A 144,179-nucleotide genomic window follows, 5' to 3' on the forward strand; every position below is an offset into this window, starting at 1 on the left:
TCTAGAAGCCGGAAACCCAGGGGACCAGTTGTGTCAGCTCCAGTGGGAGGGCTGGAGGAGACCCGTGTCTGAGCTCCTCATTCAGGGGCAGGGGAGAAGGAACAAGAAAGAGAGAGAGAGAGAGAGAGAGAGAGAGAGATTAAGGATTCTCGCATCCCCCACCTTTCTGTTGTGGCCACGCCTTCAACTGATTAGACGAGGCCCACCAGAGAGAAGGGTCTCCTTTGTTCAGACGCTAACCTCTTCTGGAAGCACCCTCAGAGGCACACCCAGAAATAATGTGGAGCCAGGTATCTGGGTACCCCCCCGCCCAGTGACCTTGACACACACACACACACACTCATACACAGACACAATTGAAATCTAAACCTTCATGGTGAGTGATGTCGCTTGGAACCCAGCAGGGCAAGTTTCTGTGCGAGCACCTGTCATTCACGCTCTCGGGTACACACATGGGAGCAGACGTGCTGGGCCCTATGGCAGGTCTGTGTTTCACTTTCTGGGGGAGCCCTCGTGCCGAATCTCACCACAGCCTCCACGATCCACATGATTCTGTACCGGGCTGACGCTTGGACCGTGGTGTCTGGCTGCGGGTTGGAATCGCTAAACTTTTCTCTATCGCCCTGGCTTCTGAGATGCTCTCAAAACCCAGAGTTCTGCTGTGTTCTTTCTGGTGAGCTCCTGGGCGTAGCCTTGCCGGATCAATGGGCACATCCATTTGCACAGCTCTTGCTATATCTTGAAATGAGGACATTTTGAAATCAGGGTGAACTAGTAGAGAAGTGAATCCTTAAAAAACAAACCCAGGACAACACAGTAGGTCCTACAAAGCATTTCTATAATGGCTCACACCACGTCTGACTGCAGGCATGAGGGTTTTCTACACCAAGCACTATTTCGTTTCTTAGTAGACATTGAGCAGGTGTCCCACACATTCGCTCAGTTGGGGTGGTAACTGCCCCACGTTAGCATAGACCCCACAGACAGAGGGCTCCATAGTGAGAGATGGCCCCGCACCCCAAGGTCAGCTGCCAGTCGAGAGCCCCAGACTGGCTGCAAACGGGGGCTTCCGAACACGACCCACTCCTCAGGCTCCATCATTTGCCGGAATGATGCACAGAACTCAGGACCACACTTTAGAGACGTCCACCTGCTTGTTATAAAGGTTATAACTCAGAAAGGGCCACATGGAAGCGATGCACGCCGGGGGCACGTGGAGCTTCTGTATCCTCTGTGGGCACGCCATCCCTCTGGCACCTCCTTGACTTCACCAGCCTGGGAGCTCTCCTCCGAACCCTTGCTTCAAGTTCTTATGGAGACCTCGCTGCATAGCATGATTGATTAAATCAGTGGCCATTGGGGATCATTGATCCATGCTGTCCTCCCCACTCCCGGTGAGTCAGGGTGGGGTTGAAAATTTCAAGTCTGTAAACACCTGTTGGCTCCTCAAGTAGCCAGCCGCCATCCCCCAGGTGTGACCTCATTAGCATCAACTCAGGTGTCGTTGAAAGCACTATGTTAAGAACAACCCCAGATGCTCTTCCGAGCCCCGTGTTTGAAGACATCCCAAGAGGACTTCTGGAACCAAAAAGGAGTTCAGGAACCAAAAAGGAACCCGAGATGCCTATTTCCTGTTTCATTACAACATCACCCGAGCAATGAAAGTTTTGGGGAAAGCAGAAGGAAGAGAGGGGGGTGCTGCGTGATCCTTTAATGCAAGAAGACAATCGACAACGTGCAAGGATAGACACAGGAATCCTGGTTACCGTCTGCACTGACGGAGTAGGAACCACAAAGAACCATAAACATGGAGGAGCGCTAAGGTTGGTCAGAGAAATATGGGGGAGCTTCTCATCACACGCCTGTCTGTGTGTGTGTGTTTTAAAGCTTTGATTTATTTCAGAAAGAGAGCATGAAACAGGGGGAGCAGCAGAGGGATAGGGAGACGCAGGCTCCCCGACATGGGGCTCGATACCAGGACCCCGGGATCAGGAGCTGAGCCGAAGGCAGACGCTCAACTGACGGAACCACCCGGGCACCCCCTCATCTGTGTGTTTTAAAGCATTTCCATCTGCACCTGTAAAAAGTCTTCAGATTAAAACGAGTAAGGGAAACACTCAGCATGCCATTCCCAAGTTCAGCACCACCGCCCTCCCGTACCCGTGCGTTTGCCTGTCCCCAGGACCCCGGTGTCCCCACAGGGGTGGGCTCGCTCCCATCACCCGGGTGCCCTGGGAGTCCCGGTCAAATGGAGAATGGTGGCAAGTCACCGTGCCCGCGGCTGCCTCCTAAAGCGCCTCGGTTCCGATCCGTTAATATTCAACAGTGAAAGGGGACGTCGCCTACAGATTTCTATTATCATGAAAAAGCAGCTCTGCGTGTCGGTAAATATAATAGGTGTCACGGTAAATGCCTGTCAGGGTGAGAGTGAGCTCCGGCGCACTCCGGCATCTGCATACTTATGCCGGCCTCTCTGAAGGGTGTTAATCGCCAGGATGAGACAGACGCTCGGTCAAACGCCGCCACGGAAAAGGGCCTTATTTATTCAGCACTTGAGCGGTCCACGGGGAGAAGTGCCCATGGCAAGTCAGGTCTCGGAAACTACCCGTGCATCTTAAAATGCCTGCATCCACTTAGCGACTGCAAGTGCTCCCAACGGTATGATTTAGTACAAATAGTGTTTCCATATATTAACCGGTGCTGCACGCCGCACTGGCTTTTCCATCACGCGTGAGGACAGGCACTTAGCATACGAGAGGCTCAGATGAGACCCCGGCCACGGGCATAATGGCCGACACGGATGCACTTAGTGCCCGGAAAGACGGAGAGCGGTCGGCTGGGATTAATGGCGGCACGGGGAATGGCTTCGAATCCAGGCAAGGTGGGGTTGCGGCGCGGGCGTTCTGTTGCTCAGAAACCAAGGCGCCGTCATCATGAGCTCGGCCACAGGGCCCTCCATAGGATATGATGCGGTTACACCCGTTCCTGTCATGGACGTAGGGGCTGCACCCTCAAACGTCCACCCTGACGTCACCCAGCGGGAGAAAGCTCCCGTGTGGAATCCACAGTCCACGGCAATGGGTGGACGTTGGTGATGCATGTGCACTATACCCTGGGCACATAGCTGGGCGTGCAGTATCTTCCAGGGAGGGGACACACATCCTCTACACCATGACAGGGGGCTTTAAGCCAGCTTGCTACCTTTCGACTGGATGCAACGTTTCCTTGTCTCCCACACTCTGCACAACCCAGGGCACCCGACCACCACCATAAACGGGACCTCACGGCAGCCCTGCACGGGGAGCCTTCATGCCCTGCTGTGGCCACCTGTCCATGCATAGATGGTGAGAACCCCAGACACGACCGCGTTGTTGGGTTGGCCGGATCTCAGGCTCTCCTGGAACCCGAGGGAGAACAGCCGTGAAAGGTGGACACCGGGGCAGCTCCTGGAGGAATACCGACACGTCCCTTCCTTTCTCTCCTCGGGGACACATGGCCATGTTGTTGGGACCTCCAATGTCATCACCCAATACATTGAACTATTTAATGCAAATTACTCCATCACTGGGGTAAGGCACTAGCTGATTTTGAAAGGGATTTGAAAGGAGCCTTGGGGCAAAAGCAAAGGTCAGCAAACCACACACCTGGCGAAGGGTGAAGTCAGACCCCTCCCCGCTCCCGCATCCCAGGGCCCTGCGGCCTGTGAGGTGGGGGCTGCAGGTGGGTCTGCAAACCATGTCCCCCAGGACGCAGATGGGAGTCAGCTCTCCGAGAGAGATGCTTGCCTTAGCATAAGTCCATCCCCAAGATCACATGGCATAGACTCATACCCAGAAGGACTTCCCTACTCTTGTCTGACTTCCAGAGCACCCAGCTCTAGTTCACCTGATAGATTTGCTTCATGCGTGTGTGTGAGTTTCCTCCCCTCCCTGTGTCTCCTACGGGTTTGCTTCATTTCACATCCTGAGCAGGCATCTGCTTATTCTGTCTTGTGCTCATGGCTCGGAACCGTGGGGCGGATGGCGGGCACAGGCATGAGGGTCAAGGGCGGGGGTATGGGGAGGAAACATGGCACACCAGGGCAGATGGCATGGGCCAGGTGCACAGGGGTGAACGGGTCCTGGGATGTTCTAGAAAGCAGCTAGGCACAGCAAGCGTGGGAAGGAGGCAGGACGCAGTGGGGCAGTCAGGAGGAACACAGACGTCTGGAAAGGACATGGCCAAATGCCTCCCCATCTTTGAGGGCCATGCACTGGCTGGCGGATTCCACCTGCAGGCACCGGCTTCCCCTTTCCAGAAGGATCCACGGGTCTTCATTTCCCAGCCCCACAGCAGGGGGCACAGACCAGCCCCCAGGCAGGGGTGCGCTTGGCCTGGGGCTGCAGAGAAGCCTGATGCAAATAGCAGCTTGCAAGGCCGGCTGCCTGGGCTCCATTCCTGTGTCCCTGGGCAAGCCCCTCGAATCTCAAATCCCACGTGGGGGCCACAGGGGAAGAGGTGCCTGACACCTGACCGGGCACACTTATGTGTTTGATCAAAGTGGCCACAGACGCCATCCTCCATGGAAACCAGCGCATCCAATACACCAGGGCTGGTTCCCAGGATGGATCCGTGCGCCCGGGCAGAAATTAGCTGAGCCCCTCGCCCCGGGAGGTGGTGGTTCCAACCATGTGTCCGCACACCTGCCGTGAGGAGCCCCCGGGAACATGCCTGCAAACACGTATTTTCCTCGTCTCCCCGCCCGTTCTCCCCACACTGTCCCCACCGTCAGGCGCCACTCCCGAAATCAGACAAACCTCTGGGCCTGCAGACCCTCATCTCCGACCTTCCTCAGGGATGGGCAGGCCCGGGCTCTGAGGGTCCCCCCCGCCAAACCCCTCTCCCTTCTCCACCCTATGGTGTGCCCAACGGTCAGATTCTCAGGTTCTCCGATGGAGAAACAGTATCTGCGACTCTGTGGCCATTCACATGGCTTTTTAGGGAACTTTGCAATGATGTGAGATCTGCTGTTCTGTTTCCGACGGGGGTCTCCAGCGTTCGGGGGAAGCCCGTCCCCCGTGACCAAACGGAACCCCAGCCCATGCAGCCGTGCCAGACGGATGCAATTTCAGGCTCAAAGCTTCATGCTCCCTCTCAGGCCACCGGACGAAGCAAGAAGGCTTCCTCACACCAGCTTACAGCTGAACCCCTGGGTCCACATTTTGCTCATCGGTAAAAATGCAAAGACAGTGGACGATGGTGCCATGGCCATGTCCCATGTGCCATCTTCATATCTGCCCTTGCATTTTAGGATTCCAAAAAATAAAGAATTGTATATACGGTGCTGCGGGGGGCATTGTGCGTGCACGCAAAATGAGGGCCAGCGTTTGGGCTGCTGGTGCCTTCTACCCACACGTGTCTTCTCTCCCGACAGCCCTCTGGCTTTGGGGACCCCTTCCCTAACGCTCATGGGCACATACTTGGTACCAGTCAGCTCCTTGCCAGTGGTCCGTTGCACCTGCCAGGGTCAGCGTTTAAATACGGCCTCAGCCCTCCACCCCGTCCCACAGCAAGAGCGACCGTGCCGACACGAACACGGTCTTCTAGGACGCGAATCTGGAAGGTCCAGGGCTCTGGTCTCCTCTTAAAGGTTACTTGCAGGCGGAGTTCTACATTTGGCTTGAACATTTAAAAGAAAAAAATATAGCCCCAGTAGAGCAGGCGTTTAATGAAAACAGAACCCCGAGCTTGGAGAGGCAGCCCCGCGCAGGCAACGTGCTAATCAGCAGCAGATGGCCCAACACGACCCAAACCCCTTTCCTTATTATTGAAAACCGGGACCCACAAAGGCAGTCTGCAAGTTGGTTCATAAGGACTTAATTTTGCTCGGCAATAACAGGGCCATTAAATCTGCTTAGAGCAGGGATTACAAGAAAACAGGAATAGCGGATTCCCTGCTCCCCCTGCCTCGCAGCACCCACCCCTGCCGCCCTGCCTCCACCCGCAGCGCGCCTTGCAGGGACGGAGAAAGAGAGGAGGGAAGGAAACCCGTCACCCCCTTGCTCTCTGGCAACACAGCTCACACTGCAAACCGAAAACCCTTATTCTCAGCAGGACGCAGAGACTTGCACGTGCCCATACGGGGGCCACCGGGGGCTTGCTTAGCGTGCCATGGGGACAGCGCCAGGTTGCAGGACGCGCAGCCAAACCCCATCCCAAGGCCTCCACACCAAGGGGCCCTCCTGCCTCCTCTCCTGTCTCTGCCCCCATCCCTTTCCTGGAGGACAGCTCTGGGACATGATGAGGAAATCCAGAGGTTGTGCCATTCTTCTCTTGTTAAACAAACAAACAAACAAACACTTGAGGTTAAGTTTATATAACATAAAATGAGGCATTTTAAAGTACAGCTCTGGGGGCATTTAGTGCATCCACAATATTGTGCAAACACCAACGCTACCGTGAGGCTTAACTCTTCAGATTCCTTCCCCCGAGAGCTCCTCTCTCTGAAGGGGTTTTTGGTTGGCCGTCCCAGAAAGGTTATATGCAGAGTGACCCTAGAACCCAGCATTTCCATGCCCGGGTCTGCACGCAGAAGAATCAAAAGCCGGGTGTTCAAACACACACTTGGACACACATGCTTACAATGATGGAAAGAACCCAAACGTCCACCGACGGACAATGGGGTCCATGCACGGATGGGATAGGGCTCAGCTGTGAACAGGAACGGAGCTCGTGCAGGGACCTTGAGGACACAAGCAGATGCACCAGGACAAATACTGTGATTCCATTCATGGGAAATGTACAGAACGGGCAAAGCCATCATAACGGAGAGCAGATTAGTGGGCGCCATCCATGGGCGGAGTGATGGGTGATGGGGATGGGGTTAGCCTTGTGGATGCATGGAAATGTTCTGGAATCAGAGAGAGATGGTGGGCGCTCCAGACACCCGAAAGATGCCAAAGGCCCCCGAGCACTGCACTTTAAAAAAAGTTAAAACGCTGAATTTTACGTTTTGTGGGTTTTACCTGCATTGGCTGAGGACTTGGACAGGAGCGAGGGATGCGGGCTTGGGCTGTGACCGTGGCCGACACCCACAGAGCGTTGAATTCCATGTTGCTTAAGAACCACAGAAACACACTGTCAAAAATAAACACCGGAGAGCATAAAGAGAGGTGGGTCACGTGTTGGAGAAAATATCGGGAACCCATTCTGCACAATTGGAGTGAATTTCTGAACACGCTTGTAAAACGAGGCATTCCTGGCCAGGCTCAGTGGACATCGGTTTAACCAGTGCCCAAGAGCTCCCTTTTCTCTGCATCCTCGCCAGCACCTGTGGTTTCTTGTCTTTTTGATTTGAGCCGTTCCGACAGGTGCGGGGAGATATCCTACTGTGGCTCTGACTCGCGATTTCCCTGATGACGCGTGATGATGAACATCTTGTCATGTGTCTGTTGGCCATCTCTCTGTCTTCTTTGGAGAAATGTCTATTCATGTCTTCTGCTCATTTTTTAACTAGATTATTATTATTATTTGCAATTCATTTTGTAAGAGTTCCTTATATGGTCCACATATTCATCCTTCACCAAAAAAAGAAAAGTATGTGACGTGACAAAGTGTGAACTCACCTATGGTGGTCATCCCTTTACAGTATACGTGTATGACATCACCACGTGCTATAGCTTAAAAGTATAAAGTGTTATTTGTCAATTATATCTCAATAAGACTGAGGATGGGGTGGGGGGAGGTCAATGAGCTTAAAAAAAGAGGAACATGCGGTTAAGAGAACAAAGAATGTGGGATACAGCATCATCGGATGGAGCATTCCCTGCAGACGCTGCCGCACACCCCCAAGGTCACCAAGAGTGTGCACTGGAAGAGAAAACGTCCCCCTTGACACACAAGTCTCCCCCCTAGCAACCAAGCCTCCTCTGGGAATCCCACCTTGGACGACTTGACCCCTCTGTGGGAAGGGGCTGGACCCCATAAACCCTCCAGGCGGCCCCAGAACCCTACGATGCCCTCACATCCCTCCTAGTTCACATTTATGGTATTCTCCTAGTTTAGGGCAATTAAATAAAACATTTACAAGCCCTCCATAAAGAATTTAAAACTCTTGGGGGGAAGCCCAAGAGTTGAAGCCATACTCCAGTTGGCAGGAAGGGCACGGAGTGCAGGAAATGACTTAATGCCGTCCCTGAAACCACCTAGTGAGCCGGCCAGAGAGGGCTAGGTTGACTTACCGGTGAGGCCGGGGCTCTCCCGGGGGCGCACCTAGACCACAATCGCCGGCCTGGGAAGGATGCTGTCTCGCTCTCTCCACCCGCACCCCAACAGGAGACCAGGTGGTTTCCCAAAATGGCGGCCCCCACACAGGCTCCTCCCCTTAATGTGCCAGAGGAGCCCCTTTGCACCACTTCCTCCAACATTCGCGAGTGCCAGAATTCTTTCTGGCTTCCTTTTCTTTCCTCCCCCCACTATTTTCGAATCAGAGCACTCGGAAGAGAGCACCTCATTGCGGTCTGCATGAGCCCGCCAGGAGCCACGCACAAAAGTGTGCACGGCCGCCGTGTTCCAAAAGAGTAACCCTCTGAAAATACGTTGATACAACGAAATATCAGAAAAGCAACATAGCGAAGAGAGACAGAGGGAAGGAAGGAGAGCAGAATGGACCGTAGGGGTCCCTTTGGTGGGTGGGGGAATGCGCTGGGCTGGAGGTGGGGGACAGCAGGGTTATCTTATCATCCATGTGTCCTGTTTTCCACATCTGCACTGGGTTCGCAGGTGGTAGTAGACAATGAAGAGTCACCTCGAGCCAACCAAAATATCTAACTGCATGATTGTATTCAACTACTTAAAACAAAAACACCTAAAATTTACACAGAACCTGATGGACGTGAATGCAAAAAGCAAAGCTCGTGAGCCAACTGTCCTGATTTCCATTTCCAAGCCCCCAAGGACTAAGGAAGACAGCGACAACCCTAAGAAAGTGTGCCCTGGCTCGTGGGGCACCTGGTTGTTTAGGAGAAATGGATCATGGATCACTACATCAAAAACTAATGATGTATTGTGTGGTGACTAACATAACATAATAAAATTAAATTAAATTAAGAAAAAGGAGAAATGGAAACGTGTCCTTTTCATTCTGTCACCAAATCTCTTGCGTTTTGCCCAATATCCTCTCTCTCGCCGGTACCGTCAGCATCTGTGCCCTTAACATCCCCTGTGCTATTCCCATTAAAGGTCCCCACACCCATCCTCTTAGGGCACTTGCAAGTGCCGCCCCCTCAGTGTGAACTCTCCTTCCCAAGGCTGCCTGGGAAACTCCTATTCACCCTGCAAGACCCCACTCACCCAACCCCTCCTGACTCACGTTGATCATCGCACAGAAACCAGGCTGAGCGCACTCCCCCTGCATTTTGCCGTTGCCCCTGGTCCTGAGCTCCGTCCCCGGGGGCACAGCGTGCTTTAGGTCCCTTTCTCCCCCTGAACCAAAGTCCCAGATTGGGGGATAGGGAGCTTCCGCACACAGGTGGTGCATGATTTTTGCACGCTTCCCTTTTCTGCAGGTTGAGGAAGCGACACCAGAGCCAGTGAGTGCCTGTGATAAGCAGATAGTACTTTAAAAAGGAAAATAATGGAGTCCTTTAAAGTAGGAACTCACTCTTACTAGAGACATACTGATTGCCTAGCATGTGTTGGCCAATGTTTCAGGCTGGGGCTGGAATCCCACGCAGGATATGACGAATTTCCATCGTACATGGATAACAATCGCTCTGGAGCCTGAAGAAGGACCCTCTCAGACCCAGACAGAAAGACGGATTTTATGGGTCGATGCTCAACGTTCCACGCACGGCCAGGAGCCCGCCAAGCCTTACTCAGCATAAATACTTAAACACAGCAGTGTTTTTGGATAAAATGCTACGGAGGAAGTGCTAGATCCCAGATTGGTGTCTTTCTGGCGATGGGACAGGACGACAGCTTAAATCCGCTCAATGCCATTTTGCGCGACCAGCGCCAAGGAAAACACCGAGCAGGAGAAGCAACGTGTTGGCCGAGCGTTGTGCAAAACTCTGGGGCAAGACTGCGCAATTTGCAAAATGCCTGGTAAGTCTGCAGTCATCCAGGCCAGACACGCTCGATGTCAATTAGTTGCTCGTTTCTACCTTTAGTGAACTTGGATTTCTTGAGGAGCCATCCAACGGCACAGCAATGAATATGCCGGGCCACCACCCCCACCCCCCACTCCCGCAAGAACTTCTCAGACTCCTAATTGGGCAGAAATAAAAATCAGCATTCCAGCCTGTGATTACAGACCTGCACTTCATTTCATCTCGTTATTACGTGGCCAGCGCGTCCTTACAGGAAACCACAGACCTGACACGTTAAACGTGAGTATAAATAAAATGTGTTTCAGGTTAGAGGGTCTACGGAGTCCGCTGACCCCCCTCTGCGATCACTTGCCCAAAATCATAACAAAACTTGAGCACAAAGGACGCCAACGCCGGCATCCTTTTGAAACTTTCCCCGCGCAGCCACATAAATCGTTCTGGGGCATGAAAATAAGTAAATAAAAATTGAAGTCCAAACGTATTAAATCGACCACACTTTCTAAGAGGCAATTGTGGCCGGGTTTGGGCTTGTATTCTGGGTTGCGTAGGGAGGAGGGAAAGCCGGAATTCCAGGTCGGCTACCAAGAAGGGCAGGGTGTGCTTCGAACATCAGAAAATTCTGTCACCCGGAAGCAGACCCACAGAACACACAGCGGATTTGGTCAGCTTTTCTTAAACTGTCATTGCTTCCTGTCTTCTTCTGTGAGGCTAAAATGGACGGGACCTGAAATTCAACATTTTAAGCATTTTAAAGTGATCAAGTCACTGGCACTGAGCACGTTTTCACCCTTTTGTGCCACGCCCACCACCTCTATCTCGTTCCAGAACATTCCTAGGATCCCAAGGAAGCCCCCACCCACATTGGGAGGCGCTCATGTTCTCCCTCTGCGCTCACTCCCGGGGGGAGGTCCCCATCTCCGCGCGGCCCCTCGGCGCTGGCCCTCTCTCTGCTTCTTCCCAGACACACACAGTAGTCGTCTGTTAATGAGGGAGGTGCCCCCTCTGTTTTGCCTGTTCCTGGTGAAGAGCACACTCTGGAGCCTCGTATTTTCACAATTAGGATGTGGGGTGGATGTGTCACCCCAACGGGGACCCTTTCGAGGGATGGCCGAATGGCACAGAGGGAGAACCAGCTTGGGTGAGTGTCCTGGGGCCACGGTAACAAATGACCACAGACTGGGGGTGGGGATAGAACAAGAGGGATTCATCCCCTCCCAGCTCTGGAGACCAGACGTCTGAGATCCAGGCGGGGCAGGACCACTGAGATCCAGGCGGGGCAGGACCACTGAGATCCAGGTGGGGCAGGACCACTGAGATCCAGGCGGGGCAGGGCTGCTGAGATCCCGGCAGGGCAGGGTCATGCTCCCTCCTGAAGCTCTTGGGGAGGGTCCTTCCTCCTCTTCCAGCTTCTGGGGCTCATGTGTCCCCGGGCTGGTGGCCACGTCCCTCCCATCTCTGCCTCCGTCCTCACATGGCTTCTCCTCTGTGTCCGTGTCTCCTCTTCTGTCTCTTACAAGGAGACCTGCCCTTGGATTTAGGGCCACCCTGGTCCAGGATGAGCTCATCTCAGATCCTTCACTTCATCACATTTGCAAAGACCCTACTTCCAAATAAGGCCCCACTTACAGGTTTGAGAGGGACATGAATTTTGGGTGGATACCATTCACCCAAGAACACAACACAACCCAGCCCAGAGGGTGACCGGCGGGTAAGGGTCTTTCCAACTCCCTGCTACCATCTTCCCAAAGCACCAACGCCCTTGCCTTGGACACACCTGCTTTCCTTGTGTTTGTCACGTTTCCTCCCGTTTAACTGACAATAGTTACGTCCTTGAAATCTCCTCCTCCCTGGCAGACGTTTTCGGATAAGCACATGATCGGGTTTTTCTGACGTCTCGAGAAAGAGGGTGTATGTCTGAAGGTACATTGGACTGCGTGTTCTGTGCGGGTCTGTGGGCGATACAAGTCTGAATGAGATCATTTCACGGTGTAGCCTAGGAAAACAGAATCTGCACAGAACAGCGAAAAATGACCTTGAAATCTGGCGTTTTGATTCGATGCAAGGAGTTCACTGGAAGGAAACAATTCTGGGTAAACAGGGATATAACACCCTGAGAACGAACTGCACCGAGTGACAGAGCAGTTGATATTTGATGGTGATTGACCCCACATTCATTAATTACAGATTCCCAAAGGTCAGAGTGAAGTGAATACATGAGATGGGGCGGGGGAAAAAAAAAGAACAACAACAACAAAATCACCCCAGGGAACAGCAAAGTAGTCTGAAAGGTTCAAAATGCAAATTTATTAAATATTTAAATGCACTCATGAGAACAGCACGGTTTTAAACAGACCCATATAAAAGAGCTGCGTTTTTAAACTGAGTAACGACATGTCTCAATCTTTGAAAACCCTTCTGGACTTTTTTTCCTTTTTTCCCCCGTTCAGAAAGCAACCATCATCTTTTATTATTTCTGTCTGTGTCTTTGTAAAATGGAATTCTTGCGAACAGGTCTGAGTCTCCAACACGCATCAGACAAAGGGCATAATGTACAAGGAGGGGAAAAAAGAGAGAGAGAGAGAGAGAGATTGAGAGACAGAGGGATCATAAAGCGGCCAAGAATTCTCGAGGAGAAAAAAAATGCAATTGAAAATCCGGCGTCGATGACATGACAGAGCATTTAGAACAAGAGCTCAGGTTGGAGAGATGGTGGGGCCACTGGTACAGAGCGTGAGCTCTAAGTGATTATAAACACATGTTCTGGGAGCAGGAGGAAGTCGGCGGCATGGGGGGAAATGGCTACAATCGAAAGGATCGCCGGAGACGCAGCCCCCTTGGAGCACTCGATGAGCAGATGCTTCAGAACTTGAAAGGGTTTGCAAGGCGCTGCTTAAGTGGGTTAGGGGTCGATGAATGGTTGCAAGGAGGATCCACGCTGCAGAAATTGGGAAGACGAGAGGCGCTGGCCCCGGAAAGAATGCACGTACGCTTTCGGCGCTGGCAGCCCCGTATGAAAAGGTAATTTGTGGGCCACAAAATAGAAGACCCACATCTCTTCTTCTGGCCTGAGAGAAAAATCACTTGGGATTTTCGCACCATCTCACCGCGGCGCCTTGCATGGGAAGAAATGAATGCAGGAGGCATGCTTTCTTTCCTGGGAGGTTTTGGGTTGGAGTCTTCGGAGTGGTTCCAAGTGTGCGTGGACCTCACCCCTATCTGGGTGCACAAAGCGTAGCATGGTTACCACAGCGGGCAATGGTCACGCTGGCGTAGCCCAGAGCCCAGCCTCGCGCACTGAGTCAGACCCCCTTCCCAAACGTCTGCTGGACTTCTCCAGCGACCATGGATGTATTATTGTCACGTCAGGATGCGTGGTCAGGAGGAATCAGGGACACCTGAGACTCATGCATCCTCGTCCTGCCAAACCTCAGGAGGTGCTCATGCAGTGACACAGGCATGGGAAGTTCACGCAGTCCGTCCACGTAAAGAACCGAAGTCACACGGGGAATGCCATCCTGTGGCCTCACAGTCACAAAGTGGCTGCTGAAGCTCCACACATCACACCCTCCAGATATAATTCCTAACAGAAAGGAAGGGCATGAACACAAAAGCGTGTCTTCTCCAGGGATGGAGCTGACCCCCTAAACCGAATCAGCTTCATATATAAGGAAAGAGAAAGGGAATGCCTTGTAGACACCTGCATCGCCATCTTGAGTGTGTACTCGGCACTGTGAAACATTCTTCTGCTCTTACTACTTGATTCCGGAGAGAAGCGGCAATTCCTTGATTGTTGTTTCCAATTTTACTCTGCTTCCCAGCTAAGCTTTGGGAGTCATCCCGCTGCTTCCCTGGTAGGACATTCTGGTGGGCCACACGAATTCCCATGCATGCCTGGTCTTGATTGTGGAATGATTTTCTGTGTGCGGGGCTCTGGATGCCCTGTTGTGTCCTCTCTGCCAAAGTTAATCTAGGCAACAAGAACTCACGGGGACCTGCCGCTGTTCCACATGGACACCGTTTGTCCGTGACTCAGACCTCCCTTGCCGAAAGGGACGTCCCACCAGGAGGCATCCCAAGCTCACACACACCTTGCTTGGAAGGTCCCAGATTCCAGCCCCAAACCATGTTCTCCGATGCTGCACAGCTCTGCACAAATCACCTCCCCTCTCTGAGCCTTGGGCTCACTTTGCAAAATGTTAGTAACTTTCTTGCCCTTTTGTGTGAGCCTCAAAAGAAAAAGTAACATATGGGATTGGGACTTGTCACAAAGAAGAAACACCCATGTGCAACTTGTTAATACTATAACTTTTGAGTGTGCAGGTGCACCTTACCCATTGTAGCAGGTGGCGGTTTATATTAAATTACAAATGAATCACCATGAAATGACCTTAAAAATTCAGCTGCACATGGTCAGAGGTCACATTTCAAATACTGGAGAGCTACTCCTGTTGGCTGGCGGCCACCATATTGGGTGGTGCAGATTTAATACATTCCCGATTTATTGGCAGAAAAAAAATTTAAAAAAGAAAACACTCCCATTATTGCAGAAAGTTCTGTGTAGTCGTGACCCAGTTCATCCCAGTAAGGTCTGAACTGAACAACAGGGGTCGGTGAGAAAGATATCTTTCAGAGGACTCTGTGTTTCCTCGAGGCAACATCACTGGGGCTTCGTTCCTGAAAATGTCCATGTAGACTCCCTTATAAGGAAAAATTATTCTGCATGGGACTCTCAAATAAGGGATGTGGAGATTTGCTGAAGGGTGCTAACTGATATTAAGCAATTCTAAATTATATACTCTTTTACTGAATATCGTGTATATGAGTAACAGATACCAATTACGTAAAATACACAAATATATGTCAGTGTATCAGGGAACACATATCAATGTATGAGTGTATAGTATATTGTGCATCAAGTTATATAATCATATATCACGTATCATGTCTGTCAAACACACAAAGACAAACCTATGTATACATACATACACATGTATAGTTTATTTCGGTATGTATAGTATATATGCACATATGTGTAGGTATAGTTTATATGTATGCGTAGTTTATATGTACATACACGCATGTATAGCTTATATGTACGTATAATTTATCGGTACATGTATGTAGATCTAGTTTATATGCATGTATAGTTTATATGCACATATATGTGGGTCTAGTTTATATGCATGTGTAGTTTAAATGTACACAGATGTTGGTCTAGTTAATATGTATGTATAGTTTCTATGTACATATATGTAGGTCTAGTTTATATTCATGTACGATTTCTATGTATATGTATGTAGGTCTAGTTTATATGCATGTATAGTTTCTATGTACATATGTTGGTCTAGTTAATATGTATGTACAGTTTCTATACGCATATGAAGTTTCTGTGTACATGTATGTATGTCTAGCTTTATGCATGTGCAGTTTCTATGTATATATATATGTAGGTCTAGTCAATATGCATGTATAGTTTCTATGTACATATATGTAGGTCTAGTGTATATGCATGTATAGTTTCTATGTATATATATATATATAGGTGTAGTTAATATGCATGTACAGTTTCTATGTACACATATGTAGGTCTAGTTTATATGCATATACAGTTTCTATGTACACGTATGTAGGTCTAGTTAATATGCCTGTATAGTTTCTATGTACACATATGTAGGTCTAGTTTATATGCATATAAAGTTTCTATGTACACGTATGTATGTCTAGTTTTATGCATGTATAGTTTCTATGTATATATATGTAGGTCTAGTTAATATGCATGTGTAGTTTCTATGTACATATATGTTGGTCTAGTTTATATGCATGTACAGTTTCTATGTACACGTATGTAGGTCTAGCTTTATGCAGGTACAGTTTCTATGTACACGTATATAGGTCTAGTTAATATGCATGTACAGCTTCTATGTACACGTATGTAGGTCTAGTTAATATGCATGTAGTTTCTACATACACATATGTATGTCTAGCTTTGTGCATGTACCGTTTCTATGTACATATATGTAGGTCTAGTTAATATGCATATATGGTTTCTATGTACACATATGTAGGTCTAGTTTATATGCATGTACAGTTTCTACGTACATATATGTTGGTCTAGTCAATATGCATGTATAGTTTCTATGCACGCATATGTAGATCTATTTCTCTATGATATTATGTATGTACATATATGTATGTACAGTTTATTTCTATATGTATGTATATTATATATGTACTTATATAAGTATATTAAGTATGCAGACTTAAATGTACATATAAGTAGGTATAGTTTATTTGTATATATTGTGTATATATGTATATGTATATATAATTCATTTCTGTGTGTATAGTATATATACATGTATGTATGGTTTATTTTTAAAGAACATAGCCATTTGGCTAACAAAATTACTAAAAGCATTTACGCATGGTTTCAAAAAAGGTAAAGTAATAAAATTAGCAAATTAAAACCAAAGTTTGAGTGGCTTGGAAAATCGTGTACATGGATCATTTTTTAAAATTCAGACTTTACGTTTTAGAGCGGTGTCAGGTTCATGGACAAGTGGAGAGTGAGGTAGAGAGATTTCCTGTGCACCCCTCCCTGTCCCCATGCGTGCACAGCCTCCCCGTTATCAGCATCCCCACCAGACGGTGCATTGTTTGTAACTGACCAACCTACACGGGACACACCGTTATTCACTAAAGCCCTTGGTTTTCATTGGGGTCACTCTGGGTGTTGTGTGTGCTACAGGTTTGGACAAATGTACAGTGTCTTGGATCCACCATCATATAGCCTCACACTGAGTATTTCCATCGTCCTAAACGCCCCCTGTGCTGCACCTCCTCATCCCTCCCTCACCCCCAGCAACCACTGATCTTTCCACTGCCTCCGTAATTTCCCCTTTCTCCAGACTGTCCAAAGTTGGCTTCAAACTGGCTTCTCTCATTTCTCAATATGCATTCAATCTTCCCCCACGTCTTTCTGTGGTTTGGTAGCCCGCTGCTTTTCACAGCTTATTCATACATCCACCTGCTGAAGGACAGCTCGGTGGCTCACAGGCTTCGACAATTGCGCATAAAGCTGCTATACACATCCGAGTGCAGGTTTTTGTGTGGACCTGAGTTTTCTCCTCATTTCAGTAAATACCGAGCAGTGCACTTGCTACATTATTAACTTTTTTTAGCCTACAGCGGAAACTACACTTCACTGGAGAGATTTAAATTACTGCATCTTGCAGCGCCCAGGGACCAGGTCAGGTGACCTCTTGAGGTACGTGAGTGTTAAAAACTCATCTTCTGTGGACACCCCATGAGGCTCTTACCTCCCACCTGATATCCTACCGAACATCAGCAGGGGCGTAGAAATTAGGACGGAGCAGGTCAGCGTTCTAGAGGCTGAGGATGAAAACACGAACTGTATTAGTTGTCACATTAAGTACAAATGTGACGGTTCTTCGAGGAGCCACTAAAAGTGGAGAGAGAAAGATGGAATGAACTCCCAAACTCTTAAAGGGGGTTTGAATCCATTAAACCAAAACATGCTAAGAAATGAGAAAAAAAAATAGAAAAACTTTAGAGGAAAAAAATAGAAAAACATCACGCTAAGAAATGAGAAAAAAGCAGAAACGTTAGAGCACTGAAAAAAAAAAAGCGAATTCCAACTGAACACAGACTTTTTTTTTTAAATTACTGGACTCATCAGCTTTATTAAAACCATTATACTTTTCACCCTGACACACACTGTCGTGTCTGTTTTTTTTTTTAATTTAAATTCAATTAGGCAACGTATAATACATCATTCGTCTCAGATGTCGCGTTCAACAATTTATCAGTTGTGTTTAACACCCAGTGCTCAACGCAAAACAGATTTAAAAAAAAAAACAAAAACGGAAAGATGGATGCGAAGACAAACAGGAACTCGAAATGGAATGATAAACATTTGAATTCGGGGCAGACGAAATAACAGCACACCGATGCGCTACGTGGACCCATAAACCTCATACACATAAAGCAGGAAGCTATGCAAAACCAAGGGAAAAAAACATTCACAAGTCTGCCATCCTGCACGCTCTGTAATTAATAGTTGAAGCGGATTTAGAAAAATCAGAAAGACACAGAAGATATGAACAACGGGATTAAAAATCCCAGATGGGGTACCTGGGTGACGGGCATGAAGGAGGGCACGTGATGCAATGACCACTGGGTGTTGTAGGCAACTGATGAATCACTAAACTCTGCCCACGAAACTAATAATACATTATATGTTAACTAAGTTGAATTTAAATAAAAAAATTTTTTTTAAATCCTCAATTATCAGACACATGCCAAGCAAGTGCGCCCAGCAAGTTCAGACTGCGCTTTTCCCAAACACATCAGGAACTTAACTGCACTGATAAAGAGCCTTTTTTCCCACATGAGGTCCCATTCACAGCTTCCAGAGCATCTGAATTTGGGGCGAGGGTGGGAATGATTAAACTCATGACAGAGGCTGATTTCACATCAAACGGTGCTTCTGGAGATAAGTCGGTAATACATGCGTGCGTTTGCAACCGATTTATGACCCTCAAGAATGCACTGTGATCGTTTTGCTACAGTTTATTCTTAAACAGCCCTGTTTCCTGAAACATGTTTCAGGATCCGTCCAGAGCAGGTAGATGTTGCGGGGAAATTACCAAAATAAAACCCACACCCACACCCACCCACACACACACACACACACACAGCTGTTTGAGCAAACGGTTTGGGAAAGGCTTGGATGTCACAGCAGGGACAAGGGATGCGGATCTCAGCAGAGCTGGGTGTTTATAGGGTTCCTTCCTCGACCGGTGGAATGGTCCCACACGCATTTCCCAGAAGGCATTTTGGGAACCAGCATGGTCCACAGCATGGTTCTCGCCAGCCACAGGGCTCTCTGTAACAAGGATGGATTACTGATTCCACCACGCCTAAATTTGGAGGACGTTGTGCACCTTTCGGGACTCCGAGGGACAGTGGGATAAAGGACCCTTTGACAAAACCTTTTGCGCAAGATTCTGTCTCCCCATGTTGTTGCAGACAACTGTTCTCACGGTCTCCCAATTTGCAGCGAAAATCTTCTGAAAAGCTTCTGGGTTCCTCGGACGTGCCCCGGGAGGGAGCACGGGGCTCACCTCCTCCAGCACGTGTTGGGGGGCGGGGGACAGAGACCCCTGGGGCTGCAGGGTCCTGCCCACCTGACTCCAGACAGTGACCCAGGAATTACAGGAATTTTTCCAACACGCACTCCAACCTGGGTGAACCCTGAGGATTGCATGCTGAGTGACATAAGCCAGACACAGAGGCCATATCCGGTATAAATTCCACTCACCCGAGGTCCCTACAGGAGTCAGATTCACAGGGGCAGATTTTAAATAATGCTTAGGGAAGCCATAAATGGAATAGAGAGCTAAGGCCAGCAGATAGGTAGAACTTACATACGTATACTCATAAAAAAAAAAAATCTCTAGTGATGAATTTTGAGCCCTGAGCTCCCAACCAGCCAAAGAGAAAGAGGAAATAAGATGAGCTACAAAATGCACATTGTGCAAGAGAAGATAAATTCACTTTAAGAGAAACAAACAAAGGAAAATCTGTGGGGACAGAAACTGCACGGTGGGTGCCAGGGGCTGGGGTTGTGGTGTTTCCTGGGGACAGAGTTTGAGTTCGGAAAGATGGAAAGTTATGGAGATGGATGGTGGGGATCGATGCACAACAGTGTGAATGGGCTCGATGCCACCGAGCTGTGCATTAAAAATCATTAAGGTGGTAAAGTTTATGTTGTGTGTATTTTTACCACATTAAAAAAATCCTGAAAAAAAAGTAGTATGCCATACCTTAAAGGAAAATTAACGAATTGAAAGAAGAATACATGTCAATTTTGAAGATAGGGCTGCAATTCAGTAATTAACTTTATGGGGAAACCAAAATCCTCATGGACCCAACAAAAACATGAAACCTTGCACTTTGTATTCTGTTTTGCAAGCTTATTTGAAACACACAGGAAAATGCCAAGTGGCCCCATGGAAGGACATAAAAGAAACGGATCGGGATGGACCAGTTTTCACAATCAGGACCTGGTTTTGCTGATTTCGAATCTACTGTGGAAATGCGGGAACACGGGGACCCAAGGGCTTGATACAAGCTGTTCAGAAGAGAGAACATCTACCTCTCCCCTCTGCCTCGGGGGGGCCCCCCATGCACCCCCACATCCCAGCTTGGAGAGCATCTGATTCTGCCAGGGGTCCCCCATGTAATGCCTCAAACCAGCCTGGAGGGGTCTGACTCTGTCTTGGGATCCCCCATGTACCTCCAGCCCAGCCTGGGGGGTCTGACTCTGCCTGGGGTCCCCCATGCACCCCACATCCTAGCCTGGAGGGGTCTGACTCTGCCTGGGGTCCTCTATGCACCCCCACATCCTAGCCTGTGGGGGTCTGACTCTGTCTTGGGATCCCCCATGCACCCCACATCCTAGCCTGGAGGGGTCTGACTCTGCCTGGGGTCCCCCATGCACCCCACATCCCAGCCTGGAGGGATCTGACTCTGTCTTGGGATCCCCCATGCACCCTAAAGCCTAGCCTGGAGGGGTCTGACTCTGTCTGGGGGCCCCCATGCACCCCCACATCCCAGCCGGCAGGGGTCTGACTCTGCCTGGGGTCCCCCATTGTGCCCACAGCCCAGCCTAGAGGGGCCTGACTGTGCCTGGGGTGTCCCATGTCACCCCCAGCCTGGAGGGGTCTGACTCTACCCTGGATCCCACTGGGTAGATGGGGAGCAAGGAAGCAGATGTGGGGACACAGCTCATTTCCTGTTTTCTGGCCTGAGGCCCCTGCAGGGGAGCAAGGAGAGGAGGGACAGTCAAGGTCACAGAAGTATGGGGTTCTACCTTAGACCATAGGCCAGAGGAGACGTTAACACATCCATGGGGTCCCTTTGCTGTTCCTGAGCCATGAAGACAGACAAGCGCCTGCCCCCAGCAGCTGTCAGGAAGATCCCGGGGGTGGCGGGGGTTGGGGGGGCAAGCCCAGCAATGAACACACCAGATGCCCCCACAGGAACGCCCCAAGAACCCAGACTGACTACTTGTCAAGCTGTTTGTTTCCTCCATTTTCCAAATTTCCTCCTAGGGAACCTGCCTTCCCTGGCGTTCGTCCCACAGCCTCCGAAGCCTGTGGGGCCTACGGCGCAGCTTGAGATGAGACAGAACGTTTGCCTCTTCACTTTCTCTGTTTCGGGAAGCTTGTGATGGAGGTGCTGATGTTTGCGGGACCCCATCAACTGTAGGATCGTGCTTTCTGGCTTTTATTTCATGCTCTCCCCCTTCTCTCCTGATAGACACAAAGAAGTGTCTGCTATTTCCACCCGAACTGCGTTGCATATGGTGGATTGTATGCTAATTAAGGGTTAATTTGTTAATATGCATTAGCAGTCAACCAACAAATTATTGACATTGATTTATTATGTAATATCACCTAACAATCAATCAACAAATTATGGATATCAATTTAACAATGGTTATCAACTAGCAACCCATCAATAAATTATTGATATTAATCAAGTAGTTCATATTAATTAGTGATTGATCAATGAATCATTAATATCAATTCTTAACGTTAGTACAACAAACTCATATTAGTACACCGAACCTGAACTACAATGTACATTAGTATCTTCTATATTAATCAATATTAATTGTTTGTTTATTAATAGCAATTAAACATTAATCTATTATGTACATTAATCTGTTAGTTAATATCAATAAAACTAATCAATATTAGTGTCTTAGTATGCTGAACCCCAGCTGCATTGTACATGACTGTACTATATATTAGTCAATGTTAACTGTTAATGTGTTAATTAACATTAATTAATAGATATTCTTCCCTCGGAAAATTAACTTATTAATATTAATAAACCCAGTGAGCCTTAGTATCGTAATAAACTGGACCCCAACTGCACTGTGTATCAGTTACAATCTCCTTACATGAGGCTCTGCATCTAGGGGTACGGACTGAGCTTCCGTGGTTTCCAATCCCGTTAATTTAATTCCCTGACTAATCAAAGGTACAGTTCTCTTTAACTACGTGCAGAACGATTCTGATTGCCCGTCCCCGGCGCAGGGGACATCGGTGACGAGACTCCGGCACCTGCTCCAACCCGGCACCTGCATCCCAGCTTCCCAAAGCCTCCCCTTCCCTCGGCCCGGCCGGCCCCTTCTGGGAGCTGGATCTGCGGCGGTCCTCAGGGCCAAGCGTCTCTGGGAGTCCTTTTCCCCTAACTTGCAAGCGCTGACTCAGCGGGGTCCCTGCACAGGTCCCGCGATGCCCGCGGACAAGTTGCACCTATGCGTGGTCTGTTGCCCTGAGCCTGTATCCTCAGCGTCGCGTGGCAGACGTCCCCCCCTGCAGCAGGTGGGCTGCGTCCTATAATCCCACAGGGTCAGCCCCTTGTGCCCCCGGCAGGCCAGGCACTGGCCAGACCAAGCTACGTGGAGATGGGGTCTGAAGGGCAGGGGGGAGAGGGGGCCGGCAACCCTGAGGGTGGGGGGGCGAGATCATCATGCACGTCTACGCATCACGTCACAGAGACCCAGCCTTTCAGGGGAGCTGGTGCAGGGGCATCCGGGGGAGTCAAGGCTCTCTAGGGCACAGACCAGGGGACCCCATCCCAAGTCCCGGGGGGTCTTGCTGCCTCCGCGTGAGGCCCTGACCTCGCTTATCTTGTGGCCGTGAATGTTCAACAGCGTGCACCCCTGCACCCTGAGGGTCATTTCCTGCCACCCCGCCGTCTCTGTTCCCGCTCTAGGACATCGAGACGGGCTGTGCCAGACCAGAGGTTAGCGCCCGGCGGCCTCTGGTGTGCCTGCTGTGGCCAGTACTGACTTGCCCAAGTGCCCGTGAGGCGTGATTTCAAGGTGGCAGGAGACCTCCCACGCACAGCCACGCATGAACCCGGTGGCTGGATTTCATCCTGTTCTCACGAGCCGTTCCTCACTTGCCGATCCTCCAGGACAGAACCGCCTCCCGAGGTGCCCACGCCAGGGCTGTCCCTGCAAGCGTGCCACTGTGCTTTCACGGTTTCATCCTCCTTTGAAACACTGCACGCCTGGCTTCACGGCACCCACGTCCACGCTGCTCTCGCTCACGTGCTGCCCCATCTCCAGCTCTGCATCTTGAGAGACCCATTGACCCATCCTCAGCCGACCTCTCCCCAACCCCCTCCAAAACAAGGACACGGAGCAAAGACACCCCGTCTTCCAGTTACACACATTTTCGGGGGTAGGGTGGGGGTGGCGGGGCTGCATCCGCAGAAGGACGGCTGAGGTTGGGTTCCAGGGAGGGTGTGAAATCTTCTTGGAGAGCCAAGTGGCCATGGGCTTGGCGGCTCCAGGAGGCAAAGTGGAACTTGAGCTTGGATTGTTCCCTCTCCAGACCTCCCAGGTCCGGCCTTGGGAAGCCTCCCAGGACAGCCCAAGGGGCCTGGCCGGCTTGGCTCAGATGCCCGAACCCCTCTGTCACTTGGCCCCCACAGTAGATCTCACACCTTGCGGAGAAGGAGCCCACTCTCCTGCCTCCCTGCCCGGGTCTGCTCCTGAGCCTGTTCTGCCCTCACATTCTTGCTTTCTGCTTCTTTCGTGGGATGAGCATCAGGCGCTGGTGGACACCACTGCAGTCAAGGGCCCGAGGTGTGAGCAATGTCTCCCGCGGGGGCAAAGAGGAGTCTGGAGATTGGGGGACGGCGTTGGGGGTGGATGGGGTGGCATGCACACAGTCTCCCAGGGTGCACAGAACGAGGGGGTCGGAAGGACCCCATCCATGGTGTGAAAGCAGCTACTGATGGAGACCATCTGTGCAAAGGATGGAAGACAAGGCCGGCTAGGAGCAGACGACCCCACCAGCCAGATCCGAAATCCCGGGAGAGGAAAGCCTCATGCATCACGAGACACACACGGACTGGGACCCCAGAATTGCTCAAAGGAGCAAGCTCATCCCTCGTAGTGGAAGCAGTGACCTCCAGCCTCAGCACAGTGCTGAGCCGGATACCAAGCACCTGGGGCCTCCCAACGATTCAATAAAGCCACCAGGGACGATATATTCATGGGACCCTGGAGGCTCCGAGGAAAGGGTGCCAACGTGCTCACATGGGACACCATCATGTTGGTCCTCCTCATCCAGAACGGATGCCTGCACTCGGTGGCCTGGAAGAGCTCAGCGTGCAGACAGCCAAGAAGACCACGCATGCAGACACCCTTCTTGCTCCTCATATGCAACCCAGAGCTACTTGCAGGCCTCCTGGAGTTCTGGGGGCCGATCTGTGACATTTTGATCTGATGCCAGAATGGATCTGTAACATTTTTATGCATGCACACTATGCTCCGGGATGCAGTTTTTACAACACAGAGAATGTAATTCTCTGGCCGAGCCAGAGAATCCGACGTGGGAGAGGTGTCAACCTCAATGGGAGCCCCGTCCACCTCAATGGGGGCCCCATCCTCAGGTCCAGCTGCCGAGGTTGAGAGGCGGAGGGCGGCTCATCTCAGGAGAGCCTGCTCTTGGCCCTTTGCTCCCTGTGGACAATGTCCCTCGTCTGTTTGTGGAGAAGGAAGCCCAGGGGACGTGGATGGTCCCGCGCATCGTCCATCACTCATACCCCAGTGGCTGCCACCCCAGTTTCTTAACTGGTGTCCCATGTTGATGCATGCGTCATTCTCCAAACCACATTCAGACCAACCCCACATGTAATTCTGGCCGTGTTGGCCCGCTGCTTAGACCACACAGTGGCCCCCCGAGGGCCGAAGCCAAATAAGGCCGTCAAGGGCAACGGTAGGTGTGTCTTTGCTGGGCTGGGGTTTGGGCCCGCCAACAATGTCATTGCTGGTGGGGTCAATGGGCCATGTTGGATCCCCTTGACCTGTGCAGGGGCTGGAGGCTGAGGTCAGCAACATGGGTGGTCAGCCATGCCTATGTGATTGGCCCCCAACCAAAACCCTGCTCACCAAGCCCAGGTGAACTCCCCTGTTGGCTGTTGCCACACATCATTTCCGGGACAGTTGAGTGCTCCATTGGGAGAGGACACCTGGAAGCTCACACCTGGCATCTCCTGGACCTCACCTATGCTCATTTTTCCTCTGCTGGTTTTAATGTGTATACTTTCACTGCGATAAACCACAACTCCAGGTATAACAGCATGTCTGAGTTCTGAGTCCTCCTAGTAAATTTTGAAAACTCAGGGTCATCTTTGGGACCCCTGATCTGCAGAAACATGGCTAATATTACAAGGGAGATGAATTTTGTTTGTCCCAGAGACATGGACATCTAAGGAATCTGGAAAAGCTAAGGTTGTCCTCCCGTGGGTCAGAAGAGTCTGTGGTTCCACCACTGCTGGCCAGACCAGACCAATGTTCTCCAAGACCCGGCCTCCTGCTCTGACACCCATGGGGCCAGGGGAACCAGAGGGGTGAGTGGGGTCAGGGGGAGACAGGAACTCAGTGGGAAGACCACAGAACATCATCTTGCACGATCCTTTGACAACCTGGTGTGGAAGTGACTCAGACCGATCTTTCTGGTGGCCACCCCCGTCTGCCCCTTCTGCATACCTTGGGCTCCAGAGGCCAGTCACATCCATGTTCGTGTGGTTACCTGTGGAGTGTCTGACACCTACCACAGACTGTAAGATCCACCAGGACAAGAAAAGTATCTCTCTGTCTTACTCAATATAGCAGGCTACGGAACGTTGGAACATTTTGTGAATACGCGCATTCATATGTTTCCAAATCATCAAACTTACCAACAATTTTCAAATTTTTTTTGACCGACTGCAGTGCAAAAGGATGAGCAAAATACTTTAAGAAACACGCAGAAGTAGAAGACATGATCTCGGCCTCTAAAGAACTTACACACTAGCTGCAGAATTAAGGCTGGCGGATCCCATCAACAACAGAATACGTAGACAGCTAAGGGGGGAAAAACGTGCAGGATAGAAAACAGGAGATGTAATGATCCAAAGGGATGGCACGTAAATGGTGCCAGAGCATTTTGGCACAAGCGTCTAGAAAATGGAACACTGCCTGGCATGCACGCAAAGAAAAGGTATTTTGTCAATGCCGTGAATTCTGGTCTAACTTCAGAAGGAAAACGAGAGATGTGAAAGGAGAGACCATCTATTTTGTGAGTGAGGGGCAGAGCCTGTCCAGCGTCTGCAAACATGGATGGGAAAAGCATACAGCTCTTTAGTCCTCAATTTCTCCAGATTCTTCCAAACCTCAAATTGCAATTGGACAGTGATGCTGTGAACCAGTGAACACAGGCCATCTGTCATGTACATCAAAGTCGACTTTGGATTTTAAGGGAAGATGGTTGTGTTTTTGTTGTAGGGTTGCCTCTGTTGACCCTCAGGAGCCCACCGAGGATCTGAGGGTGGTGAGGACCAGGGGAGGAAGCAGACCAGAAGGAACTCATCATGTCTTGGGTCGCTCACAATTTGTTCCCTGTGGCCCTCCAACGGCCCCTCCCTGCTGACATGTCTCCATCACTTCTCCAAGGACAAGGTATTCAATGAGGTGACACATGTCTATACACTGTTAGCTGTATTTATGACATTCTGTTCCCCACTTTTCTCCTCCCCCCGTAACAGAGACCCACGAATCTAGGGCTCTACTACACCGGCCCTTCCCGCTCCTGTTTATGGGTCATCCCATGGATACTGAGAGGATTCTTCTATGGAGATTTTATTTCACAATTAGTTTCCCCGCACTGAACCTCTTGTAAAATATTTTGCAGCTCCCAAGGCAGGACAGAGAGCGTCCTAGTGCTTTGTCAGTGGGGAAATGCCTCTCTTGTGTGGTTGCAAGTTACTCAAGGTCATGCCGCCATGAGCACAGCTCTTGTGGCCCACAAGAAAGAAAGTGGGCTCCTCCCTGGACTCTGGTGGCGTTTCTTTAATGAAGACATGGCTCCTCAAGTGGTCTCAGACAGGTTCTGGGCAACAGGGCAGAGAACACAGGAAACCACAGGACTTTGTTCTCTCGGGTAATTTGAGGTGCTGTGGACACAGGCTTATGTCCATCCACATAGGCAAAAACTCTTTTGATTCCTCTTCAAGGAGTGTGTGCCAAGCTTGCTTCCTGCCCAAACCCTGGGTGATGGGTTTTCTTTGACGAAGACAACCCTTATTTTGGTGCCTGTAAGAATTCCCTCTTTTGCCAGGGCCTGTGACTCACCAGGTCACAGATCCACATGCAGCGGGAGGCAAGGTGTTGCAAGCCTGGTGAAGAGTCACCAGAAGGACTCCCGGTCCCCTGGCCACCATCGTTCTGTTGCAGACAAGAACCTCTCCATCCTGATGACATCACATGCCAGGGCCTGGGAGCCTGCATCAACTGACTCTGCGGGGTGAATGGGGTGGGGGGGTGCAGTGATGCTGGCCTGCTTCCAGTTCTGGAGACCAGAAGTCAGATCCACACGGGGCATGACCACTGAGATCCAGGTGGGGCAGAACCCCCGAGATCCAGGCGGGGCAGGGCCGCCGAGATCCAGGCGGGGCAGAACCCCTGAGATCCAGGCGGGGCAGGGCCATGCTCCCTCCCAAGGCTCCAGAGGAGGGTCTTACCTGTCTCTTCCAGCTCGTGGGGCTCCAGGCATCCCTGAGCCTGTGGCCGTGTCCCTCCCGTCTCTGCCTCTGTCCTCACGTGGCTTCTCCTCTGTGTCTGTGTTTCTCCCCTTGTGTCTCTTACAAGGATGCTTGTCATTGGATTTAGGGCCACCCTGATCCAGGATGAGCTCATCTCAGATTATTCACTTACTCACACCTGCAAATAGCTTATTTCCAAATAAGTGTCCATTCACAGGTACTGGTGGTGAGGATGTGGATGTATCCTTTGGGGCCACGACAGAACCCTCTATACTCTTCTTGCAGCTATAAGGGGGATCCTGCTCTGTCTTTCAAGTTCTCAAGGTGACTGTCCTCGGCTGTGGACCAGGTCAGTGGATCCGTGCTGCACCCCAGGACAGCACCAGGAAGCTGCTGCTGGGGACCATCCAGTGATGGCCTCCTTCTGGGGCCATTCCTCCTGAGGACACCAGGAATGCCTCATACCTCACTCAACGTTCACCCGAGTGCCCAGCACAGAGACTGGGCACCCGCAGGCTGACAGTTTAGGTTGCTAGTGTGTTTAAATGTGTAGCCAGCCAGAGTGCTGCACACATGTGCACAACCAACTCTGGGCCCCAAAGGAGATCCGTAGCAGATACTGATTGATTTAGGATCTGGTGATAAATCAGGGGCGACCTCTGATATCATAGGCAGAACCCTGGTAGCCAGGGAAATGTTTCGAAGGATGATGTGGCCCTTCACAAACAAGCTTGTCCTACAGGTCTGGCAGCCAAATGTCTCATGATTGGTGTGCCTACTCAGGGGGTCACGGCAACCAAGGAGGAGGGAAGGGGTGTGGGGACGTCGGAGTCTCTCCATCCTGCCCTTCTTCTTATTGCTCAGGGTTTCTTGTGTCTGTACCCAGGGCTCCCACTGCTCTGAAAACAGAAGACCCCACGGTATCCATGGCAGTCTGTGTTTTTATGACCTCGGAGCTGTTTCTCTGCATGCCACCTCCTCACCCACCAAAATGTCTCAGGCACAAAAGCCTGATGGTCAACATTGCCTTTAAAGAAAAAAACCCCAAAAGGCACTGTTCACACTCCCTCTCTGACAACGCTTTTCTGTAGCAACAAGGTGTCTCTTGTCCATTGGAAGAGAACGAGATTATTGGCTGTGGACCTCACAGACGGGCCATCCTTGCACATTCTGGTGGTGTTCATTTAGGTCACTGTGATGTTTGAATACACCGAGACTGTCACGGGGCAAATCGCCACAGATTTAAGGAGAGTAAATTACCGCTCACCATTGTTTCTCTTCACTGAGTCGTTCACTGGAGATGCTGAGGTCAGATGGGCTTATCTGCAGGATATGGAGAGGGTGGCTGATGAAGGTGTGGGGCCCCAGGGGCCCCGAGTCCTAAAGATGAGCTAAAACAAGGAACAAAACTTCTCGCTCGGCTCCCTGCCCCTGGACAGGGGCCAGAGTTCTCTATACCACTGTGCAGGTGGGGTAGGCAAGATGTTTTCGGATGCATTAGAACCCATTCCGTTGTGTTATTTCAAATATGTTCCATTCACACATAGTCTCAAGAACACATTTCAAAATGCACGGTGCGATCTTTGGTCAAAATATAGATTAAAAGCTTTCGAGAAGCATTCTGTGCTTCTGACATAATGACCTGGACTCTCTACGGTTCTCGAGACGGAGGCTAATTATTTAGTCAATGTGGATGTACCATAAATGCATGCCCTTTTAGGGAAGTGCTAGCTAGGCTTTGCTCAGATGTCTGTGAGGATTTCTTTATTCCAACCACATCATGACTTCTAACCATTGCTGTTGGAAAGATAAGTCAGGGTTTTAATGGATGGCCACGTTTTTCGTTTTGTTTTTACTTAAAGAACAATTGCCATGCCGTCTAGACTTTTTTCTCACTTTATAACCAGATGTACAGTCAAGGGAAAGGGATGCAGAGCACTTGGGAAACTTGCCCCGATCCTGTGCTCCTGAGCCAAGGTCTGAATACTGGGGGTCCTGGACTCAGCGCACACGTTTGCTCCCAAGAGCTGTGTCTGTGGGTTTATCACTGAGTGGGTGTCCTACAGTAAATGGCCACCACCTTGGTGGCTTCTGATGGCACAAAAGCATCCTGTCACCGTTCTGGAGGGCAAAAGTCCAAAATGGGTCTCATGGGGCTAAAAGCAAGGTGTTGGCTAGGCTGGCTCTTCCTGGAGGCTCTGGGGGAGAATCTGTCCCTTCCCCTTTTCCAGCTTCTGGAAGCCGCCTGAGTTCCTGGGCTCTTGGTTGCTCCTGCCATTGGGAAGAGAGCGTCTTCCAACCTCTGGGCATGACTTCACTTCTAGCTGCTCACCTCCTCCTCAAACTCTGACCCCCTTGGACTCGGTCTTAGAAGGACAGTTATGGTGACATTTAGGACACACCCAGATAACCAGGATGATCTCCCATCTCAAAAATCATTGACTCAGTTACATCTGCAAAGTCCCTCTTGCCATGTGTCTTAGTCTGTAGGGGCTGCTGTAACACAACACGGCAGACGGAGGGGCTTATAAACAACGATGAGAACTAAATGTTTCATGGTTCTGGAGGCTGGAAGTCTGAGACCGATGTGCCGGCACATTTGGTGTCAGGTGAGGCCCTGCCTCCTGGTCCCTAGATGTGCATCTTGCCACTCTATCCTCTTATGGAGGAAGGGGAAGGGGGCTCCTTGGGGTCTCTTTTATAGGAACATTTACCCCATTAATGAGGGCTTCACCCCCATGATGTAATCACCTCCCAAAACCCCACATCCTAATTCCACTGCATCGAGGTTAGGGGTTCAGCCTATTTGGGGGGACATAGATATTCAGACCATAATGTCGTAAAAGGTAACATTCTCAGGTTTCAGGGATCAGGACATGGATGTCTTCAGGGACACAATTCTGTCCACCACCCGAAGATTCGGATACGGGTGTCTTTGGGGCCTGCACTTCTAACCACGAGGCAACACTACTTCTCTGGAAGTATCCTCCATCTGTAATGTCACTGAGGGCTGGCCCCAGACACCCTAATAATATAGCTCCATGCCCATCGCAGCCCTGCACCCTCTCACCCTCACCTGGCTGCATATTCCTCTGGGGCATTTATCACTGCCAACCTGTGTTCTGTATTTATGTCTATGCAGTTATACTATCACCTCCATGGGGACTGGGCTTGTCAGTGCTGCAGAGCCTGGCACATAGTAGGTGCTCAATAAATGCTTTCTCCTTGACCAAAGGAAGGATTGCCATCAGTTTCATCTCTGGTACCCACATCACTTGGAAACTCCCCATAATGACTCTATCCAATATGGCAGCCAATGAGAACATGTGGCTGTTTAAATGTAAATTATTACAGTTAATTAAGCATTCAGTTAGTCGGCTAGCTCACATATCCAGTGCCCAGTAGCCATATGTGGTGTTTTAAATGTAAATTAATTACAATTAATTAAAGTAAATGCTCAATTCCTCAGTTGCTCTAGTCACACATGGCTGGCAGCTGCCATATTGGACAGTGCAGAATTTCCATCCTCAGAGAGACTTCTGGGTTGTATTGTGTCCCCCAAAGAAGATATGCGGAAGTCCTGGTTCCCAGTACTCTGGAATAGGACCTTGTTTGGAAATAGGGTCTTTGCAGATGTAATCAGGCTACAACGGATCGTAAACCAATATACGTAGCGTCCTCACAAGGAGAAATTCCGACACAGACACACACGAAGGGACAATGATGTGAAGAGTCCCAGTGATGATAATCATGTGAAGATGGGGGCAGAGACCGGAGTGATGGGGGAGTGAGTAAGCCAAAGGACACGTCTCACAGGATCAGGCTGGGTGGGGCCGACCCGGGAGGACAGGGTGCACGAAATTCTGCAGCCACCCTCTTCTCGGGGAGACAGCTGAAACCAGGGACGCTGGGAGTTCAGCACACGCATTCCTCTTTGAAAGTTGATTTCCTGAGACAGTCCTAAAATATCTGCTTTTGAACCACGTGGGTCAGCATGGAGTCCACCTCTCTTGTAACCCCTCGGTTGTACCATTAATACCCATCAGGAAAGCTCGCCGATGAACTGCTCCAAGTTCTGGGTCTGACCTGACTGCAAACTGCGCTCACCCCTGAGAATAAGAACTTTCACTTAAATGGGTTGCAAAGGACTGACTCTGCAGACTTGTCTTAGATTTGAAGTCATCTTACAAGCATCCTGGACGTGGTCACCATGTCCTAGCTTGGAGTCAGAAGAAAGGGACTCTGATGATGGGTTGAGATTCAGTCAGGCACATGCTGTCCCTGTGAATTATGGAGGAGTATGCGTCACGCAGACGAGGAAGCTTCCCAGTCTACGTGCAACAGTGGTTTACCTGCATTGCAGGGTCAGAGGCCACCACGGAATATGATCCCCAAGGTCTGAGAGAAGCGCCCCCCACCCCTGGCATTGTACAAAAGTCCAGAGTCCTTGGCAAGTAACTGTGATAGAACCCAAATCTGCACGTTTGCCATTTTCCCTTCAGGTCTGAATCAGAAGTATGAATGATTCATTCAACGCACACTCTGAATTTTTACTTAGGCTGATTTTTTTTTTTTTTTTTTGGATTGAATGTAAAATGTTAGCACTCATTGATCAAAAACTATCAGTGACCGCTTTGGGCATGTTGTGGAAATAGGTTGAAAAATGTGCTTCAGAGCATCAGGTACTCAGGAAGAGGAGAGAGATAAAACCTTACAACTTAATCAAAGTGAAATTACTTTCTCTAAGGAAATACCAAGGATGCTTTGGGACCCATTTAGAAAGTTATGAGACAGAATGGAAAGTCAACGTTATTAAAGAAAATGCATTAACAAATTTACCAGATATCAGGGGAAAATGGCGAAAACTAATTTGTCTGGATCGGAAACGTCAGAACATCTTTGGGCGATGAGAAAAATGCTTCTCTTCCAGCCGCGACAGAGAATATTCTAGCCATGTCACAGTTCTCTGTAGCTTTAGCAAAAAAACAGGGTGAGGGAGCCAAAGCGGAATTATCAAACTTTGTGTGTTTAATGTGCTTCGAGGTTGCCATTGAATTGAATGAGTGTTTTAGAATAAAATGAACGATTAGCCAATTATTGGAGAGATGCAAAGCATGGAAATCCACACTGCTGTCGTCCCGGTTTACAAAAGTCAGTAGGGGGAACACGTTCGGAACGAGTATTGGGGGACAAGGGATGGAGCAGGGAAGAATTCATGCCGAGGAAGGAAGTGCTTCAATGTCCAACCAGACAGGTTGCCTTTATGATGTGACCTAGCTCTGAATCACACTGTAAAGGGCGACCACCTTCGGAATGGGGACAGTGTCCAGTTTAGGTCAACAGTAATCCTATTTTTTTTCTAGAGCAGGGGTTCTGCACTCAGGGTGATTTCTCTTCCAGAAAACTCTTCAGTTCTATGATAACAGCAAATTTATCGGCAGAAAAAAATGAGAATATGGCCAAGTTCTTTTGAAGTCTACTTCATTCTTCAAGAAGCTCTAACACACTTTGAATCATCCCCATATTCTAAATCTCCTACCTTGGCACACATTCGTATTAAAACATGTTACGGTATTTTATACATCTTATGGCAACAACAGTGAGCTCAGTTGAGCCTACATGCGGTCAACAACCTGACCTCCCAGAAAACCCATTGATGGTAGTGTTGATTCCAAGGCAGTCCTGTTTTCCAGTGAACGGATACTTATAAGTTAACAAAACAGCAGCAAAATCTTGTTCCCACAGAGCCTAACACACACAGACCTCTTATGTGGTAACATTGCTAACGAGAAGCAGTGAGGGAGTCCATGAAGAACTTGATCTTCTTTTTGCCAGAGGTTAGTGAACCAGTTGATGGGAAATGGGGACACAGGGGGTGCTGGGGGAAGGCAAATGGAGGTGCAGGGAGGTCAGCGGGAAATTGGAAGAACATGAGCCTCCTCTGATAAGAACTTGAGACGGAAAAAATGATATTTCAGGCAACCCCGATGTTTTGCATGCTTGGGAATGGCTCAGTCGCTTAGAGCCAATGGAACTATAATGGTCTCTTTCCCTTGGTCCTACACCAGGTGACCAACGCTGAGGTTTTCAGGAGTGGTCCCTGCAGGAGAGTAGATGCAGCTCACCAATTCTGTGGGTAAGGGAGTGGCAGGCAGAATGCTTTGGGGTGCCTCCTTTTCCATTCCCACTTAGTAAACTCCCAAAGCCCGATGGATGGTGTTGAGCCACACGGTAAGAGATTGTTGATGACCAGTGGAAAAGTTTGTGTCCAGATGTGTCATTTCCATACACCACAGGACGTAAAATAACGGGAATTCATTCTCCCATAGTCCTGGAGACCAAAAGCTTGAAATCAAGGCATCACTAGGGTTGAGTCCTTCTGGGGAGTATCTGTTCTAGGCTTTTCTCCAGCTTCTGGTGGCTGCTGGTGATCCTCGGTGTTCTTGGGCATCCTGATTCATCACCCCCATCTCTGCCCCTTTGGTTACATAGTTGTCCCTCTGTGTGTATCTGTGTCCTCATAACCTCTTCTTGTAAGGACACCAGTCCTGTTGGATTAGGACCCATCCTAGCGACCTTATCTTAACTTGATTACACCTGCAGAGGTCCCACCTGCAAAGAAGGTCACACCCGCACTTCAACCTGTACCACTCTGTGATACCTTGGTGACTTAGAAGCTCTCATGTGTCACTGTTTCTAACATGTTTCCATCCAACCACGCCTGGCAACCTCTTCACGTGTGTCTGCTGGCTTTGCACACTCTCTCAATGTCTTCTGTCTCTACAAGAGGCCGTGAGAAGCAGGAACAGATTTTGAGAGATGCACATTTCTATAAAGCTAACTTGGGTAGACTGTCCTCCCATTCTGCCAGTATCCTAGAGAGAAGATGAAAAATTAAAAAGGAAGAAAGAATATTCCCTACTCCCCAACAGATGTTGCCTGGTGCTGCACAGACCGGTTGGAAGTTCCCTATTCACCGCCCCCACCCTGTTTCAGGCATGGGCTCCAGGGGGAGGAGACAGCTGGAAAGGAAACCGTGGCCTTTGCAGGGAACGCTCCAGAAATCACCAGAGATGGCCAACAACATGCATTAAGACGGGCCAGCGGGTGTCTCCTTGGACCCATATCTGTGAGTCAATTAAGCAAGCGTGAAAACAAGTCTTCAGCTAAGATGGCTGTGTCCAAGATATGCTGTAGGAATGCCCTTGTGTAAGCTTTCCAGAGGACGTGTGTGAAAGCCCTTGGGTCATTTCCTGGAAATGCATTTGTGGGTCTGAAAGCTACGTGACTTGATCATCTTACCGACGTTAAAGGCTTAATGTGAAGTAGCATTTATGGTAGGCAATACACCAACAGAGGACGCGAAGTGCTCTCCAGAAATCTGTGGCGTCTTGCATTTGTTAGCCAGATCTCTTGATATTTTAAAAAAATTGTTTGTAAAATCACATTCATCAACAACCTAAGTGTCCATTGACCAAAGAATGGATAAACAAAATGTGGTGTGCATACTTTATAGAATATATATAACATTTCTATATATTTCTCTACATATAATATATAAAGTTTGTATATGTAATGTCCAAATATTCTATCTCTATATAGTCTGTAGTATATACTGTATATTATATATATGTAAAATGCAATATTACTCAACCAGAGGGGGGGGAAAAAAAAGGAAATCCTGCCATTTGTGACAACGCGAATGAGCCGGAGGGCATGATGCTTGAGTGAAATAATCCAGTCTCAGAAAGACACATACCACCTGGTGTCACTCACACGCAGAATCTTAAGTAGTCAAACTCATACAAACAGAGAGTTAGAACGTTGGTTTCCAGGGGCTAGGGTGGAGGAAATGGTTGAAGAGACCAAACTTTCCATTTTGCGGGATTCACAAGTCCTGGAAATGTAATGTACGGGCTGGTAACTGTACTCAACAATACTGTATCGCGTATTTGCAAGTGTTTAAGACGCCCCTCCAAAACGGTAACCGTGCGAGATCACGAATGGGCTCATTAGCTTGATTGCAGTGATCACAATGTAGACGGATATCGGATCATCACACCGTGTGCCCCAAAGAGGCACGATTTTTACAAAGCTCGTATTTATTTATTTTTTTTTAAATTTTTTATTGTTATGTTAATCACCATATAGTACATAATTTGTTTTGGTGTACTGTTCCATGATTCATTGTTTGTGCATAACACCCAGTGCTCCACGCAGAACATGCCCTCCTCAATACCCATCACCAGGCTAACCCATCCCCCCACCCTCCTCCCCTCCAGAAACCTCAGTTTGTTTTTCAGAGTCCATCCTCTCTCCTGGTTCGTCTCCCCCTCTGACATACTCCCCTTCATTCTTCCTCTCCTGCTATCTTCTTCTTTTTCTTTTTTCTTAACATATGTTGCGTTATTTGTTTCAGAAGTACAGATCTGTGATTCAACAGTCTTACACAACAAAGCTCATATTTAAATTCAAGTTAGTCAACACGCAGTGACTCGACCCTTCCATCCATCCCCCGGCTCTCATCCTAACAAGTAAACATGCACGATTTTTGTTTGTCAATTATGCTTCAATAAAGTTGGGGTGTTGGGGGGATAAATAAATAAATAAAAAAGAAAATGTATGCCAGGTGCGTTGATGAAGCATGAGTTTGGATCAGGCACAAGTCTGTATTTCAACAGCATGCAGCCCGGCCAAGCTCGTTGGGAATTTTTTTCTCAAGAGTGAAAACGAATGGCATCTGCCAAGGATCTGCTGGGCAAATCAATGCTCCCTTTCTTAGAGTTTCAGGTGACACATTTTTATTGAGAAGAATCCCAAGTACATGTTTAGGGTGTCTCTTGAAGTGGGTGCAGAACGTCCTTTTTCTGGAACCTTTGGAACTTTCCGGTAACAAATGGTACCCTGGTGTCTATTTCCCTTTACTGTGATGGTCAAATGCAGCATGGCCCCGTTTGATGTTACCCACGCCTGAGGGGCGTTTTGTGACCCACAAAGGGTTAATGGGCCAACGCGACTGAACGGCGGAACACCCCGGACCCAGCATCTCAACACCCCGCACCTTAAATAGACCCAAGTTTTATTTCCTATAAACTGCTTATTTTCCAGTGAGATTGATGCTGTTAATATTAGCTTTCAAAATGACAGATTAGCATCACCAGTTAATCAGAGCTATTAGCAGATAAATATCTGTAATTCGATCATGGAAGTAATTTCTTTTCCAATAATGTGATTTACAAATGCAAGTGATTAAGTAATTAGCTTACATCTCCATAGATTACCAGTCTTTCGCGCTGGCACCTCCGCCTGGAGATTAACCCCGGGTAATTAGAGGCTGCACGCTTGTAACCAGCACCCTCGAAGCTCAGAGCCACCTCACCCACCGAAGTTGCGATCCGCGTGCCTGCCCTCCACGCAGAACCAAACCCCACCCACGTGATGGGCTCCCCTTGGAAAGCGAAAACGCCCTAACAGTGCCACAGTCCCGGCTGGAGACAGACACCCAGAGCCAGCCACGCACGCCTCCTCGCTGGGCTACGTGCTGCAATGTGCTACCTCTCAATTCTATTTCATGGACGTCAAGCATTCCCTGCAGAAGAACCATGAGTGTTGTATGACATGTTAGAACGCAGCCCAAGAAGCAAGAGAAAAATCGGGAGACACACCTTCTCTCATAAAAGGAAGAGCTACCACACGTGAGGAGACAGCCCTTCCCTTCCCAGGTGTGTGCCCATCAGCGCCAAGTGCCTCTGCACACCGAGATACAGGCACCAGAATGCCCATAGAACCCCGATCCCTCATCCCAACTGGGAGAAACCCACCCGTCCATCCCTGGTGACGTGGGTGATGCATTTTAGAGTGTGCATGTCGTGGAATATCGCACACCAAGGAAGAATGATCTCCAGCCACATGCAACCACACGGGTAACCAAATCAACAATCATTCTCATCAGTCGTTGCAGACATATTGATGGTGGCAGAAGCCAAGCACAGAACACTTCGTGCTGCCCGTTCCCTTTTGCGTGAAGGACCAAGATGGCGCACAAGGAATTTATAGCGACTCGTGGCTTATTTGGGGTTGGCGGCACCACCTAGGATGGATATAGGGGGCTTCTGAGGGGCTCGTCATGTCTCTTGATCAGGAAGGTGTTTAAAAGTGAGCGCACTTCCCTAAGAACTCATGGGCCCACACTGGTATGGTTTGTGCATTTTATAGCGTGTAGATGTTAGACTTCAAGACGAAGGGAGTTAGTAAGAAACAACGAGTTCCCATGAGGTAGGAAAACAATTAGAACCATTGCAAGAAGTAAAAGAAGAAGTGATCCTCCAAAATGTCCAAAATGCCCCTTGGGTTGTGAGGCTTCACCCAAGGATGGCCCTAGTGGACAAGGCAGGTGTTGCACCTTTTAGGTCTTCAGATCTGCTCTTTGCGGGAAAACTTCACAGTGACAAGTGATGTCCTAAGTGTCGGAGAAAAAAAATCAAAGGCAATGTGGGTAATCAAAAAATGGGACGCCATTTTTTGAAGAGGAAGTCGGGCTGGCCAACAGGCAGGAAAATGGGAAGGAACAGTTTTTCTCCTCCTTCTGAGCTCTTCCCCACACGGCTGCCTTCGGGAATGGATATGTCATTTCCACAGGGCTAAAGATGCTCTGGCTTTTATTTATACTTTGTTGGCGTCTAGGTGTTTGGTCTGGGCCATCTGCACAACGAGCCCCTAGCCCCCAGCCTCCTTTCAAAAACATCCTGGGTCCCCATGGTTTGGAGGCACAGCCCCAATAATTTCTAGGAAATGCCGTCCTAGGGTTGGCGCTTCTGTTCCCTTCTGCTCTCCACGGGGGCAGCTCTGTGGCTCTCACCATGGCTCCCGGGTCTGCTCCGTTAACGGTGGGGCTTCTGTGCGCCTTCTGCCCTACCAGATTCCACCAGTGGGTGCCAATGTGGTGGGGTCCATGCTCAGGGGTGAAAAAACCCTGCAGGAAGTAAATTTGCAAGGGCATGGGGGTTATAGGGGCGAGTTCTCTAAATCTGAGGATCTGAGACAAAGCCCCATCCTCTGCCTGATGTGAATGCTGCCAACGCAGGCTCCGAGGTGAAGGATGCCCATCCCCAGCTTCAGCCCTCACTCAGCCCTGAGTCGGGCAGTGTGACCATCTTGGGGCTGCGAGGTGATGGTGGTCATGGGACATGCTTGACAGGGGACCGGTTCTCAGATTCTCAACCTCAAGGGTCTTTGCGTGTGGGTGGTGAAGGTGCTGAGTTTCGAATACTAGAGCCAAGCTGTGTTAGGGTTCTGCAGACAGACAGAGCCCATAGGATATGGATATGGACAAAGACAATGAGAAAGAGACAGAGATCATGAGATATGGAGACAGATATCTAGGAAGAGACTCATTATCTCTGTCTGCCAATGGTCAGCTGCAGACCTAGGAGAGCCCAGGTTGTCCGTTCTGGTCCAAACCCAAAGACCTGAAAACCAGGAGCACTGATGTCCAAGGACAGGTCAAGATGGATATCCCAGGACAGGCAGACATGGAATCCTCCCTTCCTCTGCTCTTGTTCTATGCAGATTGTCAACTGATTAGACGAGGCTCACCCATGTCGGGAAGGGACATCTGCTTTACTGAGTTCACCCACTCAAGTGCTCATTCCATCCAGCAACACCCTCACAGACATGCCGAGGTATAACTCTTCACCAGACACCTGAGCATTCCGGACCCAGTCAGGTTGACATAAAATCCACCATCATGCAACCCTCTGTGACCGGACATCAGGGGCTCCCCGTTCCCCAAAGCTAACCACACCGAACGGGGTGGGGGGATGGGGAGTAGATGTGCTTTGCAGAGACCGTCCTGGGGTTGTGAAAAGCACAGGGCACAACATGGGGTGGGTGTGTGAGGAGTGGTCTCACTGCTTCTACTCCTTCTGCAGACGGAGGTCGACACGGTCCACAGGCGCCGCGCTCCTGACTGTGTCCATGCTTTGCACCACGCGTCCGGGACACAAAGAGTGCAGGAGAAGGGCTCCCGAAACAGATGCATGGACACCGAGAATCGTGGGGAGGGGAACGCACGGAGCAGAGACAGATGTTGGACTGGTGCACGAGGACGAGTCCCCAGGAACGGGGGGAAGCAAAGCAGTAGGCTGCTTCCTCCGGGGAGTCAGCCCGGGCAAGGGGAATAATAAGATGCTACAAGGTGACAGCTCCCTGGGACCAAAGCACCAACGCTCCTATTTCAAAGCCTTGAGCTGTGAGTCAGAAAAACTGTGTTTTCCAAAAGATCAGAAAGCGATTTAAATTGGAGGGCCTCCAAAGAAAAATCAATTCCCTCCTGTGAGAGGCGGGGTCCTGGCTCGCCACGGCAATTGGGGCAGATGTCAGCCGTGACAGGCCATCAGCGGGCGTGTCACAGAGAGCACATCCCCGTGCATCGGTCCGGACGAGTGGCCCGTGCGCCCCGCGTCCGCTGATTAATATGGGCTTCCACGTGCATCCAGAGAGCCCCGTCCCCGAGTGTCTGCACATCTCCTCTGGTTTCCCTGGTAACCTGCCCCTGAACGCTCGAGGAGCCCAGCTCTGCTCCGCCCCTCCTGCTGCTGATGTAAGGTACGGAGAGGCACCCGGGCAACTCCGCACCTCACCTGTCAACGCCAGCAGAAGCGCCGTTTGATCACGCCAGCCGCCCGTCCCGCAAAGACCACTCATTTGGTGATCACAGGACCCTGCTCATTTAGTCAGTGATGGAGATCCTAGGGGAGCCCTACCCCTAGATCTGCCCGTTATTATCTGATTTTCATCTCAAACGCAGACAGGCTCGAGCTGTGTGTTGTGGAAGGAATTACAGATCGATCTATTTCCGACCGTTGTGAAGCCCCTAAGTGGTCAGTGTGACCAGTGACCCACCGTCCCGCGCTCAAAACAGGACTCAGCCACGGCGCTCTGTCTGCGGCTGTACTTTGGAGTCTGTGAGGGAAGGCGAGCCCTAGGGCACCCCTGTTGTGGGCTGAATTGTGTCCCCCCCCAATTCGTGGGTTGTAGGTCTGCACCCCTAGGACCTCAGAATGGGAGTGCATTTGGAGGTGGGGTCTTTAAAGTAGTAGTTAAGGTGAAAGGAGGTAATTAGGATGATCCCTGATCCCATAGGACTAGGGTCTTTATAAGAGGACATGAGGATCATGGACAGGTGTGGACAGATGACCACATGAAGACACAGGGAGAACACGAGGTCTGCACGCCCAAGAGAGGCCTCAGGAGGAACCCACCTTGGCCCCGCCTGGATCTCAGACTCCAGCCTTAGCCCCGCCTGGATCTCAGACTCCCAGCCTCCAGCCCCACTTGGATCTCAGACTTGCAGCCTCCAGCCCATCTGGATCTCGGACTCCCAGCCTCGGCCCTGCCTGGATCTCAGACTCCCAGCCTCCAGCCCATCTGGATCTCACACTCCCAGCCTCCAGCCCCTCCTGGATCTCAGACTCCCAGCCTCCAGCCCCTCCTGGATCTCAGACTCCCAGCCTCCAGCCCCTCCTGGATCTCAGACTCCCAGCCTCCAGCCCCACTTGGATCTCAGACTCCAGCCTCAGCCCTGCCTGGATCTCAGACTCCCAGCCTCCAGCCCTGCCTGGATCTCAGACTCCCAGCCTCCAGCCCCGCCTGGATCTCAGACTCCCAGCCTCCAGCCCCTCCTGGATCTCAGACTCCCAGCCTCGGCCTCTCCTGGATCTCAGACTCCCAGCCTCCAGCCCACTTGGATCTTAGACTCCAGCCTCAGCCCTGCCTGGATCTCAGACTCCCAGCCTCCAGCCCATCTGGATCTCAGACTCCCAGCCTCCAGCCCTGCCTGGATCTCAGACTCCCAGCCTCCAGCCCCACTTGGATCTCAGACTCCCAGCCTCCAGCCCCACTTGGATCTCAGACTCCCAGCCTCCAGCCCCTCCTGGATCTCAGACTCCCAGCCTCGGCCCCTCCTGGATAGCCAAGGAACTCCCCTCGAGGATCATTTCCTGCTGTAGGTGCTTTTACAAGAGGGAAAAAGGACACCCCCTCCCCACCAGCAGCACCATCTTCTTCCTCCTTCCCACTCCCCAAGTTGGACGCCGGTCAAGACACTCCCCGCAAAACTGCGTTTGCCGGGACAACTGTGCCGTGGCACATGCGGCGTGTTCAGGGCAGTGGGCACGGGCTATTATGTAGATGGAGCTCTGGAGTCCACGGAAGGGCATCGTGGACGTGGTGGGCTGCATAGGGTGCAGGTTTCAGACCTTCCTCTTCGAGACCGGGGACAGAGCCTGGACGCTGACAACCAAACCCCGCATCTGTTCCTTCCTCCTCAATGCGTCCTGCTCGCCCTCAAGCCACCTTCCATCTGAGGCCCCTCCACCCCGGGGGCAGGGAGACCATCCCCCACGACACGCAGCTGAGTTCCGACAGCAGGTCACAGCGTGGTGAGGATACAGGTCTGCTCCCGTGGGACAGGAGGGCATCCGGGACTCCCTACGGAAACTCAACCACAGTTTCTTCTTCGCACGCAGCCCGGCTGACCCCACGTGATCCCGTGAGGCAATTCCCCACCTCTCGGTGGGCACCGACATGGTGTCCCCCTGTCCCACTCTGGCTTGGACTACACAGGCACAGCACAGAGCCCACAGGTAACACTCGGTCCCACATGCCTGCTCCCTGCATCACACAGCAGTGACAAGACCAGCTTGTCCCTTAGGACCCAGCGCTGTCCATCGGACCCCTTCCTTGGGTCTGGCGATGTGCGAGGTTGAGGCGCACAGCTCAGGAGAGCACAGTGGCTGTGAATACAAGTTTATGACAGAGTGTGACTCAGGAACAGGCAGATGAAGGGATGCACAGGGACAGGCATGGGGAAGGGCGTGGAGCATGCACAAGGTCCTCAGGCGCACCTGTCTCCCCAAACTTCACATGATCACCACTCCGGAGGCTGTCTGAACCCCGTCCTCATGGTTGATTAGGGGTTCATCGCACAGGTACGCTGGATTAAATCATTGGTCGGCAGCAAGTGACTCCAAATCCAGCCCCTCTCCCCTCCCCGGGGTCAGGGCTGGGACCTCCGATCACAGGGCTGGTGCCACTGCCTTCCAGCCCCCATCCTTAAGGGCTTCCCAAAACTCACTCAATTCACCTAACAAAACACACCTTTATCCCCCTTACGATGTAGGAACGTCCCTGGGTTTCTGGCGCTTGGTGCCAGGAATGGGGACCCACGCCGACCCTCTATTTCTAGCACAAAATCACGCTGAATGTGCCCAGTCCACCGACGAGCTCACTGACTGACCGGTGGATGCTGCCTCCACCATTCTGGGCGGTCTCTCTCTGGTCCGCCTTGCTTTCACTCAGCTATTGGCCCGTCCATATACTCTTGGTACCAGCAAGTGTTGACCAAGTGTGACCCGTGTGCACCATCCGTCACCAGCTTCAGGCACCTGGCCCCCCCCCAAGGATGACAGCGCCCTGAGCCCCGGTTCGGGGTTCCTCTGCCTGAACCCCAAACCCCACTTAGCGCTTGCCGAGAGAGCAACGCCCAGCGTTTTACGAGCACATTCCTGTGCGTTTGCCCAAGCCCTGGCAGTCCGCGTTTCCTCTAGTGCTCTCTGACTTTTAATATTAAACATTCCTGCTCATAAAATGGGGATCCGGCAGGCATCAAAGCCTCAAATTCCATCCTGAGTGAGATGGGCTTTTTCTAAATTTTATTTTAAATGCAAACAGCACGCCGATCTATCCACCTTCAAACCGTGCACACGGGACTGTCTCTCCTGTGTGTGCACCTGCATGGTCGGTGTGGGCTGGGTTCTGCCGGCCGTAAATAACCTGCACCACTCTTTTCATGATGTTGAGTATCTGTTGTGTGGGGAACGTCCAGTTTCCACCCTGGGAAATACTCTGCATTTGGGTTTCTGCAGTGGGGTGGTGGGGGAACCCATATAAACGACACGGTTAGTCCTCAAAACCTGTCTCACCTCGTCCCCTGCCTGGACTCTAGACCCCCCATTTGGGTACAGAAACGAGGATAAAGACGCCCAGCCACCTCGTGAGATTCGCCACTGGATAAACACGGTCAGCTCCCTCCCACGGTGGGTGCTCATTCCCCAACACCGAGCTCCTCCTCTGCCCCCCGAATTACCCTCTGCCACGGTTTCTCTGCACCTCGAGATGGGACCTCGCTATCAATTGGCCTATTGTCTTCAGACACGCCGCTGTGCCAATGCGCAGCATAAGCCCCACACTTCAGGTTACCGTGCTGTGGAAACGGTGAGTCACACAGTTAAATCATTAACTCAGAGACCCACGAGGTCCCGTTTCAACACACTTCCCATGTGCTCCAACCGGGGAGAGTGTGTGTGGGGGGAGCTTAGTCATCTGAATAAAATCCCGTTGCCAAAGTATGGGATGGGGATTGGCGGATTCCAGAGTTTTATGGCCCTTCCAGCAGGCTCGCTGTGTGGCCCGACGGAACCACTCTGCATCTCCGTGGTCCAAGGGAAAACTGGCAGAGTGGCTGGACCGCCCAACGCTCTACCTACCTCACAGCTGAGCCGTGTGTAGGCATTAATTTGTGCCATCTGAGGCCCCACATCCTCCCCCCTTGCCAGATCTGAGGGGCTGGAGCCAGTGTAATCCCATCCAGGACCTTCCTGGTGTTTGCCCGCAGTTCGCGGGACATCTGGTTGACCCCATCCCGGCCCCACCTATAGAAAATTCATTCGTGCCCATTTCTTGCAATGCCTGGACCTCCCCTCGGGGTCCCATCACCTTGTCAAGACAGGGGACTTTCCTCCTTGTCACCACGCAGATCCTGTGACTCAGACACCGAGGACATTCTTGAACTCTTGGACAGCTTCAGGCTGCCTTTGGAAGGGTGTCACCCCCATGACGTCACATTCATACCACAACAGGCATGGATGATTTATGATGAGGGTGGGTGTCTTCTAAGGGAGTACACGGGGATGAGAGGATTAGGGGGCAGATACATCCAGGGACTGCGCCTGCCTGTGGGGATGACGCCTTCATGGCATGTGTCGGGAGGAGCATATTCTCTCCTTTCAGAGCATCTCTATCCCCGAGTCCCACATTTCCAAAATGCTTTTTTCTCTCTCCATAAGCATCACACGAGAATAAAGCAGCAAAGAAATCAAGGAGCCTTTCAAAATTCAGGAAAGCCAACTGTAAGTTCAAAAGGGGACGGGTTCTTGAATGGCCACACAAGAGCAATGGGGATGCAGATTGCAAGGCAGGTGGACACCGAGGCTCCCCAGAAAATATGTGGAAAGCAAGAAGACCCCCACCCATTTCTGGACACTGTTAGCTACACACCAAGAGGATCCCTGGTTCACTCAGGCTGGTGCTCCCTATCTTTCTCCATCCTGTAGGAATTGTCCCCGCAAACTTCTACACGTTTCTCTTGCAGAGAAAAGCTGATGCCTTCCCGCTCTCTATGACCTTTTATCATTTATCGAAAACACGCCATCATGTATTTGTGATCTAAGGATGCACACTGCATAAAAACCACTGGCTTTCTCCCTGAATCCTGCTGTCTTTCCAAAATGGTCTCTCCCTTTGGAATCTGAACTGATTCTGTAAAAAATGAATTTCCATGTTTGTCTTGGGAGAATGTTTTCGATCAGCATGATCAAGTGTTATCTGCATGCCTACACTGATCACCGGGTATCAGGACATGTTGACCTGGTTCTTAGGCATAGAAACGCCCTCGGGATAGAGATGGCCTCGAAAAGCACACGGGTGGTGGTGATTGCGACTTGGAAGCAAGAGTACCGTTCATCCCAGGTGGGAAGATGGGACCTGCCTCCCCTGAAGACAACACCTCAGCCTCCCAACAGGTGGGGTTGCTCAGGGGAAGCAGAACCAAGGGATTTGGTGCACCTGCCTTGAGGAGTAGAACGTGAGCCACATGCAGACGGCGGGATGGATGTTCTTCCTCCTGCAGGTGGGTATGTCCAGTTCAAGCGTGCCCCTCGCAGGACTCCGGAGGAAACCCAAGAATGTGGAAAAGAGCCTCCAGAGGGGGTTATGCAGGTGAGTCCAGTTCATGGGTCTGTAGGACACAGGACAACATCGCTAAGACGACAGAACCAAGACAGAGCTTATGGGTGAGACCAAGCCCAGGCTCATTCCTCCTGAGCCATAATAACATGGGGATTGAGCACACATGCCCTGAATTCCCTTTTGAAAGCAGGAGCTCAAGTATCTGCCTCTCTGGTGCTTTTTTTTTTTTTTCAAGTTTACTTAGAGTTTGGGTGATTTTAAAAAGATATCTTGCTGGTATGAAAGATACAAGATGTGTTTCATAAGGGCCCTGCCCAGGCAGAGGCGGTTATGTTCTGGAAGGAAATGAGGTAAGTCCCTACTGTTTCATGTTCTGATATAAACAAAATTATGTGTTATGGGGCACGCCTACTGTTGCACTCAGAGTCAGATATTGTCTTATTAAAAGATACTTCTTTCCTTCTGATTCTGCTGATTAAAGAAACACTGGCAAATGTGGACGTGAAAGGCGCAAATAACATCATCCCTATTCCCACCTTGTCATGATAATCACTCATAGCTGTTGTGTTTCTTCTGGGCTTTGCTCCATGAATGTAGGTAACGACCATGGGCATGACTGTACCATGATGTCTCATAGGCTGCTTTTTTTTCTCTCCTTTTGTGTTGTGGAAGCACTTTTTTTTAATGTCCCCAAATGATCTCAGGAAAACAGAGCAAACTTGAACATGCTTCTTCATAGCAGCAATCTTCACAGCAGCCAAGAGGTGGGAACCCATGCGTCCATCAACAGATAAATGGATGGAGAAGGTGGTCCATACCCATGGTGGAATATGATTCAGCCTTGAAAAGGAACGATGTTCTCACACCTGCTATGATGTGGATGGACCTCGAGAATACGGTGCTCAGTGATGTAAACCAGACACAGACGGGCAAATCCTGTGTGATTCCACGTGTACGGGGTTCATAGAGGAGTCCCATCCATAGAGACAGAGCGTGGGGGTGGGGTCAGGGGCTGAGGATGGGGAGTTAGTGTTTCATGGGGACAGAGCTTCAGTTTGGGACGATGGAAAGTTCTGGAGATGGATGGTGGGGATGGTCGCACAGCAATGTGAATGTGCTCCGTGCCACAGAGCTGTGCACTTAAAAATGGGCAAAATAGTGACTTTTAGGCTGTGTATATTTTATTACAATAAAGAAATAAAAAGACACCCTAATGAAACCCCTGTGGAGGGATTTCAGAAGCCAGTGCTGAGTTGAAGGGTCAGGGGTAGATTGTCAAAGGGCTGGTGGAGCATGGAGCCCCAAACCTGTCAGAGTTCCCTTCCAGGCTGAAGACACATTGCAAAGGACTCCTGGGGACAGAATCCAAATTGAAGAGCAGAGGGGTGATAGACACAGAGAAGCAAGTCCTGGTAAAAGCAAGGGGGATACTTTATATAAATGAATGAGGGAGTGACTGCTAATGGGTGTAGGGTCTCCTTCTGGTACATGTCACAACAGGAGACACACAGGGTGGGGGACCAGTGTGTCCTTGTCCCCTGACATCACAACATAAAGTCAAATCTACTGTCCAAGTTCTACAGACACAAGAAGGAGTATTAAACCATAAAATTGTCACTGGGATGGATGGACATTAGGGTAATGGAAATGGGACGTTTGGTATACGCCAAATCTGCTGTAAAAGTTGTAAAGACAAGGGAAAGTATATTAAATCATAAAATCATCCCAAGGATGGACGGACATCAGGGTAATAGAAATGGAACATCTGGTATACCCCACCAACCTCTCGTGCAGAAGCAGCCTCACTTGCATGAGCCCTCTACTACGTGTGATAAACACATACAATGGAATAGTATTCAGCCTGAAAAATAAAAGAAATCCGCTCTATGTGCCAACATGCATGAACCTGGAGGATACTGTACTTAGTGAAATCAGCCAGTCACAGAAGGACAAATCCCACATGATTCCACTTAAGGGGGAGATGGTAATCCACGAGCATAGTGTCTGTTATCCAAGATGAATAATTTTTAGACATCTGCCATTGAGCATTGCGCTTATCATTAATTATACTATATTGTATACTCAAAAATTTGTCAAGAGCGTAGCTCCCCAGTTAACTCTTTCTACTGCAATAAAAAAATTACAGTTTTACGACCTGCTTTTCCCCCCTTAGATCTATATTAAAAATAGTTTCATGTGTTTGAAACAAGAAAAGAAAACCAGAGAATGTGCTTTGAAAGTAGCAGTCTTTTTACTGTGATCCTACCGGATGTGAATGACTTATTTTTGGACCAGATATGCTACCAGAGGTGGGATAAGGGTTGGTTGAGTGAGATGCTCACTTGTCTTTTCTTCAAAAAAGGCAAGATTGGGACTTTTCATCTCTCCTGAAGCTGCACTAGAACTCATCAGGGCATTGACACCTGTCTTTACCTGTAAAGATCCTGTCTTTATGTAGAGTGTTCCTATTTGCTTATCATGTATTTCTTTTTTTTTTTTAAATTGCATTCACTTTGATTGTTTAGAATCATTGCATTAAATATTTGCTCCAATAACTGAGTTTTTGGGGTACTGCCCTAAATTTTCTGCCCCATGACGATGCCTCACCTTAGTCCCAGCCCCAGGAGTGATGACCCAAGCTGGAAGTTTCCTGGCCAGAAAAACCGACCCAGAGCATCTACCTGTGTTTCAGAGTGGGCATCCCTGTGTGCTGCTGCAGCCGGTGTCCATGGACCCGTTACTCCAGCTGCTGTGAGGATCCATCGGAATTCATTTGACATTGAACGCTCGATCCTAATCCGATATCCGGATGGCTAAAGTAATGGACAGAGTCCAGCCTAAAAATCGATTCGTCAGATAACTTATGAACCTATTAATTGCTTGTTAGGCAATCTATCATGTTATCCCGGGAATGGCGAGTGACGTAGGCTATTTTTCTAATGAACAAGCTGAGACTCTAAAGATTTCAATTTACACTTGATCAGTGAGTGAGTTACGAGACCCTCACTCTCTATTAATGAGCTCAGTGGATCATTACGGCCAAGGAAATATTAGAAACATCCTCTGCTAATCTACTTCACCGTGGAGAAAACAGAGGCTGATGAAGGCTGGGTCTTAAAATCCAGCATGTTTCCTGAAACAGCATAGGCCCGTGTGTGCAGACTGGCAGCGGACATCTCACCAACCTTCTCGCAGTGGAAGCGGCACAGGTAGACAGCTTCCCATAGCAATAGCAAAACCCAGGATTAAATTTTCAGAGTAAATTCAGGGTGTCTAAGAGTGGGTACAAAAGTCTCATGAAGTTACACCATAGGCATTTGAGCTGGGCAATGTCTTACAAAACAGGAGCTGGGAAATCACACTTTAGTGATGCTGAAGAGACTTTCTGTCTACTTTTGTTTGCCAGATTATGCAGTCAAAGCTGAAAGGTATCCTTTGCTTTTTTGGCTTTCTTCTGAAGAACTTCCAGTTTCATTGTTAGGATCTCACCAGGTGACCAGGAAACAGGGAAGTTTTATTTTCACTTGTCTTTTGTTTAAAAAAGGCAAGATTGGGACTTTTCATCTCTCCTGAAGCTGCACTAGAACTCATCAGGGCATTGACACCTGTCTTTACCTGTAGAGATCCTGTCTTTATGTACAGTGTTCCTATTTGCTTATCATGTATTTCTTTTTTTTTTAATTGCATTCACTTTGATTGTTAAGAATCATTGCATTAAATATTTGCTCCAATAACTGAGTTTTTGGGGTACTGCCCTAAATTTTCTGCCCCATGAAGATGCCTCACCTTAGTCCCAGCCCCAGGGGTGATGACCCAAGCTGGAAGTTTCCTGGCCAGAAAAATGAGCCTTGTCCCACTGTAGGGAAGCAAGCTGTGAGGAAAAAGAGACTGGTCCTGCAGGATGCCCACTAAGGCAACTGGCAACTGCAGGTCCCAGGGGGCCATGCCCAGTCTTCCCCCAGCCCCTGTGATGCACCCCTCAGGGGTTGTGGGGAGACCTAGGGCTCACGTTCATGCTCACCCTTACGTGGGCTATGCATGCCCGAGGCTACACCAGATGGCACCAACAACACAACTACCCCAGAGCACGGCCCTCTCCAAAGGGCTCCCTGCAAATAAAGACCAGATGTTGCACACTCTTTATCTTAACAAGCACAGATTCCGATTAACCCGGAATTTGTACTCCTCTAGAATTAGTTTGATTTAGCTCTGTCTCAACAACTAAGCCAAGAAAAAAAAAGTTTAAAAATTATATGCAGAGGAAAAGAGGGGAGAAAAAAATTTGGAACACATGGCTTAGCCTTATTTGTAGAGCAGACAGAAACATCCATTAGAATTACATTGATTTGACAGACCGTCGGCGACTCTTTGAAAAACGTTAGTGATGGCTGACTTGTGCACGGAGTCCGTTTTCCGCCATTCCCTGGCTCTCAAAGTGCAGAGACGAATATGTCAGTGTCCGGGCCAGTCAGTCCTGCCCATTGAACTTGGGAATGGAGCGCAGGACTCAAAGTCTCTGGAACCTGAGGAGAAACTTGAGAACATGAGCACACCCACCTGGAGGAAATGATAGAATGTGAACACAATCAGCATCTCCAGTGACTAGAATAGATATAGACATTCTTGGACAGGACCTTTGGTCATCAAAGCTTTTCTGGAAGAGTTTGGAACACAAGGTAGCAGAGTCATGGGATCATCTATCCCCCCCACCCCCCGGGGAGAATTTTACTGCTGGGGAGGAAGGGCAGGCTTGTCAGAGGCATGCCGATAATTACCGATTATAAGTGGCCTCTACACCTTCAGGCTGGAAATACCCAACTCGGCTTCCCTCGGATCACATGAGGTCAAGTTGGAGAATTCCGAAGGGCGGGTCCTTGTGTTGCTTCCTTCCCACCCTTCCTGCACAGATGTGGGTGCTCCGACCTCAGCACATGAGGAAATAGGAGACATTCAACCGGGAAGATTAATAAAACAACAAAAACCCAACCATCTTGCAATGAGATTAAAAATCAAATGTACCTGGGCTCCACACGGTGTTGGTCTTGGCCATGGGAAAATGGATCTCATCCCATGCATGTTTCGGGACGAGGGGCAGCAAGCCAGGTCCTACCATCATGCCATTTCTTGTTTCATAACGAATTTCATTTAAACCCTGAACCTTTTGAGAGGTAATTATAGGCAGGAAGCCAAGTACGTATGAATTTTATATTTATGGTCCATACCGAGGTGACCCTTGAAAATTCCAAAAACTGCCTTCAGAAATATGTTTTTATTTTAATTGCACTTCCCCCTGCCTCTGGTAGGGCACGGCCAGCTAAAAAATAAAAATAAAAAAGAAGAACTAAAATGAAACAGAAGAGATGTTTTCCAGGACACATGGAGACTCTGGTATTGTCCCGTGCATCCGCCACTGCTGCGTCCACAGACACAACACGGTGGGACAGCCAGCCTGGATGAGGAAGGCTATTTGGCTCCCTTCAATCTTTTTAAAAATCACGTGTTCGGGTTCTCCATTGACGCACACTTGGCTGTAGTAACTATGAATCTCCATAGGCATACAGATATGAATATCTGTGTCCAGCTTTCATAAGAACAATGTCCACTGGATGCTGGATGGGGCTTCCTGACCTCTCTCCTTCCAGCAGGTCTGGTGGGAATTCCCTCCTTCCATTTTCCCTTCCTTCTCGGTTTTCTTGTGTCTCCTCAGTTGTTCATGCCCTTCTCACCCACCACCATTTTGGTCCTTTGAAAGTCAATTAGGTTCTCCTTCTAGCATGGCGAATAGAACAGGCTTTCACCACCAATAGGTGAAAGAGTTGGCAGACATTTTTTTTCTTTCTTTAAATTTTTATTGTTATGTTAATCACCATACATTACATCATTAGTTTTTGATGCAGTGTTCCATGATTCATTGTTTGTGCATAACACCCAGTGCCCCACGCAGAATGTGCCCTCTTTAATACCCGTCACCAGGCTAACCCATCCCCCCACCCCCTCCCCTCTAGAACCCTCAGTTTGTTTTTCAGAGTCCATCGTCTCTCCTGGTTCGTCTCCCCCTCCGACTTACTCCCCTTCATTCTTCCCCTCCTGCTATCTTCTTCTTTTTTTATTTCTTAACATATATTGCATTATTTGTTTCAGAAGTACAGGTCTGTGATTCAACAGTCTTGTACAATTCACAGCGCTCACCATAGCACATACCCTCCCCAATGTCTATCACCCACCCACCCCATCCCTCCCACCCCCCACCACTCCAGCAACCCTCAGTTTGTTTCCTGAGATTAAGAATTCCTCACATCAGTGAGGTCATACGATACATGTCTTTCTCTGATTGACTTATTTCACTCAGCATAACACCCTCCAGTTGTTGCAAATGCCAAGATCTCATTCCTTTTGATGGTGGCAGACATTTTTAAGTCCCCTCATTAGCCAACACACCCTCTCCCAAAAGATGGTCCTAATTCTATACCGCCTTCTGTGGGGCATGTGCACACTAGTGGTATCATTCTGGGGGAAAAGCATCTACTTGCAAGACTGCAAATAGGGTCGTGTTGTTTTAAAAACAGTATTTCTCTAGTGTTTTACCAAAGTCAAACATTATCTTTTGATTATTGGCCATTTGTGTCATGTCCTTTGGTTTTTTTCTCTATTGGGGAACTTTATCTGTGATCTGAAACAATCCTTTATGTATTAATGTTTTTGGTATATAATGTGTTTTCTGTATGTTTCTTCATGTTCCCCTTTAGTTTTGTGTATATTTCGTGGCACACACAAGTCTTGATTTTTTTTTAAAGTGGGCTCCTCCAAGCTGAGCATGGCTTGAGCAAGGCAGGGCTTGAACTCACGACCCTGAGATCCTGACCTGAGCAGAAATCAAGAGTCGGACGCTTAACCAACTGAGCCACCCAGGCGCCCCTACAATTTTTTTTTCATGGAATGAATTAGAAAAACCGTTTTTGTCACATCATAAACTCTTGGTATATTTCTTCATTGTCACGGATCTGTCTATTCCTGTGCCAACCCCTTACTGCTTTCATTTATTATGTCTTTATAAAGGGTTTTATTGTCTGCTAATATATGCTCCCTCTGTTCATTCTTCTTCAAAAATGGCAACAGGTTTTCACCAAGATATCTTTGCAGAAACATGTTGAAATCACTCTACTCTTTCTAAACTTAAAAAAAAAAATCCTGGAAGGATTAAGCCTATATTTAAATTTGGGAAATATTGATCTATTTATATAATATTAAACCTTTACATCCAGAAAGGCAACATGTTTCTCCATTTAAATATCCTTTTATGTGTATCAGTAAAGCTTTTCAGGTCTCCGTTTCAAAAGCTCCAGTACGTTTCTTATAAAATTCACTCCCAGGCATTTTATATTTTGTTCCAATGATGGCATGACCCTTTAATGTGTTTTGCATTTTTTATTTCTATCATATGGACACCGTTCCTATTGCCATTCTTTATTTTTTTCATAATAGTTTGGAGCCCAGTTTACTGGTTCCTAGTTCCTATATTCCTTTCATCCTTTTTCAAGGAAATCTGTTCTCAGATCCCACAATAACTAGTTATTTATTTCCCTGCTGTCTAGAATCCAGTGATTTCACCAACAGCAATCCTAATTTTGTCTACCTTCCGAAGAGGAGACCTCGTGTTTGTCTTTTGTCTCATATCATTACTTGAAAACTACCAAAAGGTCTTAACTCAACCATAGCCTGGTTCCTTCCATCAACGTGAATTCTTCCAACGTCTCTACTTTCAGGATGTTCAGAGAATTCATCATGTATACCCATTTTACGAATGACTTTTCTGGTGTTGCCCCATTTGTACTCTCTTAGCAATCACGTCTTTGCCGTTTCCCCTTCAAAGCCCTTCTGAACGCCTTCTCCCCACTGCCCTGTCTCATCCATCGCATGGCCCACTGCCCCACCCACTCCCCCAAGTCAGCGTCGATGATGCTACTGCCCCACACAAGGCTGGGTTGCCTGCCAGACCCACCACACATCCCCAACCGTCTCAAACCTCTGTTAGCTGGCCCCACTTTGCCCTCCAACCTCACTCAATGTCAACTAGTGCATGTCATGTAATTGCCACCCAAGATGGTGCACCATTCCTACAAAGTGTGCCCGCCCACCTCCATGCCCTTTCTTCCCCAACCCCTCTACCCAGAACAATGCTGTGCTGTTCTATACCCATGTCTGCGTGTCACCCTGGAGCAAACCTCCTAACCATAGAAAGTCCTTCTGATCACAACTGACAAATATGGCAGCCATAACAAGAGCATGCATTGAACAGCATTTGCTATGGACCAAACTCTTTCATGCATGCCTCCCCTTAGGTAATCCACACTTGAAGATGGGAAAACTGAGGCACAGAGAGACACTCCTCTGTGCCCTACTCTGGAGACACTTCTACTTAATGGGGTTGGAGGATCTCAACTATGATGCATGGTAGAATCGTCCGGGGAGTTTGTGGAAATATACAGCATAGGCAGCACCCCAGAGCAAGACAGTCAAGGATTCCTGGGTGGGACCAGGTGTCGCTATATCTCAAAGCTCCCAGGTGACCACTGTACAGGAGGAGAATGTGTTCCTGGAGGCTCTTAGTGTCTCCACCTGGATCTAAAAGTTAACCTCACAAGGACACATGAGCAGGAGAGATGCATCCAGATGTACAGAGTGTGTATTTTCTGGGACACGGGAGCCTTTGTGAAGAAACCAAGACACAGGTGTTTGGTGCTGGTTTGGGGAACAGTGGGTGGACAGCTTAAGGGGTGTGAGTGACATGGGACAAACGGGGGAAACTAGCATGACCTGCGTCTTGGGATTCTGTCTCCATGATCCTCTGTCTCGGGGATGAGGATGGTCCTCTCCTCCCACATGGGGGTCCTATGACCTATTTTAGGAAAAAAAAAAGACAAGGTCAGAGTGGCCTTCTTGCCATATTTTGAGGTGGTGTGCCAGTGCATTCCCAGTCACCCCATCAAGTTCTTCGAGGCCCTATTTTCACTGTGCTCCCCAAAAAGCCCATTGCGGAGTAGACGGGCAATAAGTACACACTGAGTTCAAGGACTCAGGGAACAACCGTGTCCTGTCTTCCCCTACCCTTAAACCCACAAATCTTCCCATCTGACACGCGCCTGACAATATGTCAGTCTTCCCGTATGTGGTCCCCCGCTCCGGGACAGGCACCATAAACCCTGCCTTTTTCATAAGCCCACCTGCCCCAGGGCCCTACCTTCAACATCAGTGACATGCAAAAGCCCAGAGTCACAATGCTCTCTGCACGATTAAAATGTCTACACGTCGGAGCCCTCTCAGGTTATCAGCCTGTGTTTTGACTCGGAGAGATGACAAAAGCCGCTAAGCACCGCCGAGCACATAGTGTTTTTCTCATTAACGGGCAAACTTTCAAAAGGCTGACCCTTGGAATCCGGGCTCGGTGTGTTTTACTGCAAGCAGCATCGGTAAGGAAACTGAGACATCCTTTAGACAGCGTGGTTGGAGTTGGCGAATCAACACGCCCGCGTAATTGGCATTCTTTGAAGGCCCGTTGAAACAACGATCGGCAGTGAGTTCAGAGGGCACAGGAGAAAAAACACAGCGTTTAAGAGCAAATGATGATCAAAGGCTTGTGGCTGAGCGCGATTTATTCTTTTGGAGTCAGGGATTTGCCCAGCGGAATGGGTAGCTTCTGCAAAGCCGACGGTCCACGCGTGGGCCGGTGGCTGTGTCTGGGGCTGCCGGTTTCCTCTCTCAGCAGGAACAGGGGTTGGGCGGTGGGATTTGCCCTGCCTGGAGTCCCCGGGTGCATGGGAAGCCAGAACGCCGTGGAGGCAGGACGTGCTGGGAAGCACGGAGTCTGTAAGAGCGTCCCATGGACCCCTCTCTCCCAGCCAAGAGGTGCAACTTGGTGCAGTGTAAGGTGCATGCTTGGGGCTTCTGTTGAGAAACCAGAGTGGCCTGGAGGAAACTCTGAAAGGGTCACCTGGTTCTGGGGACTGTGCCCCCACAGGTTGGCAAGTGGCCCCTCCAAGGGACAGCGTGTGTGGAGTCTGGGCCCGGGGAAAAGGAGGCATATTTGAATACGAAAGGCCTCCCCACACAAAGGCAGGACCCCCCTGCCCAGCTGGTCTCTGCAGGGTTCCCCAGTCTTTTTGTCCTCCGCACAATGCCCATGGCCCCTGGGGGCAGTTGTGGTGACCTCCTAAAGCCCCAGAGAGTCCTGGAGGCTCCATTTGTGCTGAGCCCCTGACAATCAATGCAGTTGTTTCTCGGTTAATGTTTCCCTAAAGACGTGCACGAGGCTTCAGTTCTGAGTGCATGTTGGTTGCCGTGAATCAGAATCATGTATTTAGGGAACGGCGTGACCGTCAAAAATCAGAGAGGGTTGCAAGAAAGGAGCCTTTTGGAGAGGTGCCAAATCTAGGACCAGGAGGCAAAATATTTGTCTATTTCAGTTTTTCAACATGAGTGTCATAGGCATCTGGGGCTGGATGACTCTCTGATGTGGGGTGTCCTGTGCACTGTAGGGCATTCAGCAGCATCTCTGGTCTCCACAGACCACGTGCCAGGAGCAACCCCCCAACTGGGACAAGGAAAAATGTCCCCAAACATTGCAAAGTGTCTCCCGGGGACACAAACACGCTGGTTGCAAATCACTGCTATAGAGAGATAAATGGACACATAGATAGATATGGTGGATGGATGGATGGCTAGATAGATGATAGGTAGGTAGATAAATAGATGATAGATGATAGATGATAGATACATATATATGATGGATATGGTGGATGGATGGATAGACACCTAGATCCATAGACAGAGTCTCTCATGCTAGGTCAGAACTTCTGAGCCTTCGCACTACTGCTGTCAGGGGCTGGATAACTCTCTGAGGTGGGGCATTCTAAGCACTAAAGGGTACGAAGCAGCTTCTCTGGTCTCCAACCACCCGATACCAGGAATCCCATCTCCCCAGCCACATCACCCCCCAAATGTCTCTGCACATTGCCAACTGTCCCCTGGGGGCAGAATCACCCCTGCCCTCTATGGGCAGGGACCGCTAATCTATCCCAACTGGTCTTTGTACAAAAGCTGGAACTGCCCCGTCCCAGCCTAGGACATAGAAACACATCTCTGGGCAAAGAGAGACAATTTAATCTGTGACAACACAGCCACTAATAAACTTTGGAAAAGAGCAGGTCTAGTGTCTGGAAGAGCTGATTCTGTCAACAGGCATAAGAGGGAACGCTCACATTATGTACTGTGTGGGCCCCTCGCCAGCATCACATAGTAAAATGCTCTCTGCACGTGGTCACGACGAAGCTGGCTCATTCCTTTTGGGGCAGTGAGTGCACTTAGCACAGGACAGGAGGGAAATTGCTCTGCATGTGTGCAGCAGAGCCCTTGGGGACCCACAGTGAATATAACAAAGTCCCTAACTTTAGTCATGGCCAATGGATGATGGAAGGACGTTCCCACGTTGCAACAGAATGTTGGAGCATTGAACTTGCTCAAACGAGTACAGTAGGACATAGGGGAGTGAGGTCTCTGTGTTAAAGGGGCTTCACAACATGGACAGATTGCCAGATAGTGCCTGGTCAGTTAGGAAATGCCATATTTCTGTGACCCAGTCCCATTCAGGGGCCCCTGCCCTGACCAGCCTTCCAACCCTGGCATTGAGTGGAGGCTTCTCCTTTTTCTTTAATCCATTAAAGACCAGGGAACCTTCTGTCATCAAAAAGCAACCAAAAAGATAGTCCCTGGGCCACGTTCTTGTAGCTTATATCCATTCTTGGCTTACTGCATTTTGTTGTCATGAACTGAAAATAGGAGCTGGCCCCCAGACGTTGACAATGTGATTCTCACCAGACCGTGTGGAAACCATTTTATTGTTGAAAGCATTTACTTCCATCCACGGGTGGATGAAACAACAGAAGGTGGTGCATCCCTAAAATGGAATATTGCTCAGCCGTGAAAAGGAATGGAGCTCTGACACCTGCTACCGTGTGGATGATTCTGAAAAACACAATGCTCAGTGAGAGAAGGAGACACCAAAGTCTACATCATATGTGATGCCATTTATATGACTAGTGAGAAGGTCTGCCTGTGGGGTTGACACCCATGTCCTCTGCTGTGAGTCTACCTTCGTGAGTGATGATGCCCCACGAGGGCACTGGTGACAATCGGTTCCCTTTTGGGGGAAAGGTAAGCAGGTAAGTTCAGAGAGAAAGTCTCTCCTGCATCTGCTGGTTTCAAGTGCCTGGAGCTCAAAATATTCCATACGCCAAAGACGCAAATTCTGGGGCCAGGGTTCATCTCAAATTCCTATGACCCCATTTCCAGGTGGTATATTCCAGTACCCCTTGATGGATATAAGGTGTCTTTTTTGGGGGGATGAGAATGTTCTGGAACCAGATGGGGGTCGTGCTTGCACAACATGGCAAATATGCTAACTGCCCCTGAACTGGTCACTTCAAAATAGTTATCTTTATGTGATATGAATCTTATCCCAATTGAAAAATAGCATTCAAAAAATTAAAATAAGAATAAAAAATTTAAAAATTTCAAGTTCTTTAAAAATTTAAAAGGCAAAAACAAATAAACAAAAATGCATTTACTTAGAGCATTGTGTATGCATAAAAGCAGACATGCACATAGTACAACATTGGGGGCAAATCTGGCCCTCTGCCTGTGTTTGTAAATAAAGTTTTATGGGCACAGCTCTGCTGGGTGACTCACGATAACTCCTGGTCTGGACCGGAAGATCCCATGTGTCAGAGAGTGGCTGTCTGTTTAAGTAGTATGACTGGACTTCATAGTTGCTTTATTATTTTTAAGCCCCTTTAACTAAAAACTCTCTCAACCTAAGAAATCCTAATTATCCCCACAAGAATGCAAGTTCGTTTTTCTTAATCTTCAGGGAGTCGAGCCCACGGTAGATACAATGTAAAGTTGCATTGTCTTCAGAGTCCCCCATAGGTAGACACGGGGATGCCCAATATTTGCCCATATTCTTAAGTAGTTGAAGGATGAGAATCCACCGAGCCTGAGCCCCAGGCCTGGCCTTGTAGCTCATAGTGCATGTAAATATCACATGAAGCTCAGTGGATTTTATGGTTTTCTCCCCAGTCCATCGGATATGCTTAAATCGTGACAAGGATCTCATTTTCCTTTGGACATTGGGTTCCAGTTGCTTCCAGACAGTTCTCCTGGACTTACCAGCTCTGCATTGGTGATGTCTCCATAGTAGACTTGGTATCATTCTCCCCCACGTTGGTTCTGGTTTTGGTGGATACTGAAGACACATTTATAAACTCAGCTTCCAGTTTTGTGTTATCCTTGTCCAAAGTGACGCAAAGAAATGAGTAATGGAACCAAGTCACAGGGAAGGACCAGGAAGGGAGGAGGGAGGGAGACAGGCAGGGAGGGAGGGAGGGAGGAAGGAAGGAAGGGCCATGATCCCCAAACAGGGTGCACCCATCAGCCCCTGGTGCAATGTCTGGCACAGAGCAGATGCTCAACGCAAGCATGTTGCTATGACCCCATCTGAACAGCAGAAATGTCTGTGCAAGTCCGTTCTGTGCGAGTCTGTGGCCGGCTTGCCCTTGTCCTTTGCCCATCCAGAGTGTAAGGGTACAAGTACCACTCTTCCAGTCTTCTCCCCTGCCTTGCCTTTGAAATGTTCGAATAAAAACAGATGCTCGGCAGCTCCCATACCGTTATTTACTTTACCTATATTTCATTATTTATGTGCTATTCCCAGTATAATAACATGAAGCCTCGGTTGTATTATGTGACGGAAATTTTATTATTTATACACAATAAATGTATTCATTAATAATTGACTGAATTACATAGACAGCACACAAATAAATATAGCAAATTATTAATTTATAACACACTGGGGGGACTTATAAAATTCCAGTAAATATAGTCTTTAATCAGCTATAGACTTCTAAAAAGCTCTTTGTATTAAGGTTCAGATCTTGTTTATCTATACCCACTAATTGAATATTTATCTATTTGCATATTAGCAGATAGGAGTTACTTTTCTTTTTTTAAATAGTGGCTAAGGTATCCTCTCAGAAAGGAGCCATTGCCAAAGTGGAATGCAAAGAGGTTGGCTCAATGAATGGATTCGCTGTGATTGAATCCACAAGTTGGGATTCCTTCTGTGTCTAGAGTAGCAAAAGTGATCTAAGATACCCACTTCCTTGAGAGCCCATTTATAGAGGCTAACTGGGTGTTAAATGTGTGCAAACTCCAATGCTTGTGTTTCCCCAGGCTCAGTCCATTTTTTCCCCCTATATTATAAGAATTGAAATCAAGATGTGGGGGGGGGGTGTCAAGTTACAGAAAAAACAGTATATGTGATAGCTAGCATTTGCTCTGTAATAAATGGCCCCAGAACTTAGCAGCTTAGAACAAGGAGCCTTTATTTTGCCTCAAGCACCAGGGGGCTGCCTGGGCTGGCGGGGACTGCGATGGCCTCACTTCTGTGGGTGGGTCTTAGTGAACTTGGCTGGGACCTGGGACGGCCTCCCATCCTTTAGGAGGAGAGACCTTGTGTGTTGGTGGAAGGTCTCCCAGCAAGATGACAAAGACCCTGTTGTACATGTACTTTTCTGGTCAGGAACAACAACAAGGATGGGAATTGTGGCGGCCATTTTGCACACAGGCTACCACAGTTATACCTCATGCCCAGAATTTTAAATAAACCCCATCGATACACCCATTTGATAAGCTCATTGATATGCTCACAAACACCATGGATAAGCTTGTGTTTTCTACCAAAATCTTCTTTTTAGTCCTAGGTCATGACTCCAGAGGATCAGGAAGACTTTGGGGATGGGCCTTGGAACCCACACTGAAGGTATTTCTAAAACAAAAGAAAGGGCTTAGAGAAATAGATCCCGTGTGTTCAAGGCATAGCACGTGTCTTGTTATTACCAACTTGTGAAGAGTTTCCCGATCTTCCTTAAATGGAAGTCCCTGGCTTCACGGAAACACTAGGCAAAAGCCTTTGGATCGAATTTGTTCTTTCTGCATAGGAGCTTCATAAGTGAAGGAAAGTTGGAGCTCCTTGGAGGAGTTTGGAAGTGAATTCACAGAGGTGATTAAAGAAACAGAAAGTAGGCTCAAAAAGAATAACCGAGCACGAGTTATTCAGAGATGAGAATAGAAGGTTGGGTGATAATTCAACTCTTGATCCAACTAGGTGAAGAAACTTGGCCTCAAAAGCTGTTGCCCCAGGGGTCTCATGGCCACGAAAAGACACAGATGTGAGGTTCTGAAACAGTTTCAGAAGGGATGTAGAGGGATAAGGAAATATGACAGGTGGGGGGGGGGTTGGAGAACCGGAAGGCACGGGTTCAAGACAGAGTGTTTGCATTAGGGCACCTGAAACCCCCCCACCACCAGATATGTCTCACACACAAGGAGACTCATCTGGGAGAACCAACGCTGGTGAAATGGAGATGAGCAGTGGGCGGCCTGCACAAAGGAGTGTGGTGTGCCTCCTGCCAGGAGAGATGGTGTGCCCTCCTCTATAGACCCCTGGGAGGGAAGCAAGGAGACCACTTTCTCGAAGGCAAGAGCCATGTGTATCCTCAGTAAGCACATAAACCACATCTTCCTGGGGGTGGGGTTTGGATATTTCTGAGCAAAACTGAGAGCCAAGATCTAAGCCCCAGGGAACCCCCGTAACCGTTTACTGATTGAAGAAACTTCTCACAAATTACATTTCTCCATGTGCGTCATGGAGCTGTTGCCAAAAGCCATCCAGGAGTCTTTTCCTGCTCAGGTGTTTCATGAGGAGAAGAGAATCTGATTTCATGCGAATGAAAAGGAAGTGTTTTTCCAAAAGGAACCCATCAGAATCTCTCTTTGTCATAACCTATCGAGCGAAAAGAAATACACATGGAATCAGCCGCTTCAGAAACAGCAGGGAAATACAGAAGAAGAGTATATCCGCTTTTGGTTCAGCTCCTCTTTCTCTAAGGAGCGCCCTCGAGGTGTTCTCAAATGTTTTGGGGTTTTTTTTTTGTTTTTGTTTTTTGCTTTTTTTCTTTTTCCTGACACGTGATAAGTCAGAACATATCTCCAGGCTCAGGAATGGATTGCACAAACGTGTTTACCGACGTGTTAGGTTGTCATCATATCCTTGTACAACCGCATCTCCTCTGCTCCCTCTAAACCCCACTGGGGGATAGGCAAACCTACCTGACAAATCCTCTAAACTTGATGAAACAGTCCACAAGCCCTCCAGCAACACAGAATGTTTTCTCTAGGAAGAGGCCGTTCTCCCGAGCAATAAAAGCATTCTTTCCTTTGATGGTCTTCCATGATGAACTCTATGAGGGTCCTAGGGCTGCAGCAATAAATGACCAAATCCGTGAGACCTAAAACAATGGGAATTTATCCTCTTACAGTTCTGGAGATGGGACGTCTGAGATCTAGGCGGGGCAGGGCTGCTGAGATCCAGGCGGGGCAGGACCACCGAGATCCAGGCGGGGCAGGGATGCTGAGATCCGGGTGGGGCAAGGCCGTGCTCCCTCCAGAGGCTCCAGGGGAGGGTCCTTCTTGCCTCTTCCAGCTTCTGGGGCTCCAGGCATCCCTGGGCTGGTGACCACGTCCCTTCCATCTCTGCCTCCGTGTTTACGTGGCTTCTTCTCTGTGTCTACGTCTCTTCTAAGGACACCCATCATTGGATTTAGGGCCCTTTCAGGATTCTTTGTCATGGCATCCCTAGGAAGTAAATGTAAGAGGGAAGTTGTTAAACTCAGAACACAGTTGATACCCTGCTGAATCTGACAAGGCAAAACGTCATTCACCAACCATTACAGCTTCCCTGGATCTCAGTTGGAGCACTGAAGAAATTCCAACAATTTTCATACTGGGGGCTTTTGTAACAATACAACTGTGCTTTGTTCTAAAATGTGAAAGTGGTTAAAGGTGGAATTTAACCCAACTGGATTTGAGGAAGTGGTGGGGGATGAATGAGTTTCTTTTCTCTGGAAAGAAACAAGGATTAAAGTGATGAAAACCTGCACAGAAGTAGGCACGGGCCAGGAATCCAGCACTCAGATGGCATCAAAAGATCGGGCAACGCTCCGGGATTTTTATGACTGGCGACATTTGTGTGAAACCTGTTTCTGGGTTAACAGTTTCTTTCGTTTTACGTATAACCTCTGCAGTGGAAAGCGTTGTCAACAGAGCCCCTTCTCCATTATCAGATGCACTGCAAGCCCCCTGCAAGTCTCTCCCCACAGATTGGGTTAATGTCCCCCGACCCTTGCAGGGAACTGAACCACCCCCGTCCACCGCTTGACTGATTCCAATCAGTGCTCATTACATGTACCATTATGATGGTCTGCTCCCTAAACTGTGTCCTGTTGCCCCAACAAAGTATGAGCGCTAGGAGGACATAGGTTATGGTTGTGTTTGTAAGCTCCACATTGACCCTGGGATGCTCAGAAGACACCAGTAATTAAGGAATAGCCCCCTTCTTTGTCCCAAAGTCTAGTTACACCTTTCCTTTCAGTGCATCTCAATCCCAGGCAGCCACCTCATCTGGTTTTTTCAATATGGCAGCCCCTTTGACTCACCATCACCACCAGTCTCCAGAAGGAATGCAAAGCCCCTCCTATGGTTCAGCATTGTTAGGAATTATCTCTCTCCACGTGAAGCTCCTCACCATGTCTTTGAGGCATTATGCCTCAAAATGGCAGAGGCGTCATTATTCTCCTTGAGACCCCTTGACTTTTAGATTCGGCCCTTTAGATCTGCCCATCCATACACCAATTTATTATGTCTCCTGCTCACCATGGTCCACTGAAGGTCATGGTCTACTTCTTTCCCGTTCTTTCCTCCTACATTTTGTCTGGCTCCTTGATACAAACCAGCTAACTTCACCAGTTTCCACTGGCCCTGGTTGGGTTTAACTCAGTTCTGTTCAGCATGAAATGCATCCTCTGTGTCAGGTACTGGGCTGGGTGCTCCCGGCACAGGAAGCCCATTCCAGCTAGGCACCTGACACTCACCCATACCTCTAGTGCACCAAGCCATGCCTTTCCTCACTTCTAACCACATTTTTCTTCTAGGTGCCATTAACCAGGAACCCAACCTGACCAACCTTCACTACATAACTAGACATGTCATGGCAGACTCATGAAACCACATACTCTTTCAAAGACACGGAGCAAAACACAGTGTAAACGTAGCCTCCAACAAAGAGGTAGAGGTTGATGGCACCCAGAGAGAGAGGTGTGCAGACAGAGCCGTTTACAAGGCAATCTGAGAAAGCTGCATGGCATTCTCCCTGCACGTGTACACAATCTCCCACATACCCTTGCGTGCCCCCACATGCACCCGTGAGCAGAGCATGTGGGACATATGGTCTCAACATGTACTCGTCTTCTCGCCAAGTGATCTCATTTAATTTATGACCTCTGAGCTTCCTCCACTCATCCATCAGTAGAAGCACATGGATCTTAATAATTAATGCAATAAAGAAAAGCCTTTCAGGGGGCTCAGGATTGTCCTGAGTTGTCTCATAACTGATGTATTGATCTTTGGTATGATTTACATCTCTGATACCTTAGCCCTCTCTCTGCAATCCCAGACTATCAGGTTTCTAGGGTTTGTGGCTATTCTTGCTTTGGATGTTTAATAGATGAGGATGGATGGATGGATGGATGGATGGATGGATGAATAGATAGGTAGATAATAATGGATGGATGAATGGATAGATAGATGACAGATAAATGGATAGAGAGGTGAGAGATAGATGGATAGATAGGTAATAGGTGGATGGACAGATAGATGATGGATAGATGGATAGATAGATGGATAGATAGATGAATAGATAGGTTGTACATTCACATTGCCTACCGTATGACCTCTCTCACCGCCCTGTAAAACAGACGTGGAGAATTTTCATGGTAATCAGCACAAGCAGTACGTAGAAGTACAGATTTTGCCGTTTTTATGAAAGCAGCTGATTCAGCCACGCTTTTCGGATTCACGATTCTTCTTTCCATCTCTTACCTCTGTGCTTTCAAATAAATACTGCTAAGAGTGCTCCCACTTCTTCAAAGTATCGCCCCTCTCACTGCCCATAATGTTTACAAGGTAAAGTCTGCAAAACTGAGTCTGGTTTGTGTAACCTTGTTGAACATCATTTGTACCTGATGCTGATGATTCCTTGGGGTTTCTCACTCTTGTCCTCAAATGCTCAGGCATTGCACCCGAGGTGTAGGTGATGCTCCTCCATATCTCACTCTTTCAAGCATCGGATCGATGTTCCTTCCTCAGAGAAAACACGGGAACTTTTCCTATTCATTTATTTGATCTGTGTGAGCAAACAGTGGTGCTGTGTAACGTGGGGAGCTGGGAGCAGAATTGCACATTGGTGAGAAAATGCTCTGCGGGAAGCGGAGCCTTTTCTCAAATATAACTGATGAGCTCCGTTCGACCTGAAGTTAATCTGGCCACCGTCTGCCCATGTGGATGTGTCTCCCACGTGGACGGCATTCTGTACACACCTTCCTCCACCACCACCACCGTGATCTCCCGAGGGCTGGAAAAACACCCCCCACGTGGTCTTCTTGGAAACTGCACCTGTGCCCAGGGGTGTTTCCCTCCCAGGGCCGGGGGACGGTTGGAACCAAACCAGCCTGGGACATGGAGCCCATTGCTCTCTGGAGCTCTGCCCCCACGCTCATGTGTGGATGCATCTCCTCCTTATGCACCCAAAGCCTCCAGACCTTCACAGTTGTCTGCAAACACCTGCCCCAAGCCTTGTCCTCCCCAAAGCCTTCTGTGTTCAGGAGCTGCTCCTGCCTGCCGCCATGATGGAACCTTCCGCCTAGGTCTCCTACTACACACACACCCCTACATCTTCATCCCGGCACCTCCCTCCTCCCTACCCTCAGCGAGAACGTTCTGGTATCAGTCAGAACGTCAGAAGCCAACACTTACCGTCCGTCTGTCCTCAAACGTGCCCTTCTTGATCGAGAGAGCTTCCTTCACATCCCCACTCCTGTCCCTCTTCATCGGGGCTCTGTCCCAATTCTGACCCATCATTCCATGGTGCTTCTTCCACCCACGCTTGTATCAAGAATGGAGAAGCCATCAAAAACTAATGATGTAATATATGGTGATTAACGTAACAATAAAAAAATTAAAAAAAAAAAGAATGGAGAAGGCAAGAACCCACAAGGAAAAGTCAGTCTATATTTTATAGGATCGATATCACATAGACTCGAATTTCTGAACGCAGCTCAAGAATAGTCTTTAAAAATCCCGGATGCTTGCTAATGGAACACAGTGCCAAGTCCCCTTTGTGTTAAAAACGAAATCGTAAAGAAAACCAGTGGTTATTGAGATCCAAAGCATGATGAGAGACTAAGTTTCCCACTCTGTGGAACCCCAGCAAGGCGGTATTTAGCAATAATAGCTGCAAACGTCTTTGTCACAAAATATGACCATTCCCTACAAACACAGACTGTGCCACATCAGCACAAGAAGTTCTAGAAATGCCGATCAGAGCAAAGAAAATGAAGGAGCCCCTAGGTGACTCAGTCGGTTGAGCATCTGACTCTCGATCTCGGCTCAGGTCATGGTCTCAGGGCTGTGAGATCGAGCCTCATGTCGGGTTCTAAACTGGGCATACAGTCTGCTTAAAAAAAGAAATAAAGAAAGAAAGGTGAGCAGTTGAGCAAGTAGGCAAGGACGCGTCCTCCTCCAAAAGCCCAGAAGTCTATGGTTATTCACACAACAGAGTTCCACGAAAACTTCCTAGGAAATACCCATTCTTGTAACTATGCAGATAGATGCCCAAAGCAGCTTAGCTGATTTGCGGTGTGTTTCATGAGACGTGCTCTGTTTTCTATATGCAAAAAAAAAAAAAAAAAAAAAAAAATGCTCCTGAAGAAACAGTAAATTGATTGCAAGTGCTACTTAAAGGTGAAGCTAAGGTCCTGGGGCAGCTTCTTGGTTAAAACTCCCATGTGTGCACAAGTGGCCGAGCCCTAAAGATGTTTGAGCCGCTTGGGTGCTGCATCTGAGCGGGTCTTGCTGTTTTTGTGATACCCTCGCTGCTCAGGTCCTGTATTTTGCGGGCTTTGGTAGATGAGTGTCCCCCCCCCCGAAGGACGGGGTGGGGACTCAGCAGATAGATTCTGCTTTAAGGAAGGTTCCGAGAGGGCCCTCTGCCCCACCCAGACTGGAGGACAGGCAAGCGGCTACATTAAAACCCCAGACATCTGGACGCTTCAACTTTCAGCCCCAAGAACCCTGCCTACACTTGTGAGGGCTCAGTTAGTCCCTCTCCAATCCTGAAAGTAGCCTCTAAGGGGGAAAAGAAAAAAACCACAGAGCCCAAGGAGTTAATGGCAACTGGATCAGAAACATGTAGATTATTATTTGGCAAAATATTCATGAGTTCGAGTGAGTGAGGTCCTTGGGAAAAGGGCGTGGCAGGCAGCAAGAAAATGGCTTTTTTTTTAAAAAATTTTATTTATTTATGAGAGAGCAAGAATGAGACAGAGAGAGCACAGGAGAGGGGGGAGGGTCAGGGGGAGAAGCAGACTCCCCGCCGAGCAGGGAGCCCGATGCCGGACTTGATCCAGTGACTCCAGGATCATGACCCGAGCCGGAGGCAGTCGCTTAACCAACTGAGCCACCCAGGCGCCCAAGAAAACGGCTTTAATGTTGTTGCTTCAAGTCCAGCGCAAGCATATTGGCGAGGACAGCCCCGCGGGCCCCGTCCGCATGTCCTGCTGCAGCACATGTGTGGGACCAGCCCCACGGCAGCTCGCTACCTGCACCGCTCACCACAGCATCACTCCCCGCGGTCCTGGCGCTCTGGCTTGTCCCCGAGCATTACCTGCCAGCTCCCAGACACGGTGGGCTCTCCCCGCCTGCACGCTCACACACGGGACACACATGTGACTAGTATAGAAGCTCTCTCTTTTATCCGCCAGCACCACCACTCCCCAGCGGAGCCCGAATCCTGCAGGCGTCCTCCGTGCGCGGCCGCGGCTGCGGCTGCGAGCTGCCCTCTCCTCCCTCCACCTCCAGGAGCTTTTGCCAAACACCCTTCACTTTGTGGCAGCTCCTTGTTTTTTATTATTTTAATTGGTGCTGGGGCCCCACAGGTTTACAACCCCCGTGTTTATACTAACCATACTTTAATAAGACGCCTAAGAGCTAACAGGAACCCAGGGCTCTATAAATGTTTTAATTCACACAAACCCACCCACGTATTTCCATTTACACCCACTGTGGTCAGGACATAAAATCGACAACCGTCTGCGGTGCATTTTCCCACCCCTGGCTCTCCAAGTACCTTCTCCTTCCTCCCTTCCTAAACTGACCAGCGCCTGGGGTTTTGGTGTTAAATATTGCATGCTGGGGGCGACGGCCAGGGTTCCGGGGCAATGTGTAGGTGTGCGGAGCCTTTGCCAGCCCCTAGCTTTATCGCGGGTGGCGTGCCTTGTAAAATCCCACCTTACGGACTCGTGATTTTTGCCAGGCAAGAACCCACATAAGAAAGCGGGTTTCATAGCCGCCTGTCGCAGTAACGCACGCATTTTGGTTCGCCCAGACACATCCTGATGAACGAGGAGACGCTCTGGCCACAGTCCCGCCACAGGAGTTGGTGGGTGTGGTTCTGTGCGTACTTGCAACACGCGCTCAGCCGGGCAACACCAGTCGTGGAACGAGGAGGGGATCAGCGCCATCTGACAATACTCGCAGAGCGTTTGCGGGACTAGGGGTATTCGAGGCACGTGCACCACACACGGAGCATGAAGCCCACAGAGCCCAGCTTGCGGGGTGGCCTTGCATCCACACACATGGAGGGAGGTGGTCAAGGCAGATGGGGCCCCCAGAGCCAGAGTTCCAAATTGAACGTGAAAAAGCATTAAACGCGTGCGAGGACCTCCCCAGGATGCAGAGAACGGGGGTCTGGGACACCACTTTCATTCCCATTGCTCCTGGAGCGGGACGCAGCCACGTGGGACATTCTGCGGAAACGGGACCAGCCGTATTGTCCCAGGTCAGAGGAGACCGGAGGAGGGCGGGTGCTTCTGGGGCTCGCCGTCACTACCTGGCATGACCAGCTGATCATCCTGGAGCTTCCACACCACCCTTCCACGTAATAGGTATCCCGTCCTAAGGAGCGTGTTCCAACGTGAGCCGACGCACCTGCAGTGCGCTGAGGGTCTCCGCGGGGGAACGGTGACGTCCCTGTGCATAAGTGACCAGAGGTCAGGGAAGGACACAGGTGCAGTCTCCAAGTCCCTGAGGGTTGTCTGGCTTCCGCAGAGTGATTCGGGCCGAGGCGGGGGGGCTGTCCCCCTGTCGTCATGGAAACCCACTGCTGAGTCAAGGGTGAGGCACCCCCGGAAAGAGAGCCACTTCCTGTGTGTCAGTGTCCTGCAAGAGAGACCAGCGAACACCGGGCAGGGAAGTTGTCCCTGAGTCTGGAACAAAGCCGGTCACACTGAGTGGTGCCCAGTCTGCTCCCCAGCAGGACGGGCATGGCCAGAACTGGAGGGGATGGGGGCAAGGCCCAGGCCAGCCCCCCATGACCAGGGCAGCCAACAAGGTGCCAGACATTCTCCACAGAGTGACTGCCGTCCCACTTTGCCTGGGGCCGAGGGGGTCACTACGATGGAGGATTTTCAGTTTTAAAATGCAGAAACGCCCCACACAAAGCACGATGAGTTGGTCACTTCGCGTCTCCAACCCAGGTCAACCCAGGCATCCCCCACCCCATGAGCTTCAGACCATGGTGTCCCATTTGTGACCGTGTTTCCTGCCAGACCTGGTTCTTGTGACTCATTTCCCTGGGCATCAACTTGCACCAGAACCGCGAGGGGACAGGCACACACCTGCTCTCATGGGAAAATGTTACCCTTTATTGTTCTTTCCAGACATTATTCCCTTGTTCGCAGGACCACTGCCAGGATGGGCAAGAGGAGGTGAGCCGACGGAGACCGTTTTCAGGACACGCATTCCTGCAACCTATCCGCTCTTGTCCGTATTGACCAAAGGGACACCTCTCTGCACGACTTTACGGAACTCCTAGTACGTCCGTGTATGTGTTTGTTCCAGCTGCTATGACAAATACCCAGACTGGGGGTCTTAGGCTACATGGTTTTTCATGCTCCTGGAGGCTGGGAGTCTGAGATCCAGGCGGGGCCGAGACAGGGTCCCCCTGAGGCTTCTCTCCTTGACGTGTAGAACCCGTGTTCTCCCCGTGTCCTCATGTGGTCGTCCCTCTGTGCGTGTCTGTGTCCTCATCTTTTCTTATAGGAATCCCAATCTTATGGGATCAGAGCCCCCCTAATGACCTCCTTTTACCTGAATCCCCTCTTCAGAGACCCCACTTCCAAATGCAGCCCCATTCTGAGGTCCTGGGGGTGACACTGTCAACACATGAATTGTCAGGAAGGGACACAACTCAGCCCATGACCATCACTATGACTTGAGCTCCTGCTAAACTTTAGGAGGAGCTTTCAGCGAAGACCCAGGACTCGTATCAGTGACGGGCAGTGACAGGATGGTGGGTAAACTGAGGAACACTGCAGGAGAAAACAGGCAAGGGCACCTAGCTTGTCCCAGGTAACCTCACCCCTGGGAGCCTGGCAGAGTCCCCCCCGCAGCTCGGTCGCAGCCGATGGACATCCCTGGTGGACTCCCGGAGCACCGGAAACCCCACGGTGGTCGAATCTTGCCCAAGATGCTGGTGGCCAGGGCTGCATAAGGCGGACGGCCGGAGTGACCACCAGAAGCATCCCTGCCCCCCGGCCGGGAGCCCCTCTCCTGCCCGTTCCGCCAGAGGACCTCTGCACACCTGGGCAGGAGCCAGAACCGCATGAGGAGAAGCATCTCTGCTTTTATGACGGAGACCCCCGGGGTCGGGTAAATTCGATTCCCGCTCTCCTCAGCGTTTCTCTCTTCTCCAGAAACAACGACTCTGCGTGTTCCCCCGTTGCTCTCAAGCTTAGCGCGGTCGTCCCTCCAGGAGAACAAGGGACTCACAGAACGTTCTGGAAGCCCCGATGTAAATGTTACAACCGGGGTCACACGATGGCGCCTCCATTCTCTGATGACAACTGACAGATGTTGAGGAAGGAAAAAGAAAAAAACCAACCCAGAGGGAAAATAATTCATACGCCGCTCTACGTATCAGGCCAGTTCGCGCTACCCCTCGTGTTCTGATTACCGGGCCCGCGTAATGGACTTTCCGTGCGTTGTGCGCGAGCAGCCCCCTCCCCTCGCCCTGCTGAGTCGAATACGTAGGAAATTAACAAAGTCTGTGACCTGACAACCAACAATTCATAAATTCATTACATTAAAAAAAAGAGGGAGAGAAGAAAGAAAGAAAGAAAAAGACCAGCCAACATCGCAATTCCATTAATAGGGTTCGTTGCAATGTCTAATTTACATTTCTGCCTGCCCTGGTAAAGATATTACTTCATTAAGATATTTTTCCCCGAAATTAGAGAAATTTTAATGACTTCTCTTATTTATCGCTTCCATATGTGAGTAGTTATGTTTCTTACAAATGGAAATGAGACCCCAAAATTACCACAAATGGGGCCAGGCCACGGCGCGCATGTGTTGGCTTGCGGAGAGGGTACACCTGCCTCCTCGAATTACCGTTAACCCGCCTGTCCATTGAGCAGACTCCAATAGGCGAGCTTTGAAAATCACTCTCGTTAAATTTATTTGGAACCGAGGAGACCTCTCCCCCAGAGTTTCGGCAAATGAGCTCTGATAATATTAAACACCTGGTAAGCCCCAGCCCCCGGGGGACCCCGCACGGCTGGGTTTGACCTCTGGCCCCTCATCCCTATGATTCCCAGGGACGCATTCAGACAAGAAGGGGATTCTGAGGGAAAACACCTGTTGGCCAACATGACCTCGGAGCCAGAGAGGGAGGGATGGAGGCAGCCGGGCAGAGCTCGGCCCCAGACCCGGATGACACAGGTGTTTCCTCTGCAGGGTCTCGGGTGGTGGGGATATCCCAGGAATATGGGGGACCCCCCGGAGCAGCTGGCCTGGAGGGTGACACAACTCCATCATCCTGGAGAGTTCTGGGACTCAAGGGAAGCGAAACACACGGGGAGGGAAGGACATCCATCGGCGTCCTCCTACGAGGGTTGGGAGGGCAGCCCCACCAGTGGCCATGCTCGGACACGGGATTCTGGAGAAGTCACCCCAAAGAACAGTGCGGACATTGCACAGAAGTGAGGTTATGTACGGAGGAGAACCACAGAAACGGTACCTGTCGTTCTCCTGGTCAATGGTGAGTCATGATGGTGACAAAGGGCATTCGTTTTGTAGAGTGAGGTACCCCCTACTCGGATGGAGGACACAGGGCATCTCCACTGTAGAGGGAGGTACCCCCTACTTGGATGGAGGACACAGGGCATCTCCACTGTAGAGGGAGGTACCCCCTACTCAGATGGAGGACACAGGGCATCTCCACTGTAGAGGGAGGTACCCCCTACTTGGATGGAGGACACAGGGCATCTCGACTGTAGAGTGAGATATCCCGTACTCGGATGGAGGACACAGGGCATCTGTACTATAGAGTGAGGAACCCCCTACTCAGATGGAGGACACAGGCATCTCTACTGTAGAGTGGGGAACCCCCTACTCGGATGGAGGACACAGGACATCTCTACTGTAGAGTGCAGACACTCCCCTAATCAGATGAAGGACACGGGCATCTCTACTGTAGAGTGAGGAACCCCCTACTCAGATGGAGGACACGGGCATCTCTACTGTAGAGTGAGGAACCCCCTACTCGGATGGAGGACACGGGCATCTCCACTGTAGAGTGAGGAACCCCCTACTCAGATGGAGGACACAGGACATCTCTACTGTAGAGTGCAGACACTCCCCTACTCAGATGGAGGACACAGGCATCTCTACTGTAGAGTGGGGAACCCCCTACTCGGATGGAGGACACAGGACATCTCTACTGTAGAGTGCAGACACTCCCCTACTCGGATGGAGGACATGGGGCATCTCCACTGTAGAGTGAGGAACCCCCTACTCAGATGGAGGACACAGGGCATCTCCACTGTAGAGTGAGGAACCCCCTACTCAGATGGAGGACACGGGCATCTCTACTGTAGAGTGCAGACACTCCCCTACTCGGATGGAGGACACGGGCATCTCCACTGTAGAGGGAGGTACCCCCTACTTGGATGGAGGACACGGGCATCTCTACTGTAGAGTGAGGAACCCCCTACTCGGATGGAAGACACAGGACATCTCTACTGTAGAGTGAGGAACCGCCTACTCGGATGGAGGACAAAGGACATCTCTACTGTAGAGTGAGGAACCCCCTACTCGGATGGAGGACACGGGCATCTCTACTGTAGAGGGAGGTACCCCCTACTCGGATGGAGGACACAGGGCATCTCTACTGTAGAGTGCAGACACTCCCCTACTCAAATGGAGGACATGGGGCATCTCCACTGTAGAGTGAGGAACCCCCTACTCGGATGGAGGACACGGACATCTCTACTGTAGAGTGAGGAACCCCCTACTCGGATGGAGGACACGGGCATCTCCACTGTAGAGTGAGGAACCCCCTACTCGGATGGAGGACACGGGCATCTCTACTGTAGAGTGGGGAACCCCCTACTCGGATGGAGGACACGGGCATCTCCACTGTAGAGTGCAGACACTCCCCTACTCGGATGGAGGACACAGGGCATCTCCACTGTAGAGTGAGGAACCCCCTACTCGGATGGAGGACACGGACATCTCTACTGTAGAGTGCAGACACTCCCCTACTCAGATGGAGGACACGGGCATCTCTACTGTAGAGTGAGGAACCCCCTACTCGGATGGAGGACACAGGACATCTCTACTGTAGAGTGAGGAACCCCCTACTCGGATGGAGGACACGGGCATCTCTACTGTAGAGTGGGGAACCCCCTACTCGGATGGAGGACACGGGCATCTCTACTGTAGAGTGAGGAACCCCCTACTCGGATGGAGGACACAGGGCATCTCCACTGTAGAGTGCAGACACTCCCCTACTCGGATGGAGGACACGGGCATCTCCTGCAGAGTTCAGGTTGATCTGAGCGCAGGTGGTCTTGCACACAGTGCGTGGGTCCCTGCACGCGGCTGCCCGTCCTGGTGGTTGCCTCCTGGATGTGTACACATGTCTCCTGGACATCACTGGAGATGCCCATCTCTGAGCCGTGAGGTGGCAACTCCCTCCCAGGGTCCCTGTCCCGAGATCAAGACCTGAGGGTTGGGTGGTCACTCCTGCGAGCCCGGCTGTCCCCAGGACACCCTACGGAGGCCTTCCGTGCCGTCGTCCCAGCCGACACACCACTCCAACATCCCATTACTCGCATTTGTCAACAGGTCTGGGCACTGAAAGGCCTGTAGCTCATGTATATTTTTATTTATTGAGTGCCTACCTTGAAGTAAGATGACAGGGCGGAAGGTAAGCCCGTTAAATCCTTCTGGTAATTTCCCCCTACGGTGTTTTCAAGGTCACTTTGCGATTGGGGGCGGTGGGTGGCAGTGGGGTGATGGGGCAGGTGTCCACCCCTTCCCCGGAGGCTGTCACCACGGCCGGCGCACCTGGCAGGGACCCTCCGGTGGCCCCCGCGCCCGCCTTCCGTTTCCGGCATCCTCCGGGACTCTGGGGTGCTCGGATACTAAACAGCCCATTTGGGGCCATTTATATATATATATATATATATATATATATATATGTATATATATAAAAACCAAAACAGGCGGGAGGGCAGGGGCGGCTGGCCACGTCTGTGCTGTGGGAATTCAGCTCCGACTTGTCAGAACTCATTTCTGCCCGGACACGGGCAGCCTTCGGATCCAAGTGGCCTCCCATCACTCTGGCTGAGCCAGGGTTTCTCCGCGTGTCCCAGACGTGAAAGGTCAGCGCCGCGCACGCCAGGCAGAGACTCTCATTAATGCAACCAGATTCTTGGGGAAAAAAGTCGGGAGAAGGGGAATGAGCAAGACAGAGAGAGACGGAGAGACAGAGGATTACTGGGAAGGTCAGAGACACCAGCAATTGGCCCGCCTGTTTCACCTGGCATTTTGGCGAGCGCGGAGACCAACATCTGAAACCCATCACCGGAGCCCTATGAGGATTCTCTCTGTGTCTCTCTCTCTCTTCCCTCCCCCAAGTCGTATCGAAATGGGGGATCATAATGAGGCATTCATCCCACTGCATTTTGTAGGTTTAGACAATTTGCAGGCTCTTTCCAAGAGACCACGGAGGTGAGGACGAGCACAACATATATTCTCGGAGCGAGCCCCCGACTCTCCCGTCCTACGGCGGCCACACGACTAAAACCCGATTGCCGTTCCCCCCCTTCCCACGCTGGAAGGAAATGCAACTCATCAGTTCCCATCAGGCTGCTGGTATGATTCCTGCCACGGCCCATCACCATGTCCTATAGTTGACGAACCCACGTCAGCCCCACTTAGCAGTGAGAATGTCAGCTTGTCACGGGTTTTTAAGTCTGGGACTTGGAGACAAGGCACACCGATTTCTCCGCGAGTCAGAGGGCGGAATGCACCCCCCGCCTCCACCCCCAAAATGTCCTCACGCCACAGAGGAACTTAATGCAATGCCATGCTTTTTGCCACTAGAAAAACAGGGAGGAAACAAAATTTTTTTAAATTAAATTAATTAAAAATTTTTAATTCCCCCTCCTCCAAACCCAGGGGTGGGGAAGGAGCGCAAAAGGACCATATGACTGCGGCCTCTTAGAGAAACTCCAGGCTCGTCTATTGGCAAAAAGCAATTAAGTAGAGGGCCTGATACTGAGTGTTCACGTTTCAACAAGGTTCCGCGTGGCACCTAGTGAGGGACGCGCTCCTAGCTGGCCTCACCACCGTGCGGGGCACCGTGCACCCCTGCTTGGAGTCCAACTGAGGCAGGCGGGAAACCCCAAAGACCGTTTAAAAAGGCAGCCTCGGATAGGGAATGGGATGTGGGGGTCGCCGCACAACCAGGATGGTGGAGGAGGCTCCAAGCCCACGCAAACCGGTGCCCGATGCACGGGGACCCCAAAGACTGCCCCGCGGTGCACCCTGAGCCTCTGTTGAACCATCCCAGAAATGGGCATATTTTGGAGCTGGCCCGTATCTCAGAAGTAGGAGGAGAATGGCCACAGGTGCTCAGGGCACCGAAGTCCAGCCCTGCTGGGACCCTGGGTGCCCTACAGAGCCCCCCGCGTCATCGTGTGATCTGCTACTCACCTGGGCGTGGGCTTTTGGCCCCTGCCATGTTAACTGCATGTGCGCGGAGCAGGGTCCTGACAAAGCTGTGTTCTAGTGTGCGTGCATGTGCGGGTGCCTCTGCTCAGCTCGCTCCCCGCCTCCAAGCGTCAGCCCTGCCCGGCGGCTTCTAACACCCGCAGGCTGCCACTCATCCACTAGACCCCTCGCCATAAACTTGTACTCGCCATTTAGCAAGTTGAAACCAGACACGGCTGTAATTTCAGGGGGCGTTCACGAGGGCTCACGGCCGGCCGGACGAGCCCGCGGCACCTCCGTGAATCTGTCCTTTCTTTGCAAGCCTTTCTGCTCCCCGCCAAAGGAAAAAAGACAATGAAATAAAATTTTAAAAAGAAAAACAAAACAAAAACAAAAACAAAAACAGGGGACATCTGCAACTCCCCGTCTGGCATCTCTGGACTCCTAACCAGAAACGGGCGAAAACCCGCCTCCCCGCGAGCCAGCCCTGAGACATCTGTGCGCTCACCCCGGCCTCATTCGAAGTGAAATATGTTCGGGGGCTTAAGTGATCATATTTAAAAGTTTTTCCCCCTAATTCTTCACCATCTATATTTGTCGGGTTCCGCAGCATTCCGCACGCGTGTTCACAATTCACAAAAGATGTAAAACTCAGGTTTATTCCATAAAAGTGTAGGTTGGAGGGGAGTGCCTCTCTGGTGTATTTTCCCTTCACCTTTTCAGATTTAATCAGCACTGAAATGAGGCAAATTGAACAAAATTCCCATTGTTCAGTATTGGAGTAATGTCGTCCCCTCTCCCCTCCCCAAATCAGGCCCATGTGATAAGCCTACATTGTGCCCTGACTCCTTCCCTTGTAATGAATTTAATGGGAATGATATAAAAATGTTTAAAGCTTTTGTTTTCTTTTTCTCTTTCTTTCTTTCTTTCTTTCTTTCTTTCTTTCTTTCTTTCTTTCTTTCTTTCTTTCTTTCTCTTTCTTTCTCTTTCTTTCTTTCTTTCTTCCTTTTTCTTTCTTTCTTTCTTTCTTTCTTTCTTTCTTTCTTTCTTTCTTCTTTCTTTCTTTCTCTTTCTTTCTCTTTCTTTCTTTCTTTCTTCCTTTTTCTTTCTTTCTTTCTTTCTTTCTTTCTTTCTTTCTTCTTTCTTTCTTTCTCTTTCTCTTTCTTTCTTTCTTTCTTCCTTTTTCTTTCTTTCTTTCTTTCTTTCTTTCTTTCTTTCTTTCTTTCTTTCTTTCTTTCTTCTTTCTTTCTTTCTCTTTCTTTCTCTTTCTTTCTTTCTTCCTTTTTCTTTCTTTCTTTCTTTCTTTCTTTCTTTCTTTCTTTCTTTCTTTCTTTCTTTCTTTCTTTCTTTCTTTTCTTTTCTTTTCTTTTCTTTTCTTTTCTTTCTTTCTTTCTTCTTTCTTTTCTTTTTTTAATGCAGAGATGCAGCCATGCACCAAGCTTGTGTGAAATTGTACACAGTCCTCCTTCAGGAAATGGGTTTGCATATCAGCAAACACACTCTTGGAAATCCTGCGTGAACCTACGGCTGTGTTGGATGCCCCGAAATAGGGGTCTGATCCAGCCCTTGAGTGGAAACTCGCCCCCAAGACAAGAAACCAGCCAGCTCTACAAGCCATCATAAAGAGTGAGCGATCCTGCCCAAACACACGGGAGGATTTCAGGCAGTGGTGTCAGAATTGAGAGCTTCATTCTTTAAGTGGGGTGGGGTGTAAGAAAGTCTGGAGAAGGAACACGATGGGCTGTATATCACTTAAGGCTTTGTGGGGCACCAGTCGTAAGTGGTTGAAGCAAACGAGAAGACGTCGGCTCATGGAATGCAAACTTCAGTAGTATCCTGGTTTCAGGAATGGCTCGATCAAGGCACTTCACAGGGTCACTGACGATGCCTGCTTTCCGCGCCTAAGGGCATTCATGTACTGGTTGTTTGAACAGATTTTGCTTTTGCAAATACCTTTGGGAGATTCAAAGGGTCCAAGTCTGCAAACCCAACAGATCTTAGAGTCCCCACCTGAGAAATGAGAAGGTGGAGCCGGCTGACGTCTACAGTCCTGTCCCGCATTGTCGTTCACCGGTTCTGTTTGCTGTTTGCCAGGTGGGAGAATGCGTCTGAGGTTTGCTCTTGAGATTCTCTTCCCCAGCTGCTCCCCTCGCCGGACGTCTTCAAGCACGAGAACTCGTATCATTTATGATAACACACCTTTTCTCTGATTTCCACTTGCATAGAACACACCGTGTCTTCCGGGTCGCGGGTTTTGTGGTTCACGTTGACATGGACTGTAGTTTCATGTCCCTGAAGTCCCCATGGACTGTCAGCTCCTCAGGACACAAGCTTTTCTCTTCCCTAAAAGACTCAAGCCCATCACCTGTACCAGCTGCTTAGTGGGCACTCCAAGATATCTTTTTCTCTTTCTTTTATCTTCTTACAAAAAAAAATGCAGATGACATACACATAACATACAATTCACTATTTCAAAGCCAACAACTCAGGGGCATTTAGCACCTTCACTGCACTGTGCAACCACCACCTCTGTCTGCTTCCAGAATATTCTCATTTCCCCAAAGAGAGACCCCGTTCCCTTTAGCGGTCACGGCCCATCCCGCTCCCCAGAGCCTGGCGTCTACCAGTCTGCTTCCCGTCTGTATAGATTTACCCGTTCTGCATGTTTCATATAAATGCGATCACATACCACGTGCCCATGGGTGAACGGCTTCTCTCACTGAGCATCAGTTCGCATGGATCAAGGTTGCCTTTTTAGGGCTGAGTCATTCTGCGTCATGTACACGCACCACCTTGTGCTTCCCCAGCCATGCATGTGTGCATCCATGCGTCTGCGTGGCCCTGTATCCGTGCCTCTGTGCGTCCATACGTTCATACATCCGTGGGTGGACACTGGAACTATTTCTACCGTTGGGCTCTACCTTGGGCATCATGCTTCCAGGGACATGCATGTCCAAGTTTCCATGTGAACACCTGTTTTCCGAACACCTTTCGGGTGCCTGCGAGAATCAGCGACAGGATCCGCTTTTGCCTCCCAGGTTCTCCCCGCCCCCACCCCACCCTGCAGCCCAGGTGGGCAGTGAGCGATCCCGTGCAGGTAAAAAGGGTCGTCGCCCTTTGCAGAACCCAGCCAGACTCCAGCTAGCTGGTGGGGTGTGTCTAGCATCCCCGTGACTTCTCTTGGGAGGAAAACGCTCTGTGCCGTTCAGACCCACTCTCCACCCCCTTCCCGTCCCCACTCAAACCCACGTCCATCAGGACGCTGGTGCTGCCTCCCACCTGCCACGCTTTGCAAACCAGCGTTGGCTCTCTTGGCCCCACCTTTGCAGAAACTTTTCAGGGACAAGGATGGGGCAGGCTCGCTGCTGGGGACACAGGGGGAGCGGAGGGAAGAGGTGGGTGTTACAGCTGCCTGGGGCAGCCTGTGAGATTTACTGGCCACGGTCTCAGCAGACGCATAAAACAAGGCCATAGGCCCTCTGGAGCCATTACTTAGACCAAAGCGGAGACGCCTGCTCCGAGTGGCCACTGGGTCTCGTCCAGAGCAGCCTCGCGCTCCGGCAGGCGTTGCTACCACCCAGCTCTGGGGATGTTGCAGGGCTCTCTAGAGTGAGCATGTCCTGCACGCAGAGAGGAGAAGCCGGAGATCCGCCCGGACACTCAGGTGCGCAGCTGTGGGCAGGTGGCCTCCGTCCCTCGGGGGCCGCACTCCGCATAGGCGTGCGGTCTCTCTTGGAGCGAGAACACTTGGCAACCCTTGGGATGCATGATTTGCTTCCCATGATGCATGCATGCCGTTAAATACCGTGTGCAGAGACGTTTCGTAGCCACGGGGACCTGCACCCCGGAGAGTGTCGACCCCACCTCGTGATCGCACCCGTGTTTGACGGCTCTGGCCACTGCATCTGGGCACCTAGCAGGTGCTCAGGGAACAGCGTGCAACTCCTCGTGGGCGCAACTGGTAAATACAAGCACTCCCCTGACTCTGGGGGGACTTCATTATGTCTCCTCACTTATCAGAGCACGCCGTCCCTTCCACTTTGTAAAATGAGCTGCCATTGGTTTTGTTTTGTTTTGTTTTTCAAACAACATTCGAAAATAAACGTTCCATGAAATTTGTGACATCTAACAAAGGAGAATAACACACAAAGGATCCAGCAGAATGTTTCATTCTATGCCTGGACGCGTGTCATTTCTATAAAACATTGTCATTTTTAATTTTTAATTAAACAACGAGACCCGGTCATGATTTGGGTCCTTATTTTTATCAGCTGTAAATCGGGGCAGTGGGTAATCGTGATGCACCTTTTTGGCACAGGAGATAAATACTGTTTCCTTACGGAAATGACAGGCAACACAATAATGTTCATTTATTTATTTATGAAACAGTGTTGATTCGCGGCTGTTGATGAGGGCTTATTTGCGGAAGGAACATGCCAAAGACTCACACTCAGAGCCCAGTTTCAAGGGACAAGTCTGTTCCGTTTTGCAGAGACGCTGGTTCCAAGAGCCGCTGGACGTCTAGTGGGCCGGCTGCCAGTGGGGCACCCACCCCCTGTTTCAGATCACGGTTTAGATCTGCAGATTCTTTCTCCTGAATCGAATGCAATCACAGGAGCTGCGGGAAGGACAGGGTCATAAATTCCGGAGATCAGAAACGGCACCTGCTGCACGTGTGTGTTTTCTTGTGGCTTCAAAGTTGCCCGTGGTTTGACAGAGGACAGAGCTGACTTCCTCCTGATGTGGAAGCAGGAAAGACCCTCCCCTGGAGCCTCTGGAGGGAAGACGACCCTGCCCCGCCTGGACCTCGACATCCCTGCCCTGCCTGGATCTCAGACTCTGGCCTCCAGAATGGTGAGACAATTAATGTCTGCTGTTGGAAGCCTCCCAATTTGTGGTCATTTGTTACAACTGCCCCAGGACGTTCATACACACCCATCAATTGTGAAGCTGTGGCTTCGAACGCCCAGACAGGACGAGGGCATTTTTAAAAAGCTCGTCTCCCTGACCAGACAGGATGGTTCAGATCCCTTGTTGCCAAGATAAGAGCAACACCTCCTTGCTTTTGACCGGTACTCAGATGCCCCCAAATGGGCAGATGAGGTTGGAAGGCATCCAGAAGAGCCTCATGACCGTTAGGGAAAAAAAAAAACAACAAAAAAACCCAACAAACCCATCAGTACAAATACTTTAATACATGTGAATATCAATTATATGTCGTTCGTGATATGTGCCTTGACACAATGGGGTGATATATATCACATTACAAAGTATCTCTCTTTCCATCAAGGGAAGGGATTCGGGGAAAGCAGAGTAGGTCAGACTTTGAAAAAAAAATTGGCATATTCATAAAAAAAGCTAGGGCAGAAAATTTGGCAATTACCTGATTTTTAAAAGATTGTCTTTCAGGAGCCATTAAAAGCGAACCTATTATGTAAAAAGAGGTCTACGAGGCAAGTTGGCGACCCACTTTCTTCATCAATCGAGGCACCAAGGAGGTGCCCCTGCGCAGAATAAAAATCACCCTTTGTCCCTTGTATTTGCTTCTGTTCACCAAGCAGGAGAGACGTGAAGAGTGAGCCTCGTATCACAAACCGGGTGAAACCCACCCACAACGCGCCCGCCGGCCAGGAAGATCAGGCTTCTCTAATTTGAAAATACTCTCAGTGCTGAAAATCCTAAGACAGCTGCAGAGCAAGTCCTGGGGCATGGAGGGCAGGAATCTACAGGGCAGGCGCCCCCAGGACCGCGGGGCCCGGCTGCCCACCCCCTCATCCCTGCGGCGTAGATCCTGACCACACCGTGCATTCGGATGAGGCACGAAGGAACCCAGGAGTTATTTACCTGGAGGGTGATACGTCGCAGGCTGTTCTCCTCCTGTCCTCAATTCAGGGCAGGTCCGTTAAAAATTTGAATTTACGTTGGCAACACTGATGTCTAGGAGGCTATTGAACCGGGAGCGCAGAACGTGTTTTCAATAAAGTGACGGTGTAAGAATGATGCAGTTTGATGAATGTGGATGGAAATACCCCATGGAGTTGGGTTGCCCTGTGCAGGTGGGGTTCTCAATGTAGTTGGGACACTGTATGGATGACAGTCGCTGGGGTGCCCTAGGTAGTTGGGGTATGTCATAATCTACATCCCAAGAACCATGGCCATGCTGTCAGCTCAAGAGAAATCTAAATGCAAATCAGATATAACTGAGAAACTTTTTAATATGGGGCCGAGTTATGATGCCCACCAGGGTCTCTAAAAGTATCTTTAAAGGTATAAAGTGTCTTCTCTTGGGGGATGTTGGGAACGGAATGTTGCCTTTGTGTTTGGAGTCTGTGTTTTATGACAAAGCCCAACGTCGCTGCCATGCATCGAGACTCTTTCTGAACCGAGTAAAGCCCTTCGTGAACTAGCATGTCCGCGTCTCACCGCCATCACGGGACCGGGCAGAAGATGGGTCCTCGGGGTTGGGATGGCACAGAGAACAAGGAAAGAGACAAACCCCAAAGGCAAAGCTCCAGTCCACGATGTTCTCTGCATCCCACAGGCATGGCGCCCCTGGAGTGAGACTCGGGGAACAATGGGATGTCCTTCAGGGACACCCCCGAAATCCCAACGGCCCCAAGACACGGCCAAGAAGTCAAGCGATAAACGTCCATGAGAGCCCGCCCCCGTCCCAGGCATGGGTGACCCTCATCAACAGCATCCATGACCTTACGGCTCTTACTTCAAATGCCACCTTCATGAAAGGTAAGATGGAGGGTGGGCGTGCAGACACAATGGCACTCATCCGCGGGACGTGCCTCTTCCTGCAGAGCTACACCCTGCCTTCAGGTTCTCGTACATCCCTCCTCAGTGCCTCAACATCCACGACGTTCTCTCACCTCGGGTTCCACGAAAATGCCCCCATTCGCCCCAACTGACACCATAAGTAAAGAAACGCGTCCTCGTGGCAGAGACCGTGAGTGTGTTCACTGCATTCCTAACGCAATGTGCACAGGCGTCCATACGTTTACAAGCAATTTCCATCCTACAACTGCAGGAACATCGAAAGGATGCCATTTCGGGTCGTAGGGGTGTGAGTGTAGCCACGGAAAGGCAGAACGTGGCCATTAAGAAAACTCCCCCAAGATCACCAGATTGGGAAAGTTGGGGAGACGTTGTCTGGCAAGAGCTGTGAGGACAGGGTGATTTATGAGGGAACATAAGCTAGCTGCCCTCAGGACCCTGGGTGGGAGATGCTCACCCCGATGCAGGGTCCAGGAAGGCTCCGCACGATGGCAGTTCTAAGGCTCCCGCCCCATGGAGCCGTGTTTGCATTCCTGGAAGAAGTTAGCCAGGTGAGATCTCTACACCCTGCTTCCTTCAACTGTCTCGTGAAATTAAGGCTCAGCAGCAGCCCCGGGCAAATAATGGCTTTGCTGTGAGTCACCTCTGGACTCTGGTGTCTTCTGTCTGGAAGCCAGAAGTCCCTACCTGACAAGGCTTTTACCTGTGCTCACCTCAGAGACACGGGCACCCGCACTGTCTGTGTCCCCTGGGGATCCAGGTGTGGATGGGAAATAGGGCCTCAGAGGGGCTGGGGCCAATCGTCCTGGCCTCCTTCCCAGCGCACACACACACATATGTGTACACGTGTGCTCACACACAGAGACCACATTCACACACACACGTGTACATGCATGCTCACAGACACATTCATACACACACAAATGTACGTGTGTGCTCACACACAGACCACATTCATACACACACCCCCGTGTACGTGCGTGCTTTTACACACAGAGACCACATTCATACACACATGTGTACGTGTGCTCACCCACAGACCACATTCATACACACACGTGTTCATGCGTGCTCACACGCAGACAGATTCATACACATGCTCATATCCATGCATGTTCATACACAGACACAGTCACACACACACACACACGCTCACACCCATTACCTACAAGACACAAACACTGCACACCGGCTACCACTCTCTCCCCTTCTGTTTCCAAAATTAAAGCAAAACCAGTCACTTGTTTTCATCCCCAAATTCATTTTTTGATTTACTCTTTACCGACGGAGCCGATGCACCTTCTCGCTTACTTGGGGGGCGGAAATCTGCAGCTATAAATGCTCCTCCATACAGGACGAGACAAGGAAGGGAAGTGACAATTGCTATTTTAATTTAATTCAGAATGTTTCCAGGCTATTTTTAAGTAATCGAGTCCAAATTGCAACAGAGCCGAGAGCAGCCCTTGTTTCAGGAACAAAAGTGAAAACAAAATCTCTTGAAGTCGAAAGCTGTCCTCATATTTATAGCGCCTGTTAAAGTTAATTAAGGTCACGCGACAGTTGTTTTGGATTTGAATCCATACCGTTTCAATTCCATGAAGACAATACCAAAACAGCAACAACCCAAAGGAATTGGGGAAAGAGGAAAGTTTGCACGTGCCAATTGCTTTTTTTTTTTGCAGACAATCTAAGAAAAATGTCATCTCCAGGATCTCTTTTATTAGATGGCTCTCATTTCCCACATCATCCAAGAATGATAAAAATGTTCTCCTCCTAAACTGGGCCTGCTTTTTATTTTAAACGGAAGAAAGCACCCACATTTTGCGGGAAAACGGATGTTCAACAGTCACTTTATTGGCTCGTGGTGGGGGGAAAAAAATCAGGAAGCCTATCAGGAAAGGTTCCATTCCAATTGTTGATCTATCATGTACATGCACTTGGCGCACGGGGAAGTAAAGTGAGAATTGATGGGTCCCCACAGTGTGCTCATTATGCGGTCGGCTCGCCTGGCCATGCTCTGCACGGCGAAGGACAGGAGCCCAGCACCACGGGCGAAAATATTTCATGCACTTCATTTTCATATGGCTTCATTTTCACCATACCTATTTCTGAGGCACGGAGTAGAGGGGGGGAAACATGCACACGTCTGAACAAAATAGATTTTCAGCCGAGTGGATGGAAGAAGAGCTGCCTGAGGGTGGTTCCTTTTCTCTCAATTAGAGGGACGTGTTTGAAAACGGCACCGTATCTTCCACCTCGTTAGAAAAAGTCAAACTGAAAAAAAAAAAGAAAAGAAAAAGAAAGAGAGAAACAGAGGTTTTCTGCAAAAAGCACTGCGTTGTGTCCAAAGGGATGTGTGTGAGACAGTAAATAAAGGAGAAGGGTCCACCAGTGCCAGGCACAGAAGCAAAAAGGGGCATTGTGGCAGCGCAGATGGAACATTCCAGAAGCTTACGGGAGTCCCACACGTGCACACCCAGCTCTGTCCCAGCTCAAGCAGAGAGAGAGGAGAGAGAAAATGAGAGAGAGAGAGAGAATCCTCCAATGTCCACACTTGGTTCTATTCGGGCCTTCGACTGATTAGACGAGGCCCACCCACATTGGTGAGCATGATCTTTCGCTAGTTCTCTCAGTGTACCTAGCGATCTTTACTTATTCATCGTCCCTGGAGGAAGCAGAGAGGGGGTGCTGTTTACCCAGGATGACCTCTCTCCCGTGGTTCACAAGAAAGTTTTTCCTCCACGATATTTGCTTTGAATCCCTACAGAAGTGCAAGTGAGGGCAGCCCGCCCAGCCGCCTTTCTGCACCAAACTCTGAATCCACGGCACCCGTCCAATCTCACGTAGGTGTGTTTCTTTGCTTCCACGCAAGGAAGAACGGAAGAAAAAGCACCCGGTCCTACCAACATGCCTATTTCTGCTGCCTGGCACCCCAGAGAATTCAACACTGTGTTTAGCTCTGTTTTTTTTTTTTTTTCTTTTTCATTTTATTTTTTAACCAAGCACAATGTCCTTATAATAAAGGCAGAAGCCTGGATCATTTCGATGTTTGTGATTTTAACCGATTCCCTTCGAGTGCCCACAGCCTGGCACCTGGGAACGGCATGACCCTGTTCCCGGCATATCGGGATGGAGACGTGTTGCATAAACTCCTCCCAAAGGAAATCCTACAACCGGAAGTGCTCCCAGCACCACCTCCCAATGTTGCAAACACTGCTCAAAATGGGATCATGTCTTCAAAAAACAAATAGGATAATTGAGAAGGTGACAGTAGCAAAGACACAGCTCCACTGACTGTCTCTCAAGAGCAACCTTGTCTGGGGAGCTCAGGCATGGAGCGTTACCTCCACGGAGGCACCCCGTGGGATTCAAAGGTCTGGATGCATGAGCGCTAGGGCACCTGCTGTTTCCAAAACATTCCCAAGGCCGTAGATGACTGTCCCACACTTGATCCTTCTTTTTCTAAACTGAGCTCTCTCCACCATCCTGAGTCTTGGGCAGAAAGAACCCACCTCCCTTCCTCCACTTTCACGCGTGTGGTTTCCCAGTGGAGCCCAAGAGCCTCAAAGACAACGCGGAAGGCAGCGGGTGGTGACAACTGGGCAGAAAGCAATAAATATCCATTAGACCCACCCACAGGTCGGATCTGCCCGACTGTTATTTTTATATCTTGTGTTTGACAGTTCTGGCTTATGTTCTCAGCCGAACGATTAGCACCATTGGAACAGAGAATTAGGCATGGGTTTAAATCCGACGACATTTACGCTATTGAATACGGCCGTTGGTTAAACGAGTAATTAAATAATAAGCCACATATTTGAAATACTCAACCAAACCTTGTCAAATAAATTAATTTATCCCACGACGAGAACATCCCACTAAACAGGGAAAGGGAGATGTGAATCCAGGGTGGGTGAATTCCATTAGGGCCTGACAGAGCCCCATATAACCATCTCATCAAGATCCCAGAAAAACGTAGGAAAGCAAGAATCATTATACACCAACTGTCTGAAAACAAAGCTGCCGAGATCACAAACTCCTTCAAACGTGACATTAAAACACGGGGCGGCTTGCGGAGAAACACCAGGGCAGGCAGGGCGGTGGGATTCAGGAGGGACAGGTGCAGGAGCTGATCAGCAGCCCCCCAACCATGGAACTGTCAGAGTGGGATGACCATCCTCTTTGGGGCAGGAGATGATTTTGTGAACAAGCAGCAAACCACTCCAACTACCAGGGCTTTGTTCTCTCCAACGGAGGGCACGCGAGGACCCCAGCCAAGCCCAGCACCTGACATTTGCAGATCCAGATCTCTGTATTGAAAGTTCCCCCAAAGAAAGGAGGAAGACCATGAAAGAGGAAGAGGTCCCCGTGGTGCTCCCCATGCTGTCCTAAAGACCTCCCTTCCTTCCCACTCCTCGTTCAGGCAAGGCAGACTTGCTAGCACTCTGCACCCCAGCCACACCTCTTGGGAAAAGGCAAGCAGAGAATGTAGGTTCTGCTGGCCCAGCCTCTGGAGGAATGGCTTAGCTGGAAAAGCCAACAGCTGCCGCCATTTTCTTGGAGGACCTGCAGCTGAATCTCAGGCTTCCAAATCCTCATTGTCGGTTGAGAAGGTCTTGCAGGTGAGCAACCATGTTTTGGATGCCTGAGAGGTCTCCCTGGGTTCAGTGTAAATGAATCTTGTGAAGTTTCAAATATTACCTTACTGAGGGGATTTCATCATGGACACACTGCAAGAAGTTTCCTGCTTACAAGTCATTATGTTGCACAATTAATTTCTATGCAAGCTGCATAAACAGAATAAAAACACCAAGGTCCAGACTGTACCCCCATCACAGGCATGACATCACCATGATTAGTTTTAATATTCCTCTTGTGGGCACCCAAGTTGGATATGGCCCACAGGGCCTCTGTGCATACCCCATTGGGCGCCAAGTCTGTCTTCCCACCATTCATTTTGCCTGTATACAGCCATATCATGATGCCTATCTCCTGCCAGAGATACTGAGCTCTTTGTGAGGAAGAGGAAGATATTTTCTTCATCTTCCAGTGAGCAAAGGATGGATGGATGGATGGTAGATTACTGGATGGATGGATGGATGGATGGACAGGTCGATGGATGATGGATGGATGATGGATGAATGATTGATGGGTGAATGGATGGATGGTATATTACGGGTTGGATGGATGTGATAGATGGATGGATGGATGGATGAACAGGTGGATGGATGGATAGGTGAGTGGATGATGGATGCGTGGATGGCAGAATGATTGATGGGTGGATGAGTGGATGGGTGGATGGATGGATGGATGGTAGATTACTGGATGGCTGGATGGATGGATGGAAGGATGGATGGGTGGATGAACAGGTGGATGGATGGATGATGGATGGACGGATGGATGTTTCCTGAACTGAACAGAACTCCCCAGCATGGTTCCAGAACACCAGTACTATCAATAGGTCCTTGAGCAGCTTGGAAAGTACAGGAGAGGAGAAAGCCCCAGGACAGGAGAGTTTGAAGAAGAGAGCGGGGATCAGAGGAGAAACCTCTCTGCATCCCCAACTCCGAGGCCCCCAGAGTGCACCAGCCCCCTTTGGAAACCAGCTGTAGCTCTCCTGGAAAGGCTGCAAACTTTGCATCCAGAACTCCCTTGCTTGAGGGTGTCAAGGAGCTGTCCATCGCGGGACACAGCCCGCCACCCGCCACCCGCCACACAGAACCCACCTCTAACCGTTTACATTTTGATAAATGTTAAGCCACCGAAACAGTCGTTTAACTGGATCCACTGGGCACAATACAATTTAGGCGAATTTGTGCGTACTCTTGGGTTCATCAACCTGCTCGCGGGAGCACCACACTCAACCACAAAGGGCAGATCAAATTAAGTCCAATTAGACTGTATTCAATTTGACTTTGTAAAGCCCTAAAGCTTTGTGCGTTGCAGTTCGAATGTGAAGGGGAAAACAGATACAAACGGTAATTGATTTCCTTTCCCCCCTCCATTTTTGAGGGGTTTATGACTCCCTCTTCATGCTTGTTGCACGGATACAATTGCACTAATTTAAAATGTGCTCCTGGTCCCATTTTCCTCTCTATCCATATGCTAGTATCTTTCCCTGAAGTGGAGGATAACTCTCAGCATGTGGATCCACCTTGGGGAACATTTCAAGGAATTCCTGGAGCACTCATTTTGCAGAAGAAATTTTAACCCCAAGGACAATACCGTCCCTTTAATTTTGCTCCGACGAATGATCCCCGGGGCGGTATTTATCGCTAGTCGCTAGAAACCGGCAGACGTTTCTGTGAGGTTTTCCGTGGGAAGTAAAGACGATTTTATTCATAACACAGAATTAAATTCCGCCAAACGTTCGGTTATCGGTTATTCTTTTTTTAATGTTCTTAAGTTTCTGGAAACTTGCAGAATTATTATATTTTCAAAAGTAGTTTGGGAGTTTTAATATATCTAATAACATCAGATCAATAGTGTCAATGCCACATGGTGTATTACAGAAAGGAGAAATGCCCACCTCATGAAAGAATAAGTGAATTTACGCGAATGCCGGCGCCAACAGCTTGTTTATAATCGGCCAGAAGGCTTTCAGGGAGAGAAAATTAACGCGCTGGATTCTCATGCTGGCAACTTTCTTCGATGTGGTGTAATACAAAATGATAGATATGTAAATATATATATAAGTATATATATATGTTTATTCACTGTTTTCAAGCAACTATTTTGGGAAGTGTGTAAAAATGCCCATATGTGCAAGCTTTTCATGCAAACTTTTTTTTTTTAATAAGGGCATATTCTGTTTTATGGGAACTATGCCTCGTTTTTGCTTCATTACGAGCAGATGGTTCTGATTCAGAATATTATATGCAAATATGCAGAGTGCTTTCTCGATAATAGCTATGCCTGTTGCATGAGTGAGGTTTTGGTTCCCTTTTTCTGAGGATAAATCGAAATTCTAATTTTACAACTATTTTAGTAACCTGGAATTACCATGTATACTTTCTGGGCCAATTAAAATTCTTGGCAGGGGCGCATGGGTCTAAGAAAGAAGTTTATAATGAACCTAGTAGCACCGGGTAGGTTCTGGGGATCCATCTACTGCTTCCATTCTGGGGACAAATTTACGTGGTCCGAAACGGAATTCTTCACATGCGCCTGTTTTGCTTCCAAAGCATCTCTGCACCCAGTGCCAATGTTATCTTCCTAAATAGGAAATGCAACATGCCAACTCTTCCGAGCTCAGTCCTTTAACCAGTTTCCCACAAGACTGGGTCAAAAGGCATCCTTGTCACTGTTTCGAACTCCTGACATCCACACATAAATGCATCTTCATGATTACTCCAAGCACAGGATTCTCTCTCCTCCTTCCATTAAGAGATTTACTGAGGAAACCAAAACAAAACAGAACAACAGCAAAAAACAAGACACGTGGGAAGGTGAGAATATTCCCACATCGTTTTGCATTGGGTCTACCTCATAATCATGTCCTAAGTTGCAGCTCAGGCATCCCATATGCACCCGTTTTTAAGAATGTGGTCCACTCAATCCCCATGTATATTACATGCAGCTTAAATTCCTTACACACTTTCTGGAAGTGACCATCCTCAGACACATCACTGAGTCATTGAGGGCGTCCCTGGCCATGAGGACCGCAATCGTAGGATGTCTGAAATGATCATTAGTGGCGCCTCTTAACTTGGAAGGAGAAAATGGCAGATGCATAGGGACTATTTCTCCTAGAAACGCATGGCCTTGGGGAGGTTGGAAGGTAGATGATAGCTTTGCACCACCCCTCGTTTGTACACTGGCCAGTCTTCAGCTCACTTTCTTAGTGGTCATTGTCGCTGGGCTGTGGGCGAAGCCATGAGCTAGCATTGGCTGAACGCCGTTGACGGCTCTCCTTCTTAGGACTGGTGCCTTCTGAGCCTACCGCATGGTTTCCTGAGGTTTTCTGGTTGGGACATTGAGAAACCCCAATGGTGCTCATGGCTCATGGTCCCTGAAGGACACAAAGATTACCTGAGCTGTAAGGGGAGAGCGGACATCCAGCTGGCCTGGACAGAGCGGCCACCTGCTTCCCCAGCAGACAGGTGGAGACCAGACAGGAACACACCTGACCCCTGGTCAGAGAGTGCCACCCCCCGGTGCCACTGAAAATCCACCTGTAGCTTTTCACACTCCCAACCCCTAACCACCGATAGCCTACGGTCGGCCAAAGTTTTCCCGAGAACGTGCACAGTGGACTCCCATATATTGCATGTGCTGTAGGCATTCTACACCAGATTCCTACAAGTGATGCATGCTAGAGAAAACAAAATGTGATTCAGAAAAATCATAAGGAACACAAAATACATTTACAGGACTGCATTTTCCGAAAACAAAAATAATCCGCTCACGAGGGGAGCCACGCAGTTGGGACTCCTGCTGTTCCAGGGTCCCCGTAACACAGAACGGAAGCAGGAAGAGAGCCGGCAGCATCCTTGCAAACCCCAGGCGGGATCCTCCTTTGGGGAGGGGGCGGGGACACTCTTGTCCCTGTAACCGTCTTTCGAGAATGAGTTTACGGACTACATTTCATAAACTCCGTATTTGCAATTACATCCATCTTTTCGTGCAACCTCGTTGAGGGAAATAGCCTCACCTGCTCCTTTCAGTTCTCCCCCTAATCTCTTATGTCGGGGAGACTGTCTCATAAACGTCTCTCCGCGGGTCTCGGATAAACATCGGGGGCATCATTCACACACGGTCTCAGGGGTACGAGCTTCCGCATCTCCACTTCCCATGCATATTCACCAGCACGTGAAATCACAGAGATTTCAAAACCTGGGTTTGCAGATACAACTTTCTAGAGCGTGCACCGTAAATTTGGGTCTAAAATAAGTCAAGGATGCCCCCTTCCAACGCCTTTGTGCATCTAAATTATTAAGAATTCTCCTTCCGACTCATCCCCTGTATATATTTGTGTCTCTGTGTCTTAAAATCCTTACTCCCGGGTAGAGTGACAATCTCTGAATTCATTCTCCTTGAGCTCCCCACTTCTCCCCAAAATAGAAAAACCCAACTTTGAAATCGTATGACCGTGTGGTTTATGTCCTTCCCGTTCATGCATGTGGTTTTTCGTGATCACCAGTCATGGTTCCACTCTGTATCTGCAGACAGGGTGACCAGGGCCTGCCTGGCATCACGGGCATCTGGACCCCATGCCCAGGGCAGCCCCTGGTCCGTGTCTATGCCTCGGTCACCTTCCCTGGTGGGAACAGTCACACCGAGCCATCGCTTTGTACCAAAACCTGGACTTTTCTATTCTTCCAACTCCGGGAAGTGGTCCCGCTCTCTATCCGGGCATCAAACACCTATTCTTTGTGAAAAGACATTAAATTATTTCTGGAAATTATATAGTAGATTTCTACGCTTTTTTGAAAAAAAAAGCAGATCTAGGTTTTTTTGTACAAACTTAGAGTTTATGCAAAGATTTCATCTTTTTGCCTCATATTTCTTAGAAATTTAATGGGTATATATTGTCTGTTTTCCTACACATTTAGCCCAAGCAACCCATAGACCAATACTGACCTTTTATTTCTTAGATGTAGTAAAAAAAATTTGTAAGAAAGAAAGGGTTTAGACATTTTTAGAAATTTCTCAGACACTTAATGGGTACACATTGTCTGTTTTCTTATGCCTTTAGTCCAAGCAGTTTATGTATTAATACTGACCTTTTATTTCTTAGATATACTAAAAAGAATTTTTTCTTTTTTTTTCAAATTTTTGTATTTAAATTCAATTTAGTTAAAAAGGACTTTTTGTTTTTTATAGTTTTTTAAATTTTTTAATTTAAATTCAATTTAGTTAAAAAAGATTTTTTTAATAAAGAAAGGCATTAATATTTTTTGAAATTTCTTAGACATTGAATGGGCATGCCTCATCCGTTTTCCTATGCCTTCAGCTCAAGCAACATCTATATCCATCCGGACTTTTTATTTAGTGAATGTAGTAAGAAAAAAAAACCTTCTTTTTTTTGAACAAAGAAAGGGAATAAGTATTTTTCCCCCTAAATTTTCTTGAAGGTCGGCAACTTTGTCTATGAGAAAGTAGTGAATAGTAATTGGTAACCCGTGTATAGCAACATCCAGCCTTAAAATCGAGATTTTTCTGGCTCAAGGCTCAACACCATAGATGCTTGTGGGATCGTTTGGGCTGCTTCTGGATTCTCTAATCAGCATTAGCCGGCGATCCACTTTCCCCCATGACTCGTCCCTACTGTCCTTCCAGGCTGGACTCTCTTCTCGGTGGGTCTAGGTGGTCAGCCGTGTAGACTCTGCAGAACGTTTGCTCCCCTCCCCTTCCCTCTAAGGGGAACCTTCCAGGGCATAACCTCAAACACCAGTCTTGTCCCCGAAACCCGTGTGGTGAGCACTTGTCACCGAGGCTTGGGCGTACAGAACCCCCCCCACCCCAACCCCGGGAAAACCCAGATGAAAAACTGCAGATCTCTTCTCCTCCCCCAGACCCTTCTGGCTCTAAAGGAAGGGCCACGTTTTGTTCCTGAATTGCCCCACGGCTTAAAGAATGTTTCCCAAATCCTGAGTCTGAAACAAAACACGTGAGGCTCACGGTAATTGAGGAGGTACAGAGGAGGCTCTAATTGTACTCACATGTTTCCCATTTATTACAAACCTTGCCACGGAGCTCACGTAATCATTTTAGGATGTCGAGGCACTCCTGCATTACCGTCCTGAAACAGAGCTGTATTTGTGTGGGAAAGGGCCCCATTGAACCGAGCGCGTTTGCTCCGATGTCGTGTTCTCAGCTCACCGTGCTTCTAAACGCCCAGCCGTCTGGACCCACCTTGTAACACCGTCGGCTGTCCTGACGTCCACTCACGGCTTCCTCTAGCTCGAGTGCAAGCGTATTTGGACTCGGGCACCGTCCAGCCTTTGGGACCTGCAGCCCCACACGCGACCGCCAGAAACACGGGCGGCGCTCTGCAATGCTGTCCTCGGAGGGGCAGAAATGCCGTCCCCCCTCCCCGCCCAGGTCGTCACCTGCCTACATCGGGAACCAAAGCCAGCCGTCTCGGGTGGCTTGCACAAAATACCCCAAGATGGAGCGGCTTCACTGGCCAGAGATACGTCCTTCTCCCCGGCCTGGAGGCTGGAAGTCGGAGAGCCGGGCGGGACAGATTTGGTTCTGGTGAGCCCTCTCTTTGTGGTGTGTGGTCCCTGTCTTCTCCCCGTGCCCTCCCTGTGGCCAGCGACCCTATTAGACTAGGATGCCACCCTGAGGACCTTACTTAACCTTACAACTTCCTACAAGCCCTGTCTCCAAATGAACTCCATGGCCAAAGACCACATATTTTTCTAATACACTCCAGTTGAGCTAGGTTGGACTCCAGACCCTGGGCTGCATCTCCAAGCTCCAGGGAGAAGGTCGGCTCAGGTCCCCGTCGGGCGACCCTCATGCTCCTTGGACGAGCATGCACCTGGGATGCATGCTTCACTCCTACTTCTGGGGTGCAGGCTGAAGGGACAGCAGCTCCCTGGGGCAGGTTGTTCTCATGGAGATGCACAGCTACAAGGGGGTGAGCCCAACAACACAGACATACTCAGGCTACTGTTTGCATTGCATCCACTGGTGTCCATGGAGCCCCAAGCAAATCCCATTGCCAAGTGCATGACCTCAGGGTAAGGGTGCACATGCATATCACTAGAACGGGTTCACCGGTGACCCCCTAAAAAGATATGTCCATATCTGAACCCCTAGAACTCATGAATGGGAACTTATTTGGGGGACAAAAGGTATTTATACATGTAATTAAGTTAAGGGTCTTGAGATAAGGTCATCTTGGGTGAGGATGGCCCTAAATGCAATGACAGTTGTCCTTATGAGACAGAAGAAGAGACACAGACACAGATGAGAAGCCACGTGAGGACTGATGCAGAGACAGGAGGGATGTGGCCACAAGCCCAGGGACGCCTGGAGCCCCAGAAGCTGGAAGAGGCAGGAAGGACCCTCCCCTGGAGCCTCAGGAGGGAGAACAGTCCTGCCCCACCTGGATCTCAGTGTCCGTGCCCCGCCTGGATCTCAGCAGCCCTGCCCCGCTTGGATCTCCGTGGTCCTGCCCCGCCTGGATCTCAGCCTTCTGGTCTCCAGTGCAGGTAGAAAACAGGTGTCTGTGCTTTTCAGTGCCCCCAACCTGTGGCAATTTGTCAGCACCCCAGGACACTCACTACAAACGCTAATACAGGAGACTGAAGAATTTGCACCGATAAGGCAAACTGTGGCACCAGAGTCGTCTTATCCCTTATTTTTGCAAAACGTATCTCTTTATGCTGTTATTTTCACGCAGGTAGGTAGTGTTGGGCATGAAGATGCGGTTGGGATTTGTGTGTCCAAAATGTGACCCTCACCTCTACTTACTGCCGGGAAGGTCTCCAAGCATTAGTTTATCGAGCCCGTTTTTAGCTAAATAAAAGTTGTCCTTATGTCAAATCCTCCAGAGCGTCTTCCCATGTTAACAATGACCCCCCAACACGTGCTGAACCAAGGCACAATGTGGCCGTCTGGAATTATTTTCTGTGAATTTGTCTTGTGTATAAAATAGATACATTTTGATTACAATATTATTACTTTCCATGCAGTATATTTTCTATTTTTCGTTTTATGGCTTGTCACATAACTGCAATAACCACTCTCGCTCCATGGCACGCTCCTGGTAAATGGCCCCGGAGATTGATTAAATGCCTTGCCTGAGTTGCACTATTTAATCAAGCCCAGCAACCATTTATTACATTCTATCTTTCAGCCTATAAGAGCTGATCTTAAATACATTGATTAACTGCTAAGCAATAAGTGCTCATCAATGTTTCAAATGCATGGTTTACATATTTCAGGAAATATATCTGCTTGGGTCACCGGGAAAAAAAACCTCTCTGCAGAAAGAGCACAGTGCAGCATGCGACACGGAATTAAGCCGGCATCCTCCTTTACCGGCAAAGCGCATATCGCTTTATACGGAGCAATAAATATTAAAAATCTGGAGGTGAATTAGAAAAATAAGAACTGAGCTGAGTAAAAGATTGACGACAACCTGAGACAGAGGGTAGAGGAACTTTCCAGCCACCACCAGCCGCACATCGGATAGGCCTTTAGACACTGCTCCAGATGGGAAATCTTTCAGGCCAGGTGGGGGAGGAGGTCCGGGGGACGTGTGGCCCCACCTGAATCACCTCACTGAGGTTGTGGGTTTGCGAGGAAATACACTTAATGGAATGGTCCTCAGTCTACTACCAAGCAAGTCCATGGTCCCTGTTCAGTGGGGCTCTTGGATCTCGCAGAAAGTCAACATGAGGGATTTGTGAATTCTTTCTAGGTGTCCGACTGGCTCAGCCCAACTCAACCCCATGATGTTCCACTGTAAACATCAACACCTAATCTGAGCCTTTCAAGTCATCCCCTCTTTCGTGGGCCGCTCATCACAACACCATCCCTCTCCCCGAGTGGTGTCTCCGTAGATGCTGAACCGTGTGCAAACACTATTGAATTGGAGTCTATGGTTTGCCAAGGACAGAATCCGGATATTTCACAGAAGACCCCAGGGGATGGAGCAGTTTTGTCAAAGGAAACTAAGGTAGAACATGAACAGGGATCTCGTTCACCAATTCCCAGTGTCTCCTAGAGCAATGTTAGGATTCACATCCAAGCATCACTATGAGTGGTGATGGTGGGTTGAGATGTTGATTCTCTGCCCTTGAACCCAGGACACCTATGCTGAGCTTTCTTTTCTCCACCAGCATGCTTGACAAGACCAGGTCTCTGGTGCTACACCATAAAAAAGGTTGGCAAGCACTATTCTAAACACCATAGGTTGCAATGTTCTGTGAGAGTTTCCGGAAAAGATGAATGCTGCATGGCTACTAGCACATGGAAAATAATTTCAATCTAGAGAGATAGGTGAATGTAGAGATAAGGAGATCTAAAGGTAGGTAGGTAGATACATACATAATACATATATACACAGATGATGGATGGATGGATGAGTGGATGGATGAACAGGTAGATGGATGGATGGATGGATGGATGGATGGATGGATGGATGGATGGATGGTTGGATGGATGGTTGGATGGATGCATGGATAGATGGACAACACATGGATGAACAGGTGGATGGATGGATGGATGGATGGGTGGATGGATGAGTGGATGGGTGGATAGGGAGATGATGGATGGATGGATGGGTACATGGAAGGATGGATGGATGGATAAATAATGGACAGATGGATGGATAGATAGATAGATAGATAGATAGACAGGTCCCACTAGGTAAGCTATCTAGGCTAAGCAGAGGTGCTGGTCCAGGGGAAATTCTGGAATGGCCCATATGGGAGGGAGATAATGACCATCTGTCATGACTCCTAGACCAGCTGAATCTCCTTTTCTGTTTTCCTCATTGTTTCCCCAAAAAAGAGCAGCTGGAATCCTAGAGAACTTTGCCCAGATGGCATTAACTTTCTCCATGAATCAACTGGGTCCACCTGAAGGGTTCTAATGAGCTATTGCAGCTAGAAAGCCCCTGGTGGCCCTGCGTGGAGGAGTCTCCATCGTGATTGAATCATGGGCTGGCTCCCTCTCTACCCAACCCTGTTTCCCTCACTTTCCCAATACCTCCCCTCAAAACCCTCCTGGCATGCTAACCCCCATCTCAGAGTCTGCCTCCTTGAAACAAAACCTGATTTTTCCACAGATGTTTCAGGTGGATGCCTGGCCCTCGGTATTAGGGGTCTGTTCTCCCTTCTTGGAAGGTAAACTGAGTCAGAAAATCTCATTAACTTCCCAAGAGCACCCAGGCTTTTTCCCCCCTCAGAGCAGTGAGAGGCACAAATGCTTTATTTGAAGAGCTCACGCCCCCGCCACCCTAATTTCTACAACCAATCACATTCTTAGGGTCAGTTTGAGTGGAACTAGGTATAGGTCTGAGTCAATTGCAGCCAGATGAATGTTGCTTATGCAAAATTTAATTATTGCAATCCTCACCCTGGGAAGCATTCACCTTGACACCAGAACATAGCTCGAACATAAAGTTGACATGCAAACTCACAAAACGGTAACGGGTCCTACACCATCCCTCCCCCACCCAAAAAAATGTTCACACGGGTCCTCGGAGACCCTGAAACGACTGTATTTCTTCATTCTAAATTCATTCCACTGTCATCTTTTATTCAAACCATGTTGCAATACTTTTTTTTTTTTTGCATCCCCCTGACCCCATCTTTATACCACATGAACAGTTCATCCATGCACTTGGGGTCAAATGCTTATGCACAGCTTTGTGAACACATGCTCATAAAGTGGAAAGGCCCATGAACAGTATCAAGAAAGGAAGCAAAACGCAGTGGAATGTGTTGAAGGAACATGCTTTTCTCCCCAGATAAAACCGTGGATACCCCACCTTAAGATCGTTAGTATATAGTATCAGTCTAGTATTAAGTGCTTAGTATTAGTCTAGTATTAGTATCTAGTATTAGCCTAGTATTAGTATTTAGTATTAGCCTAATATTAGTGTTTAGTTTAGTGTTAGTCAAACATTAGTGCTTACCTCAGTATTAGTCTAGCATTAGTACTTAGTATTGGTCTAGTATTAGTCCTAAAAGGTCCTAAAAGCATGTCTGAGGATCAGAAGACTTGGTGGCAGAGATAAAATAGGCAGATATTTTATGAGTCCTTATCGATGGGTCCATAACAGATAAACGGGATAAAGGATAGAAAACCAGCATAGCCACACAACGTGAAGCCAGGGACAGCCTCAACCAGGTCAAGTTAATAATGAAAAGCCAGTATGGTTGTGTTACATTAACTGTCCCCCAGAAATATCTATGACATGAATCTACCTGGCTTATATCTGTACCAAACTTTCCCTTAAAGCTGGTGAAAGTAGCTTATGTTGAAAATGTGTCCAGATTTTTCATTAATCGTGAGGTCCTTTTGAATTTTGAACCGAACCCCAAAATTAGACGGGAAAGCCTTCTGTCTTTATCGCTACTTTTGATCCTAATCATTGGAAACAGTGGATCGAATTCACTTCCTGGGACACAAGCTAGTTGCAAAGTTTGAAATATCAAAGTTGATATCAAATATCTATAGCAGTAATATTCCCAAAAGTGATAAAAGTTTAAGCTATAGTTGCACTTCATTTTAGAGATTTTAAATCCAATTAATATGCGATGTAGAAATGTCTAAAACCTACTTGGTTTGGGTTTAAAATTACTGAGTCTTTTGGGAAATGGAATGACCATCCTGACCCGGTGAGACTTGATTGCTGGTAATTTGCAAACTGAAAGAATCATGGTCTTTACCCTTCTCTAGTTCCCTCCCCAGTCCTAGAAATACCACAGGAATAAGATGAAAACCTTCTACACTCAGTATAAGCAACACGACAATGGAAAAAAAAAAAAAAAAAGGCCCACATGGAGAACCACGGTCAATGGTAAAAAGAAAACCATTTGAAAGGAACGAATTAGGCCGGAAAAACATCTGAACATTCAGATGCTTTTCTAACATTATTCAGACTTTGCAAAATCAAAGCGTCTATGTTATTTCAATGCATAGGATTTTTCATTGACCTCTACTATTTGTTCCAGCAGTGTCCGTTGTGTAATAATTGCACTGTTGATGGTAGCTGTCGGTTTTCATTGTTGATAACCAACACACGCGTGAAGCACACACGTTTCCATAGTGGCGGAAGAGACCCACTGTTATAATGATTCCTATAAATTCTATTTGGGATCCAGTAGGGGGAGGGCGAAGTGATGGAAACAGGGGACAACACTTATTTCATATGACTGAGGAGTCAATACTCCTCTTTAAAACAGACACACAAGTGTGGTCTTCAATGACATAAACCTACCTCTCAGAGAATTACTATATTAACTGGGGGAGGGGGCGGAAAGGAGCTGAACAGAGAATGCGGAATAGATAAAGAAAAGTGTTTAATTTTCCATCATTCACCGCCGAGCATCAAGAGTCTCATTTAAAGTTGATGAATCAGACAGAGATCAATACTGTGCAGCCCCCAGAATCACCAGAATGAAGCAGACGAGGGTGCAGAGGTCATGAACTTCTGCCCCGCGGCTCTGCTCCCAGCATCCACAGAGCTGCATTGGCAGGTGCAATGGACCAGATCCGATTTCTTTACCACCTTGTGATACCCCAACGTGTATCACATTAGGCAGAATACCTCCAGGTACCGAACGCCTCTAGGCCTCCAACACTCGAGGGGTGACTAATGTAACAGTCCCTTCTTTGGGGTCCCGTGGACACACGAAGTACCCCCTCCAGGAGGTAGTTGCTCACACTTGTATAAAATCCTTTTATCTCTGAGCTATAGGATGCTAATATTAATACTAAATCCTAAGCCAATACTAACACCGAATGAACACGAACCTAAATGCTGAGACTGAATACTGAACTGATTGTCAGACTCACCTACCACCAAAGTCAAACTAAAGTAATTGCAAACACTAAATTCTACACTAACGTTAAACTCAATACCAACGCTACAGGAATATCACACTGATCTAATACTAAATACTAAACTAACGCTACACTAAATGCGAACGCTAAATATGAAGCAAATATTTGAGCTAACCTAATACCAAAGTAATACTAAACGAATTACAGTAGTAAATACTACACTAACACTAAACTAAATACAAATACTAGACTAGTATTAAACTAATAACATATAGTAAATACTAAACTAATACTAATACTAGAGCTAATATTAAACTGATTGTTAATACTGAATACTGAACTCACAGTAATCATGAACTAATGCCAAACTAACACTAAACTAAGTACTGATACTGGACTAATATAAAATTCTTAATACTAGACTAATACTAAGCACTAATAGTAAACTAATACTAATGCTAGACCAACACTAAGTACTAATGCTATACTAATACTGAGGTAAGCACTTATCCTAGACTAACGTTAAACTAAGTACTAACACCATGCTAATGCTAAGTACTAATACTAGACTAATACTAAATACTTCATACTAGACTAATCCTATATACTAATACTAGATGGGTATTAGTATTACTGAAGTATTACTAGAAATACTTCAAAGTATTAAAGCAATACTTTAGTCAAGTATTGCTAAAGTAACTACTGAAACAGTAGTAATACTAGACTAATACTAAATATTAGCACTAAATACTGAACACCAAACTAATATCAAACTAATACTAACCTAAATGGTAATACTAAATACTAAGCCTTTACACCAAAGTAATACCAAAGTAATTACTACTATACACCAGAGTAATACCAAAGTAATTACTACTACTAAACACTAAATCAACACTGACCCAAATGCTAATACTAAACTAATCGCTAATCATAAATACTAAACTAACAATAATACTGAACTAATACTGTACTAATGTTCTACTATACACTAACACTAGACCACACTAATCGCTACACTACATTGTGTAACACTAACATATATGAAAGCAATTCAGAGGAAGAGTAATACTCCTTTTGTTGCTCACCTCCCACCCTGCCAGTAGTATGTCCATCCAGAGAGGGCCAGAAATAAAAGCTGGTTTGCTCTCGGCTCACTCCTTACATGGCTCTTGTCTAAAACCAGTGGAGAACATGAGTCTGGAGCCACCCTCTGTGACGTGCCCATAATGGTAAGTTGAAGGACACCTTTCCCACTGTCTTAGAATTTCAACTAATCCCCAAAGCCAGGGATGACGGGACAAAAAAGAACCCCATTCTGCGGGGTTCACCTCATGCATCACCCGTTCGTCCCAATGGTTCATGAGGCCCAACGCTGGAAAGTTGAAGTATTGAGTGACCCTCAAAGATGTCAGCCTCCTTTTGCCTCATCTGTAAGAGTCAGAGTATTAATGCCTACTACTCCTAAGCTGCCAAGAATTGGACATGCAACAGCCTTTTGAAATTTTTAACTAAAATTATGTGATGTTAAATTCATCATTTTGGAATGCCCAATTCAATGGTGTTTGGCACATCACGATATTGTGGAATCGTGACTACCAAGTACGTACAACCTTTCTTCACCGCCCCAAAAGGAACCCTCGTATGCACGGAGCAATGTCTTCCCATCCACTTCCCCAGCCCTTGGTACCTGCCATCCACTTTCTCTCTCTGTGAATCTGAGGACACAAGGTGCCTCATATAAGTGGAATCATACGTATGGGTCTGTTTGTTACTGGCTTCTGTCCCTGAGCATCATGTCCTCAAGGTCCATCCACATGGTAGCAGGTGTCAGAGCTCCGCTCCTTTTTGGGGCTGAGTCCCGTTCCCCTGTATGGATAGACCCCACGCTGTTTATCCATCCATCCATTGATGGATGCTCAAGTTGATTCCACGTTTTGGCTATTCTGCATAATAGGGCAATAAACAAGTATCTGTTTGAATCCCTACTTCTAAAGCTCTTGGGTATATACCTAGGAGTGCAATCGCTGGATCATATGCTCATTCTGTGTTTAATTTTTGAAAGAATCACCATAGTGTTTACATCTGTGGCTGAACCACTGCACATTCTCACCAACAACCTGGCAGGGTCCCCATTTCTCCATAAACTCACCCACTCTGGTTATTTTTTCCCCCTTTCAGAAAAAATATAGCCAATCATCATGGGTGTGAAGTGCTTTTGATTTGTATTTCCCTAAAGATGATGAATATCGAGCGTCTTTTCATGCACTTATTGGCCATTTCTATTTCTCCATTGGAGAAATATCTATTCAAGTCCCTTGTCCATTATTTAATTGGATTATTTCTCTTTTTATGGCCAACACGTAGGAGATCTTTAATATACTCAAGATACTAGATCCTCATCAGATAAATTATTTGCAAATATCTTCTTTCCATCCGTAGGCTGCATTTTTGCTTTTGCACAAAAGTTTCCAATTATTTTTTGAATGGAGAACTGCATTTTATTGGCCTAAGGACACAGATTTCATTTCTTTTCTTTTTTTTTACATTTTTATTTTAAATTCCACTATAGTTAACATACAGTGTAATATTAGTTTCAGGTGTACAACCTAGTGATTCAACACTTCCATATAACGCCCAGTGCTCATCACAACAGGTGCACTCCTTCATCCCCATTGCCTACTTCACCCATCCCCCACCCCAAAGTTTAATTAAGTACAATTTATGTAATTTTTTTCTTGTGTTGCTTGTGCTCTTGCTGTCCCCAAGCAAGGCACCACACAATAAGCTTTCAATAAACATTGGTGTCCCCTCCCATCAGTTATTCTATTACGGGATTACAAGCCACTTCCCATCCTTCTGGACTGTGGGTCAAAACATGATGGGTTCTAACCAGGTCAGACATAAGCAGACAGACACGGGCAGAAGTGCTGGGAACAGACACTCCAGGCCGCTCTGCTCTGGTGTTGCAGTCCCAGCTGGTTATCCGAGCTGGGTTTTCTACACGCTGCCCCCTTCCATCTGCCCCCCAAACCATTTGAGTGGGATTCCTCCATTGAAAGGAAAAGCTCCAAGCCTAATGCACTCAGCTGTTAGATCTAGTCTCTTCCAACAGGGGCATGTCCTGAGACATGCATTTCAACACTCTGCTCTTAGGGACCCCACGGGGCTCACGGGGAGAGAGGCCAGCCCATCCGTGAACGCAATCCCTTGTCAACCATGAGAGACTCCACCTGAACCCCTAAGACGCTCTTAATCCAATCCATTAATGAGAGACTCTCAAGGTCTCCAATGAGAAACACCAGCAGTTGCTGCCCAGTGGACTGTGTTATGGTAGATCTATCCACGTGGAGTTCAGCGGCCAACCCTCTTAGATTGGACTGCATGAGAAAGCCGGTACCAGCGTGTTGAGCCTGGCTGAACAATGCCCCACTGTGCGCGGGCCCATGGTCATGACTGGACAGCAAAACCAGGCAGGGAGTGCCGGTGATTTCCCCAGAAGCAAGAGCACCAAGACCATAGCAGCACGCACATGTGTGATGCGTATCTCCACGCCCGCCTATGTAGATTGGACCTTGGGAGATTATTACGTAATTAAGCTTGGATCAATTGGCTTTTCCCCAGGAGTGAAGTCTTTGCAGGAGGAACCCATCAAGCACGAGGAAAGAAACAGCACGGACGATCCATCAATACTTGACCCTGTGTCCCTCTACCTCGGCGGGTGGGGAGCAAACACAACGCAACAGCATCTCCACCCTCGTGTACAAAAAGAAAAAAAATCACATTATGAATTGTCAGCTCCCCTTGGCATGTCTCCTGAGAAGGACGAACGCGCGTCCCCTTTCGGACACGCACCCACAAGCACCAACAGACCGTAGGGGGGCAGGGGGAGAAGATCGCAATAATTCAGTACAAACACAAATTAAGTATGGGGAGAGTTTCTTAAACCCAGCGAATGCCTCATTACCTTAATTTTTATTTTTAATCCCCAGCGCACATGGCAGGCACACAGTAATTGTGGCCTATAAGCATGAGAATCACTCGCGTCTGAAAGCTCTCTTCATGTTGGGGGGGGAGATTTGATGGGATTTTTCAATTTTATGATAATGGGTTTTTTGAAAAGCATTGGTAATAAAATGGTAATCTCGAACATAAAAGAGCATTAACTCCTTCAGACCTGGACGCATGGGGATTGGATCGACTTCTTAAATGCGGCTTGATGTAAGCAAATTATATTACTGAATTTTATTATAGTGAGCACCCTCACACGGCATTACAGCGGAACAATGAGGTTACAATTACCTTCAGAATAAACCTCCCCTGCAACTGTTACTTTTTTAATTGAAAAAAATGCCCTGATTAAAAAAAATTATAACCTTGTAACACATTTTACATGCTATTACATATGACATATATTTTTAAAAATTCCTAACATTTAATATACTATTATATATTAGAAACTGCACATCACAGATCCTAGTTTCGATGTAAATGGATGATGCAAATAGTAATTATTAACAGCATCCTGATTTTTGCTGTAAGAAAATCTGAGTTTGGTTTGTGGGTGACTTTGACCTCTGTCATGAGCCAGGAATCCTTACAACAATCCTCCAGATCTGGTCAGGAACGGTACAAGACACTCAGGACCTTTAAATTGTTTTTTTTAATTTAACTTAAGTTTAAAAAGGTAAAAAAAAATGGAATTTTTCCACTCTTCTCATGCAACGTGAATTTCCAGAGTAAAGAAATTCACGGACCGAGAGCGGGTTATTGGTTGTCACGGGTTGGCGAGGGAGGGCTTAATGGGTATGGGGTCTTACTCCGTGATAATAGAAATATTTAGAAACTAGTTCTTGCAACATTGTGAATGTTCCTAATGCTGCTGAGCTGGGCTTGGAAAAGGGCACAAAGTAGCGAGTTTTATGTTACGGAAACGGTAACACAATAAAAAGATCTCCCTCCTCAAGGTGTTTTTTTCGAGGAGACAGAAAGGGAGAATCTTTCCCACCCGCCAGCCCCGGATGCTCACACGGGGCTTTCCGTACCGAGTAGACGACACGCCCCACCTCGCCCCAGCCCCGTTTCCCCGCTCTGCAGTGTGGGCGGACTCGACACCAGTCTTGGGATCCAGAGGCGCTCTCTCTAGAGCCCAGTTCCCCCAGGGCAGTGAGGAAAGAAGGAGCCTGCCTCGGAACAGGAGCCCCACCTGCAGAAAAAAGGGGACGGTCCCGTTTAATGGTGGAGGGGAGATTCTGAGCAAGAGACAGGTAAGTGCCATAGAGCAAAGTCAGCCCAGGAAACGTGGCCTGGTTGCCCACGGTGTGTGGGATCCCGAGAGGAGCTGAGCTGAGTGGGGGAAGGCAGCATCCTGGCAGGGAGCAGCAGGGGGGTGTCCTCACGGAGGTTCTGTGCCCCAGTGGGAGGGTCGGGGTCCAGGAAAAGAAGTGAGTCCCAGCTCTGCCCTCCTCGTGCGTCTGGTGGCCCAGACGGCAAGCGTGACTGCGCCGTGTCTGTCGGCACTCGGGGCTGTGAGCTCCACAGATCCGCCCCAGCTGCTGTGTGCATGCAAGGAACTTCTTAAGGAATAGTCAACAGCTCACTTCCCATCTGCAGGGACCCTCCTGGGTACCAGGACTGGAGACTAACGCGTGATAGCAAATGTGCAAATATCCCCCCCCCCGGGGAGGGGGGCGCGGCGCAGGGGACCATGGCAGCAGGGACCGCTCACAGGCTGTGGCTTGCCCCACCAGCTCTGGGCTCAAAGCAGTGTCCTGAGGCTCAGCCCCACGCCTGCCCCTGCAAGGGCAGGGTACCAGCCCCACCTGCCCCAGGCAGGGTTCCACGCGGCACCTGCTTCCTCCTGCTCCCGGTTTCTGAACTAAGGATCCCAGCAGTGTTTTCGCCAAGGGACACTGGGCCACAGCCCCACCCCTGCTCCTCAGAGGCGGGGAAGTGAATTTTTCTGGCCTCCAGGTTGAGGAGGCAGGACTTGCGGAAAGCATTGCGGAGTCCTGCTGGCGTAGACGGTCGTGTGGCACAAACTCACTTGCAAGGAGAGTCCGCTTGTGGCCGCCTTGCTTAGACTCGGACGTGCTTCCTGGTACTGGACTGGGACTCGTCTGAACTACAGCAATGACACCTGACCACGTCTGGGGACACTTTGGGTTGTTGCTACTGGGGGCAGGGGGTGTCCTGGCACCTGGCAGGTGGAGACCAGAGACGCTGCTCATGAGCCTACAATGCACAGGACGCCCCACATTGGAGAGTCATCCCCCCAGATGTCAGTAGCTGAGGTTAAGAAGCCCAGACCATGACATGAGAGAGTCTGTCAGTCTGTCTGTCTGTCTACCTACCTACCTACCTATTATCTATCTATCTATACGTCCATCATATGCATCCATCCATATATCCATCCACCGACCATACTATCTATCATCTCTCCATCCATCCATCCATCTGTCCACCCATATGTTGTATCTGCCCATCATCCATCCCTCCATCTATCTATGTATCTATCCATCCATTCTACCACCCATCCGTCCATCCATCCATCCATCCATCCATCCATCCATCTATCGATCATCACCTATAAATCTGTCATCAATACATCTCTCATCTCTTTATCCATCCATAAACCCACCCACTTGCCAGTCTCATCCTCTGGATGTGACGACCCACGTGGCCTGCACCCCCAGCCTGAATGCAAGCCCTCCATAGGCTCCCGCCTTTTCCCGCCTCTCCGGCCGCCCCAAGAGCAAGAAGCTCTTCTGTGTTTGCCTTCCCAGGCCGTCACTAGCCCGAGAACACTCCCGGCCCAAAGCTGCAAGAGCGCCTTGGAATCTGTCCTCTCTTGTGACCCTCCATCCCTGTGTCGCCTGTTGATTTCCAACCCTCTGCAAAGACGGGCACTTCCAACCTGCACCCCAAAGGTAAGGGAGTGACACAGCCTGCATATTCTTGCAGAATCTGTGTGCTCATTTGCCCTTCTTTCCCTCCTTCCTTCCCTCCGTCCTCCCTCCATCCCTCCCTCCATCTCTTTCTTCTTTCTTTTTTTTAAAGATTTTATTTATTTTTTTGACAGAGAGACAGCGAGAGAAGGAACACAAGCAGGGGGAGTGGCAGAGGGAGAAGCAGGCTTCCCGCTGAGCAGGGAGCCTGATGAGAGGCTCGATCCCAGGACCCTGGGACCATGACCTGAGCCGAAGGCAGACGCTTGACAACTGAGCCACCCAGGTGCCTTTCTTTCTTTCTTTCTTTCTTTCTTTCTTTCTTTCTTTCTTTCTTTCTTTCTTTCTTTCTTTCTTTCTTTCTTTCCTCCTTTCTTTCTTTCTTTCTTTCTTTCTTTCTTTCTTTCTTTCTTTCTTTCTTTCTTTCTTTCTTTCTTTCTTTCTTTCTTTCTTTCTTTCTTTCTTTCTTTCTTCCATCCTTCCTTCCTTCCTTCCTTCCTTTCTTTCTTTTTTCTTTCTTTTTTCTAAAGCAGCTACAATTTCTTAAAACTGGGCATTAAAACTCAATGGTTTCAACCTAAACATGGTTGAAATGGCAGATTTTGTGTTATATATATGCATATATAGTACCATAAAATATTAACTTTTTAAAAAATCAGCTGTCAGTCAAAATACAGAAACTCAGTTCATATTTGTCACCTCTGCCTGAATAGCTTTTGCAACGTGAAAATCCCCCAGTGACGCCTCACGAATCCGGCATTTATTCTTGATCTTGGTGGCGGGGGGGGGGCTTGCAAACAGAGCCCCCAAATCCAAAACCCTGCTGGGTGGGGTGGCGATGAGGTATTTCTAGACACAGCTATTCAGATGCATGTTTTCTGCATGCCCTCGCTCACACCAGCAATGACGGTCTCTGTCCCTTGGTCGGCATCACGTAAAGAATGTGATGTCACCTCCACGAATAATGCAGGGTCCCACTTATATTTCTAGGTGCATGGAGGACCACTGGAGGTGCTTCCAACCCATAAAAGATACGGACACTGGCCAGTCAGAGGGTCCGCTCTGTGCATGCCCCCGTAGACCCCGTGCCTTCATTTCCCCCGAGGACCCACCTGTGCCCACCTGGGACCCCTTGCTACCAGATACCTGTGATAAACGGCCTCTGTTTGGGTGTCGGCCTTGTGGGGTGGAGTTCTGCACCAGCTGGTGGTCAGCTGTGTGGCCTTCAGCTTCGTCAACAGCGGCAGAGCCCCCAAACCCTGTCTTGTCAAGGGGCCGGGCAACCTCAGCTTCCCACAGCCAGCTCGACAAGGACCCTATTCCCTGCACTTTTGCAAAATTGAGATGAAATTCACATAACAGAAAATGGAATGATTCGGGGGCATTGAGTACATTCACAGTACTGCGCAACCGGGACCTGTGTCTGATTCTAGAACATTCCCCACCCCACCCTCCGCCAAGGAGACCCCATCCTCATGAGCTCTGTCTGCCTATTTTTCGCCCCAGCCCCTGCTGACCACTAACCTTCTCTGTGTCCATGCATTTGTGTGCTGTGCACATTTTGTAACAATGGGATCACGCACAATGGGGCCTCTCATGCGTCTGCTTCTCTCCCTGAGCATCGAGTCCTCGGGCTCCGTTCACCGGATGGCAGGTGTCAGACCTCCGTTCCTTTTCGGGGCTGAGTCCTATTCCCCTTTGCATTTGCTCTGAAATGCACCCCTACGTGCTAGGCGTGCATTCGAGGCACCACCCGCTGCATGCAGACCCATCTGCGGGGCTCATCCCCATCGCCAACGGCAACACCCCATAGGGCGCCTCTCTCTGTCCCCACCTCCACATAGGTCCAGCATGACTTTGACTGTTATTCCGTGGACGGCTCATAAATACCTTTGCATCCCAGTGCCGTTTCTAGCCCGGAGGCTTGGTCCCTGGCAGGACAGGGCGAGTCCCATAACAACCTGGGCCGAGATGGGGGTGGGTGCAAAGCAGCGGGGAGACGGGCGGGATCTGTGGGCCATCTGTTGCAGAGGGCAGCTCACGGCGACCCGGGCCCTTTCTGACATGCTCGGCGCTGGACACCGGCCCATAGCTCATTCTTGCCCTCTGCTTTCCCCGTCTCATTACGGGGATTTATTTCCCCGCTTTGTAGTCGGCGGAACCCCCGTCCTAATTGTTTCTTCCATGTGTTGTAAATCTGTCTGCCATTCAGTAAGACATGAAGCCAGGACCCGGCAATTTCCTCTCCTACCCCTCGCACCGGGGCCGGGCGGACCGAGTGTTGAAATAAAATGAAACATGTTTGCACCCCTTCCCTATGCTCATGCCAGCCTCCTTCGCTCCAGGAATTTTTAATATTCGGGCCATACCCTCCGCATGAGGTCATCCTGGGATCTAATTGGAACCGTGGTCTGCGGGGCCTGAGCGGCCGCCTCGCGGCTGGCTCCACGCCACCGCCCCCCTCCAGCTCAAAGGCCCTCATTGTGTCATGCCTCATCTGCTTTTACAAAGTCTTGCCGCCAGTTCACAAATTCTTTCTGAGGTTCGCGTTGCAATGAGCCCGCTGGGAGGGGCCCCTTGAAGACCCCACAGCAAACCAGCCTGAAGTGAGCCAATGTGTGCCATTGCCACGGTGGAGGGGGGAGCGGTGACCCTGCCGGTGTCCACCCTGCCATCCCTGTCTGCACCTGGATCTCAACCACAAGCCTGTTGCCATCTTGTAACTCCCTCCAGGACCTGCTACAGGCCTCTGGGAATATATACCCTGTATCTGCTCGCTCAGCTAGGGCTTGAACAAAGTTGCAACTAACTAGCCATTTGCACATTTGCAAAACTTTTCTGTGCACGGGGCTAGAGCTGGCCGGTGAGAGTGCAGGAAAGCTCACACACGCTCAGACAGGGCCCGCGTGAAACGTGCTTATCCCAAAAAATTGTCCGTCGCTGCCCTGACATTCACGACTAGCTGGGGATCCTGGGATTCATCGCACACCCATGTTCACGGCTCCGGTCGTGGGCTTCCCCACCACAAAGCAGAGACCACCTGCCCTCCCCTCCACTTGCCTTAGATTCTTAATCTACGGTGAGGCAGGCCACTCCTGCGCCCGGGGCGGCATTGTGGAGAGGTCAGAAAGGTAAAAAATCTGACATCCCGTGGATGCATCTGCAGACACATCCGCTGTGTAACCAACCAGCTGAAGCCACCTGTTGACAGGTGTCTCTACCGGCTTAGGGACATCACCAGGTTCTCAGCATTTATGCTGGGACCTGCTGGCTTTCTTGCACCCTTAAATCCTAACGTGGCTTCCCTGTTTCCATCAGGAGACCTGCGTCTTTTGCCCAACACGTCCCCAGCACACGCACACGTGTGCACGCACACCAACATACTCACACAGGAGATATGTCCAGCACGTGATTCTCATATCCCTGACTTCGCAGGGAGACCAGAGGCAAACCCTGCAGCCTCCAGACGGTACAGACAGAATTATGACAAATTGCATAAATATGTGCAAATTGTTCGAATGATGTCATGCGCCCTGAGTCCCCCGCCCCCACCCCTCCTGAGCCGGCAGAATGCTCCCGCAGAAGATCAGGCCAGGACTTGATCTGAATTCAATTGAGGCAATTACATCCAATTTGCTTAAATTTATCACAGAGAGAAGCCTATCGGTTGATTTCAATTGCATTAACAGGTTTATCTCCTGCCAGGACCGGATTGCATGGCATGGTGCACGGGCAGCCTCTGGGAGAGACGCGGGGGCCCCCTGCACCCCGAGGGGTGTCAGAGGGTCTGTTTGGTGTGTTGGGGTCCTGGGTGCTGCTCCTGGGTGCTAGAGGAGGTTCCTCAGGAGCACCTGTTGGATGTCAAGAGGCAACTGTGGGACCTGAGGTTTGCCAAACAAAGAAGAGGTTCTGAGTGCTTTGGGAGTGACGTCTAGCAGTTCCCAGGGGATGCGGTTTGGGGACGTCAGCAGGGAATGCAAACCCGACGATTCACCCCAAGCTATCTTCTGGGATTTATTACCATCATTTCTCTCCCATTTGTTCATCAGCCTCCGGATGTGCTGAGACGCACGTGTCCTGAGCTTCAAATGTGCAGATACCCCTGACCCTCAGATCCCAAACAGGACCCGTCTGTGGGCATGCTGGTTATCTCCTGGTCTCTGAGAAGTGCACATTGGGGCCAGTGGACTTTTAGGCTCTGACACGATGTCATGCAAACTGCCCTGTGGCGGTGAGTGTCCCCTGAATGACCAAGTATGACGATGACCAGTTGTGTGGGTCGGAACGGTTGGCCATAGTGCATATTTGGCATGCGCTGGGCCGAGTTCAGCTCCGCAAGGGCGTCCCTCGTGGGCATCCCAGAGTAAGCATCACCTTGGAGGCCCCAGGTGATGCTCAAGGGAGCCCATGGGGGACAGATCAGAATTGCACCAGCTCAGCCTGACTTCAGAGCGGGATCCTGAATTGTTTGGCATGACCTTCCAGACATAAGGTCCATCTGTGTGTGGGAGCAACAGAATGCCCTGGAAGGAAACAGCATCCTTTGTGCAGCAGAATGGGCCTGGACAGCGGGGTACCCCGTTCCCAGTTGTGCACCTGCTGAGAAGCAGGTTCCCTGAGCTCTGGGAGACTCCTTTCCTCAGGTGTAAGGGACTCAGCCATGGGGACTCCCGCAGAGTCCTGGGGTCAAATCGTTATGCTCCCATAAGGCTGCTCAGTTCCTGGAAGGATGTTTGTGTGAAGAAACCACCATGCAAGAACCTTGTCACCCATAAAGTAGATAACTCCTTGGGAGATGAACCACCTCAAGCCTTTGCGGACCGGCTCGCTGCCTCTGGAAGTAATTCACATGCTGGGGATTTTCCTGGAACTCGTCCTTCCAGGGAGGGGCTGGGCTGAGGCAGAAGTCACCAGCGTGGGTTCTGACCTGAAGACCCCTGGCCTCACGTCCCCTTCCTGCTGCTTGGCTTGCCCAGCCTTTGCACCCCCTGTCCTGCCGCTGAGACGCTGGCCTTCCCTTGCACAGTTTCTCCAGGGTCCCCTACAGTTATCAGGGACACCTGGATGCTCCCAGGCCCCAAGCTGTGTGCCCTGATTCAGGATGATCGGAGGTAGGAGCAGGAATGTAGGATTTTGACAACTCTTTGCAGGCTGTTTTTAAAGTACCCCCATATATGAGTGCCCTGAGGAGGCTATAACAAAGGCCATGGTTCCAGGAGCATAGGGATCAATCCTCCCCCAGCTCTGGAGACCAGAGTCTGAGATCCAGGCGGGGCAGGACCACCGAGATCCAGGCGGGGCAGGGTCGTCCTCCCTCCCGAGTCTCCAGGGGAGGGTCCCTCCTGCCTCTTCCAGCTTCTGGGGCTCCAGGCATCCCTGGGCTTGTGGCCACGTCTCTCCCATCTCTGGCTCTGTCCTCATGTGGCTTCTCCTCTGGGTCTTTGTCTCCTCTTCTGTCTCTTGGATTTAGGGCCACCCTCATCCAGGATGAGCTCACCTCAGATCCTTCACCTCATCACATCTGCAAACACCCTTTTCCAAAATAAGGTCCTGCTCACAGGTGCCAGGGATGTGGAGGCAGGTCTATCCTCTGGAGCCCAACCAGGGCCCTGGGAGGTTTATCAGAAAGCCCCCAGCCCCAGCTCTCTCCCATCAGCCACTGGAAAAATCAGAAACTGGTGATCGACATCTGCTGTGCCCTATCGAATCGGAAACACCAAAAACTTAAGACCATTTTTCCATCTATTTATCTATCATCTATCTATTTATCATCTATCTATCTACCATATATTTCTCTCTGTCTCTGTGCATGCACGCTCACACACTCACACACTCACACATTCACACTCACAGTTGTTTTTACAAGTGTCTGGGGAATACAGCTAATCATCTAATCTCCCATTTCAATTTGGTACCGATTATCTGCATATTCAACACCATGAAATTAGCAGAAGCCATTTAAACACTTCAAAGATCTTTGAACGTCTGTGTTCCTAAGCTTAGATCTACAGCCTCCTCGGATGTCATTTTCCCTGGGCTGTGCTCTGGGGAGTATGGTCCAATGCCACCCCACGACTCGTAGGAACAGGTGGCCTGAGCTTCACATCAAACGTCCCGAAAGCATCAACCTCAGAGCTCGGTGCTGCTTGCCTTTGAAAAGGTCACAGGGAGTCACACCGAAAATGCACTTGTATATTTTTCACTGTTTGGACAAGAAATTGGGAACAGATTCCATCTTTGACAGAAGAATTTCTAAGTTTATTTTCCAACACAGTTTTATTTAAAATGAAAAAAAAAAAAAAAAGCCATGACAAGTAACAGAGTGGTCGGCTTCCCGGACGTGATGCGGGGTAGCTGGTGTGCAGGCGATGTGGATAGTTTGCAAATGGAGCCCGTTCCAGATGGGTGAGAGAGCCCATCCGCGTACACACACCCCCCCAGCTGCTGGTATTAACAGGGCCATAGCTCTTACTTTTCGGAGCACCCTAAGGATGCTGAGGATGCATGCAGCAGTGTTCCCGGACGCCCCATCTGGGGGCCATGGCTCACACTGGCAGGCAGTCTTGTGCACACAATGTGCACAGAATATACCAGAATATGTCGTATAAAATATAGAATAAATGTTAGACTATGTATAGACAGAATACACATAGAATATACTTAGCATTGAAAGGGAAGGACATTGTCGCCTGCTATGCAATAGACAGACCTTCAGGACACGATGCTGAGTGGCATCAGCCAGATGCAAAAACACAAATCCTGCTGGGGTGGCTTGGGGCCCCCTGAAATTCCCATGTTGGAGCCCTCACCCCTAGGACCTCAGCGTGGGACGGTATTTGCAGGTGGGATCATTGCAGAGGTGGTTGGTGAAATGAAGTCACTAGGGTGGACCCCCATGCAACAGGACTGGGAGATCCTATAAAACAGGGCAATGTGCATCCAGACTCACTAGGGGGATGATCGTGTGAGGACAAGGGCAGAGACTGGGGGGACGCGTCCACGAGCCAGGGGACGCCGAGGATGGCTGGCAGCCCCCAGGAGCTGGAGAGGAGCCCAGAACAGGTTCTTCCGTGGTGCGTCCAGGAGGAACCCATCCTGCCCACACCTTGATTTCGGACTCTGGGCCTCCAGACCCAGGAGGGGATGAATCTCTGCTATTGGGGCTGCCCCAGGGCACCCACACAAGACCCTTCTGCAGGCGGACTGTGTCTGCCCCACCTACAATGGCTGAAATCCAGTCCAGTTCGATATATATGATGCATAAATCAGGTCAGTTGCCTGCATACCTCATATTTTGCAAACTGTCCCTGCTGCATGCTGCAGGTGGGTTTGGGCTGCAGGTGGGTTTGGGCTGCAGGTGAGTTTGGGCTGAGGGTGAGTTTGGGCTTTAAGTGGGTTTGGGCTTTAGGTGAGTTTGGGCTGCAGGTGGGTTTGGGCTGCAGATGGGTTTGGGCTTTAGGTGAGTTTGGGCTGCAGGTGGGTTTGGGCTTTAGGTGGGTTTGGGCTTTAGGTGGGTTTGGGCTTTAGGTGGGTTTGGGCTGCAGGTGAGTTTGGGCTGCAGGTGGGTTTGGGCTGAAGGTGGGTCTGGGCTGCAGGTGAGTTTGGGCTTTAGGTGGGTCTGGGCTGCAGGTGGGTCTGGGCTGCAGGTGAGTTTGGGCTGCAGGTGAGTTTGGGCTGCAGGTGGGTTTGGGCTGCAGGTGAGTTTGGGCTGAGGGTGAGTTTGGGCTCTAGGTGGGTTTGGGCTTTAGGTGGATTTGGGCTGCAGGTAGGTTTGGGCTGCAGGTGGGTTTGGGTTTTAGGTGGGTTTGGGCTGCAGGTGAGTTTGGCTTTAGGTGGGTTTGGGCTTTAGGTGGGTTTGGGCTGCAGAGGGGTTTGGGCTTTAGGTGGGTTTGGGTTTTAGGTGGGTTTGGGCTGCAGGTGTGTTTGGGCTTTAGGTGAGTCTGGGCTTTAGGTGGCTTTGGGCTGCAGGTGAGTTTAGGCTGCAGGTGAGTTTGCCTTTAGGTGGGTTTGGGCTTTAGGTGGGTTTGGGCTGCAGGTGAGTTTGGGCTGCAGGTGGGTCTCCTCGTGGGACTGGCACACATACATTCATGGTGGCAGAGAGCATCCTCTGGGCTGGTGCCATGCCCTACATTGAAGAAGCCACAGGCAGAGCCTTATCTGCAGGGGCACCTGTCCCGCCCCGGACCCTGTATCCTGGCGAGCTCGTGTCCTGAGGTGTCTGCCCGCCACAGGGCTTGGCTGACGGGCCTGGTGCTGAGAATCACCTGTGTAGGTTTCCACCTGTGGAGTCCCACCAGGGAAGGAAGTCCACCTGCCCATGCAGGGCATAGGGGGCCGGAGGGAGGGATGGGGCTCCCTGGGTGCAGTCTCCTCCATCCCCCTTCCTGAGCTGCATTCCACCTCGGTCCCCTGTCCCCCTCCCCCTCCCCCATCCCCCGTTCCTCCTTCCTCCACCCCCTCCCCATCCCTCCCCCCTCCCCCCTACTCCCCCTCATTCCCCATCCCTCCTGACCCCTCCCCTCTACCTTGTCCCTCCTCCCCTTCCCTCGTTAGCTCACTCCTCTGCTCCACCCCCCACCCCCCCACCCCTGGCTTCCTTCCCCGTGGTCCCCCTCCTCCCTTCGGTACTCCCTTCCTCACCTCCCCCCCTCGGCCCTCCTCCCCCCTCGCCCCACGCCCCTCCTTCTGCAGAACCTGAGCATTATTTGCCAAAGTGCCATTAACCTTGTCCCCAGGCCCCTGCACTTGCCTCCGCCCGAAACCACTGGCGTGACCACTTCCACTGGGACGCGGGCAGCAGAATTAGAGCGGGCAGAAAGCACTTGGCCGGGGAATCTCTCTCCCTCTCTCCGAGCAGCTGTTGGAGCGCCTCAACAAGACCCTACATAACTTCCCTTAATCAGATCGCAGCAATCAAGCTGGAAAGTTGTCCCATATGTGGGAGCACCGCACAGGGGCCCAGGGTCACGGCTGGGACACAGGCCACACCGAGGTTACGGTCTGGATGCAATTAAAGGCACGCTGTGGGCATCTCGATGGTGCTTTGGGGAGCTGTTGCACTTTGCCCACGGATAATTGCACGCGCGGAAATTACTCATCCAGAATTGCCCGGGGGGTGGGGACCCTCGACGGACTTCGCCCACATGTGTTCCCTCCACCCCAGGAGGACGAGGAGGAGGGCTTTGGCTCTGTGAGGGTGCAGCATGCTGGTGATGTTTTAGGATAATCCCAAAACCACACTGCGAGCTACTGACAAGGGACAGTGGGAGAGGCTTCCGGTGAATGTCCGCTCTTTACGTGTCTGCCGGCAACATGCTGTCGGTCATTCCTGCGCCCTGAAAGCAAAGGCATGCCCAGCTCCCTCGGTGGACAGGGCCGGGCAGCGTCATGAAGAAGGACTTCACCGTGCACCCACAAGTCTGGGTCCACACCTGTGCCCAGACTGACCAGCGACGCGGATCTGCAGCCTGGCCCTGTGCACAAGGGGGTGTCTGTCCGCTGAGCAAAGATGCAGACGCAGCGAAGACCCAGCGTCCGGTCCACCCACATCCCTGCAGTGCTTAGCGCATGACCACGGCTTCAGTGAGGATGAACTTTTTAGACTTCCCAGAGCTAAAAGGACGGAGTTTATATATGTTAAAAAAAAAAAGATATTATACCCACGATCCATTGACTCATTGAGGAGATTCAAGGCGACCCATCTACATTAGGAACTCAATCAGGCAGAAGAAGAAGAAGAGGAACTCTTCCTAAAATATGATGGGCAGCTATTTTCATGGACTAGGGTCACGACGGGCTAGCAATGGTTTTTGCAGGATATTATGGGATCAGAACGTATTTGCAGAAAAAGCATAATCCGGGGACAAACCCAAGCCATCTCGGGCTTTGGCGTATGCTACCTCGTCTTGCACCTTGGATCAGTGGGATATAGGACGCGAGGGGACATCCTGTCCAGATTGCAAGCCCGGAACCTTCTGGAATGTTCTCAGCATGCACCTCTGGGTGAGTAGCCTGTGGCTTGAAGCAAACATTCCAAGAGAAGCCAGACACAAATGGCCACACTTATATTTTTCACATAAACTGATGTCATTTCTATGAAGCATGAAGAACACACGAATGCATGACAGTTGAGAGAAAGCACATTCGTCGTCCCCACGGGGCTGGGATGGGGGTGACAGGCAGTGACTGCTCACGGGGGTGGGGTCTCCTCTTGGAGTGGAGAAAGCGTTCAGGAACCGAACACACGTGACGGTCATCCAACATGCTGAATGCACTCATCCCCCCTGAATCGTCCAGTTTGGTTAAAATGGTGAATGTTATATGATGTGTATTTTGCCACAACTGGGGACCCTTTTCTCCCCACCACCTTTCTGGTCCGAGGTAGGATGTGCCTATGGGACCTGATGGGGTTGTTCCAAGAAGACTTTAAGGGGGAAGAAAAGGTAGCTGAGTTAAATGTGGAAAAAAGAATAAAATCCCAAAATGGGGTCTAAACAGACACAAAATCCCTAGGAGCCTGGCAATGATCTTCCCTCTACAAAGTCTTCTGAGAATCATGCATCCACCAGAGATGCCCTATTGGGAGAGAATGCATTGCTGTGATAACATGTGATAAAAGACTCTCAGCTTGTTAAATCCGAGCCAGCTCCATGTAATTCTTGGGGCAGAGCATCCACGCTCCCAAGGATAAGTCTCTCCGGCTGCCCTGGGACTCTGGGGCCGTGTCCCCGGCACCTACCACACACAGGTGGGGCGCGAGGAACACTGAACTAACACATGTGAAATGCTTCTGAGCTCCAAAGGGGCTCCAACCTTGGTCAACTGGTGAAAGTCGACGGCAAAACGTAGCTAATGGCATAAAAAGCACCTTGGACGTGTCCAAGGAGCTGGGACGTGGCGGTGTCCCTGTGCTCGCTGGACTCACGCGGGCTGGCTTTCTCACTTCCCTGCAATGGTTTTTTAGGAGACCTGAGCGTGTGCCATTTGCACTGACATGAAAAATCCGTTGAGTTAAGAGTTCAGGTCGGAGACCTGTCATGGGGTCGACAGGCTGTCGTGATACCCACAGAAACAGCATCCGCAACGGACGACTCTCCAGCTGTCAGTCTCCGTATCAGCGTGATCATCAGCATCGAGGGCTCCAGCTCCTGGTTGCAAACGCATACCTGGCCGACAGCAGGTTTCCCTTCTTGCAACATCAAATAACACTCCACCGTGTGCATCAGATACATTGTCTTTATCCATTCTCGGGCGGATGCGCAGATGCACCGGCACTCGGCACTCAGGTGGTTTCTCTGCCTTGGCTGACTCTGCTAAACAACTGCAAAATTGGACACGGTGGATCTCGCGGTGGGTGTTCTTTGTACAGAAAAAAATGAAGAAGCAAACCAAACTCCCCCCAAAAAACCCCAAAGCAAAAACAAAAGAAAAACAACACAAGGCAACATTGGGGGGAGGGAGGGTCTCAGGTATGTCTATTCCTTCCATTGTGTTGAGGGTATCTTGGGAGTTTGCATACATTTAAATCCATCATATTGTACACATTAACTGTATGCAATGTTTGTGTATCAATTATAGCTCAATAGAGCCATTAAGAAAAACCAACATGGTACAAAATTTCTGGTATGATGGTAGGTGCTTACAAGGCTTTACCTGGCAGCCTGATGTTTGGCCGTGGGCAGTGCATGCAGTGTGGGGGGCGGGGGAGCTCCGGCTAGGACTCAGGGCTCCCCTCTCCATGCTGGTTATGCTGTTCTGCATATTTGCATTCGAACCCTTCCCCACCCCACCCTCATTCCCAAGTCTCTTTATCCAAGGCCTTGGGTCCAGTGTCTCTGCTGAGACATCCTTATTGGGGAGAGTGGGACACTTTGAAGACACTATCCCCAAAGCTCAGTACTTTTCCACTCTGGGAGCTTGCTCTCCCCAGCACCCCTGGATCCATAAAAGTGCCCGAGACTTTTGCTCGGGGGGGGCCTCTCAGCAGTGAGATGACCCCCATATCTGCATTGATTCACTGGACCCTGGACCAGGAGGATGGTCCATGGGGAAAAGGGACCGGGCTGGGGGGCCAGTGCTTCCTCTGGTCTTAGCCTCTAGCTTGTACCATCATGTGAGCGCTTAGTTCTTTCATTTTGGGCTTGTCACTTTAAGGGATCTCTGGCAGCTCAGCACCCCTACGAGGCTCAGCTGAGCTCCTGACGGGGACCACTGTCAGCATCAGCATCAGTATCAAATCAGCATCAGCATCAGCATGAGTGTGAGTACCACTATCAGCATCAGTTTTAGTTGTCTGTGTCACCATCAGTAGTCATAGCAGCATGAGTATCAGCATCCACATGCCCATCTGCACCAGCATCCCTATCAATGTGAGCACCAGCACCAGTGTGGGCATCAGCACCAGCCTGCACACCTGGATCCACGTGCCCATCTGCACCAGCATCCGCACCTGGATCCACATGCCCATCTGCACCAGCATCCGCACCTGGATCCACATGTGCATCCTCATCCGCATCAGCATCACTACTGGGCCTTCAGGTAAATTCCCCACCTGCATCAATGGCCTCTACAAGGGGCCAAGACCCCGGATCCTTAGGGAGAAGGCATTCCCATTGACATCGGTGCCTTTTGCAAGAGACCCAAATTCTAGAATCTGTCCAAATACGTGGCGTTGCCAGGGAAGAACTAAATGTTCTTTTCCTAAAAATTAGCCTGTGTTAAAAGTAAACACAAACCACTTGAGGGGTTAGAGATATTTTCATTTGTCAATTACACGTGCAGATAGGCAAGTGAGACTGACGAAGGGCGCAGCCGCCCTAGACGCCGGCTGATGAGCATATGGACCCCCAAAAGGAAAATATTTATTTTCAGCGTTTAAATCGTTATTAAACAAGACACAGCCTGCAAACATTTCTTGGAAGAGAAACGTGATCCAGCAATTGGCCGCATGAAGAGCCCCAGATGCAAACCATTAAATTATCTAAGAATTAAAGCGTTTCATATTTCCAGTCCCACCCATCAGGAAAGCGTTTGATTTGAAATTGTAATTGGCCGACGTCTTTCTGGGGAAATGTACACGTTGCTGTTGATGGACAGAGGTGCAGGGACAAGTGTGGCAGCCATGGATCTGCAGAAAGACACAATGGGGTGAAGTCCTAGCCACCAGCTGCACCCGCACACAGGTGTGGGTCCACCTCCAGCAAGGGGCAGCTGCGGCTTGCTCGGAGTGGGGGGGGGAGCCAAGTGCTGTGCCGAGTTCTGTGTGTAGGGCAGTGGTCTTCATATTGTTTTATTTAAAGAGGGGGGAGAAGAGAAGATCTTGACCCTCCTGAGTCCCCAGAGGGTAGGGAGGGGAGAATTAATGCATTTAACAGGAATGCAGAGCCCCCAAGATAAGTCAGTTTCCCTCCTTGGAAGTGAGCGGATTAATCCTGTGGGTGAATGTGAAACCGTGAACACCATACTGTCCCATACGTGTGCAGAAGAACGCTTTTCCCTTAATGAAACAGAAGCACTCATTGCATTAAAAACACACCACCAATAAGGTTCAGGGTGACAAGGAAAATCTCCACCCCTTTTCCCCCCACGACGATGTTTGCAAAAAGGATTTCACCACCGGCTGCATCAGGAAAACCAGCCCTCACGGGGATATCTGCTTATAGGACTTGATTGTTGAAATGCACTCAAAACCTATTATCCTGGAAAGATAGGGTGGTGGTGATTATGGTTTTTGAAAACATTTCATTCATTTGGAAACACCCAGATCCTACGTTTTTTCAGATGCAAAGCAAAGCCAGCTCTCCTCATCCCGTGAAAGACTATTGACTCTCTTCACTTACACAACAAGGTGAAATGCATTCCTTTGCTATTTTGCAGGAGGTGAGTTGTTATTCTCTTGGGTTTTGTTAAGAGAATTGTAAATGACTTCTTTCCCCTCATCTGTGACTGTGTGTCTCTCTTTAGGGGGATTTAATGAAACTCGAAGTATTTTATTTTATTATTATTTTTTCAAACAACAGAAATTTGTTTTCTCCCAGTTCTGCAAGCTAGAACCAAAGTATCTTAAAGAAGAGTCCCCAGAATCTTGGTTGGAAGGGCAATCTTAATTTCCAGGCCACATTGGCCCCATTCAATTATTTTATGGGTTTATTGCTCAAATGCGACATGGCTGAACTGTGTGCATTTATGGTATGATACATCATTTTTGGAATTGATTTAAAAAGGCTTAAATGAGAAAGAAAATATTTCCCTTGTAAAATTGTTTTAAGTTTTTATTTTAATTCCAATCACCTGATACTCATCATTACAGGTGCACTCCTTCATTCCCAACCCCTGTTTCCCCCATCCACCCACCCCCTCCCCTCTGGTGATCATCAGTGTGTTCCCTGGAGTTAAGAGTCTGTTTCTTGCCTTGTCTTTCTCTCTTTTTCCCCTTTGCTCATTTGTTTTGTTTCTTAAATTCCACATATGAGTGCAATCATATCGTATTTGTCTTTCTTTGGTTGAGTTATCTTGCTTAGCATAATACCTTCTACTGTCATCCCCATCATTGCAAATGGCAAGATTTCATTCTTTTTGATGGCTGAGTAATATTCCATCATATATAAATATATATTCTATTATATATAATATTCCATTATATACCTAATATCCCATTATATATAATATTCCATTATATCCATAATATTCCATTATATATAATATATATATTTCATATATATCTCACAAAGGACACATGTGCATGTCTCTTTGTGAACATATATATTTCATATATATATTATATATATATATATATATTTCATTAAAGTTTGACAGAAACTGTCATTTCCTCCAGGAAGCCTGCACATTGAGCAGCTTTTTCAAGCATAGGGATTATTCCAGGGATAGACATATGGTACAAGTTGGACTACTCAGTCCTCCCCTGGAATTTAATCAGCCAACGAAAGAGAGAGAGAAAGACTCAGGCTGTTTAAATCCTGAGTGGCAGCTGCTGGTTTTCCCCCACATTACCTCCTGGAGGGAGTCTGTCTGCAGCAAGAAAGTCCCACCTGAAACACAGAGGAAAGCAGAGAGGAGAGAAGGTGAGAGAAACTCTTGGGGCGAGGGGTCTCTGAATAGCTGCTCATCATCCACTTGATGCGATTGACATACGTGGACTTCTGTGTGGCTATGGGTAGCCATGTGATGACATATGGGCCCGTGAAAAGTAAACAGAAATGTCTCAGGCCAGTAAAAGTCTCTTTAATTTCTTAAAGAGTAAGAATGAGCTCTTCTCTACCTTTTTCCTGCTGGTAGGAATGCAGTCGTGATGGCTGGAGCCCCTGCAGCCGAGATTGCACCATGAGTAGGAAGTCTCACACTGAGGATGGTGGAGCAACAACACAGAGGACACCCAACATCTTGGATCACCAACAGCCTTGGACTCCTCACTCCAGCCTCCTGTCATGACACAGGGGAATAATTTCCATCTCATTTAGATTCATATTCATATTCATTCCAACGTATTCTGTTAAAAACAAAGCCAAATTTCCGTGTGTATGTGTGTGTACATGTGTGTGCAGTGTATGTGTGTGCACATGTGTTTGTGTGCATGTATATGTACGTGCATCTGTGTGCATGTCTGTGCGTCTGCATGCGTGTATATGCATATGGATGTGTGTGGGCATGTGTGTGTGTGCAGGTCTGCACACATGTGCATGTCTCTTTGTGAACATGTGCATGTGTGTTTGTGTGTGTCTGTACGTGTGGATGTGTGTGCATGTGTGGATGTGCGTGCATGTTTGTGTGTCTGCACACGTGCATGTGTACACATGTGTGGATGTGCATGTGTGTCTCTGTGTGCATGTGTGTGCACACATGTTTATGCCTCTTAGTGTGCATGCATGTATGTGCATCGTGCGCATGTGTGTGTGCATATGTGTATGTGTGTGTGTGTTTATGTGTATTTGTGTGTATGCATGTGCATATGTCTGTGCATATCTGTGCATGTGTGTGTGTGTGTGTGTGTGTGTGTGTGTGTGCTAGAGTCTTTGATCTGCTTCATTCTAAGCCCCTGGCACTTAACCATGACACTGGAACATGGGAACTTTTAAACTGGATTGCCATTTCCCCGTCAGGGCTGCTATAATGCTTTGCAAAATGCCCTCAGAATTAATGTCCTTACCCTTTGCGTTTGTAAAATAAACACTCTTATTTCTTGGACGGGAGTGAGGGAGGCTTTCACAAGACCCTCGAGCTGTGTTTTTCTTACATCAGTAGCAGAGGCTCAGGCCAAGCACCGTTTCCTGGCCCTGAGCACTTCCTGGCTGGACTAATGGTTTCGTCTCCCTGAGGGTTTGCTCTCCCTTGAGCCTCTCCTCCCTGGAATAATCTCCCTATGACGTCACTCTTCTCTCCCCACAACTTACTCCAAAACCTCGACGTCTCTCCCTTAGTCAGAGCAAACATGGCAAAATCTGGGGAGCCAAGGAAGGCACTTCCAGTCTCTTTAGCTTTAAAAGGCTCCTCGGGCCCATGAGACCAGATGTGACCTCACACCGTTTTTGCCAATTATGCTCCTGCTATAGTCGGCACCTGCCCAGAGCCTACCCACAATGCAAAACATATTTTCCATCCCTGGTCTCACATATAAATTCTAGTTTTTTTAGCGTGGCATTCCAGACCCTCTGTGGTGTGACCCAGTCTTGCCTTCTGAGAGCCACGCAGAACCTTCTTTCAGGCCACCCTGCTCTGAATCCCTGAGCAACCTTTGCATTTTTATCTGCGCTTTCACTGAATAACCCATAAGCATGTATTGAGCACCTATAGAATACCAGGGGCAGATCAAGGCACCAGAGGGACATATCCCAGGGCACAAAACAGACATGATCAGCATCTCCTTCTCTCCCCTTCTATCCACAGACTCCCTGGCCATGGCTGACTCCACAAAACCATACTGGCTCATGGCTCACCTACGCAGTACAAAGATGCTCAGAAAGGCAAGAGTCCACTCACATGAGCGAAACTGATGTGTCTTTAATTGCACACAGAATTTTTGCCCACCTGAAAACAGAGGCCCCCGCGGGTCCAGCCCCACTGCCTGTGCATCCCTATTTGCCTATGCAATGCTTGCTGGGGTCTTCCAGCAGTTTCTGCGGGAAGGCAGGACTCATTCCAGGGGCTTCCCACCCAGGGCAGTGATGGATGGCTCACGATAGCACTTCAGCTCTGTGATGAGGAGAGGGAGTGCCTCAGACCCCTGCCACTGCCAGATGCAAACACATTAATGAGGCTTTAATATTTGCGGCATAAGGAGTGGGTGTTTACAAAAACAAATGTGCAATGATATGTCTCATGGAGAATATTGATAGAAAATCAAAGCGTTCTAAAGCTGGAGAGTGTTCTCTCCCCTCCTTAAGCCTCTTTAATTAATTTAAAGATTTTCTCATTGAAAAGCACAAATGAAAATGCTTATTAATCAGCGAAGCTTTCAGGCCATTATCAATCATTTCTTATGTAAACCACTGTCTTGCGACCCAAACTGGGCGTGTGACTCGAGATGTGATTTATTTCCCTGTGCGCATCTATTTGCCCTTGAAACCCATTCCAAGTGACTGAAAATCTCATGGTAAACAGGTCTCTGAGGACTAGAGGCATAAGGCAGTGATGTTTCCTGCGTCCCCCTGTTATTGGCTTCCAGGGGTAGGCGACGGGGGGATCAGGGGTGGACATCCAGACAAGGTGCACAACACCTAGAGGGACCAGCTGTGCCATCATGTGGCACGGTGCCCCTCAGGTGTCCACAAACCCCAGAGTGAAAAGCCCATGGTGGTGCACACAGGCAGTTCTCTGAGCCATTTTCAAGAGTGGCTTTGAAAGCCGTGGGATGAAGTAAAGGCTCCTGGATGGCTCAGTCGGTTGAGCATCCGTCTCTTGCTTTTGGCTCAAGTCATGATCTCAGGGTTGTGGGATCGAGCCCCGTGTCAGACTCCACGCTCAGCATGGAGTCTGCTTAAAGATTCTCTCCCTCTCCCTCTACCCCTCCCACCCTCTAGAATCAATCAATCAATCCATCTAAAAAAAAACACAAAGAAAGCTAGGTGATGGCATGAACATGATGGTAACTCCAGACAATTGGACACAAAAGTCTGCAAAGTGAAAGACAGGGTGCCGTGGAACCCCAGCCCTGTGACACTATCCTTCCCCGACCCCATTTCAACTCTGTCTTGCAAACCCGAGATGTGCAGTTGCATTTAACCTGTCCCTCTCATCTCCAATAGCAACGCATCCCGTTATTATTAATTATGACTCTTATTCATATTCAAAAAGAAAAGAGATTGAGGTTCGTCATCACACTGTAACCACGAGAAAGGAACTCACGCTGTTAGATTCCCGTTGCTCTCTCATGAGGCCACCAGGCTGTTGCTGGCCCTTGCACCATGTTCCACACTTTACTTTTATACCCAGTCCACGTAGCATCCAGCTTCAGGCTCAGGAGCTGGTTGGGATCATTTGCCTGTGGCATGGAGCCAACTCCCCACTCTTGAACCCAAGGCCTTGTGTTCTTCCATTACCCCCTGACTAGGGTTATCAGGCATAATGAGCCACCTCAGAGACTCTCTAGTTTCCACTCAGAAGCCCCTGGCCCTATCCTATTGTGTTTGCTTGAGTTTTTTGAAGGAGAGCATTTGTAAGCCTGCATCTCTGCCCTGTACTTGCCCTAAGCCTTTCTTACCCCAAAAAGACCCCATGAGAGAGTTTACAGCAGGGTTTTTGAATATCAGCACTATTAATGTGTGGGGTGTATATTAGTCATCTCAGTCTGTGTAACAAAATAGCATAAATTGGGACACTTAGACAGCCGACATTGATTTCCCATAACCCTGGAGGCTGGAAGTCTGAGGTCAAGGGAGCATGGTTGGGTTCTGAGGAGGTCCTCTTCCTGGCTTGCAGATGGTTACAATCTTGCTGAGCCATCACGTGGTGGAGAGAAAGAGAGAGACAGAGCGAGTTCTGGTCTCTTCTTCCAAGGACGCTAATCTCATCATGGGGGCCCCACCCTCATGACATAACCCTGATCATCTCCCAAAGATCCTGCCTCTTAATATCATCCCATTGAGAGTCACAGCTTCCATATGTGAATGGGAATGTGGGAGAGGCACAAACATTCAGTCCATAATAGGGTAGAATAGTTCTGCATTTTGGGTGCTGTCCTGTGTGTTGTAAGGTGTTGAACATTGTCTCTGGTTTCCACTCATCAGAGGTTATAGCCTCCCTGCCTCTGCTGTCAGACAACCAAAAATGTCTCCAGACCTGGCCAAGTGTCCTCTTGGGGGGCACAGTCCCCCGTGGTCTAGCTTACAGGTGACCAGACTCTATCTCTTTGCTCCTTCCCATAGACAGAAAAGGCTCAGAACAGCATTGTGGTGGAGTGGAGTGTCACTCCACGGTGTCCATGACTCTGTTTCTCTTCTAGAGCTGCGTCCTGCATTTGGAACTTCAGGGGTCAAACAGAGGAAGGAAGACCCAGGCCAGGCTCAGGGACAAGATTCTGCTGGGGCCACCAGAGAATGCAAGAGACTCCATAAATACTAAAACACCAGGAATGTAACAGTCAGCTCTGAAGGTCCCTGCAGCTGCCATAACAAGCACACCCCTAGGGGGCCTCATATGGGCAGGAGAAGAGCTCTGGAGAAACCCACTGCATGAGTCACCCCATTCTATGCTGTGAGACCTCATGGCACACATGTGAAGGCAAACCTGGACTGTGGTTGGCAAGATCCCCTAACAGAAAAATTATAAGTAACCATATAACTTCCCGTCTCAAAGGAACAAAAAATCATCACAGAGAAGAGTTTCTCTTTGACTCAGAGAATGTACAGGATCTGAAGGGGAAAAAAAGCCTATGTTTATATTGTGGATTGATAAGCAAGAACATTAGCGATTCATATAAGAAGCTATCCACCGTCTGTCCCATTTAACCGACAGATTGCAATAATTTGGATACCGTATTCTAAAACACGTAATCCCTGTGTTTCTAACAGGCAGGAGAGCTTGCAAATCAATGGGAAAAAAAATCACTCTGCACATGACAATTTGATTCCCTTCCAGAAAAAGGGTCTTGGACTTCCTCAAACATCACCTCTAGGAAGACTCTTTTTAAAAAAATGTAAATGCCATCAAAATTGAGACCTCTGATTCAAATTTTGTGACCATCCCAAAAGGGCTACGTTGAATTTTCCTTTGCTGTGTGGAAAAACATGAGACATTTTCTCAGTAAATCAATACACAGATCAATTTCCAGAAGAAGAAAACCGTTTGCAGTTAGAAGAAATTAAAAGCACTTACAATGGATATGCTCATTATACATGCTTACTGTCATATATTTTACTTGCTAAATTGTTTACTCATTATTAGTTCAAATGGTTGTACCTGCCCCAAGTGGATAAAGGATATTCTTTACAAATATCCTTTCCAGGTGCTTCATGAAATCAAAATTGTTTCCTTTAGTTAGTCTGAGTGGTGAAGTAACTTTGCACCTGCCAGAATCCCATTGCCCCAAGAAACAAACACCCTACTTGGATCTCACCCCACAAGCTCTATTAATAGGTTAAGGTGATCTCCTTAAAATGTGCTTTAATTGGGGGGAACCTTCTTTTACCTTCCAAAAGGGGCTCTCTCTGTTGAATGCCAAACATGATTTCCAAGGGAATGGCTAGTTTTGGTCTCAAGTGTTGACCTTGGGCTGTGAAGTGGTCTGTGTATGTGTGGTTGTGTGTATGTATTTTTTTCACACCTCTCTGGGGAGCTCTGTGATCACTTTATTATTTATAGATTAAAGCGCATTGTTGCTAATTAACACTGTTCTAGTTGTCGGTGGGTAGAGTTGTTTGCTTTGAAGTTTTTCTGATGTTGTATTTTGGGAATTCTGTATGCTTCTGTAGTTGGCATAGTTTTAGATTTGGGAACCTGAGCTTCTAAGCAATTATTTAATGTACTGTAATATTGGTATAACTGTCCATTATCTGAAGATGTACCTCACAGTATCGCTTCCTCAGAATTCCTTCTTTTAGGCCAGTGGAAATGGTTTCTTGGCACTGAGTCTTTCCACCCCATGTGGTGGATTGTCCACACCACTTCCCATTCTTCTCAGCAAGCCCTTTCATGGAAAAAGGGTGAAGAGCCTGACACAGGACCAACCCAGGAGGACCTTACTGAGAACTCCAGAAAAGCCCACCAAAGGGCGAGCAGCTTCTTACTTCGCTAACTCAGGTGGGCGTCAAAACTTAGACACACACATATACACATCTTCTTTCCACCCTGCAGATGTGATACCCTAGAGCTGTAGAGTGTAGATGACACGTACAGGTTAAACAGGGCCCCTTCCCCTAAAATTCATGTCCACCCAGAGCCTGTGAATGGGGCCTTACTTGGAAACATGATCTTTGCAGATGTGATTATGTGAAGAATCTCAAGTTGAGAACAACCTGGAGCAGGGTGGCCCTAAATCTAATGAATTCTTGTAAGAGACAGAAGAGGAGACACAGACCCAGAAGAGAAGCCACATGAAGACAGAGTCAGAGATGGGAGGGACGTGGTCACAAGCCCAGGGATGCCTGGAGCCCCAGAAGCTGGAAGAGGCAGGAAGGACCCTACCCTGGAGCCTCAGGAGGGAGTGCAGCCCTGCCCTGCCTGGATCTCAGCAGCCCTGCCCCACCTGGATCTCAGTGGTCCTGCCCCGCCTGGATCTCAGCAGCCTTGTCCCATCTGGATCTTAGACATCTGGTCTCCAGAACTGGGACAGGATGAATTCCTGTGGTGCTAACCCACCTGGTCTGTGGTATTTGTATGACAGTCAGAAGAAACAAATACCACATTGTGTCATTTCTGCCACATGAGGACACCTCGGCTGGCCCTGGCTGATTTCTTCTTGAAGAGATCAGACCATTCAGCCTGCTTTGCCCAGTGATGACATAGCAGGCTGATTCATGCAGCTACAGAGCCATCTGTACACCTACATGGGCCGCTGCACACACGTTCAGAAGTCTGGTCAAGTGGCCACGGGTACTTGTAGACCTAAATGCTAAAAAGGGGAAAAAAAGAGAATTGGGGATAATCATTTGGTTCTTCACAAAAAATATCACGTGGACTGTGTTTGTGTGTAGATTCCAGAAAAGAAGGTTGGGTGGAAAGTTAATATCTTCTAGCAAATGGAAGTTTTTAAAGTGACCAAGATCTCCATTAATTTATATGATATATTGATATTATAAATTTCTCTTGAAATGCAAACGTACACATGTGCACACACACACACACACCAGATAGAAGGACATCTGCAAGGTCAGCCTGGTGGGACAGTAGAATAGGTTTCCAGAGCCTCTTGGCATACCTCATCCCACATCTTTAAAGAAAAGTCACCCATATAACCCCAAAGGTTCAGAAACCACCCGCCAGAGAAATCAACATGGCACAAGGAATGGCTCAGAGGTCTTTGTAGACTCACTTGCTTGCATTTCTACTGCATTCTGAGTACTCGCCAATCTTGTTTTACAACTGAGAGTGGGCGCTGCCTCTCAAAACTTGTTATAGTGTGTGTGTGTGTGATGAGGAATGTGTGTGTATGTGATGACGAATGTGTGCACATTGCACATTGGTGCAATTCAGGTAGAGGAAGGGAGAAAATTTTATCTATTTTTCATCCACGATGGACAAGGTTGGCTTGAGTTAATGTTGGGATGCCACTGGACGTGGGTGGATGGATGGTGTCGCCATTGAACAGGGATGGATTGTGTCGTCATTGCTTCCATGTCCAAGTCTTACAGATATTGGAGTATCTCTCTAACCCAGAACCCGAATCCTCCAGACTGTACAAAAAAATTGCCCAGCTGGTGGGAAGCCAATGACCTTGAATGGGTGGAGCTTCCTTCTGCTGCCCTTAGGGCACCACCCCCAACACCAACACCCTCCCAGTGAACACTGAGCTTCATAGACTGGGAGAATCTCCCTAGGAAAGCAGGGGCAAAGCCTGGAAGAAAAGTGGATCCCAGTCTGGAGACCAAGCATATCTTGTTAGAAATGAACATAATCTGTTCTAAATAGATAAAACTAGGGGTTTATCAGCCCAACTTTTGAGTTGGCTCTGCATGAAGTCATCATTCCTCAAAGACTGATGAAAACAATGTGTTTCCTGTGGCTGCTAAAGTAACAAAAGACCACAAACCATAAGTACTCACGATAACACAAATGTGTTCTCTCTCAGTTCTGGAGACCAGGAGTCTGAAATCAAGGTGTCGGCACGGTTGGTTCCTTCTGAGCGCCAAGAGGAAGGGATTCATCCCACGCTTCCTTCCTTGGCTTGTAGGCTGCTATCTTCTCCCCGTGTTGTCCCACATGGTCTTCCTTCTGTGCATGTGTCTATATCCAAATTTCCCTTTTTAAGGATACCAGTTGTTGAATTAAGGCCCACCCTGAGTTTTTAGGTAAAACTCCCTTAACTGCTTCTGCAATGACCTTATTTCTGAATAAGGCACCATTCTGATGGGGCTTAGTACTCCAAACATGAATTTTGTTGGGACACAATCCAACTCACATCAAACGTGTCGCAAAGATAAAATACATGATTGAATCCACAAGAAAGAAAATAAATTGAAACCCAAATGAGTACCTTGTACCCCCAGCCATATGACATCCTTTCCTAATATTTCCTCCTTCTCAAGAGGGTCTCAAAACCTTCTTAGATATTACAGAAATTACAGAGAGTTGCCTGAAGCATTAAAGCCTCTGGGTTTCCTTGGGTCCCTGGAAAGGCCTTTGGTTGGGGGGAGGGAGTTCTTAAACCTATGACTTTGGGGGGAGCATAAATTTTAATTGCCCGTTGCTGAAACGCTGACCTTCATCTGATCTTTATCTGTCCCAGTTGGAAGACTCTGTAGGAGTTTGATCACAGCGAGAAAGTGAACCTGGTTGTAGCTTCAATATGTGTTCAATTTTCAGTCCCATGAAACTGCTTTTAATTTGAACGCAGTGTAGCATTTCCCCTCTCTAACGTTTCAGCCAGAACACCCAGATTTCATGGACAGCAGAAATTACAGACACTTTTCTTGTCGATCTCATTTTGGTTCCTCTCCCTGGCATTCCTGATGAAAAGCTCCCTCCCTTCATCTGAAGGGAAACTCGAGATTCCCTTACATGGTAACACATTTCACACTTTGATTTTTCTGAAGGAGAAACATAAGGATTTCCGATAATAAACCTTTCGAGGAATAATACATCAAAGAAAGATGAAACAGAAATCATGGGGAAAAGTGCATGTGGGTTGATGAGGCCTTGATGGCATGGTGAGTTTATAGGAAATATTTTAACAGGGTCACCATTTGGAAGGGATGAGAAGAGTTTATACACCACAAAATGATCTGCTAACATCGCCTTCATCAGTTATGAGGGGGGCCACAGCGTTGCCCCTTCTAATCTCGTTAGTGTTACCAGGCAGGGAGGGGGGCTGAGGCAGAGTAGCAAAAACATTGTTGAGGTTTGGAAAGTGGGGTTCCCATGCACACTGTGGGGCTCCTGTGAGCTAACATCCTGCAGAAGGTGCTCATGGCCACCTCAGGACCTAAGACCCAGCCCCCAAAGGGCTGTACTGCTGAAGAAAGTCCCCAGACACACCCATACTTGTTGGGAACTTACAACCCATTCAGGCTCCTGACATACATGGAGGTTGTGTCCTTCTATCTACAGAAGACCTAAGACAGAATTCCTTAGGACTTGTGCTTGGGGTTGCCATGTCTTTGTGTTGATAGCGCCCCACCTTCTAACTTCCTTGTCTGTACTTGAAGGTCCGACAACACCATACCTGCACATTTTTCCTCCTCCTTTTCCTCGTCCTGAGCAGGGGGAGGGGCAGAGGGAGAAACAGACTTCCCACTGAATATAGAGCCTGATGCAGGGCTCAATCCCCAGACCCTGAGATCATGACCTGAGCCAAAGTCAAATGCTTAACCAACTGAGCCACCCAGGCGCCCCTCTACCTCCATTTCTATCCCTCCCTCTATCTTTCCTCTCTGTCTCTGGGTCCCTCTCCATACCTCCTTCCCCATCCTTCTCTCTGTGTCTCCCTACTTTCCCTCTCCTTCCCCTCATCGCAGAGCTGACCTAGAAGACGGATACCTCAGCTGGGATGTGGGGTGCCCACTGGCTTACACTTTGACCAGCACCTACAGAATGTAGAAAACACAGCTACTCCCAGGACAACTTCTCAACATTGCTCAATTTCTCTTCATAAGCCCTGCCCCTTCAGTACTAAGAAGACTGTCTATAGCTCAGAGCATTTCTTTTGGGCAAAATGGGACAATGTTTGATTAGCAAGCAAAATCTTGACTTTCTAGTGGGTTGAAGGAAGAGATTTTCAGGAAAGGAAAACTTAAGAAATATGCTGCCAACAGACCTCTACCAGAGGGAATATGATAAAGAGAACTCAAAGCAGAAGAGAAATGACCCAAATATAACATTAAAATTCATGAAGGAATGAAGTGAATTTTAATCACAAAGTGATAAAAATGCCAAATTGTGCGGGTAATTGTAAATAAATATTGGTGTTAAAAAAACAATCATGCCTTAAGGGGGTTAAAATGTATAGAGAATTAAAATGCACAACAATGATGTATAAATCAGGGGGACATAAATGAAGTTAAATGTTCTAAGGTATTTTCTCTGTCTAGAAAGAAAGTAAAAGTAATTAATGTTAGGCTTTGAAAACTGAAGGGCATAACCTTCCCAAGGGCAAAATTCAAGGATAGATAACCTTCCTAAGAATAGTAAAAGACATATATGACTTCCTAGTTAATAGCAACAGTGATGGGGCTAATTATAATAAGAAATTAAAACTTCAGTGTTCCAAAAGAAGAAAAGAAGAAAAACATAAAAGTTTTAGGGACAAGTAGAAAGCATACATTAAGGTAGTGTGTGTGTGTGTGTGCACATGTGCGTACACACAGAGACAGAGATTTATATCTATGTATGTATGTGTTTCCAAGCGTATAAGTGTTCATATGCTTGGAAATTAAATTTTCATGTGTCCAAATTAAATTCCAAATTAAATAACCCATGTGTCATAATAGACATTGGTAAATACTGTAAACTGAAACCTAATGAAAATAAAACAAATCAAAACATTAGGAATGCAACTCAAACCCACACTAAGTGCAAAAGATAAAATTTAAAGGCAAGCAGACTTGAAAAATATCAATGTACAAAGCAATCTTCTTAAAAATTAGAAAAGGAACAGCAAAAACTCACATAAATTAGTAGGGATGAAAGAATAGAAGTGAAATCAGAATCAATCAAGAGGAAAATAAATGCATAAAATAGAATACTGCACAGTCAAAAGTCAGTAATATGAAAAAAGTGAGATATTGATCAGGAAAATTAGAGATGGCATAAAGAAATAATATCCCAGATAAATGATGGGAAATTACCACAGATCCTATAAACACTTAAAATTTCATGAGAGGATATCATGAACAGTTTTATGCCTATAAAAATAGAATGAACAAATTCCTAGAAATATACAATATCTTAAAATTGACACTTAAAGAAATAGAAAATATAAAGTCTTATTACCACAAAAGAGATTGAATTGGTAACTGGATCATTGATACAAACAAATCTAGAGCCAAAAGGTTTTACTGGTATATTCTACCAAATATTTAAGGGGAAAAAAAACAATGCCAATATTACTCAAAATATTCTAAAGATTAGAAAAAGAAGAAGCAGTCATAACTTATTTTATATCACTTGCATAACCCTTACACTGAAATCCAGGAAGAAAGATGGCAGGCCAATACCTTGTGAACATAAATACACAAATATTAAATAAAATATTGGCACCATTAAAAAAGATAATAGATCATACTTAGTTCGGTTTAACCTAGGAATGAAAAGTGGTTTAATAATGCAAATCGTCACCCTAACAGAATAAAAGTGAAAAGCCATATAATTACCTCAATCCATGCAGAAAAATAATTGATCCAAGTCAGCATGTATTCATGATATAAGGAATTAAATCAATAGTTTGGAAAACTAGAAATATAAGGGACTTCCTTAATCTGATAAAAGATATTTAGAAAAGATTTACAATAATCATCACACTTAGTATTGAAATGCTGAAATCTTTTAAGATTGGTAGCCAGACAACGACATCTCTCTCCTCCATTCTATTAATGTGGTATTGGAGGTCCTAGTCAAAATAGAAAAAAGAAAATTATACAAAAAGGTAAAATTAGAACAAATAAGCACACCAGAAAAAAAGGAATAAAATTGTCACTGCTTATGCATAAAATGAATGTAGATGTAAACATTTCACTATTACAGATAAATTAGAATGCATAAGGAATATAGGAAGGTCATTGGATACAGACAATGATATAAAAAGTCCACGGCAGTTGTCTATTCTGGCAAAAAAGAATTAATTTTGTAAACTTATACCATTTATAATAGCATAAAAATTTAATATTTGGGGCACCTGGGTGGCTCGGCCCGTAACGTGTCTGCCTTTGGTTCAGGTCATGATCGCAGGGTCCTGGGATCAAGCCCCACATCGGGCTCCCTGCTCGGCGGGAAGCCTGCTTCTCCCTCTCCCACTCCCCCTGCTTGTGTTCTCACTCTCGCTGTCTCTCTCTCTCTCTGTGTCAGATAAATAAATAAATAAAATCTGTAAAAAAATCTAATATTTAAGAGAAAAATCTAAAAAGCTACGAGGATATCTAGTCAGACCCCTACAAAATATTAGTGAGAGAAATAAAAGATCTGCACCAAGCTCAGGTGTTCTTCCCAGCACTTCCTATACTTCCTTGCACTTACCTCTACCTGAAATCACTTGTTTATACATTGATTTGCTTATTTACAGCCTCCCTCCAACACCTAGCTTTACCCCATCCATCTTGTCCAGTGCCTCAGACATTCCTGGTGCTCAGTTAATGGTGGGCTGGGTTGCATGGAAGGCATCCTCGCTGCCAAATGTGGGGAAACTGAGCCTCAGCTTGGTGGCGTTCCCCACCAGCTGACATGCCAGACAACAGGCAGGGAGATAGGTGAGCACAGGGATGCTCTGCTGGCATGTCCTAAAAACGTGAACTTTTCTAGGAACACAGCACCCGTCCATTCAGAAGCCGCATAAGAACCCACCCTGAACAGTCACTTGGCAGCATCAGCCACAAAAGCTGGTCTGCGCTCTTCTCCAAGCCCCACCTGTATGAACTCAGGAATCCTTGTACCCCGGTGACTTGGGCAGTGCTTATCCAGTCCACTGAAGTCTTATTCACCTGTAGCTATGGAGTCTGTCCTCACTGACCCAAGAGCTGTTTGCAGGAACCGTGGTCCCAGGTCCTTTTTCAGTCAAACTGTGTGGTCCTTGTTAGGTTGTCCTGTGCCTGGGATCCTAAGAAAGCCCCTTAGAGCAGCTTAGGGAAGACACATGGCCCTGTAGGGTTTCTTTCTCTGACAAGACCCTGCGTCTCCCCACCTGCCAGGAAGCCGGGCTGAAGGATGCACCATGACACCTTCATATCTCAGGGCACCATATTTCCACCACCCTCTGGTCCAGAATGTAGAAGGCAGCAACTGTACCTTCCAAAATGTGATTCCATGGCTTTCCATCAATTCTGCTTGTTCTTGGCAAGTATGGGGTGGAGAGGGAGGAGTTCTGCCTTCCCCTCTGCTTCCGAGCACCATGACTTCACAAGGACATTCCTGATGCCCCTCTGAGCTTCCTCATGCTCACCAAGTGTCCCTTCTCCTCTAGGAGATTCTGGCCACTTCCTTGATTTTTGAGTTGCAGTCGAGCTACGCCTTCACCGATGGGACACTGAAACACAAGCCAGACCATCGTAACTCTGCGCCAGAGTTTAGATGTTTCTGTAGAAACCACCAACCTACGTGTGCGTGCCCTTGGAAAACCTGTGTAGCCACGTCTTCATCATTATTAAGCAAAATTGCAGGGGTGGGACTGGTTGGACAATGGAGACCCAGATGGATTCCTTCTGGCCTGTCAAGGAGGGTCCCCTGCTCTGTTCAGCGCAGCCCTCTCTTGGCATTGCCCAAAATGGCGCACCCTCCGACAACCATAGTGGGACCCTTCCACTCGGCCAACCAGCCTCTGAAATTTGGAACTTCCCCTCAAAATAAAAGCCTTGTCATCTAAGCATTCAATTTAAAGACCCCTTGGTGTTATTTTTGAACACTGGAAGTTAATAATAAACATCACCTTTGTTTTGTGATTTTTTTACCGAGTTGATTTAAATACCCCTGACAGCCCCAATCCAATCTTCCCATCCAAACTGACAAGCGTGACATGCATCTCTGCGTACAAGCTCTCAATTATGCATAATCCAATGTTTTCTAGGGTTTTAATTGAATCACTAGTCTCAAACTTGTTATTTTTAATTTACAACATTTGATTTCTGACACTGGCCCCTCTATGTTATAAATTATGCAGGCGAGAGCCTTAGTTGTGCGGGTGATTAAAAAAAAACTAATTAGGCATGATTAAAAAAACTAAAACAGAGACCTCTTAAATATGTGCATGTTACCATGCAGAGGAGGCTTATTTCTAAGAGATTATGTTCAGTTTCGTACAATTTGATTGATTTTGACAGAAATGAAAGAAAATGTAGGATTTTTCCCCCTTCCTGAATATATACCAGAAATTGCATTACATGGCCCGTTGATGTGGATTTCTCCCACAGCTCATTGAATATAATTTTGTTAAGTGGGCAGGAAAATGAACATGAAGAAAACGCAATGTAATCCAGCATTTTCTTTGGCACAGGGAGCGAGGTCAGGACAGGGCTGTGCGTACCCCACAGGAGCGACAATTAGAGTTACTGCCCTTTCAAGCTCCAGCTAATGACAGGGAGGAGGAAAAGTACAGGGAAAGTGTAAGTTTCTGAAACAAGGACTCCAGCTGGGGACGTGGGCTATTCTCTTGGAGGCTGAGGGCTTACGGGGCTGGGGCTGAGGCTGGCATAAATCCACGAACATCCCATGACTGTTGCTTTTCTGCACACTATACCCTGCTTACCTCCTTTCCCATGGAAGCCTGTTTCCTACGTGCCTTTGTCTCTCTCCACCCCCAGAAGGCACTAGCAACAAAAAAGGTGGAGCCCTTCCTCATCCTCCCGGGACATTAATGCCGCCATCTGCCAAACACGTGGCAGCCCAAAGGTGCACTGGGGAAACCTCCCCTCCCTGTTCATTCTGAATTGCATTTAGGACACAGAATCCCACCGGAAAATTTGGGAAGTGGGTACAGAGCACTACGGGGTGTACCCGAGTGAACCAACCATTCAAAGACTGTGCATCATGCTCTGTGTGAGGCTCTCCACTGACCAACAGTGCATTTCTCTTCTCAGAACAAATGAGGTGTTCCTGCAAGGCTTGCATGATGGGAATTGTCGTCACTCTCCTTTCCCTCCTGTTCTCCTTGGCCTGCCCAATGGAGGGGCTTCCTAAGGAAGCAGAATCCATGGACGTGCATTTGGCAATGAATTTTGTGGATCAGACACTCAGATTTCCAGCCTCGTGGAGCTTATGATTCAATGACAAATAGGCAAACCACTGTCTTCAAACATGAGTGTCTGGTCAAAATAAAAATTATACAATCCTAGGAGCCACCCTTGTGAGCTCTCTGTTGTTTGAACTAAAATCAAGGGGCATCCATTGCTTTCACTTCATGGTACGTCCATTCCTTAAAGGTCAGAGAGAGAAAAACCAAGCTAGAGGAGACACAGAATTCCTGTCCTCCAGAGAGACTCCGAATATTTAGAGGCTCTTACTCATTCAAACCTGGTTCTCTCAGTCATTTCTCATATCTGGCATGAACCCGGGTGTCCCTACGTTCTGGGGGTCTTGTCTTCACCTTCAATCCCACACCCAAAAGGTGTACCTCACACCTAAAATGATGGCAGAAAATGCGTCGTGACCAACGGAAACACAAGGGTACCTTCCTACGTTCATCCTCCTTCACTTTACCACGAATGCTGGCCAACCACACATTGGCTCATTGTCTTTGGATGCATTGTGCAGATATTCACACAACTGGATTTCTTTCTTTCTTTTTTTTTTTGCCAGAAAACATGGCGGCAATACCTTGAACAGTCATCGATGGTCTTTAACAAAGACGAGACTGCATTTGTTTGGCAAGTTTGTTTTCAACGGCGGGAAATGTCTGAAAGTAGTGGTCAAAGGGGGTGAGAAATGAAAGGAAAGAATCTGGAACATGGACTAAACAAATAGTGAAACATGCTGCTGATCATCTTGGTCTCCTCCATTTGGGTTCCCACTGACAAACACAATTTAGATAATGAGAATAAGCTTTGGCTCGAGTGTTCATGTTTTAATGGAGTCCAACCAATTGGCTTGTACCATCATAAGTCATTTTGAAGAGATGGAAGCAGGTGGTGCACAGGGCCACTTGAGGTCGTCAATAAAAGCAACATCACCAACATATTAATCACTGTTGGGTGCATATATCCAACGGCCAGGGTCCCTTCTTAGCTTTGCACGTGTGCGGAAGTGCATTGTCTTTTATCTCACGTACATGTCGGGAGGCTTCCAGTGTGACTCCATCCTCCACCTGCCCGTTTATCGACATAATGGAAGCAGAAGCTCGATTTCTTGCTTCCTTCCTTTCCATTTCCTTTCTTCCTTCTTTCCTTCTTCATTTCCTTTTCCTTCGTTCCTTCCCCCTCCTTCCTTCAGTCCTTCCTTCCTCTTTTCCCTTTTCACTCTTTCTTCCCTTCCTTCCTTTGTTCCTTCCTTCCCTCTTTTCCTCTTTCTTTCTTTCTTTTTCTCAGTCCAATTGCTCAGAAAACAAGAAAAAGCATCAGGCTTGGGGGTTGTTATTTCCAGACTCACTACTTAGCCTCATTACAAAAAAGAATTGACCATCACTGACCTCTCCTCTTGCAATTTAGCATTAGCACCAGAGTGCCAGGAGTTCTGAGAGATTTTATTCAAACACACACACACACACACACACAGAGCGAGCTTTGCGTTGAATAGGAATCCTTCATCGTGCAATTCTGGGCTCATATTTACAGCTCCAAGCTCAAGGGGAAATATGGCACATGGAACGTGTACTGACCCTCATCAAAGACCTAATTTCTCAGCCTGATATGTGGTCACACATGAGAGGGTGACATGGCTGAAGGGGAATTAAGAAGTCAACCCCTCTGTGTCCTGACCCCAGGGCATTCTTTCAGATGAAAGGGACTTCTCCATGTCTCCGATGAGAAGTCAACTCTACATTGGGGGATGCCCTGACCTCCCCAAAGTCCTGTCCAGACCCCACTGTCCTTCACTCTATCCTTGGGGCTGTTGGACAGGCCACCCCAGGTGGTATCCACCCACAAGACAAACTCTCCCCACCACCCTGCCCCACGAGACCCCAAACCAGCAGGAAAGAGCTTGGACTCCCCCACAACATCTTGGAGGACCATGCTGACCCATCCCAAACTTTCACCTACATTTCCTTACCTGCAAGATGGGAATGAGACGCACCACTTCCCACCTGACTCATGTAGCACATCCGTTCTTGCGCAGAAACAACATGATGACCCTGAATAGGACCTTTTGAAGCCAAACACAAAACATTTTTGTGTATTCATTGCAGTCTTGGAGATGTTCAAAGTCCTGTGAAATGGACTCTCCTTCTTAGTTCTGTGCTATTTGGGATTGGCCCGACCCATGACTCCAGTTGGAACCTGAGATCCTTCTCCTTGATGCCTGACATCTCACCAACCTGTCCGCACGTTCACTTCCTCTTCTCAGTCATTAATCCATGCCCCATGTGAGAAGAGCTTGAGTCCACATTCAACACATCTCTTCCAAATTCCACTCCTGTTTCTCTACATTTATAATCGGAAGTGTCCTAGACCCAAGAGCTGACCCTTCTTGTCTATTCACTCACAGAGTGAATCATTTATGTGTGTCCATATGGACCCTATATTTTAATCAAAATCAAATAAACCCAATAAATCACTACTTATTTTGCTACTCAAATTGCTACCGCTTTGGCCATTGGGATAGTCTTCAAATTAATTGCTTCTGCCTTTTGATGAGCCCCATCTTGTTTTTTGAGCACATCCACCCCACCCCCACCCCACCCGTGTGCTGGTCCAAACACCTGCCCTGATACCACCACCCAACCTGGACACCACTGTCCTCAATCCTCGCCTGTCACCCCCACACAAAGGGGAATCGGGCAGCTTCACCCTTCCAAATGGAAAGAGCACCCCCAGCATCCTAAAGTCAGTGTCCACTGCCTCAGGCCACATCCTCCAGGACAAATCCTCCTGTCCATCCATAGATCCAGTTTTCCAACCAACTAGGTTCCCTGGGAACACAGCCGACAGTTCTAAGCTGGAGTGGCCTCCACCCGCCCAGCCAAGGGTCCTTATCTAGAGCTGGAGATGGGTTCTTTTTCCAGAACCCATCGCCCTCCAGTCTACAATGCCCGATGTCTGTAAACCCATCACTAGCGACCCCAGCCAGACATGACCACACAGAAGCACGGAGCTGTGATATAGGTGGTTGTGTCCACGAGGCCCAAGTCATATGGTTCCTGAGACCAGGAGACTCTAACTCATGCTGAGATGCTCAGCACTCATTCCTCCAAGACTTCTCAAGTGGGGATCAGAAGACACATACCTCATGCAAAAATCAGACACGAAAAATAAACCAAAATGGCTCTTATTTATGAGTGGAGAAATCCAAAAGCTGAGGTGCCCCTTCCGGTGTGTGCCAGGGCCATGAAAAAGCAATGATCTCCGGAAACTCTCACACTCATCTCCGGGGACGTTGTTAGGGGCTCATAAAAAGTCAAATTGCCCTTCCTTGAGCTCGCAAATAATTTATATGTATCGTTTGTCTCAGAGTCCTTGCTTCTGCCTGCTGGGCTGACCACCCACCTACCCACGGGCCAATGGATAAGACAGGACAAGACAGGACTCTGATATCAGAATGCAGCCCCCACGACGCCGGGCCACCCGCCGCTGCAGATCGACTGCGGGGGGGCCCCTGCGTGAGAAAGCGAATGCCTTCCCGAAATGCGACCTTGCGAGTTTACAACCCAAGAATCTTCTTGTGGGCCCACGCGGCGTCTGATGACAAACATCTTCACCAGTTTGGTGCATGTCCCGATGCTCACCATCTGCGATGAATAATGAATGCGGGGCGGCCTGGGGAAAGGCAGACTTAATTTTGTGGAGGTCCTCCACGGCGTTGTGTGCACATGAGGGGCTCCTTTTCAACGCGGCCCTCGGACAGGGGAAGGACTGCCCGGTTGCCTGCGTGCATTTCCCAGGTGGGCCCGGACGTGCAGGGCAGGGGTGGGGGCGGGGAGGGCAGGTCTGCAACACTGGGTGGCATTCATGCTCCCACAAAGTGCAGGACGCGCCGGGGCCGTGACTGTTTTTATGACATTTGCGAGCGTTGACCCGGCTTTTTAACGGCAGGCAATAAAACCCATGCTAATTAGGCGCCACGGCTTGGAGCCCCTTCCTTCTGGGGAAAGCCGATGACAGCCAGCACCAGGCATGTGCACACAGCCCCCATTGGCCCCCCCTCCACGCACACCTCCTCCGCTCCTGCATGTTGCTAAAAACCCCAGTTTCACCCCAAAGTGATGGTGTTGGTGCACCATGCACCTTCCAAGGGGGAAGCCGGCTGAGACGATCGCAACACATTCTAACCACGGCTCAGAACTCGTCCCTTCAAACCCCGGGGCAGCAGACCCTGCGCTCAGAAGGACCTCCCTCCCTCCTGAGCTCCAAGGGCAAGATTGCGGGGCTCCCTCTTTAATATTCAAATGGTGCCTGGGACCGCGGAAAACAATTTTCTCTCCCAGACGTTTCTCTCATGCAATATCGCCCCGGCTTCCACGGGGGCAGTTGGCGGGGGGTGGGGGGGGTGGAGAAGACTCTCAAAGTGTCCGCATTGAGGGAGACGCGAGGGCTCTCCTTCCCAGAGCAGAACATGCATCTGCGTGATTGCTCGCGCCCCCAGGAAGGGTCAGACGCTGTTTCCAAAATGCTGCCTTTGGCTGGCAGGTGACAGAGCTGCCCACCGCCCGGTGTGCATCACTCACCCCCAGCGAGGCTTGCAAAGGGCTGGTTCCGTGGATTTTTCATGACACGGACTATTAAGGAGTCTGGCGAGGAGCCAGTTTAATCCGGGCCTTGGAGAGGTGGCCGAGGGCGTGTCCTGGTCCTCCTCCTCCGTGAGCTCTCTGGGGCAGGGTCCGCCCCCTGGGTCTGAGCTCCCGATTCTGGCTCCTGTGCTGGAGCTTCGGAGCCGGGTAGGGTCCTGCCCCTGCAAACACATCCTCAGGTGAAGCTCAGCAGGCAAGTCCGGTTGCTCTCAGCAATAAGCAGCCACGGCCCCCAGCCATAGGGCAGCGGGTGGGACCTGGGGCGCAGACACCAGCCTGGATGCATGGGGGACCCCCAACACAAACGCTGTCCCCTGACCCGACTGCTGTCCAGGTGCAAAACCATCAGGGCGGCATCGGGCCCCACAGACGATGCCACATGCAAGGACGGCCTGGCCACCGCCACGTTTTCCAGAACGCACGGGTACCACGATGAAGAACATCCTGCTCATCTCCACGTCTCCAGCTTGGGAAAAGCTGTGACCCCATTTTCAGACCGATTTTTCCCGTCCTTCTCGAAACTCTGCTGCCAGATTCCAACTTCACCACATTAGGTCGCCGGGGATGCCCCACGGGAGATGCCACTCACGTCTCGCGGGGCGTAAATGAAAGCGGAAAAACTGACTCGGAAGAACATGCACGTTCGGCTTTATTGCCCTTCAGTTCCTCTGGGTTTTGGGCCACACATATGACGACTGACCTGCAAACTCACAGGAAGAAAGAAGGAAAGAGAAGAAAGAAAGAAAGAAAAGAAAGAAAGAAAGAAAGAAAGAAAGAAAGAAAGAAAAAAAGAAAGAAAGAAAGAAAGAAAGAAAAAGAAAGAAAGAAAGAAAGAAAAAGAAAGAAAGGAAGAAAGGAAGGAAGGAAGGAAGGAAGGAAGGAAGGAAGGAAGGAAGGAAGGAAGGAAGGAAGAAAGAAAGAAAAAGAAAAAGAAAGAAAGAAGAAAGAAAGAAAGAAAGAAAGAAAGAAAGAAAGAAAGAAAGAAAGAAAGAAAGAAAGAAAGAAAGGAAGGAAGGAAGAAAGAAAGAAAGAAAAGAAAAGAAAAGAAAAGAAAAGAAAAGAAAGGAAGGAAGAAAGAAAATCAGTTTTCCATCGTTGGCCTTGCTGTGTTCATTCTCTTCGCTGCCTTGGAAAAACTCATCAAGGAAACAATATAAAATGTAGATTTACTGCCGACGTTTGTTTGTTTTGTTTTGTTTTTTAATTTCGGCTGGAGACACACATCTGCTGGGCGCGGGCGGGAACGCAGACGTTCACGAGTCCGAGCGCCGTCTCAGCCGCGGAAGGAGACATGGAGCTACCGCAGGGACGCGAAACCGCAGGCCTGATCTAATGCACAATGATCGAAGACCAGCGTCCCGCCGAGGTGGCTTGTTTGATGTCACCATCAGGGAAATACGTCACGACAATCTTGCAAAAGTACAATCGATCCCTTATCTTCCCCGGGAGCTCGCCGGATGTCGGAGCAGAGCCCGGGAAGCTGCTGCTGGGGCATCAGCCGCGAGCTCAGAGGCACCTCCTGCAGAAACCCGAAAATATGTCTGGGAAATGCACCATGAGATAGTGTTCCCAGGAAAGGTGCATCCTCAGGGTGCGCACCTGTTTCCAATCACACACACACACAGATCCTGGTCTGGGTGTCCGTTCTTGCGTGCCGGCTTTGGAGGGTGACCTGGTTGGCGTCCCCAGGGTCCCTCGGGCACCTGGCTCCTTGCTGGCGTCCACCCTCCGGTTCCGAGCGCCATG

The sequence above is a fragment of the Eumetopias jubatus genome, unplaced genomic scaffold, assembly GCF_037043125.1.
Source record: "Eumetopias jubatus isolate StellerSeaLion01/CBP00866 unplaced genomic scaffold, mEumJub1_p1.0 scaffold_11, whole genome shotgun sequence".
NCBI classification, from domain to species: Eukaryota; Metazoa; Chordata; class Mammalia; order Carnivora; family Otariidae; genus Eumetopias; species Eumetopias jubatus.